Source organism: Cornus florida, unplaced genomic scaffold (genome assembly GCF_030987335.1).
Source record: "Cornus florida cultivar Cherokee Brave unplaced genomic scaffold, ASM3098733v1 CherokeeBrave_3.0.0_Hap2_Chr11, whole genome shotgun sequence".
In the NCBI taxonomy this organism is placed as follows: Eukaryota; Viridiplantae; Streptophyta; class Magnoliopsida; order Cornales; family Cornaceae; genus Cornus; species Cornus florida.
The window spans coordinates 36,072,502-36,200,350 of NW_026775581.1; the positions used below are offsets into that span (position 1 = coordinate 36,072,502).

The 127,849-nt window shown below is 36.6% G+C and overlaps 1 protein-coding gene, 1 non-coding gene and 1 pseudogene across 2 annotated transcripts; 1 reads left to right on the forward strand and 2 right to left on the reverse strand.

Moving 5' to 3' along the window:
- Positions 1–9,908: 9,908 nt before the first annotated feature.
- On the reverse strand, positions 9,909–81,009 carry LOC132280955 (uncharacterized). The gene is made up of 2 exons (XM_059782702.1): positions 79,827–81,009; positions 9,909–10,384 (listed from the first exon to the last, which is right to left on the reverse strand). The coding sequence occupies exons 1-2, from the start codon at positions 81,007–81,009 to the stop codon at positions 9,909–9,911; spliced, it is 1,659 nt and encodes a 552-aa protein (XP_059638685.1).
- On the forward strand, positions 15,588–15,686 carry LOC132287526 (small nucleolar RNA R71; annotated as a pseudogene).
- LOC132287560 (small nucleolar RNA R71) lies at positions 55,627–55,735 on the reverse strand. The gene has a single exon (XR_009473065.1). It is a non-coding gene; the product is annotated as a small nucleolar RNA R71 (small nucleolar RNA).
- Positions 81,010–127,849: the final 46,840 nt, after the last annotated feature.

A 127,849-nucleotide genomic window follows, 5' to 3' on the forward strand; every position in this document is an offset into this window, starting at 1 on the left:
AGAATTAGAATTAGGGTTTTAGTTTTCTAAACCTATAAATATATTATTAGACATCGGCTTAGGGTTAGGAATCAATAAAACTTCATTCACAAACACTCGTTCATAAACAGAGAGTTATAGAGAGAAAACAGAGAGGTTGTGAGAAACAGACAGAACAACTTTGGTGAGGGCTGGGCCATGGCTTGAAGAACAGACATGGGAGAAGGGAAGATTAAGCCCTAGGAGACTGAACAGTGAATTGGACGTCGTCAGAAAGCTTAGGAAGACGGCGACAAGGTTTTGAATCCAAAACTGTAAAGGCAAGTTCTTTCCTTTCTCTCTCCCGTTGCCTGTGTTCTGTGCATCCTTAGAGAGTCTCTAGGGTTTTAATTGGTTATTAAATTGAATCTTAGATGCTTATTATATGCTATATCAATTTTCTATATACGTGAATTTACTTTGTTATAGTCCATGCAAGTTTGATTTGGTTTGATTACAATGTTTGTTCTTCCTAAGCATGTTTGATCAGGGAATGTTCTAAGGTTTTATTTAATGCTAACTGACTTAAGTAAGAGTATGGGATGGTTCTGGACTCATTTAGGACTCCTAGTAACAGTTTTAAAAACAAACAGAGGGAGTGGAAATGGCCGGTGTTGAACCAGATGGTCGGAAAACGGGACTGGAGGAGAACAGAGGCTCAGAGGAATGAAGAGCCGGCTCTTGGAATTGAAGAGCCGGCTCCCATCATTCAAGAGCCGGCTCCAAGAAGGCATGGAGCCGGCTCCATGCTTGCAAGAGCCTGCTCTTGCATTCTAAGAGCAGGCTCTCTCCTATTTTCTCCTATTTTGACGTATACTGGGTTTTTGGGTGCACTGTGTGGACGATTCTTGAGTCTGGAACTGTGTGGGAAGTAGACTAAGATGATTAACATGCAACCTAGGTATTTTTATAAGTTATTAGTGCATAAGAGATGCAATTACGCAAGTGGAATTAACAGAGGGAACTTAAACAACTCTATATGCTAGTTGTGGATAGAAAGGATTTAATTGCCTAAGTTTAAACTAGCAATTTAAATGGATTATAGCATGAGTTAAAACTTGTTTTAGAGGTATAGAAGGGTTTTCATTTAAGTGAATGGAGCAGGCTCTGTGGTTTTGGGTGGTTTTGGGTGTTACAGCGTATGTTACATAAGCTTGAAACCTTAGAGAAGGCTCTTGAAAAACTTAGAGAAGGCTCTATCCACTTAGAGAAGGCTCTTGAAAAACTTAGAGAAGGCTCTCCCTTAGTTGGAGGCGTCTCTTGTAGCTTAGAGCCTTCTCCAGTTTTTTTAGAGAAGGCTCTGTGATCTTGTGCAATACAGAAGCTTAGTCACGTAATGTTTGGTCCAAACTGGCTTATTTTCAGCTGTGTTTGGGTTACTATAATGGTTTTAAATCTTAATTCATGGAATATTCAAGCCCTAGGATGAATTAATTTATTTGTAAGCTAATGTTTTAAACCGTAAGAAAATCTAAAGCAAGTCGCAGTCAGTTTACGAACTTGGAGGACCGGAAGGATTTAATTGTGCAAACTGTGTCTAGAAATTAAAAAGAGTTCGAAAATGGATTCCAAACACTATATCATGCTATACTAGAGCCTCTTTTAATAAATTAAGGCCTTAGTACTCATGGATTTAACCGTAAGAAAGTGTACAAAGCAATACAGGCAGTTAACGGATGGAAGGGTTTAATTGCCTAATTTAATTTTAATAATTTAACGGTTTATGTATATATTTATAAATCTTATTTTGGTTGCATGCTAGGATCATTTAATTAACAAGTTTGATCTATGCATATCTTGGATGTTAATGGTGGAAATACTATATTTTTTTTCTGCAATTACTTGGACTATGGATTTGGATTTTAATTGCTAGACTATCAAACTATTTATGCAATTACTTGGATTAAATGCTTGGATTGTAATTGCTGGATTATTAAATGGTGTATGCAATTACTTGGATTATGGATTTGGATTTGTATTGCTGGACTATTAAACTGTTTTAGCAATTATAGGGATGATATTTTGGGATTATAGTTGATGTACTGTTGCAATTATGTTTTATTAACTACTTGGATTTTGTGGATTTATGTGATGTACTGATGGAGTTGTTGCATGATTTACAGATCATATGCATGGTATGCACCGGTATGGGTTGGTGGTATACGGAGGGACGGATTAGATCAAAATGTTAATTCCAACCCATTCATACATACGGAATGGATTAACTAAAATAGTTAAATCCTACATGGTTTCATGTCTAGTCAACTAAAATAGTTGAACGACATATTAGATGGTTATTTATGTTTCTATATTAGGAAGGATAGGGTTTTAACTAAAACGTTTAAATCCTGATTAAATGTTGTGTCTTGAGCGACGAATAGTTGAGCGACACTACATTGGTTTGGATGGGAATTTATATATATAAATTATGGTACCGCGATCTGAGCTTGAGTCTCATAGTCGACGGTTAGGGTGCGTATATGCAGTAGGATGCGTAACTAGCTATGTTGGTTGAGGTATACCCTGTTAGGCTTAGGTAGTCATGCCCACTCAGGTGCGTATTGCATGTTGCCTTTTATTCAGGTTGAGACCCTCAGCATAGTTTAGTGGGAGTCATGTAGTGTGGATATATATTTATCTATTATGGACTGTATAGATATGGTTGGGACATCTAGGATGTATCTGCGTATCGAGTCTCTGTTTGGATCGCAGTTAGGATTAAACTTGTTCATGGGCCTGACCCACTATTATTTTTCAGGTAATGGACTGTTCCAGGTCTTAGAGCTTGTTCGTGCTGAGCAGAGATGACTACTCATTCTACCGATGATGTAGGAGGTTTCTTCATAGTTTAGCAGTGGATTTCTTTTTAGTTATTCGCTTTCCAGTATTGGTTTTGATTAGGGGTCCACCAGATGGATTCTCGAGTTGTATTGGAATTGGAAAAGTTCGATGTATCAGATTAATACTTTATTTATAAAATTTTATTTTGAGGTTTTCAGTTTTGGATTATCATTCTAATTTCTTTTCAGCAATTTTATTTATTCATGTATCCTTAATTATATTCTGTGTTCGATTATTGCTAATTGGTTTGATATCCTCAGGTAATCGGGCGTGGGCCTGGCCAACCCGTATCCGGAAATCCGGGGGTATCACAGTTGGTATCAAAGCACTCCAGGTTCTAGTGTCCTTAGGAGTGTTTTCATTATAAGACTTCCGCGTTGCGTCTCTTAAAACTTAGAGCCATATTAGGATTCGTTGTACTCTATTTACGGTTCGTTAGGGGGACTTGATGTCAATTAGATTCTGTAGATACAGAGTGGTTGACACTAGGAGGAGAATAGGGTTCAAGGCGAAATTGATACAGACCTAAAGGAGTAAAGGAGTAGGTTATCGAGTTCTTTGCCAGACGCAGAACATAGGATCGAAGGTTTAGTTCCAAGGTTGGCATTACTTAGAAAGTATACGCCAAGAATGGATCAAGGTGTAGGTGTTAGGTCACCGCATACCGGGACTAACACAACTTCGGGTGTTCTCAAAAAGGAGATAAGCGAAGAGTAGGATTCGGAAGAGGATCCTAAAGGAGGGGATTTCAGCATCTCCAAGAAAGAAAATACTAAAGCTTGAGGATGAAGGATCGCACGAGTGTGCTCTCATTCACCAGCAGTATAGTGAATGATACTGGTAGCATTAGGGTGAACCAATCTACATATGGATGAATTTTCATATTCTTTCTCCGGGAGTTATTATCAAAACAAAGATGTAATTTTATATCACATTCCAGAGCGTATGGGGATTAGGTTGTGATGTTCTATGTTGCTTGGTAAAACCCGCGATAGACGGTTTGCATTCTGCGTATAAGGAGGATGAGAGTTACGCCTTTGGTATTTGCTTAGGCAAATGAATGTTGCTTTTCAACTATGGTTATGGATATGTTTCAAGGTTGGATGATTACCAACGAAACTACGAAATGAACTTTTGTGACATAATTTGGGAACTTGAGTTCAAAGGAGGTTTTCTTCTCTCGAATGGAGGATGTTTTAAGTAGAAAATATATTTTGGTTGTTTTGTTGTATTGTATGTATCTATGTGTTTGATTTTGTTATTTTATGTTGTATTTTGTTGTTACGTGTTTCATTTTTGTTAATTGGTTCAGGATTTGGAATAAGATTTAGTTGGGGCACAAGTATGTCAGCCAACTATTATTGTAATAACATGGAGTAATAGCGCTATATACGCTAGGCTTTGTGGATATAGGGTCATAGGATTGGGTAGAGATACAAACTTCTAGCCAACCTTTTGGAGCTGGATATGCATTAATATGATATGCTACTTGGGAAGGGATGGTTAAACTACTAATACGAGTCAAATAATCTACAATAATTTGTTTGATATGCTCTATGCTAGGTAGGGATTCGTTTGTACAACGCTGTAAGAATGGTGGTTGTTAATGTTTTGGGGATTCGTGAGGTTGTGGTAGGTAAAGATCACTGTAATGCCACTATGGTTCGGATAGAGGATTTCGGGCTGGTAGGTACTTATTAGAATGACGCCAAGTGAGGATAGTGGGCTGATTAAATCTTCATCAATCTATTCATAATCACTACATGATTTTTTGAGGGTGTCATTTGAAGGAGTTGCTGGGGTTGCACTTGGAGGAGGAACCAAAGTTTCTACACTGTATAAAATATGGGAATTTTTTTTTTTTTTAGGGGTATCTTTTGCAACAATTAGCTGTTGCTCCGATACTGATGACTATATGGAGGATGGGAAAAGTTTCGTATTTGTTTGAAATGAGACAAAGAGTCCAATTAACACTTACCTATATTAGAGAAGTAGGATATGTCAAGGACAGGAAAGGAGAGACTGAACGTTTATTTATGAAAGCAGTGCACGGTGTGTGTGGGAAGTCATAGTGAATTGACTTTCACTGAATGGAATTGTCGGTTGATTTTAGTATCGGTCTGCTTATCACTAACTGGTGATGCATAGCTACAGTGGCAGAGTTAGCTTTTGAGGATGCTCCGATGTAAGCAATAGGTGTAAACAAAGCTGGTGGTACCAGACCAGTTGGTACTTCTTGTAAACAAATGGGAAGAAGGATGTAAGGACTGAGATTCACAACTTTTAGTTCTTTATTCATCCTGGTTAAGGTACTGACGGGCGATTTGTAGTTTTGTTAGTGCTGCCAGAATGAATGCGATTTCACAATCGACACTCCTTCTCAATGCACTCGGATGGTTATCAGGAACATCACGACATCAACTGTCAGTTCTAGGGATCAGGTTTGGGCAGCGACATGTATATAACTGTCTTTACGAGTAACACTTGTTTGAAAGGTGGACGATGGATAACCGGAGCTCATTGGAGATTTTTGCCACTGCCTAGATCAAAATGGGAGTGGGAAACATTTGATTTGGGGATGTCTTCAATATCGGATGCAAGGGGTGTTACTGAGAAAGGTCAATTTTTTTTTATATATATTACATTGACTTTCATGGAGGGTGTTTCTCCATTTAGGCGGTAGCCTATCGATTTGTGATTTACAACGTTAGGATGAGATGTATTGGAGTTTTACACATTTATGCTATGTAATTTGGAGGCATGTGGATTTATACCCTGTTTAAACAATGTGGGTATGGATAGGAAGTTGCTCAATCCAACTTACGTGTTGCATAACTTTTATGTTTCGTTGATATAGAACTCATAAGTTTCTTTAGAGGATTTGGAATTAAGTGGAGCTCCTGCATAGCGGCAGCATCCACAATGGGACAGAAATGAATTTCAACTAAAATAATTCAGAGTTTCGTGAATTCCGAGGACGGAATTCCTTTTGTTAGGGGGGAAGAATGTAATACCCCTATTTTCCAAAAGGATAAAATTGGAATTTAAGTTTATTTTTGTGCATTTTTAATTGATTTTGTGTCTATTTGTTTATGTGATTAATTGTTTTATTTGTATTTGATTTAATTGTTGATGGTGTATTTGAATTTGCCTTATTTGATTAATTAGTATTTAATTTAATTGTGGTGGGTTGCTTTGTGAAGTATGTGTTGAATTGTTTTATTTTTATTTAATTTAATTGTATTTTATTTGTTGTAATTGAATTAAATTCATTTTTAAATGCTGTGTTATTTTATTTATTTATCTTTAAAACAAGGTTGGGCTTGGATAGGATTAACGGACTATTTGAATAATGTAAAGGGGTACAGTTTTTACACATGGAAGTATATACATGTATATATAGGTATATATGTATATAAGGTAGTTTTAATTATTGGTATTTATTAATAATTAAACTGGTGTTGTTTATCATATTTTAATATATGTTATAATTTTAGGGTTACGTGTATATTCTCAAGTATTTAGCCGACTTGAATTATAACTTTTGTGGTTGCCCTTTTCTTTCTAGGATTAGAATTAGAATTAGGGTTTTAGTTTTCTAAACCTATAAATATATTATTAGACGTCGGCTTAGGGTTAGGAAACCATAAAACTTCATTCACAAACACTCGTTCATAAACAGAGAGTTATATAGAGAAAACAGAGAGGTTGTGAGAAACAAACAGAACAACTTTGGTGAGGGCTTGGCCGTGGCTTGACGAACAGACATAGGAGAAGGGAAGATTGAGCCCTAGGAGACTGAACAGTGAATTGGACGTCGTTGGAAAGCTTAGGAAGACGGCGACATGGTTTTGAATCCAAAATTGTAAAGGCAAGTTCTTTCTTTTCTCTCTCCCGTTGCTTGTGTTCTGTGCATCCTTAGAGAGTCTCTAGGGTTATAATTGGTTATTAAATTGAATCTTAGATGCTTATTATATGCTATATCAATTTTCTGTATGCGTGAATTTACTTTGTTACAGTCTATGCAAGTTTGGTTTGGTTTGATTACAATGTTTTCTCTTCTTGTGCATGTTTGATCGGGGAATGTTCTAAGGTTTTATTTAATGCAAACTAACTTAAGTAAAAGTATGGGATGGTTCTAGACTCACTTAGAACTCCTAGTAACAGTTTTAAAAACAAACAGAGGGAGTGGAAGTGGCCGGTGTTGAAGCAGATGGTTGGAAAACGGGGCTGGAGGAGAACAGAGGCTCAGAGGAATGAAGAGCCGGCTCTTAGAATTGAAGAGCTGACTCCCATCATTCAAGAGCTGGCTCCAAGAAGGCATGGAGCTAGCTCCATGCTTGCTAGAGCCTGCTCTTGTATTCTAAGAGCAGGCTTTCTCCTATTTTCTCCTATTTTGACGGATACTGGGTTTTTGGGTGCATTGTGTGGACGATTCTTGAGTCTGGAATTGTGTGGGAAGTAGACTAAGATGATTAACATGCAACCTAGGTATTTTTATAAGTTACCAGTGCATAAGAGATGCAATTACGCAAGTGGAATTAACAGAGGGAACTTAAACAACTTTATATGCTAGTTCTGGACAGAAAGGATTTAATTGCCTAAGTTTAAACTAGCAATTTAAGTGGATTATAACATGAGTTTAAACTTGTTTTAGAGGTACAGAAGGGTTGTCATTTACGTGAATGGAGCAGGCTCTGTGGTTTTGGATGGTTTTGGGTGTCACAACGTGTGTTACATAAGCTTGAAACCTTAGAGAAGGCTCTTCAAAAACTTAGAGAAGGCTCTATCCACTTAGAGAAGGCTCTTGAAAAACTTAGAGAAGGTTCTCCCTTAGTTGGAGACGTCTCTTGTTGCTTAGAGCCTTCTCCAGTTTTTTTAGAGAAGTCTTTGTGATCTTGTGCAATACAGAAGCTTAGTCACGTAATGTTTGGTCCAAACTGGCTTATTTTCAGCTATGTTTGGGTTACTGTAATGGTTTTAAATCTTAATTCACGGAATATTAAAGCCCTAGGATGCATTAATTTATTTGTAAGCTAATGTTTTAAACCGTAAGAAAATCTAAAGCAAGTCGTAGTCAGTTTACGGACTTGGAGGACCGGAAGGATTTAAATGCACAAACTGTGTCTAGAAATTAAAAAGAGTTGGAACATGGATTCCAAACATTATATCATGCTATACTAGAGCATATTTTAATAAATGAAGGCCTTAGCACTCATGGATTTAACCGTAGGAAAGTGTACAAAGCAGTACAGGCAGTTAACGGATGGAAGGGTTTAATTTCCTAATTTAATTTTAATAATTTAATGGTTTATGTATATATTTATAAATCTTATTTTGGTTGCATGCTAGGATCATTTAATTAACAAGTTTGATCTATGCATATCTTGGATGTTAATGGTGGAAATACTATATTTTTTTTCTGCAATTACTTGGACTATGGATTTGGATTTTACTTGCTAGACTATCAAACTGTTTATGCAATTACTTGGATTAAATGCTTGGATTGTAATTGCTGGATTATTAAATGGTGTATGCAATTACTTGGATTATGGATTTGGATTTGTATTGCTGGACTATTAAACTGTTTTAGCAATTATAGGGATGATATTTTGGGATTATAGTTGATGTACTGTTGCAATTCTGTTTTATCAACTACTTGGATTTTGTGGATTTATGTGATGCACTGATGGAGTTGTTGTATCATTTACGGATCATATACATGGTATGCACCGGTATGGAACGGTGGTATACGGAGGGACGGATTAGATCAAAACGCTAATTCCAACCCATTCATACATACGGAATGGATTAACTAAAATAGTTAAATCCTACATGGCTTTATGTCCTGTAAACTAAAACAGTTAAACGACATATTAGATGGTTATTTATATTTCTGTATTAGGAAGGATAGGGTTTTAACTAAAACGTTTAAATCCTGATTAAATGTTGTCTTGAGCGACGAATAGTTGAGCGGCACTACATTGGTTTGGAGGGGAATTTATATATATAAATTATGGTACCGCGATCTGAGCTTGAGTCTCATAGTCGGCGGTTAGGGTGCGTATATGCAGTAGGATGAGTAACTAGCTATGTTGGTTGAGGTATACCCTGTTAAGCTTAGGTAGTCATGCCCACTCAGGTGCGTATTGCATGCTGCCTTCTATTCAGGTTAAGACCCTCAGCATAGTTTAGTGAGAGTCCTGTAGTGTGGATATATATTTATCTATTACGGACTATATAGATATGGTTGGGACATATATGATGCATCTATGTATCGGGTCTCTATTTGGATTGTAGTTAGGATAGAACTTGTTCGTGGGCCTGACTCACTATTAGTTTTTTAGGTTACGAACGGTTCTAGGCCTTAGAGCTTGTTCGTGCTGACCAGAGATGACTACTCATTCTACCGACGATGTAGGAGGTTTCTTCATGGTTTAGCAGTGGATTTCTTTACAGTTGTTCATTTTTCAACGTTGGTTTTGATTAGAGGTCCACCAGATGGATTCCCGAGTTGTATTGGAATTGAAAAAAGTTAGATGTATCAGATTAATACTTTATTTATAAAATTTAATTTTGAGGTTTTCAGTTTTGGATTATCATTCTAGTTTCTTTTCAGCAGTTTTATTTATTCTTGTTTCCTTAATTGTATTCTGTATTCGATTATTGCTAATTGGTTTGATATCCTCGGGGTAATCGGGCGTTGGCCTGGCTCACTCGTATTTGGAAATCCGGGGGTATCACAACTTGTTAGCTAGGATGGTTGACAAGTGTAGGCTTAGGATTAAGCCTAGGAAGGTGCCTTGGATTTGTGACAAGGGTAGGCTCATATTTTAGTCTTGCATTGTATGTGTATGAGAGGTAGTGTAAGAGCACATAATGAGTGGAGGAATACTAAATCCTCCACTCACCATTTTCACTTTCATCTTTTTCATTACACTTGTTCTCAAAATCCTAACCTAGCCACCATTGGAGAAAAGCTTGGCTTATAGTTGTGTGGGTTACCCGTAAGGAGACAATGTTCTTGGATGCACATCATCCTTAGGGGCTTATGAGTACTTTGAAGCATTTTTGTATATTGACACGCACTTGTTTAGCGTGCTTTCCTTTTGGATGTTATATTTTGTATACCATGGATGTATGGTATTTTGCATGTCTCGCAGTGCAGTCATGACATCCGTGCAGAATGTAGCAAAATCATCTCGGTGGGCTACAGCATCGGCTCGAATGGCAGCAGTATTTGCTCTGATAGCAACTACTGCATCCTCAAGAGCCTGAATACGTTCTCCAAAGCCGGGAGTCTGACTAGGAGCCTCAGGTATGGATGAATCAGAAGAAAGATCTTGAGTCTGCTCCTCCTCGTGTACTGGCAACCCAGCTGGAGAGTGCTGCTCTGCATCATCTGCAGGTCGCTTTAAATCAATGTCTATGTGCTCGGCAACTGGACCTACTGGTACATCATCCGCTGTAGGATCTACTGCTGCTGCCTCAGCCTCCTCAGCCTCGAGCTCCTCTGCAGCCACTACTGCGTGGTCCTACAGTCTGGTGATAATAGCATTGTAGCTCTTGTTCTAGTCCATCTTCAAGAAGTGACAGGAACCTCTGTCAGGGTGCTTCTAATGATGAAAAGGATAGTGCTGATCAATTAGTATTTGGGTGATGAGGTGGCTAAAAAGGAGAGACTTAGCCCCTCCAGGCTTCTCCTTGCTGATATAATCATCGAAAAGCTTCCTCATCATGCTCCAGATGAGCGCGAGGATAGATACCTAGTGGCCTGTATAAAATGCGTAGAGGGCTGTCAGATAGTCTCCTCGCCGTTGAATCTTATGCCCGGCCATATATATATTCTGAAAGAGAACAGAATCAAAGAACCATAGGTCATCTAGAAGAAAGGTTCGGGTGGCAAAAGTCTCGCCATCGGCATGGTGACCTATCAGAAATACTGCCATGTCGGCATAAGAAAGCCTGTATAGCCTCGGATATAGCTCCTGTAGCTCCGGAAGGCATCGGTGTGGACAATGGCATGATCTGGCTAGCGTGTCCATAGTAATAGTAATCTGATGGCCATCTATGGTAGTGACCAGCACTGTCGTGGTACGCGGGGACGGTCAGAGGTTCTGGAAGAACATCCGTACTAGCCGCGGGCAAACTGGCTCAGTAACTGGGGCAAGAATAACTGCAAGGCCCCTCTAGATAATATCATGATAAGCTGATCAGGTCAACACTGATCTGGAGAAAAAATCTGTGTCAAACACTGACTCATAGTCCACTGTCATATGCGCATATCTAGGCGCAGGCCTATCATGCTCTCGAGATGGCTGCTGGCTGGTGTGATGAAGATGGTAATGGTGAATGCTCAGCTCCAGCATGTGATGGAGATGGGGATGGTGTAAACGCAGGTTGAGCCATAGAAGTAGATGGAATATGATCATCCTCAATTTCATGAGCAGGTGACTGAGGTGGAGTAGGCTCTAATGGCTCCTCCTATGCATGAGAGGGCTCTGCTGGCTCCTCTATCCTAGGTCTGATATGTCTCCGAGGCCCGTGTTGCCTCTTGGCAATAGTCTTGCACTTAGTCATGGCCTAAAAAATAATTTAAAAACTTGCAAGGGGAGTCAGTGCCAGAATAAAGAATTAAAAGTACAAAATAGAAACATGCATGTCAAATAAGATAGACAAAACATATAGATGACATGAATCTATGCAAGTAACAGGATATGAAGCATGCTAAATAATGTGAGTATGAAATGCATCCAATGTAGAATATCACAGGCATTGGACATGAATGAGATAGCATGGACACAAGATAAGATGCATGGAATGTGTGTATGAGATCTGTGAAGTTCGATCAATCACAAAAAAAATGTGAGATTGATCTCAAAACTTCGATCGATCTGAGAAATTGAAAAGGATGAGTTCGATCGATCTGAGATAGAAGTTTGATCGATCGAACTGTGCGAAGATGAAAATTGAAAGGTCACAGATATGTGACTTTGGAAGCATGGGGGCCACACGAACAAGGTCGTGGGCCCATCAACATAACAATTCCTCAATCTTAGTCCCTTTACAAAGCCCATACTCCCAAAATGGATTCAAAATACACAAATATATACATATATATACAAATCTAAATACACATATATACAAACATGCTTCAAGCTTCATCAATGGAGGAAATCATCAATAATACATCCTAGATCTAGCATGTAGGCAACATGTATTGAACAAGTTAAAGCTTGAAATCATAAGATATGGCTCGGATCTTACCTCAAGTCGCGAGAGAAGATGAGAAGAAGATGGAGATGAAAATCCGAGAGGAGAGAGAGAGAATCAACGTTGTTTGGATCTCGTCAGAGATTCACCGGAGAAGATGATGAAGATGGGTGCACAGTGGTGATGGGAATGAGGCACAAGGGTTTGGAGGGTTGGATCGATCTAATGAATCGATCTTGAGACCCTCAAGGTCTATTTTTAAAAACTTTTTCCGATCAGTTCAATCGATCGAATTGAGATTTCAGATCAATCGAACTTTGATGATCTCTCTTCAAAGTGTTTTTGGAATTTTTGAAATTTTTGAAAAATTAAAAACTAAAATTAAAAATTAAAATTGAAAAATAGAAAATATTTTTGGATTTTTGAAAAATAGAATAAAATAAAAAAAAGAAACTAAAATCTTTTGGATTTTTAAAATAAATAAAATAAAAATCTTTCTCTTCTTTTTTATTTTTTATTTTTTTTATTTTGAAAAATTAAGTAAATAAAAGAAAATAAAAGAAAATCTTTTTGTATTTTTGGAAAATAAAATAAAATAAAATAAATTTTTTGGATTTTTTGAAAATTAAAAAGTCAAATAAAGTCAAACAAAAGTAAAAATAGAGAATTGAAGAACTAAGATTGATCTGAACAAAATGTTCGATTGATCAGACAGAGAGCAAAAATATGCAGGTTTTTGGTTAAAAAATTTGGTTAAGTGTTGGAACTTGCAGATCGATCGAACTTTAAAGTTGGATCGATCGAAGAACTTCAGATCGATCTTGAAATGTTTTCGATCGATGAGACAGAGAGCTGAAATATGCAGGTTGATGCAAGCTCAAAATTTTTCTAAGCGTTGGATCACGAGATCGATCGAACTTTGAAGTTGGATTGATCTAAGGTCTTCTGATCGATCTGAGAATGAGTTCGAATGAGGGGACATAGAGGTAATTTGGATGCAGGTGGATGCAGGTCAAATTTTTTTCTAAGTGTTGGATGTAGATGGAAGTTCGATAGATCGAACTCTCGTTTGAGATCGATCGAAGTTATGCAAATTGCTCAATCACAACATAAAAGTTCATGCAATCCTAATCACAGTTCCTAGCAATGCATATGAACCAAAAACAAGTATCTAGACTTCGCAAGAAATGAAATTTAAGTAAAAATGAGGGAGGAATAGGGTTTTGACACCCTACGAAATGTCGTGCTAGTCTTTAACGTCTCTAAAAAGAGGTTGGGCTCTTTTAGCCTGGATCAAAGATCTTGTAATGCATCCCCTCCTTGTTGGGGTAATAGATGCTTTGAACTCCACCCAACAAACAGTTCTTTGAAGAACTTGTTGGATCAAGCTCAAAAGAAACTTTTGATCCCTTGTCAATGCAATCACAACCTTTGGGCTTTCATGCCCTTTCAAGGCAAGAATTTGAAACAAGACTTTGAGAATGCAAGGTTGAAGATGATTCCCTTGAAGTTTTGGTCTTACATAAAAGCTCACTTCCTTGACATTGAAGATCATGACATTTATCTACAACATTAACCTTTCCTTCATATTTGTCAAATGAATTGGGTGTGGGATTGAAGATATTCAACTTCACCTTTATGTGGCCAAATGAGATCTTCATTATCCCCGTCCTATAATTAATGTTGGCATTAGTGGTTGCCAAGAAAGGACGGCCAAGGATAACGGGAATTTGGCTTTTAGGATTGGGGACCGGTTCCATGTCAATGACAACGAAATCAACGGGGAAGAAAAACTTGTCAATTTTAATCAATACATCCTCAATTATACCCCTAGGCTTCTTAATGGATCGGTCAGCAAGTTGTAAAACTACCGATGTTGGTTTCAATTCACCTAGGCCCAATTTGACATAAACCGAGTATGGAAGAAGGTTAACACTTGCTCCTAAGTCAAGAAGCGCCCGATTAATGATATGTTCACCAATGATGCACGAAGTAATAGTTGAACCGGGGTCCTTAAACTTTGGTAAAGTGTTATGTTGCAAAATTGAGCTTACTTGCTCGGTCAAAGCTACTTTTCTTGGTGCTTGGCTCTTGTTCTTTTGCTTTTGGGTGCACAAGTCTTTCAAGAATTTGGCATAAGCCGAAATTTGCTTGATTGCATCCAAAAGTGAAAGATTGACTTTCACTTGCCTAAACATTTCCATGATTTCATTGATTTTTACCTTTTGCTTGTCTTTTGAAATGGATCCTTTTAAGCATCCGGAAATGGAGCTTTTGGCCAAACACTTTTTCAGCATTTTCTTTTGAAAAGTCCTCAACACAAGAATTTTTTCAATCACTTTGTTTCAAATCATTTTTCAACAAAATCTGTTCAAACTCATTTTTTGGCAAATCTTTCTTTAAATCATTTTCAAAATCATTCTTGAAATCACATTTTGAAGCTTTCTCATTCACAAGATCATGTATATGCAATGAAGGAGGATATGGGATGTGAAATGGGACGGGTGACAACTTAAGGTTGCACCGGTTCACTCTTTTCATTAGATATTTCAACTTGATTATCCACAATCCTACAACTCCGCAAGGTAGTCACCGCATTAACATGCTCAATGGTGTGGCCTTCCGATGAGGAATGGGTTTCCACAACGCATTGTTGCTTCGGTGGCGCATTCATAGGCATCTTTCCCTTCTCTCTAGCATTAAGAGTGCTTGCTATTTGCCCTACTTGGGTTTCTAGCTTTGCAATAGATTGAGAGTGAGAATGAAGCAATTGAGTGTTAGCCTCTAAAGTGCCCAAAGCATTCAAAACTTTGTCTTCAAAGGCAGGACTTCTAGTATTTCCTTGGGAATAAGATTGGTTAGGAAAATGAGAGTTAGCAAATTGATTCCCTTGTGATTGATAAGGTCTATAACCTTGGGATCCTTGGTTTTGAAGTGGAAGTGGAATGTACTTCCCTTAAAAACCGCCTTGGGAAGGGTTTGAGCCTTCTCCTTAGTTTTTCCAAGAGAAATTCGGATGATTTCTCCAACTTGGATTATAATGAGTACCATAAGGATTATTCCCTTGGTTCACAAAAGCTGCATTGACTTGTTCATTAGGTTCATTTTGCACTTGTCCGTGAGGACAATGAGAAATAGAATGAAAAACACTAGAACAAGTCATACATGTTTCATTTGATGCAAGATGAGAATGGTTAGGGAAGGAAGATACTTGGTTCGCCGAGTTTTGGTTAATAAAAAATTGATCAAACCTTTGAGATAAAGACTTCATTTCGGCGACTATTTCATTTGAATGGTCGACTTGATGTAAGCCAACACTCTTCCTACCTTGTGAATTTCTACCATTCTTAGAAAATAATCCTCTATGCAAAGAATTTTCACTCATGGTCTCATAAAGACACCACACGTTAGCCTCATGCCTATCAATGTATGAGCCACCTATGGAAGCATCAACCATGCCTTTGTAATTATCCGGTAAGCTCTCAAAGAAATATTGAACTAATTTCCATTTGGGCATGTCATGATGTGGACACTTCCTAAGCAATTCATTAAAGCGTTCCCATGCCTGATGAAACGTTTCTCCATCCCCATGTGAAAAATCTCGAATTGAGGTTCTCATGGCGTTGGTCTTAGAAACCGGATAGTACTTCTTCAAGAACGCTTGTTGCATTTTTTCCCAAGAAGTGATTGAAAAAGGTCTAAGATTGTTAAACCAATACTTTGCCTTGTCTTTTAAGGTGAATGGAAAAAGTTTGAGTCTTAAGACCTCTTCTGGCATGTCCATATATTTTACAGTGGAACATACTTCTAGAAACTCATCTAAATGCTTGTAAGGTTCTTCAATTGGAAGTCCATGATAGTGAGGAAGCATTTGAATGGTTTGTGGCTTAATTTCATAGTGATGTGCTCTAAATGGTGGCAATTGAATGCATGTGGGTGCATTGTATTCATTAGGCACATAGTGATCTCTTAAAGCGAGTGGATGATTAGCAATTTGAGGTGCAACGTGGGCACCTTGATTTTGATTTCCTTAAATGATGGGAGGTTGTGGAGCATACATTGGCCTTGGCATTCCAAATGGAACTTGGCCTTGTTGTTGTTGTGGTTGGTGAATGAATGGCCTAGGCATGTCTAACGGTGCTTGCATGTTCTCATGATGCACATTTGGATGGAGGATACTTGTTGGTCTATGTGACCAAGGTCCTTTACATGCTCTTCATTATGGCTTCCATTAATGTAATGGATTGGGTAGAACTAGAACTTCCTCTTCCCCTAGGATTTCTAACTACGGATTCAAGATGTAAATCAAGAGGGACAAGAGTTGGTCTTAGTGATCTACGACCATGCATGCACAATGTAAAAACACATAAACACAATGAATGAACAAACACTTTGACTTCACAACAATTCAATGAATCTTCCTCCATAAACACTTAACCCATACTCTTATGCTTTAACAACAATGATGCAAAGAACAATTAAGATTGCCTCCACGCGGGCTCACGATTTATCTAAGAAATTAACAACAACCCTCCACGCGGGCCGACAATTTAACTAAGGGATTGAGTAAGGAAAGTCTCACAAAGGTCCTATAGCACTTCAATTCCAAATTTATAGCTTAGCTTAGCAATTTTTTTTAAATTTTTAGCATTTTTCCATGCTTGCTTAGCTCTTTTGCTTGCCTCCTAGTTCAATGCTCCTTGTCAAAGATGAACAAACACAATAAGTAATCAAAAGAAAAATAAAAACAAAGTAAAGACACGATCAAAAGAGTACTAATTCCTAATTGATTCCATAAATACGACGTTGCCTAATCCCCGGCAACGGCGCCAAAAACTTGACGGTGGTTGTGTGTCGTCGTCCTACCACACCATAAGCTTAGAGAGTGTGCATTAAGGCGAGGGCCAAGTTTTACATTTATAGAAGCCACTATTACCTTCACTAAAAATATAGTTAGGTTGAGTAGGGATCGTCCCAAGGGATTAGAGTCGAATTTGGTTGTGGAATCACTATTAGGGTTAGTAGGTTGGGTGATCAAACAAGTAGATGGTTGGTTGATTAAACTAGAGAGCAAATTAAATTAAATAATTGAATGCAGTAAAGAGTAAGTAAGAGAGAGAGATCTTGGGGTTTAGAGGTCACCACCAAACAATACTTTTCTACACCCTTAACAAGTGACTAATGAGAGAAATGTGTGTTGCAATATTGATGTGTGTGTGTGTTTGGTTAATTCAATTAGCAAAGGTGACCAATTAAGCATATTTGGTCTAATCAACATGTGAAAAGCACAATATATCTAACAATTAAGTATATATTGTCTAAATAACATGTGAAAAGCATAATATATCTAGCAAGTCATTAATCCTTTCATTAAGCTCATAAGCCAAATACACCACAAGGTTAAAGATATATGCTTCTTGCATTCAAAAGTATGGAACATCAAACAACAAGCATAAATTGTCCTCCCATCTAACAACTATGCTACCACTATACTACAATTAAGCTAATGACATGAAATTAAACTAATTAACCTAAGGGAGAGGCACAATCCATCAAGAAATGAGCATGAACCATCTAGAAAATTACAAGAGCATTCCATTAAGCACAATATTTTGACAATCTCTAGATCTATGGTATTAATACACATAGACATGCATCAATAACACAAGAAATAGAAATAAACACATGAACATCTATTCTAGAATATATAGACATATGGATAGAATGAAATGATCAATTGGAAGCATTAAACCACATAAATCATTGAATAAACAAGATCTATATATATAAAAGTGCCAAAACATGTATTACAACACCAATCCCTCAATAATACACAAAATCAAGATGTAGAAAGCATGCTTTGGGCTAACTCTAGCCCCAAGCGGATGTCTAGCCACTCATGGTAGTGCTTCTCCAACCCTCAAGGGCTAAATCCGTGGTAGAGATTTGCTCCTTGGTTGATGAAGAGTCTCCAATGGTGTCTCTAGCCTCCTCCTCCTCTAAGCTTCCTCTCCAAGAGTTCTATAAGGTATGATATGATATGATGTAAAAAGTAATCCTTATCCTTATATAGGTAGGTCAAATGATACCCAAAATAAGCTGAGGTCGTATAGCAAATATTCCCTAATGATTGGATAAAGGACAACTTTTTGTGAGCTAGAAATTTAACTTTTTCGCACTGGAGGAAGTTCGATTGATTGAACCTTAGACTTGGATCGATCGAATATGGCTGAGATCTATCGAATTGAAGTTGGATCGATCTTCAATGGCGGTGCTTTTAAGATAAAAACAAATCTGAGATATTTTGATGATATTTTTGGAAAAAGGACAAAAGTGGTTGGTAGGGTGGTACAACTAGATAAGATCAATCATTTGGATAAGGACAAGGTGGTTCGATCGATCGAAGAATGATGTTGGATCGATCGAACTTTTGAGATCTCTAAAAATGTCATCATGGCTCTGATCCATCTTGAAGTGCTGAGATCGATCATGTTGGATCGATCGAACTTTGATCTGAGATCGATCGAAGATGTTGATTTCTACCTTTTTCTTCCTTTTGCTTCCACTTGGCTCCTTTCTTTGATTCATCTTGCATCATTTTTGCTCTTATTTGGCTGAGTTAGCTTATTTTTGGGATAAGTGCCTGAAAATAGAAATAATACGAAATCAATCTAAGACGGTAAAGTAAGATAGATAACGGTACTAGAATGCCTAAGCTTAAGGGGTTTAAATACGCACTTTTCAGTGCTCATCAATTTCGCATTCAATTCCAAGTTGACAACCATTGCTTAATTGTTACTTATAATTGTGGTTACTGGCAATTTGATGTTGTTAAGTACATTGATATTGTTATAGTGCTGTGATGGAATTATTGCTTTAGCTTAAGATGATCCCTTAGAACACCTTGAACATAGACGTTAAGTGGAATGCTTCCTTGTATTCATCTATATTAATCTTGCAATAATATTGAAACTTTAGGGTATTTGCATATGCTTCTTCCTACGAGTAACTTGATTACTCACCGTAGTTGTGTGGGTTATTTTACAGGTAAGGAGACAATGTTCTCGGATGCACATCATCCTTAGGGGCTTATGAGTACTTTGAAGCATTTTTGTATATTGACATGCACTTGTTTAGCATGCTTTCCTTTTGGATGTTATATTTTGTATACCATAGATGTATGGTATTTTACAAGCTAAGATGGCTTCTTTAATGCATAATATGTATTTAAGTACACTTGATAATACTCTCTTTGCATGTATAACATGAGGCCAAGGGCCATTGAATTTCAAGTTTAAATGTATGCTTTTAAAACTCAAGTTTTGCCTTAATAGCCTATTTTGTGAAAATAGAGGTTTGAAAGGTCAAATTTTGTAAACGGATTGAACTATATACGTCTGCGGGTGTGCTCACATTTCATAAAACTCTTAAGTTGCAACTTTTGAACTATTTATGGAATGATTTGTGGATTTTTATGCAAAATTCATGCGTGGGAGTGAGTTTCATGCTTCTCTTTTGTTTTAGCATGTTATCTATGCTTGATTAAGGCAAGAAAATGTTTTCAAATTTGTTTTGGATCAATTGGAATACTTGCGTAGCCTTAAGATTGGACCTAGTGCATTTTTCACACATTGCAGTAGCAGTTTTTTGCTGCTGTTTGCTATGCCGGTCGGCTGATAAGAATCATTAGCCGGCTGACACATGCTCGAGGAGCCATTCCAGTAGCCTTTTAAAGAAATTCATCATTTTAGGTGGCTGATGATTGGGGTTCGGCCGACCGAAGGTTGAGTTTCGGTTGGCTGATGGTTGCATTCTAGTCAACGATCCTCCCCGGGAATATCTCACTTCCCAGTTTCCTTGGACAGCCTTGTTACACCAACTTCAGAGGGTCATAACTCTTTCATTCCTAATCCAAATTGGGTCGTTCTTGAATCTAAATTCAAGAGCATGAAGCTATCTTTCCAATGGTACCAACCCCATATCCAAACTCCAGTTGTAGTGAGAGTTATTCTAGTTTAAGTGAGATAGGTTCGTGGTACCTCCTAAACGGAGAATACCACTTTGTTCCTTTTAATATCTTTTCCGACCGGACTCCGAATCAGGTGATTCTTGAGTATAAATTTATATATTTTTCATTGTCTTTCCAATGGTATGCATAGTGGCATCCATACAAGTTTGAAATGACCATTTTACCTTTGGTTCATTTTTTATCAGGTTTGACATTCTTGCTTCATTGCTTGGCTCATTTGAGTTCCATGGCTACATGAGGAGTCATTTCGGTACCTTAGGGATGACGTACATCTCTAGAGGTCATTTTTCACATTTTGGATCCGTTAATGGGTCATCTCTTACTCATCACTGACGCACTGAGTTTTCAAAACTTGGGCCACAAGTGGTATCAGAGCTCCTAGGTTTGAATACCTTGGATGATGGGCTTTGGGGGTATATCATGCTTTTGTTGATCTACTTTGATGTATTCACATGCCTTTCATAACATGTTTTGGTGTTATATCATGTTTATGTGTTTCTTGATAACACGTTTGGTATTATGACATGTCTTTATGCTTATGTAATTATGTGGTAAAAAGCATCTTTGTTTGATATGTATGCTTATTTGCTTAAGTACTTAACTATTTAAACAGCTTTCTTTGATTGCTTTAGCATGACCGTATGTTGCATACCTTGTCTTGCTTCGTGTTTATGCACTTGTTGTGTGAGTTGCATTAACTTGTGTTATTATTGACCTCTTTCTCTTTCGTACGTTTAGCATCATGGTTGTCACGTGTGGAGAGTCTTCACCTTAGGGCATTGAGGAGCAGGTGGATGACATCGAGCCTACGACGGGTCCAAGAAGGCCTAGGATTCCAGTTTATGGCGTGGATGCTAATCCGCCGCAGGCACCGACTTATGAGGAACAAGTGGCTCAGGGAATTAATCAGGGGATTGTTGAGTCCCTACAGGAATTGATACACAGGCAAGTGGCCTGGATACAGATTCTAGCACTAGCACCAGCACCGATAGTTAATGAGGCACTGGAGTACTACATGCGACTATAGAGGGTTAAGATTGGTCCATTTGCGGGGAGTTTAGATTCGCTAGTCTCAGAAGCTTGGTTGGACCTTATGGCTCACAAGTTAGACAATATGGCGGTACCCATGGACAGATTACGGATTTATTTGACAGTCTCTATGTTCATGGGAGATGTAGATATTTAGTGGAGGTCTATGACCAATGTCCACAATATTGAGTTGATGACATGGAATGAGTTCAGAAATTTGTTCTTTGAGCGCTTCTTTCCTAGGGCCATGAGGCGGGAGATGAGGATATAGTTCACAGGTCATTATCAGGGCACCATGAGTGTTATTGAGTATAAGACTCGATTTACTTCTCTCTCTCATCATGCCGAGGATATGGTAGCGACAAATGAGGCCAAGACAATGAAGTTTCAGGATGGCCTACATCTTAACATCAGGCTATGAGTCTCAATTCTTGATTTGAGGACCTATAGAGAGGTAGTCCAGAGGGCTACGCTAACTGAGGTAAAGGAACGGGATCAGTCACGGATCAGGGGTTTATTTAAGCAGCCTCGCGGTGACACTCCATCATCTTCCAGAAGTCATTGGAAAAAGGCTAAAGCAGGGAACAGTACACACTTACAGGGGCCACCGCAGCAAATTCATTCTGCACCCATGGTTCCTGTATCTTCGGGATCCGCTCGGGGTGTGATCGTCACCATTGTCAGCAGCCGGGGCATATCAAGCCTCGTTGTCTACAGCTTCAACCACAGGCTAGTCAGACATCAGCTTCTACAAAAACAGGGCAGGGAGCTTGCTTCTATTGCAGGCAACCTGGTCATCTTAAGAAGGATTATCCAAAGTTATTAAATAAGTCACGTAATGGCACTGATTCACAGATGGTACCAACACAATCTGCAATGGTTCAGTCTGGTTTCAGAGTTCCTCAGGCACCATAGCCAGTGGCGCCAGTTGGCACTTATCCAGCCAGGGGTTCTACATCTACTGCTTCTACACGTCAGTCAGATTATCATGGCAGTTCATAGTAGGGCTCAAGGGCTCAGGGATGAGCCTATGCTCTTTCACAGATGGATGCTTCTACAGGGACCTCTTCAGTTCGAGGTATCTTTCCAGTTTCCAGTTCTTAGGCACGGGTTCTTGTTAACACGGGTGCATCACATTCTTTCATTTTTGCATCATTTGCACATTCATTGGGTCTGGAAGTCACACTTTGGGATAGTCTTCACTTTGGGCGGACCTTAGAGTTCGATTTCGTTGTTCTCAACATGGCGAACTTTGACGTCATTCTCGGAATGGATTGGTTGTCATTCTTTCCGGCTATGATCGATTGCTTCTGTGGGAGGGTATCCGTTTGCACTCCCAAGGGAGATTGTTTCCATTTTATGGGAGATCGGAGTGATTCCCACCCGGCAATGGTTTTCAGCATTGGTGACTGGAGTCGCCACAGATCCTACTTGGCTAGTTTGGTAGTTGACGAGGATAGCAGTTTGGGCGTGTTCTTCTGGCAGTTGTTGAGGATTTCATTTATATCTTTCCAGAGGAACTGATAGAGTTACCTCTTTTGAGGGAAGTTTTTTTGCCATTGATGTCATTCCTGGTACAACACCCATCTCTATGGCACTGTCCGTATGGCACCGGCAGAGCTTGATAAGCTGAAAAGTCAGTTGGATGATTTGAAAGCTAGGGGCTTTATTCATCCTAGTGCTTCACCATGGGGAGCATTGGTTTTTTTTGTGAAAAAGAAGGATGGGTCTTTAAGACTTTGCATCGATTATAGCAAGTTGAATCACACTACGATCAAGAACAAATATCATTTGCCTAGCATTGATGACTTGTTTAATCAGTTGAAAGGAGCAACATGCTTTTCAAAGATCAATTTAAGATCGGGTTACTATCAATTAAGGGTTAAGGATGAGGATATATCTAAGACCACTTTTCGCACACAATATGGGCATTATGAGTTTCTGGCGATTCCATTTGGTTTGACCAATGCTCTAGTAGCTTTTATAGATTTGATGAACCGTGTATTCAGTGACTATCTTGACAGATTTGTGGTGGTGTTCATTGACGATATTCTCGTGTACTCAGCTTTGGTAGAGGAGCATGAGTATCATTTGAGGACAGTGTTGCAGATCCTTAGGGATAACCGATTGTATGCCAAGTTCGAAAAATACGAATTTTAGCTACCGGAAGTGAAAATCCTTGGATATGTCATGTCAAGGGACAGTGTTATAGTGGATCCATCGAAGATTGAGTCTATGATGGATTGGGAACATCCAAAGATAGTGTAATGACCCGGTTATTTTCCTTCATTTCCTTTTTCTCAAATTTTACGGATAAATTTTGTTTTCGTTTAATTTTCTTTTCCAAGTTCAGTTTCTCGTCACTTGGTGTCGTCTCGAGTGCTCGGAAATGGTCTTTGAGACATTTTCATTTGGATTGACAACTTCCTTTAAGGACCGAGTCATTTCCACATTTTCATTTTTTTGATACTATTCACTTTTCGTCCTTTTCCCTATTTTGTCTTTTTCCCGTTTGTCACTTTTTGGCATAACCTCGCTTTTTATGTTCAGAGTTGGTTTTTGACTTCATGTATCTTCATTTTAAATGGTTTCCACAAAATAAGTATCTTTACTTCTGTAGAAAAGTACTCTAGTTGCTCTCGGTGTCTATAAGGGCATGGATGCCTAGTTCTTCAGAATCATTTTCTTTTTTGGGGGTATTTTTCATAGATATCTTTTGAAGATATTTTATTTCAGGGGTTTTTAAGAAAATATCTTTTGGCCCAGTTTTGCAGTTAAACCTTTTTGTAAGGGTCATTGTGCAATTAACAAAAGTTAGTGCAAAATACCTTATTTTGAGCCTGGATCCTCGTACAGGATTCATTTTCATTTTTTGTCGAGTTGTGAACTCTTAGAATTCCCTTCCGGTTATTTTCTCTAGTTTTAGGGATTTCTGACCCCAGTTAGCGCCAAACTTGTTTGGGGCATATTTCTCTGCTCGGAGTCAGTTTTTGACGCCGTTTCTTTCGTTGTTCATATTTTTTCATTTTGGTTCTTTTTTGTTCACGGAGTTTTGCCGTTTGAGTGCGTCTACTCAAATTCCAGTTTTCCAAACCCGGCGGGGCCCTTTCGGGGCACTTTTAGGGTTTTTCTATTAATAGGTTGACTTAAGAGAAGAAGTCAGATTTCTTTCTCTCTTTCCCCTCTCTTGGCTGGCAGCCATGGCAGCAAAGCGGCTGCCACCCTTTTCTCTTCTTTTCCGGCCACTTCCCTCGTGTAAATCGCCGTAATGCCTTAGTGTTTTATGCTCGCCTTGACGACGTGCACCTTTGCCCCTTATTAGAATCCATTTCTGACCATTTTTTGAGTTCGGGTTTGAAGTCAAGTTTGAATTTTCATTGTACCTCCTTGGTGTTTAATGTTCACCTCATTGTCCTCGACATAACCTAGGAGTATCGTCGGATTCGGAGCATTTTTCTTTCGGTGGGGATTTGAGATTTCATCTCAAATGGAGGTAGGGGGTGTTATAGTTTATATTCTTAAAGTATTACATACTATCGATGTTTATACAACTCATTTACATGTCTTTGTATTAAATCTAGAGATTTTATTATTTATTTTTCTTGTATGAGATTTAATTCTCCCGGTTGGTTATAGCTTAGTTTAAACATTTGGCATAATAATAAATTACACCTTGATATGATCATTGACATATATTAAATTGAAAGCATTTGGACAAGCATTGAAGTTTTTATTTAATATTTTTCTTGAATGAAAGTTTAATTCATGTGGCCTTATCTAACTTGAAATCAATATGTGTTGTCATATTATATTAGGCCCTAGTATACTCTTCAACATATGTGAATTTGAGAGTAATCGGAGGTATTTTAAAATCTAGAGATAATTAATTAATTTGATTAATTAATTTATTCCAAGTGTACTATTCACTACATTAGATTTCCGACTTGATATTATTGATGTGCATGTCATATACTTTCACATATATTAAATCAGAAATATTTGATTAGGATTTGAAACCTTTCATTTATTACTTTTTTTGTATGAAGGTTTAATTATCATGGTTGTAGCTTGCATGGAAATCACTTGTATTAGGCTATTAAATCAAGTATTGGCAAGTTATATAACATACTTTAATTTGAGAGCATTTAGATGAGTTTCAAAATCTAAAGATTTTAATTAAAAGAATTAATTAAAACCTATTCAATGGTTCCATGAGCTTGATTAAGTTCTAACTTGGTATTCATGATTTCCTTGCCAAGTTCCTTCACGTGTATCAATTTGAGAATAATCGGATAAGTTTTGAAACTTATATTTAATTATTTTCTTTGCATAAAACTTAATTCACATGGTTGTAACTCGTATTTCATGGGGCTTTTAGCTTTTTATTATGTATCTAGACTCCTTGTATCTTGATTTCATTAATGTACTTAATGAACTTGCACAATTGTCTAAGAATGGTTTATTTACTCATGTGTTATTAGTAAATAATTAAATCATTAATTTTATACTTGTGGTATATTTACATCAATGGATTCCTTGTGTTTTAAATCGTAATTTGTTGTCTATGTAGATGCATACTATGATTTATTGACATTTCACATGCCATCATAGTTGAGAACTTAGGGCATGACTTGTATGTTCCAAAATCTTGGTTGTGCATGGAATGTGGTTTAATGCATTACTTGTATTTTGATACACTCTTGGTTGCACAAATTATTGATTTTGGGACTTGGGATATCAATCAAGATTTGACATGGCTAGGACTTGGTTCTAGTACGGGAGATAGAGAGCTCCCTATACTATAGTGTGCTCTAGGGGAAGGTACCCGTGGGTTAGTAGCCCTAAAGTGATCCCAAGAGTACGGTTTTAATCCGGGCGATATCTGAGTTTCCACATTGATTAATTTAACTCTTTAAATTTCAAGTTGCTATTCCTTGAAGATTTAAAACTTATCGTGTTATGTGAAATGCTCCAATCTTATTTCATTGCATAAATATTATGCATTATCCTTGATTTCATGTATTACTCTTGTCGTGTAAATTGGAATGCTTCAATCATGTTAATTGCATTGATAATGTGATCCTTGTTTTCAAGCATCTTTCCTGTCATATTGTATGGACTATTCTAAACCTTGCTGAATTGTATTGATAATGCAATTCATGTTGATTTATATCTAAGTATCATCCCCAACGTGTTGTATAGATTATTCCAACCTTGTTCAATTTCATAGATATCTTGATTCATGTTGCTTCACGTTGATACAACTTAGGAATGGTCCTATATAAGCATCTTGACTTAGACTCTAGGTAGCATGAACCGTTTCAGTAGTTATCGCATTAAAGGTTAAAAGTTGATAACTTTGAATACCTATGTCTTATTGCGTTACACTATGTACTCCTATGTTGTTTAAATTGTAAAAATGATGTGAACTATGCTAGAAATGCTCTAAGGTAGCTTAGGATGCTCCTTGAGTCTCATTTTGACATAGACGTTAGGTGGCATAAGCCTTTTGACATGTTTCACCTTAAAGTGATAATTTATAAAATGCTAGGTCGATCCATGCTCATTTCCTACAAGTAGCTTTATGTTACCCACCCTGAAGTTATTGGGGATTTGTTTCAGGTACGAAGGCTTGGTTCTTGATGCTCATCATTCCTTGAATGACTTGTAACTTTTAAGTTTTTAATTCATACAAATGTTAGCATGAAATGTCATTTAGTAACTTATATGTCAAAACATGTATTTTTGTTTCGAATATATAATGTGTACATAAGTACACTTTTTGTAATGTATTTGATACGTATGACATGAGGCCAAGGGCCAAACAAGTTTATATTTGCACTTGTACTCATTTGGTGCCACATTTTGTTTAAAAAATGTAATTTTTCCAAGTTTGGAGGTTTGACATGTCAAATTTTGTAAATGAAATGTAATAAGGCCGTAGACCATTGTAACATATTTAAAATGCTATATTACACTTGCGTGTATGTCCACATCATCACACATTAGCATATAATGTAAATTGATCATGCCATGGGAGATTCAAATAAGGTTCAGGGACTTTTCTTCATTTTTGGTGCATAACAGGTTCATATGCACTTTCTCTAGCCATTTCGGTCAACCGATGCCTTTTTGGTTTCATTTGTACAGTAAAAACTCAATTCTAGTAGCCAAAATCAATGTTCAAGTCGATTTTGGTCGACCGATAGTTCATTTCGGTTGACCTAAATGATTTTTTTTCATTTTTAGAATTTTCTGGAAATTTCTGTTCATTTCGGTTTTTCGGTCGACCTAAATAGCTTGCACTCAGCTACCTTCCAGTTTTGTTTCAGCATTGATGTTCCGACTTCAAATGGTCATATCTCCTTCGTTTCTAATCCAAATGGGGTGATTCTTGATCCTAAATTCATGGATTTTGAGTCATCTTTATAATGGTACCAATTCCATTCTTAGATTCAAATTACAGTGGGAGTTATTCATATTTTAGTGAGACAGTGTCAGGTTTTGCTTGAATCGGGAATGGGCGTCTTTTGGGATTTTTGGCTCAAGTTCTTAGAACCTCTTGGAATGTCGTAAAATGATTAGTTTAGCTTTTATGGACCTCATTTGACTTTCTTAGAGTCAAATCTCTCTTCTCATTTGTAAATTCACCATTTTGTCCTTGATTAACGGGTTTTGCTCATTTTTCTTCATCTTGTCGTTTCTCCTTCGTCTAGACTTCGAATCATGCGATTCTTGAGTCCATCTTGATTAGTTTTTTGTTCTCTTTCCAGTAGTGTGCTCGGTGGCACCCGAATCTATATTTTCAGAAATGATTATTTTGTCCCTGAGGGCTTAATTGTAATTTTTCTTAGCTCTTGCCTACACACTTTGTTCCTTTAGGTTCTGTGACCTTACCGAAGGTCATCTTAAGGTCTTAGAGGTGTGTTAGGCCTTGGGAGACCATTATCATGTTTCTTGCTTCTGCATTTGGATCCGTTAACAAGTCAATCTTCGGTTCATCATTTACGCACCGGGTTAAATAAAACTTGGGTCGTTACAGACCGTGTTTAGCCTAGTCGGCTACGATAGGAGATTTGTTCAGGATTTCTCTCATTTAGCGGCACCTATGACTTGACTTACTCGCAAGGGAGTCAAGTTCATATGGAATGAGGCTTGTAGTTCTATTTTGCAGGAGTTGAAGGTCATATTGACATTAGTTCTAGTTTTGATCATACCTGAACGTGGTTTGGTTTACATGGTCTATTGTGATGCTTCGCGAGAAGGTTTCGGGTGTGTTCTGATACAGACTGAGCGGGTGGTAGCGTATAGGTCTCAACAGTTGAAGACTCACGAGTTGAACTATCCGACACATGATTTGGAGTTGACAGTAGTTATCTTTGCCCTGAAAGGGTGGAGACATTATTTGTATGGGGAGAAGTTTGAGGTTTTCTTTGATCATAAGAGTCTCAAATATTTTTCCTTTAGAAGGATTTGAATTTGAGAAAGCACAGATGGGTTAAGTTCATGGAGGACTATGACTTTGAGTTACAGTATCATCCGGGAAAGGCCAACGTGGTGGTCAATGCATTGAGTAGGAAGTCATAGAGTACTCTTGCTAGCATTTTCATCCGCAGATGGAAGATGCTAGAAGAGCTTACAGATCTTAGTTTGCAGTCTTATGAGGATGTTTAACCGGCTATCTTGTTTAGCCTTGTGGCTCAACCGCCTCTCATTAGCAGAGTTATTGAGGCACAATAGGGGGATGGGGAGATGAAGTCCATCCACGATTAGATTTATGGTGGCGAGAATGTAGAGGGTTGGACCTTGCATTCATATAGTGGTCTCAGGTTCAGAGGGAAGATGTTTATTCCTTTGTCTTGTCGTGATGTTGTTCTTCAGGATTTTCACCATTCTCGACTCGCAGTTCATCCTAGTGGTACAAAGATGTATCATAATTTGTAGAGACAGTTTTGGTGGAAAGGCATGAAACGGGATGTTTCTCAGTTCGTGGCTAAATGCCTTACTTGTCAGCAAGTAAATGCAGAGCATCAGAGACTGGCAAGTTTGTTGCAACCACTACCAGTGGAAGAGTGGAAGTGAGAGCACATCACAATGGATTTCGTGATGGGACTTCTGAGATCCAAGGCAGGGAATGATGCCATTTGGGTCATTGTTGACAGATTGACTAAGACGGCTCACTTTTTGCCTATGGCAATGACAGATGACACGGAGAGACTTAATGAATTGTATGCGAGGCAGATTGGCAGGCTTCACGGGGTTCTAGTATCAATTGTTTCAGACAGGGATCCAAGATTCACGTCTCACTTTTGGTAGAGTTTTCAGGAGGTTCTTGACACAGGGCTTCATTTCAGCACAACATTTCATCCTTAGATTGATGGTCAGTCGGAACGTACCATTCAGATATTGGAGGATATGCTATGGGCTTTCATGTTGGATTTTGGGTGTAGTTGGGAAGACTACTTACCCTTGGTTGAGTTTGCCAACAACAACAGTTACCAGACCAGTATTGACATAGCACATTTTGAGGCGTTGTATGGCAGACCTTGTAGATCTCCAGTTTGTTGGACTGAGGTAGGTGATACAGTCGCCTTGGGTCCCGATATTATCCTAGAGACTACAGAAAAGATTAAATTGATTCGGCAGCGGTTGGCTACAACTCAGAATAGGCAGAAGAGTTATGTTGACAGGGGGAGGAAATCCTTGTCTTTTGAGGTTGGGGACCACGTCTTTCTCAAGATTTCTCCACAGAAGGGACTTCTGAGATTTCGGCAGACGAGTAAGTTGTCTCCTAGGTTCATTGGACCATTTAAGATTTTGGAGTGCGTCGGTGAAATTGCTTATCGTTTGGCATTGCTGCCAGACCTGGATAGGGTTCACGACGTCTTTCATGTCTCTATGTTGAGGAAATACGAGCTGGATCCATCATATATTTTATGATGGACAGATGTTGTTGTTGATGAGGATATGACCTATGAGGAGGGTCTAGCCTAGATTCTTAATTCACGGGAACAGGTCTTACAAACCAAGACCATTCCATTGGTTAAGGTCTTGTGGAGACATCACGGCGTTGAGGAGGCTACCTAGGAGCTCGAATAGGAGGTTCACTCTCAATATCCCTATTTGTTCTCTCTTTCAGATATGACTTGATTTTGGGGACGAAATCCTTTTAAGGAGGGTAGGTTGTAACGACCCGGTCATTTTCCTTCATTTCCTTTTTTCAATAATTTTTTTTTTATACTTTCCCCTATTTTGTCTTTTTCCTGTTTATCGTTTTTCCCTGCAGAACCTCACTTTTTGTGCTCGGATTTGATTCCGGCTTTGCATGCATCCATAATATTTGAATTCCATGATAATTGAATTTTTACTTTTGTAGAAAACATATTCTAGTTGCTTATTTTTTCGTTAAAGGCATGGATGCATACTTTCTTTGAATTAATTCTTGATTTTGGGGTTTAAATGTAATTATGTAAAATAATTTTTTTTTTCGTTTTGGGACCATTTTGCAATTTAAATTGTAAAATATTTGGAAAAGGACCTTTTTGTAATTTTTGGAAAGTGTGACAAGTGTCACACTCTCATGGAGCCACTTGTTGGCATTTGGGTGGGGAAACTTGGAAGTATAATCTTGTAACATTTGGAGGGTGGAGATTCACCCACTTGTTGGCCTAGGATTGGTGCACTTGTTGGCTAGGATGATTGACAAGTGTAGGCTTATGATTAAGCCTAGGAAGGAGCCTTGGATTTGTGACAAGTGTAGGCTTACATTTTAGTCTTGCATTGTGTGTGTGTGAGAGGTAGTGTAAGAGCACATTGTGAGTGGAGGAATACTAGATCCTCCACTCACCATTTTCACTTTCATCTTTTTCATTACACTTGTTCTCAAAACCCTAACCTAGCCACCGTTGGAGAAAAGCTTGGTTTATAGCTTATTTCTTCATTTTGGCCTCCTTCCACTCACCTTAGACCATTAACCTTGAGAAGTAAAAATTTTCTCTCACTCTCCTCTTTAAAACCCTTGTTTTGTTTTCTATTTTGAGCTTGGTTGCTTGGGAGTATAGAGATTCAATTCTCTATTGAGGTAGGGGTGGTAGTATGTCTATACTTCAAGTGTTTTAAGTCCTTTGGGGTTTAATATATGTTGTGTATATGCTTTTAATATGATAATCTTGCATATTATAGGAAACCGTCACTTTTGACTTAGGGTTTATTGATTTAAGCATGTATAATATGTATATACCATGTGTAGGAAGATTATATGATTTATTAGTATACTAAATTCTTGTATTTTCACATATGGTAATGATATAGAACTCTTGTAGAATTATTAATGTAATATACAATTCCTATTGACTTGAATTGCTATATTGTTAGTGGTGATAATTCTATATTCTTGTTGAGGACTAATTGTGATTATTTTAGAAGCTTATTACTAAATTAATTGTTAGGGATTAGTATATAAAGTTTATTGTTGAGGCATGATTTAAATTGATAAGTTGGTGATATTGTTTTGTACATTATATCATGATAAGGGCTTGTCATTTATTATGTCATTCTGGACTTGGAACCCTAAGACATGGTTTGTGTGGTTTCAAAATACTTGTGCATGGAAGGTGGTATGTATGCCTTAATTTTTGTGTATAAGTTTTGAACTTAATTATGATTTTGGATTCTCTTGGGACATTGTTACAAGCGACATGGCTAGAGTTTGGCTCTAGTGCGGGAGGTATGAGTTCTCCTCATTTATAGTGCACAGTAGGGTGGTTTTCCCAGCGGGTTAACGCCTGGAATAATCGTTTAGGTCTTGGCTTTATTTGAGATTTGATGTCCAAGTATTCCACTATTTGATTTCGCATTCAATTCCAAGTTGACAACCAATGCTTAATTGTGACTTGTAATTGTGGTTATTGGCGATTTGATGTTTTTAAGTACATTGATATTGTTATAGTATTGTGATGGAATCATTGCTTTAGCTTAAGATAATCCCTTAGAACACCTTGAACATAGACGTTAAGTGGAATGCTCCTTTGTATTCGTCTATATTAATCTTGCAATGATATTGAAACTTTAGGGTACACGCATATGCTTCTTCCTACGAGTAACTTGATTACTCACCCTAGTTGTGCATGTTATTTTACAGGTAAGGAGACATTATTCTCGGACGCTCATCATCCTTAGGGGCTTATGAGTACTTTGAAGCATTTTTGTATATTGACATGCACTTGTTTAGCATGCTTTCTTTTTGGATGTTACATTTTGTATACCATGGATGTATGGTATTTTGCAAGATAAGATGGCTTGTTTGATGTATTATATGTATTTAAGTACACTTGATAATACTCTCTTTGTATGTATAACATGAGGCCAAGGGCCATTGAATTTCAAGTTTACATGTATGCTTTTAAAACTCAAGTTTTGCCTTAATAGCCTATTTAGTGAAAATGGAGCTTTGAAAGGTCAAATTTTGTAAATGGATTAGAATGAGGCCATTGGCCATTGTAGCACGTCTAAAACATCATTTTACATTTGTGGGCATGCTCACAGTTCATAAAACTCTTAGGTTGCAACTTTTGAACTATTTATGGAATGATTTATGGATTTTTATGTAAAATTCATGCGTGGGAGTGAGTTTCATGCTTCTCTTTTGTTTTAGCATGTTATCTATGCTTAATTAAGGCTAGAAAATGTTTTCAAATTTGTTTTGGATCAATTAGAATACTTGCATAGCATTAAGATTGGACCGAGTGCATTTTTTGCATATTGCAGCAACAGTTTTTCGCTGCTGTTTGCTACGCCGATCGGCTGATGAGAATCATTAGCCGGCTGACACATGCTCGAGGAGCCATTCCATTAGCCTTTTAAGGAAATTCATCATTTCAGCCGGCTGATGATTGGGGTTCGGCCGACCGATGGTTAAGTTTTTGCCAGCTGATGGTTGCATTCCGGTCGACCGATCCTCCCTGGACCATCTCACTGCCCAATTTCCTTGGACAGCCTTGTTGCACCAACTTCAGAGGGTTATAACTCTTTCATTCCTAACCCAAAATGGGTTGTTCTTGAATCTAAATTCAAAATCTTGAAGCTAGCTTTCCAATGGTACCAACAAAGCATCAAAACTTCAATTGTAGTAAGAGTTATTCCAGTTTAAGTGAGATAGGTTCGTGGTACCTCCTAAACGGAGAATACCACTTTGTTCCTTTTAATATCTTTTCCAACCAGACTCCAAATCCGGCTATTCTTGATTCTAACTTCATATTCGTTGTCTTTCCAATGGTATGCACTGTGGCATCCATTTTTGTTTGAAATGAGTATTTTACCCTTGGTTCATTTCTTATCGGGTTTGACATTCTTACTTCATTGCTTGGCTCATTTAAGTTCCATGGCTTCATGGGGAGTCATTTTGGTACCTTAGGGATGATGTACATCTCTAAAGAGATTGATTAAAACCCATATCCTTCAGTTTCCATTGCCCGTTGTCCCAGTTCGGGTTCGCTATTCGCAAGCTTCAGCCTCTGGCCTGCTGTCTCTCAACTCTCAAGCCCTCTCTCTACAATTGCTAACTTGAATGTATAAGTTTTTTTTTTTTTTTTTTTTTTTTTTTCCTAAATCAATTAATCAATTTCTATATATTGGATGTTCATCGCATTGGTTTGTTTTCCATTGTCTCTGTTTGGAAGCCATGATTTTATTATTTTCATTTTCTTAGATTAAATGTATAGATAAATCTTCTATTTTCTTACATATTTATCTAATTCTAAACCTGTTAGTGGAAATTGTACTTTTCAAACATTTTTATTCTAGTTTATTTTTTATTTTTTATTATCTTATAGATCATTTAATTATTTTGTATATTGGATGTTCCGCATAAAGTTTCAGTCTTTTTCATAAATTAAAAGACTTAGTTAAATGCTAGAAAGTGTGAAGCAAATAAATGCCTTGTAATAAATCACTATTTCTCATCTTCAAATGCTTTGTTTTGAAGTTAAAAATAGCTCTTCTGGATTAATTGCTCGTGTTAGTTATAGGACTTACCAATTTTTTTTTTTTTTTTTTGGAAAGGTTATAGGACTTCCTTTTTTTAACAATATATATACACACACACACACACATATACACACAAATATTTTACTTCAAAGAGATTGATTAAATTATTGGCTAAATTTGGCCTTTCGGAGTTGGTAATACAAGTTCAGTCTAAGATTTGATAATAACTTAAAATATGCTGTTGCATTTACTTGAAATCCTTGAATTTAAATACAAGAGATGCTAATGGTTCTCTTAGTACATAGCAGGACTGATAATATGTAGTTTTTCTAGTGTTCTTTTGTTGCCCCACCCCACCAGAACTAAAACCATTTTTTTATGTGGTAGATACATTTGGGAAGTACCTAATTACCTATCCATGTTCATAAGTATTAGAATGTGGTAGATATAAGGTAGCTTGCAACTTTTGCCGCCGCCCTTTTTTTTTTTTTCATCCCCAGTTTAGTGGATTGATTTGTGTGCTCAATTACCATGAAAAAGTGAATTGAAAATATTTCAAAAGATTTTCTGCCTCTCAATAGTTTGTTCAAATGCTTGTGTCCAGAATTCATTTGAACACTTCAAAAGTTTATAAGTATGTTATATTCAATAATTTCTACAGCAATTCAACTATGATTTTTCTTTTTTTCTTTCTTGCAAATTGTATTTCAACTTATTACATTCTTTGTGATTTCACTTTCCATGCTTTCTCCATATAGAAAAATTATAAAAAAAGTTGCTGTTATGTTCCAGTGCCTAAATTTTGTAAAATTCCACAATTACTTGTGCCTTCGATTGAGTGGTTTTGTTGTTGGGAAACGTGCAAGTTTTAAAAACTTTTCGAGGGATTTTGATTCATAGATCTTGATTCATCACATAGAGACAAGTTTTACGCAAAAATAAAATATGATGTATCATTCAATTAACAGATTGAATACTTACATCAAAGGTTTGAGTAAACCTTTAAAACTTTCCTCTAAAGTGAATGTTCTCACTTATTGTAGATCCCTTAGCAAGATGCCTTCTCCTTGGATCTCCATCTTCTTGGTAATTGTTTTGCCTTTAAGAATCACTCATAAGCCTCCATGAATGACCTTGGAAAACTAGACTTGTGGGAGCCTCCATTAGATGAGAACATAAACCCTAATTTTCTAGAGAAAGAAAATTTATTCCTTTTTCCTTCTCATCAATCCCCCCTAAAATATACATAGATCATGTATATTTATAGGCAACATAAAGGTAAAGAAAAGGAAACAACTAATCCTTCTCAATCTCTAATTCACATGTCTCAAATCTAATATGATTTCAATATCAAGTTGGGCTATGAGTGAGAATCCATTGGGCCTATTATTTTATTGGCTACAATGAATTAATGATTGGCCCGGTCCGTGGACCCAATTAAATTAATTCATAAATTAATTTCTACTCCACTAAAAGAAATTAATTGAACTCCAATTAAATAATAAATAACCTCTAAGTCAATGTTGCACTTTGACCCCTCTATGCATAATTAGTTATCGGATAAATAATGCCATCAATCCGACTACTTAATTAATATATTTATTTTGGTACCTTTGATTATTTCTGGCTCGATCACAATAAAATATTTGTTTGACAAAAATAATAATTTAATAAATAAATATATAATAAATCATTTTGTCTAAAATCATACAAAGGCCTTCGAATTTACTTTGTGATCAACCATAATCAATACAAAATAAATACAAGTAGCAATGATACAAATATTGAAAATATAACTCTCTAACTATTAATTACATAACTACCCGAAGTGTCGGTCTAAGGATCCCGAAGAATCCGCCGAACAAATCAAAGTAATTATTAATTAATAAAAGAGTCTATACTTTTCTCATGCTTAAGAGTCAAATGCCATGACGATGATAGGGAGTAATTGCATACGACGGCTCTCGCAATATATCTCAACCTAACGTGGATCCAGTTCAAGTCTTAATTAATTATGAGTCCATCCATAATTACCGATTATGAACAATTTATAATTACTATTTATATATCATGCATTGATTGCCATCACATACATATATATAAATATTTCTTGTAATTAAATGGACACTATCAATTTCATAGTGAATCGAAACATAATACATTGAATTCACCAATTGTATAAAACATAAATATTTCAGAAACGTCAGGAACATATGTCAATTAATTCAAACAGAAATTTGCTATGCCAGGGCATATAAATCCCAACAGCTCCCACTTGCCCTCATAGCCAATTCAAATTGCACCTAACTCCAATGTTATCCAGATGATGATCAAAATTATTGATCAATGACACCTTTGATAATGGATCAACAAAGTTGTGTTCCAATGCAATGTTCTAGCTACAAGTACATTTTCTTGCCGGACAATATCATGTAGAACATGATACTTCCTATCAGTGTATTTTGTTCATCTATGGAACCTTGGGTCATTGGTTTGGACTACTTCTGCACTATTGTCGCAATATAGCTCGATAGGCAAGCTAGTATGCTCCACAACCTCTAAATCAGTGAGATCAAACCAATAGGCTTATATTGCCACCTTTAAGGCTGCAATATATTCCACCTGCAGGTTTGAGTCAACAGTTGAAATCTGCTTGACAATCTACCAACTGAATTCCCTTCCATTAAGTGAACATACACTAAGTCATGAACCTCATAGTATCTACTTCTGATTGAAAATCAGAACTAGCATACCTGACTAGGACCATATCATCCCATCCATAAATGAGTATGATATCATTGATTCTCCTTAGGTACTTAATGATATTTTTCACAATAGACCAGTTGTCAAGTTCAGTATTGGACTGATCTCTACTGACTATCCCTACTATGTAGTGGATGTCCTGTTTGGTATAGACCATGGCATATATGAGACTCTCATATGCCGAAACATATTGTTCCAGTCTCATTTGCTCAATCTCCTTTGATAGTCTTGAAAAACTACTTACTAGAGAGAGCCATCCATATCAATAAAGCAAGAACTCATTCTTTGAGTTATGCATACCAAACCTGGTCAAAGCTTTATCAATGTAGGATTATTAAGATAAGCCTATTTTCCTTTTAACTTGATCTTGCAAAAGCTTGATCCTATGAATCTAGCTTACATCCTGAAAATCCTTCATTTAAAAGTAATTGAACAACTACCTCTTTATTGATGACAAAACTTCCACATCATTTTAAATGAGTAGGATGTCATCAATATATATAGAATTAGAAAAATGATGACATTCCCTTGTATACTCATGATTTATTCACTAAGAAATCTTCTGGTATCTTTTTGTAGATTAACTTGCCTTCCATAGGAATCACCCTACTAGAAAGTTCTACAAGATCCCAGAATTTATTAGAATACATAGATTCCAACTCTGATTTCATAGTAACTCGCAAAAACAATCTGTATCCATATCGGTTCACGCTTCCGTGTAGCTTACTGGGTCCAACTCATGTTTAACAGGGATGTCCATAACGGTCTCACCTAAAAACATGATTCTGTCGGATTGGATGATAATCCTCCCACTACATCAATGCACTAATGCAGGAATCTGTGTACTAGATGATGCTAACGCATCAATAGGGAATTCATTTATTATTCTCAATCTCTATAATAAGTGTGTTCACATGTGGTACATCTGGTACTCATACCATATTCTCTAACATTATGCTACTAGGTATATAATTCATAATATGATCCTCCTATAGATAAACCGTGAGTGTAAACAATCAACTTTTATCATTGAGATCATAAAATAATCAATTCTAGTGACTTTTAGAGTAGCTATCAAATCTATCATGCGTACGATCTGTTTCCAACTTACTTATCCATATCAAGCGCACATGTGCAAGACTACCCCATATGTGCATGTGATTCAAACTAAGATTTAGTCAAAAACACAGCTCAACGGTATCCTTGAGACAGACTAAGATGGAATGCAGTTCATAATGCGCATCGATGTCATTAACGCTAAACTCTTAAATGAAAGAGATAATGTAGCATAGCTGATCATAGATCTAACCATGTTAAGTGGAATTATGTTATTCCTATTTGACACCTAAATACATTTAGCGTCAATTGCGAAAAACTGGTACATAATACCCTCATTGACCATATAGTCTTTGCACTATCCTAAGAAATACTCATATCTTCGATCAGATCGAAGTGTCTTGATAAGTTTACCTAATATGTGTTCCACATCAGTCTTAACCTTCTCAGAAAATACCAAGAGTTTAAGACTTGTGTTGCATCAGATAAACTTATCCAAAACGTGAGTAATCTTGCTTGGATGTTCATAAGACCACTCGTGTCAGTGTGTACCGACTCCAATTGTCCTTTTATGTCTATTTCATCTGGCTGATTAAGCCCTAAGAGTTATCTATCCTTCAAAACAGGGTTCACAATTTGGTTTAGGCTCCCCTGCCTCACTAGGTAATAAACCTTCTTTGACCAATCTTTGAATCTTATTTTGATTGATAACAACCCAAAAATAGACATTAAAAATACAATGAGTCAGGAATAACAATTTTTTCTCTTAACATTCAATCTAGAAGATGCAACATTAGTTTCTACATCCTACAAATCTTAAGAGTTTGTGATTATAGTATATTAACCATCTTTCAATGCACCAGAAGCAATCGCATATCTCTTCAATTTTATAAAACCAGTTTTACAAAATAACAACACAGTTTTTATAAACCAAAAGTGAAATAAGAATGAGATTGCGTTTCACTTCTGTGCATAAAGATAGTTCTCTAATACTAATATCCTCATACTCTCTAATTTCAGATGTAATACTCCCACTGACTTAACTACAACCTTGGCATCAGGTCAAAAGATAAATATATATCCATATCATCAAGGCTTCTGGATTCTTGAAATCCTTACAATAAATTGCAAACATGTTTAGTGGCTCCAGAATCTGTCCATCAGGAATTAATAGACGCAACCACATAACATGGCTCAATGATTAAATATATATTTTCCTATGCCACGTCATTGCTTAAACAGTTCGTCCTTTAGTGTTTTAGTTAGCGACAAAAGAAACAGTTTTCTTCGCCCTCAACCTACACTGCCTTATTCCCTTTAATCTTTTTGAATACCCATGTTTTGTGCTAGTCTAGTCCTATTATCATCCTTCTTCTTTGCTTTGCCCGTCCACTTGGGCCTAGAAGAAGATGGTATAGACTAGGTTAGATTGATAGGAACGCCCATACTCTTGATTATCCCTTCATCTGTTACCAATTCTATAAGAATATCAGCGAGTGTGAACTCAAACTGATTCCTTATTTAGTTCACTCTAACAGAGTCGAACGAGTTTGGCAACAAGGCAATAATCATGTCAACTTGAAACTTACCTCCCAAGTCAGCCCTATTGATCTCCAGCTAATTTTTAAATAATAAACAATCATTTTTCAAAATTCGATTTCATACTGGAGTTCCTTAGGCTATCTTGATGCTATTCAAGTCTGACATAGTACTTTGGCATACTCTCTATCTAATCTCACCAAAACATCTTATTAAATTTTAACATGATGCTTGAAGAAAATAAAATAATGTAAATGTTAGCTTTGGAGTGTATTCGAGGTAAACTCTAGAATATTACACCAAGTCATCTTATTTGCCTTATTTCACTTATTCAAAGCATTAATGTTCTTTTGGGTATCTTAAAGTAAAAGGATTAGGTTTAGGAGTAGTAAATACATTTGTACCCTTACGTTGTGAATAAAATATCTAACTTCCTTTCCCAGTCAATATTAATGAAGTCCAGTTACATTGAATATGTAAGCAAGCAGATAAACTGGATTAGACATAATTAATCTGAATATAAATGCATTCATACAATATGCAAGGTGAATTATTAATAATGTCATGCATATTTAAAATTAAAATGAGTTTGTTAACCACATAATATAATAAATCTCAATTGAACAAGAGATCATTATCATTATTGGTGAACAATCCCTTTTAATTAATGCGGGTCCCTCAACTTTGTAGCAAAATAAATCAACCAATCAATATGTCAATAACTTATCCTATTGGAGGAGTTCATTGTTACTATTGTTGAGATTCATTTACTATTAGGTGAGCACTTCCATTAAAATAGTATGTGGATCCCTTAACCACTGCATGAAAAATCAAATAACCAATACGCCAATAACTTATTCGGTTGGCGAAATTCATTATTGCTATTGGCGGGCAAATCCCATCATTTCCATATCTCTTAAGACAATGCCTTGTCTATCATATGAAATGATTCCCGATTTAATTTAGCCTTTCTAAAATCACCTAATATAGACCACTTCGTTGGGAAGCTAACACTATTGATTTTAGATTGAGTGTATAACGTTATTAAAACTCTAACGAAAAATTAAACATTAAATATGTTGTCATTATAATCTAGACTCTTTAAATCATGCGTAGGGCCTTATTTTTAAAGATCTAATTACAATGAACATTTAATATTTGTATTTTCATGAGACAACCATTCTTGTAATATTAAGACTCTTCAAATCATGCGTGGGGCCTTATTTTTGAAGATCTAATTACAATGGTTTTAATAACGAAGGCCATGGGGTAATGTATAAAAATCCCCGCTCCCACTCAATTTTTAATCATTCATAAGTATGGTTTTGAATTTATTTATTTACATGATATAATGCATGCAAAACGTCTTGATTTTAATCCAATTAAATTTAGAAAATATTTGGACTTTAAACGATTCACTAATATTTAATTTGAAGCACACTTTAAAAAATAATTTACAAAAAATAATTTTGCGTTTCCCAATAAGTGCCCTCAAATTAATTAGTAATCAGATCCACTTAATTTTCATAATTTAATTAATATAAATCAAGTCATTTAATTAAATATCATAGATCCAATGCATGAACAATAATAATTAATAATTATTTATTCCATGCATTTCATACATCACATAAATGATCAAGCAAATAAAAAACGGCCAATGGAATCAGCTTTTAACATTTAAATGCTCTAACTATTGAGTCTGGAGGTCCTTCATTAGCTTGCGTACACTTGCGGAGGCTTGTACGCGTCAGGATTGGTCAAAACAACACCTGGAAAAGCAAAACAGCACCTGCAGCCATTAAAACTTGTTCCCAGCAGCCCTACGCGCCCTCCACGCTCGCCCACGCGCCCTAGAGCTCCTCCACGCGCCTGCACGCGCGAGAAGACACTGGCAGTGCGTGGCACGCGCTGCCACGCGCCATGTGGCGCTGGAACTAGCAGGCGCGTGGTCCACACGCGCCTGATTTATAAACATATTGTCTGGCGCGTGCACTGCACGCGCCAGATGGCTGAATTTAAGCCTTTGACTGGCGCGTGGTCCTCACGCGCCAGCTTGTTGGCCAATGTTGGAGCGCCCTGTAGGCGCGTCCACACTGAATCCTCTCACGCCACTGATGCTGATCTGTTGGTTCTATATCCTTTTGCATGGAATCTTGGTGCACCTCATTGCACCGGATCAGCAGCCTTACTCCGGTGACTGCACTTGCCGCTAACGGTACTCCGCTCACCGGAAAATCGCCGTAACAATTCCAAAAATTAAATACAAAATTCCAGAAATTAAATTAAGCCTTAAAAAATTCCAGAAAAATTCTGAAAAATTTCTAAAAAATCCCAGAAAATTCCTAAAGCCTAATTTAATCCTCTTGGACCTTCTTGAAGCTTCATAGCACCTTTGATGAATATTACATGGCTTTAAATAAATTTACAATTTGAAATACAATGGGAAAAATTAAATTACATCATTGAACTTTCAAACGGCTAAATCAAAGCCTTAATTACATTCAAATAACCTATAAGCTTCATCCATGGCCCAAACACACATCATCATCCATTCACAATTATACATACATCATCATGTATCAATATATATCAATATATTAATTCATACATCAACATACATCAATAAAAATATATATGAATATAATTTTGGATCCATGAATGATGATTTTCATAAAATCATGATCTCTAGTAATGAATCAAACCATGCTCTGATACCACTGTTGGGAAACGTGCAAGTTTTAAAAACTTTTCGAGGGATTTTGATTCATAGGTCTTGATTCATCACATAGAGACAAGTTTTACGCAAAAATAAAATATGATGTATCATTCAATTAACAGATTGAATACTTACATCAAAGGTCTGAGTAAACCTTTAAAACTTTCCTCTAAAGTGAATGTTCTCACTTATTGTAGATCCCTTAGCAAGATGCCTTCTCCTTGGATCTCCATCTTCTTGGTAATTGTTTTGCCTTTAGGAATCACTCATAAGCCTCCATGAATGACCTTGGAAAACTAGGCTTGTGGGAGCCTCCATTAGATGAGAACATAAACCCTAATTTTCTAGAGAGAGAAAATTTATTCCTTTTTCCTTCTCATCAATCCCCCCTAAAATATACATAGACCATGTATATTTATAGGCAACATAAAGGTAAAGAAAAGGAAACAACTAATCCTTCTCAATCTCTAATTCACATGTCTCAAATCTAATATGATTCCAATATCAAGTTGGGCTATGAGTGAGAATCCATTGGGCCTATTATTTTATTGGCTACAATGAATTAATGATTGGCCCGGTCCATGGACCCAATTAAATTAATTCATAAATTAATTTCTACTCCACTAAAAGAAATTAATTGAACTCCAATTAAATAATAAATAACCTCTAAGTCAATGTTGCACTTTGACCCCTCTATGCATAATTAGTTATCGGATAAATAATGCCATCAATCCGACTACTTAATTAATATATTTATTTTGGTACCTTTGATTATTTCTGGCTCGATCACAATAAAACATTTGTTTGACAAAAATAATAATTTAATAAATAAATATATAATAAATCATTTTGTCTAAAATCATACGAAGGCCTTCGAATTTACTTTGTGATCAACCATAATCAATACAAAATAAATACAAGTAGCAATGATACAAATATTGAAAATATAACTCTCTAACTATTAATTACATAACTACCCGAAGTGTCGGTCTAAGGATCCCGAAGAATCCGCCGAACAAATCAAAGTAATTATTAATTAATAAAAGAGTCTATACTTTTCTCATGCTTAAGAGTCAAATGCCATGACGATGATAGGGAGTAATTGCATACGACGGCTCTCGCAATATATCTCAACCTAACGCGGATCCAGTTCAAGTCTTAATTAATTATGAGTCCATCCATAATTACCGATTATGAACAATTTATAATTACTATTTATATATCATGCATTGATTGCCATCACATACATATATATAAATATTTCTTGTAATTAAATGGACACTATCAATTTCATAGTGAATCGAAACATAATACATTGAATTCACCAATTGTATAAAACATAAATATTTCAGAAACGTCAGGAACATATGTCAATTAATTCAAACAGAAATTTGCTATGCCAGGGCATATAAATCCCAACATTTGTCATCAACCAAACTCAATTGGATTAATCATAGCTCTGGTTCTACTTGGAACCGCGTGACTAGTTCTCTGGTTACATGATATACCACTTTCCTTTGGCAAGGTACAGTCGGTAAAGTGAAAATGGTGTTCCTCGAAGATGATGACTTCATTTTGTGAATCAATATTAATTGGTGGTCCATAATCAAGAGCTTGATTTGTTTATTATTGCTAGTTTGTATTTTACATTTTTCTAAAACAGTGAATAATGTTTCTTAAATGCATATCTTTGTGTGTGTTTGTATGTATTAAATTGTTGAGATAGAAACTTCTGCATCATTTTACTATTGACATGAATAGCAGCATTCCTTGGACATGAATTGCAGCATTTCTTAAATGCATATCTTTGTGTCTACTTTTTTTTCGGTTTCTTGGACAGGTGTCTATATACTGTCCTTATTTTATGATTTTAGCAAACTTCTTTGAGAATGTGAGCAGGTCTAAGTTTAAATACTCAGATATATCCAATTGAATTTCAATTTTTATTGTTTAAATGTGGTCTGATTGATTTTGTGGATGTGCCTTTCTTTGGGGATGGTGTTGCTGGATGGTTAATGTTACTTGGTTTGGAATTGGTATTGATTTTCATTGGAGGGTCTAAGTTGTGTGACAACACTCTGAACTTCAGTTTTCCCATTATTCTCATTGTAGTATATATATGGTCTGTAATTTTTGTTTTGCAAACTAAATCCTATTTAGTGAAATTTTTTATGAACTTTTTTATTATTCTTTGAATTTTAGTTATAAATATTTGTGAAGATAATGACTGAAAGAGGATCTCCCTTTACAGGATTTGAAAGACTAATTGGTGCTACTCGATCAGGATAATCAATGGATAAAGGCTGGATGCACCTTAATATAGGCTTGAAATTCATTGCTTTGATTTGAAAGACACATTTGTTAAAGCACTTCCAATTGCATGGCCTATCAAGTACATCAAAATTTGTAAGTTATATGGTCTTTATATATGTTCGATAAAATTCTTTTCTGATTGCACATTTTTAATGCTTTTTATACACACACTCAAGGGGGTCATGTGCCTTTAAGTGACCAATTTTGCAGTGTATTGGGGGTCACGTGCCTTAAGTGACCAATTTTACGGTCTATAAGGGGTCACGTGCCTTAAGTGACCATTTTTTTTTTTTAATTATTGTACATCATTGAATTTACTATATAGAAACACATCATATATTTTAAGAAATATTATATTAGGACCTATTCTTTGCAAATAGAATTTCTCGACACTAAACACGTATATAAATGAAAAGCTTTTGGCCAGTATCATAAATTGCCCTATATAAAGCTTTTGGCTAGGTAATGGAACAATATGTTGTATCCTGATAGACAATTTTATGATCGTGTAGAAATTCAAACTGATACAGAGTTGTTTCACAATAAAGCTTAAAACAAATATTAGAATATAAAGATAGGTTTACTCACCCATGAGGATCTAGATTTCACACTTTTGGCTTTTGAATATTGTGTTGTAGCTTGGGTTGACACAACAAAGGAAGCCTCAATGATTGATTGAATGTCATCTAGTATAATTTATAATAAAGCAAAAATAATAATAAATCAGGGTAAAACAATTAGATTCCTTGCTGGGAATATCACCATTCAAACAATTATAGAATTGCATATATATTTGCATATTTTCTGTATAGTAGGATTATTTTGCACTTTACCCTAGTAATAATGTCAAAATAGAAAGACCATTAATCAAAATACTTACTTAAAACTCATATGTACCTTTCTATGAATAATCCAAGAAACTGGTAGTGAGATTCTAAGACCTTGCTAAGTAAGAGTTGTCTCTGTCATTCTTGGGCCATGTGAATGACCTCCCATGTACACAATATATGGCTATTAAAGAGACCTTTTCTTATGTGTTCGTTGCAGACATGAATCATTCATCAATGTCTAATAGTGACAGGTACAAAAGTTCAATTAAAATATAAATATCCCATAAAATTTCATCTTGGTGCCAAAGTTTTGCCCAGCATTACTTCCTAACCGTCCCTTAAGATAATTATAATAATTAATAATAAATTGTGAAAATAGAAAACAAGACTCTAAGAAGTCAAAGTGACCTTCCATGAGGTCGTGGAACTTAATGAGAACTGATGCGGAAGCAAAGATCGAAAATATGACAAATAAGTCCCCAGGGGCAAAATAGTCATTTCTAAAAACTATGGACTCGGATGCTACCGAGCACACCACTGGAAGGACAACGAAAAACTAATCAAGTTGGACTCAAGAATCGCATGATTCGGAGTCCGGACGAAGGGGATATGAAGCTCCAAAGTCTCATAAAAATTAAACTCTCCGGGTTAAAAATCAGTGCGGCAAGGGTACTTTACAAGGGGTAAAATGGTCTTTTAAGATAGAATTGGATGCAACCATGCATACCGTTGTATAGACCAGCAAAAAATAAAAAACTTAGACTCAAAAATCACTTGATTTGGAGTTGGGACAAAGAAGATATGAAGCCTCAAAGTTTCAAAAAAACCAAATTTCTGGGTTCAAATCTAGGCAGGACCTACGCAGATTTTTGGACTTCAAATATGGTTTTAAGGGCTTAAACCACATTTTTTGGCAAAAAGTTGTGAACAAACCACCCCCCCCCCCCCAAATCATGTTTTCTACATGACCATGTCAAGAAAAGATTTTATTTTACAAGTGAAATACCCAAAATGCCCCTTAGATCAGCATTTTTTTCCGAAAAAACCTGGAACGCACCAGGTTTCCAGATCTGCGAGTTATTTTCTGCATCAAAACGATTTTTTTTGTAAAAACACAGAGAAAACCGCCCCTAAAATCATGTTTTCTACCCAACATATGAAAGAAAATGAAAAAAATACACTGTGAAGTACCCAGAATGCCCCTAGATCAGAAAAGGGCAAGAGGATTAAAAAGCTGCTATATGCATAACAGAAAGCTAAACTTTGCATGGTATTTCAGGCACCAAGGTGACATTTTCTGGAAAAACACGAAGAAGAAACCTCCCCTAAAATCACATTTTCTAAGTGACCATGTCAAGGTCGGAATTTATTTCCAAAAAAAATATCCCAAAATGCCCTTAAACCGGATTATGCAAGAAAAATGTGAAATGAGTCCATAGGAGGCTCAAATCACAAAGGAAAGGGTTTTTCTTGAAAACGACCATGCACGTAGACGTAACTTACTTATTTGGATGCGCTACAATGATCCATGGCATAAAAATACCGTCAATGCAAAATCCGACTCCCCAACGGGCAAAAAGGCAAAAATGAACAAGAAAAGGGAAATTTGAAAACCAAAATTATCAAATGATTTCAAATTACCATTTGGCCCTTGGCCACACTTCAAACATAATTTATAAGACCTTATGAAAGAATAAAAATGGAATTACCACACCCGATACAAAAGTTATGAAGTAATGACGTAGCATTTTTCAATATTTTCATAATATTTCATGAAATCAAAAGTTACGTAGGATATAAATTAGATGTTATTGGCCTATGGCCTCATCTCATACATGTCAAATACATTGTAAAGAGTGTACTTATGTACACGTTAAATGATTTGAATCAAATATACACATTTTGACATATAAGGCTACAAGTGGCATTTCAAGCCAACTTTTACAAGAATTGAAACCTTCAAGGCTACAAATCATCCAAGCAATATGAGAATCTCGAACGTTGATTCCTGTACCTGAAAAATGTCCCCACTATGTGGGTGAGTAACATAAAGCTACTCGTAGGAGATGAGCATGCATCGACCTAACATTTTACAATTCTATCACCTTAAGGTGAAACATGTTAAAAGGGCTCATGCCACCTAACGTCTATGTCAAAATGAGACTCAAGGATCATCCTAAGCTACTCATGCAATTGAAATGAATAACGACATACAAGTATACATACTCAAGTACACTAAATCATATTAAAACATGATACACAACATACAAGCATACATTTCCAAGTATACTAAACCATATTAAGATAAGTCATGAAATGTCTAAGCATATGTACACAAGTATACATTTTATATGGAAATCTCATAAATCAAGTATACGAACACAAGTATACTAAGCTAAAAAAGATACACTTAAAATAAGGATACACGGCACAAGTATAGTAAATGAAATTTAAACTCACGGAGCAAGTATATAAGTTCAAGTATACTAAGTAGGATTCAAATATCCAAAGCAAGCATCAATTCTCAAGCTACAAGTAATCCATGATTAACAACTTGAAATTAAATGTGAAATCAAATAGTGGAAAGACTAGGACATGCAGTTGCTAGACCAAGCAAGTATTTTCGGGTAATTACTACCCACAAAGTACCACCTAGTGCGCACATGCATAAGTTATTCTGGGCAATTACGACCCACAAGGTACTACCTTGTGCGCACTTATGACTTAGAAGACTCTTGTCTCCGTACTAGAGCCAAACCCTAGCCATCACGTGAAATATACCCCTACAAGCTTCCCAAAATCAATAAGTTCAAAACTTATACCAAAATCAATAAGTTAGACCAAACTTATATCAAAATCAATAATGCATAAAACCATCTTCCATGCACAAATAAGGTTGAATCCACACAAACCATGTCCTAGGATTCAGATCTAAATAGCATATGACATGTCAAGTCTCTAATATGCAATTATACACAAAGTAAGAATATTTTACAACAATTGAATCACATTACCATCCTAAGCCACAAGTATTAAATAAGCTTCAATTTAGTAACAAGCTTTCAAGGTAAACAATTGTAATATTCTAACAAGCTATATACCTACACAAGATATATTTATACAAGCTTTACAAGTCAATGATATTCTATATCATGCTAAGTCCAATTACCATTTTAAGAGGCCCCAAGTACCAATTCTACATCCAATTAGTAATATGCTCACAAGGTAATTAATTTCACTATATTAAAAGCGATTTTCAACCTAATTAATCCTAAAAAAACTCAAATTAATATATGTTAAAGGATATAGCATAGTCTTTACATATATTATACCCAAAATCAATTTAAGTGACTACAACACTTAAAAATAAAATTAATTAAGCTAATTAATTAATTTTCTCTAGATTTTCAAACATATCTAAATGTCCTCAATTTAATATATGTTAAAAAACTCACTAAGGCCTACTTTAATATCACATTACAAGTTGATTCCATGCTTGATACAACTAGGTGAATTAAACTTTCACAAAAGATAAATATTAAATAAAATTTGCAATTCTTATTCAAATAATCCCAATTTAATATATATCAATCACTATACCAAGGCCAAAATTTCTAGCATACCACAATTTAATTCTAAGTTGCCTAGCATCATGAGAATTAAATCTTAAACAAAGAAAATAATTAAATAAAATTCTATAACTTGAACAAGGCATGCTCACAAGTTGTATATGCTCATATAACAATCAATACAACATTAATATAACCCTAAAATGTCCCCTACCTCAATTTGAAATGAAAATCTCAAAAGCCACCTAAGCGAAACGGCTCCGAATCCGACAATACTTCGGGGTTTTTTCGGGGACAACGCCGTGAACAGGAATCCCAAGAAAGCCCCATGAAAATCACAACTTGACCTCAAACCTGAACTTCATCAATGGTCAAAAATGGATTCTAATAAGGGTGAAAGAAGCGCGTAGTCAAGACAAATACAAAACGCGAAGGCACTATGACTTTATAACAAAGGGAAGGAGGTTTAAATGAGAGGAGAAGGGTGGCAGCCTCCCTTGGGCTGCCATGGAAGATCCAGGTCATGCATGGAGAGGGGAGAAGATTACTTTTTTGACTTTAAGTCCCCCTATTTATAGAAAATCTCAAAAAGTGCCCCGAACAGGTCCCGCCGGGTCCGGAAAAGTGAAATTTGAGTAGATGCGCTCAAACGGCAAAACTTTGTGAATGAAAAAAGATTTAAAATGAGAAAATATGAACAATGGAAGAAACGGCGTCAGAAACTGAGTCCCGAGCAGAAAGTTATTGCAAAAATGCCTCGTTTTGAGCCTGGATCCTCGTACGGGATTCATTTTCACTTTTCGTCGAGTCGTGTACTCATAGAATTCCGACCCTAGGGAGTACCATAATTGGTCCAATTAATTCTACATCTTGAACACTGATTGCTACTTTATCAATAGGAATTGGAAGTGGATAATAGAAATCTCTTTAGTTGTTGCCTCACTATCTTTATTTTTTGTATGGTGATTATTTGATTTGAATTCTTGATCTACAGTTACATCATATATGTCATTATAGTTCCAATCTTCATCATGTTCTTTAAATTTAAGATGAAACCTAGAAGTTCTATGACGACGTATAGTGAATGAGTTAGTGTGATTCTTCAAATTTTTAGAATAATCTTCGTTTAATAAACTATCAGATTTACTTAGAAGATAATAAGTCATTATCATATGATCCATTATGATAATTATTGCAATTTACATCATGTTCTTCAAATTTAAGATAGACCTAAAAGTTCTATTATTCCTTATAGTGAATGAGTAAGTGTGATTCTTCATATTTTGAGAATAATCTTTGTTTAATAAACTATCAGAATTACTTGGAAGATAATCATGTACGTTCTTTTTACTTGATTTTTCACTATCATTATGATACTTATTTATATTAGCTTCAAAAATTGTGTAACAACCCGGTCATTTGCCTTCCTTTCCTTTTTCCTAAAATTTTACGAATGAATTTTTTTCGTTTAATTTTCTTTTCTGAGCTCTGTTTCGTATCGCTTAGTGTCATCTCAAGTGCTCGGAATTGGTTCCTGAGACTCTTTTCCGTGGATTGATAACTTCCTTTGAGGACCGAGTCATTTATGCATTTTCACTTTTCGGACACTATGCGTCTTTCGTCCTTTTCCCTGTTTCGTCTTTTTCCCAATTCTGTCTTTTCCCCATTTGTCACATTGTTGGCACAACCTCACTTCTCATGCTCGGAGTTAGTTTTTGACTTCACGTGCCTTCATCTTCAGTGGTTTCCTCGAAATATGTATCTTTACTTTTGCAAGAAAGTACTCTGGTTGCTCCCGGTGTCCATAGGGGCATGGATGCAAAGTTCTTTGAAATTATTTTATTTTCTTGGGGTGTTTTTCATAAATATCTTTTGAAGATATATTATTTTAGAGGTTTTTAAGAAAATATTTTTGGAAGATATTTTCATTCTGGGCCAAAATGCAGTTTTCATTTTTGGAGGGGCCATTGTGCAATTAATGAAAGTTAGTGCAAAATGTCTTGTTTTGAGCCTGGATCCTTGTACAGGATTCATTTTTACATTTTGTCAAGTTGTGTACTCTTGGAATTTCCTCCTGGTTGATGTTTTTCAGTTTCAGGGTTTTTGGCCCCGGTTTGCGCCAAACTTGTTTTGGGCATAACTTTCTGTTCGGGACTCGGTTTTGGACGCCGTTTCTTCCGTTATTCATATTTTATCATTTTGAATCTTTTTCATTCACTAAAGTTTTTCCATTTGAGTGCATCTGCTCAAATTTACTTTTTCGGACCCGGCGGGGCCCATTCGGGTCACTTTTTGAGATTTCTATAAAATGGGGGGTGAGATATTTCATTTTTCATCTTCTCCCCTCTTCATGCATGACCTGGAGCTCCCATGGCAGCCCAAGGGGTGCTGCCATCTTCTCTCTCCTCTTTCGGTTCACTTTTCTTTGATGGAAAGTCTTCGGCCTTAACGTTTGTTGTTCCCCTCGCCGTGCTCTACCTTTCCCCCTTATTAGAATTCAGTTTTAACCATTTCTTGAGTTTGGTTTTGAGGTCAAGTTATGATTTTCATGGGGCTTCTTGTGGATTCTTGTTCACGGTGTTGTCCCCGACAAAACCTCTCGGTATCGTCGAATTCGGAGCACTTTTATTTTGGTGGGCCTTTGGGATTTTCATCTTAAATTGAGGTAGTGGATGTTCTAGGTTTAAATTCTTGTTATATAGCATGCTTGTGATACTAATACTACTTGTTTGCATGATTAAATATAAAATCTAGAGATTTTATTATTTATTTTTCTTGTACGTGATCTAATTTTCCCAGTTGCTCATGACTTGGTTTAAATATGTAGCATGATTTTATATTGCTCCTTGATATGCTCATCGTCGTGTATTAAAATTGAAACATTTGAATAAGTATTAAAGATTTTATTTAATATTTATCTTAGGTGAAAGATTAATTCACATGGCCTTAACTAGCTTGAAATCAATATGTGTTAGCATATTAAATTAGGCCTTAGCATGCTCTCCAACATAGTTGAATTTGAAAGTGATTGGAGGTGTTTTGAAAATTAGTAATTATTAATTAATTTGATTAATTAATTTGCCCTGAGTGCACTATTCACTGTATTTAAATTCTGACTTGATATTCTTGACTTACATGACATATAGCTTCACATATATTTGATTTAGAATATCCGGTTAGGTTTTCAAACCCTTCATTTAATTAAATTCCTTGTTTAAGATTTAATCCTCATGGTGATATACAACTTGGAATTGAATTGTGGCATGTTAGAAAATTAAGTTTAGATATAGTTGTTCACATATATTAAATTAGGATTAATTGCATGAGAATTGCAACTTTTAATTTATATTTAACTTTAGTGAAAGGTTAAGTCACATTGTCTTAAATTGAATGAAATAAACTTGTAATGTGATATTACATTAGTCCTTGGCATATTCTCAAAGATATGTTAAATTGAGAGCATTTGGTTAAGTTTGAAAATCTAGAGATTTTAATTAAAAGAATTAATTAAAATCTATTTTGTGGTCCCATTAACTTAATTAAGGTTTTAACTTGATATTTGTATTGGTCATGACTTGTTTACTAGTATATATTAATTTGGGACTATCTGAAGTTGTTTTAGAACAGTGGGATTTAAATTTGTGATGAGCACTGAAAAGTGCGCATTTAAACCCGTTAAGCTTAAGCATTCTAGTACCTTTATCTATCTTACTTTGCCGTTTTAGACTTATTATGTGTTATTTATATTTTCAGGCACTAATCCCAAAATTAAGCTAACTCAGCCAAATAAGAGCTTAATTGAAGCAATCCTGAGATAAACCAAAGGAGGGAGCAAAGTGGAGAAAGAAAGGAGCAAAAAGGAATCAAGTTGTGCAACTGAAAAGTTCGATCGATTTAACTTAGAGTTCGATCGATCGAACATCTATGATCGATCACAGTACTTCTCGATAGATCCAACCTCGGCCTTTGCTGAAATTCCAAGTTCGATCGATCAAACATCACCTTCGATCGATCGAACCATATTTTCTCCTATTCAAATGATTGATCTTATCCACAGCTGTACGCCTACCAACCTTGAAAATATCTTGAAAATATCCCAGCCTTGTCATTATCCGGAGGAGTCAGACCACTTCGATCGATCCAAGATGCAGTTCGATCGATCGAACCCATTTTCGATCGATCCAAGTTAAGGTTCAATCGATCGAACTTCCTCTAGCGAGAAAAAGTTAAAGTCCAGCTCATTTATTCCGTCCTTCATCCAATGATTGGAGAATATGCCTTGCACGACCACAGCTCATCATGGGGTGTATTTGACCTACCTATATAAGGAATATGATACACTTTTTGAGGGATTGTCTTGTCACACATTGAAAATTGATCTTAGAGGCTATTCTTGGAGAGGAGGAAGGAGGGAAGCTAGAGCACCATTGGAGGAGATCTTCACCAACAAGGAGCAGCCATAGAGTTAGCCCTTGAGGGTTGGATCATCACTACCATGAGTGGCTAGACATCCTCTTGGAGCTAGAGTTAGCCCCAAGCATGCTTTCTATACTCTAATCTTGTGTATTATTGAGGGATTAGTGTTGTATGATACATCTTGATATTCATGTATATATAAATCTTGATTATTTCATGGTTTGTATGGTTTAATGCTTCCAATTGACTATTCTATTCTATCTATATGTCTATGTATGCTAGAGTAGGATATTCATGTGCTTATCTCTAGATTTAGTATTTTTGATGCATGTCTATGTGTATTGATGCTATAGATCTAGAGATTATCAAGATGATATGCTTAATGAATGCTATTTTGGTTCATTTGATGGTTTATGCCTATTCTTGATGGTTTGTGCCTCTCCCTTAGTCTAGATAGATTTATTTTCATGCTAGTAGTGTAGATTTAGTGTAGTGGTAGTGTAATGTTAGATGGGAGGACAATCTACTCTTGATATTTGATGTTCCATGCTTGTGAGTCCAAATGGCATATTCCTCTAATATTGTGTTGTATGTGGATTGTGAGCTTAATGAAGGATTAATGACTTGTTTTGATCTATTGTGCTATCCCCATGTTGTCTAGACAATATATACTCTATTGTTTAGATATATTGTGCTCTTCACATGATGTTTAGACAATACTTGCTTGATTTGTCATCCTTGCCAATTAAATCAACCTAATGCACACACACCCTTATCATATTGCAATACATCCATTACCCTCAATTGATCACTTGTTAGTGGTATAGAAAAGTATTACTTGGTGGTGATCTCTACACCCCAAGACCTCTCTCTCTCTCTTGTTTATTTCATATTATTTTTTTTAGTTGAATTCAATTTAGCTTAATCAACCAACTAATCAATTGTGTGATCACTCGACCTACTAACCCTAATTACCATAGTTTCACAATTCGATACACCATCAAATCCCTTGGGACGTTCCCTACTCGCCCTATTTATATTTTATATAGAGAAAGGTAGTAGTGGCTTTTTATAAATGTAAAACTTGGCCACCTCCTAAATTCACAACTCTTCAAGCTTGACTTGGTATCGCGACCCTTGCAAAGGACCGGTCAGTTTTTGGTGCCATTGCCGGGGATTTTAAATTGGCAACGTCGAATTGTGAAATTCAATTAGGATTATTACTCTTTTGATCGTGTCTTTACTTTCTTTTTATTTTCTGTTTTTGATTGCTTATTGAATTTGTTCTCCATTGACTAGGTGCATTGAGCAAGGAGCTAGCAAAGTAATTCCAAGCTAAGGAGCAAAGCAAAGCAAAGGAAAATTGCTTAAAATGAAAAATTGTTAAGTAAAATTGCTAAGCTAAGCTTTTAATTTTGGAGTTGAAGTGCTAAAGGACTATTGTGAGACCTTCTTACTCAATCTCCTTAGTTAAATCGGGGGCCTATGTGGAGGCATTTATTTGACATACATTGCATTTGAAAATTGTGGTTGTGAAGTTTAATTGCATTTTTGAGAAAGTTGCTTATTCGTGTTGCATTGTGCATGCATGGTCGTCGTTCATTGAGACCTACTCTTGTCCCTCTTGATTTACATTTAGAATCCACTATTAGGAATCCAAGGGGAAGAAGAAGTTCACATAGAACTAATCTACCAATGGACGCTCTCAATGATGATCATGTTGAAGACCTTGGTCACATAGACCAATAAGGCATCCTTCATCCTAATGTGCAAAATGATAATATGCAAGTTCCATTAGGCATGCCTAGGCCATACATTCATCAACCTCCTCAACAACAAGGCCAAATTCTAATGGGAATTCCAAGGCCAATGTATGCACCACGACCCCCCATCATTAATCAAGCTCAATATAACCAAGGTGTCCATGTTGCACCTCAAGTTGCTAATCCACCACTCGCATTGAGAGATCACTATGTGCCTAATGAGTATAATGCACCCACATGCATTCAATTGCCACCATTTAGAGCACACCATTATGAGATTAAAGCACAAACTATCCAAATGCTACCTAACTTTCATGGACTTCCTAGTGAAGAACCTTACAAGTATTTGGATGAGTTTTTGAAGTTTGTTCTACCGTTCGATACACGGACATGCCGGAAGAAGTTTTAAGGCTGAAACTTTTTCCATTCACCCTTAAAGATAAGGCGAAGTATTGGTTTAACAACCTTAGGCCTTTTTCTATAACTTCTTGGGCAGAAATGTAACAAGAATTTTTGAAAAAGTACTATCCGGTTTCTAAGACCAATGCTATGAGAACCGCCATTAGAGAATTCACACACGGGAAGGGAGAAACTTTCCACGAGGCATGGGAACGCTTCAATGAATTGCTTAGGAAGTGTCCTCACCATGACATGCCTAAATGGCAATTGGTCCAATTCTTCTTTGAAAGCTTATCGGACAATTATAAAGGCATGGTTGATGCTTCAATGGGAGGTTCTTATATAGACCGGCAAGAGGAAGACGTGTGGCGTCTTTATGAGAGCATGAGTGAAAACTTTTTGCATAGAACATTGTCATCTAGGAATGGTAGAAATTCTTAAGGTAGGAAGAGTGTTGGCTTGCATCAAGTTGACCACTCAAATGATATAACCGCCGAGATGAAGTCTTTATCTCAAAAGTTTGATCAATTGATCAATCAAAACTTGGCAAATCAAGTGTCTTCCTTTCATAACCATTCTCCTAGAGCTCAAAATGAATCTTGTATGACTTGTTCTAGTGTTCTTCATTCTACTTCTAATTGTCCTCATGGACAAATTCAAAATGAACCCATTGAGCAAGTTAATGCAACATTTGTGAACCAAGGGAACAATCCTTATGGTAACCATTACAATCCCGGTTGGAGGAATCATCCTAATTTTTCTTGGAAAAACCAAGGGGAGGGCTCAAACTCTTCCCAAGCCGGTTTTCAAGGGAAATACATTCCACCTCCACTTCAAAACCAAGGATCCCAAGGTTCAAGACCGTATAACTCACAAGGAAATCAATTTGCTAGTTCTCATTTTCCTAACCAATCATATTCTCAAGGAAATTCTAGAGGTTCCGCTTTTGAGGAAAAGGTTTTAAATGCTTTGGGCACTCTAAAAGGTTTTGAGGAAAAGGTTGCATTCTCATTCTCAATCAATTGCCAAGCTAGAAACCCAAGTAGGGCAAATAGCTGAAACACTTAATGCTAGAGAGAAGGGAAAGATGCACATGAATGCCCCAATCAAACAACAATGTGTTGTAGAAACCAAATCCTCATTGAAAGGGCATAATGTTGAGCATGTCAATGCGGTAACAACCTTGAGAAGTGGTAGGGTAGTAGACAATCAAGTTAGAATGCCTAATGAAGAGAGTGAACCAGTACAACCTCAAGTTGTCACCCGTCCCGTTCCACACACTATTCCTCCTTCATTGCATGTGCATGATCTTGAGAATGAGAAGCCCTCAAATTGTGAGTTGAAAGATGATTTCCAAAGAGATTCATTGAAAACAGTGTTGAAAAATGTGTTTGAGAAAAGTTCTTTGAAAAATGTTATTCATGATTCTTCTTTGAAAAGTGATTTGAAATCTAATGAATTGAATAAGTCCAATGCTGAGAATTCTTTGAAAGAAAATGCTGAAAGAGTTTTTGAAAAAGCTCCATTTCCGGACGCCTTGAAATGGTCCATTTCAAAAGAAAGGCCAAAGACCAAGAATAATGAGATAATGGATATGTTCAGGGAAGTCAAAGTCAATCTTCCACTTTTGGATGCAATTAAGCAAATTCCGGCTTATGCCAAATTCTTGAAGGACTTATGCACCCAAAAGCGGAAGAACAAGAGTCAAACATCAAAGAAAGTGGTCTTAACCGAACAAGTGCGTTCCATTCTACAACACAACACTTTGTCAAAGTTTAAGGACCCCAGTGCACCTACAACATCTTGTATCATTGGTGAACATGTCATCAATCGGGCACTTCTTGACTTAGGGGCTAGTGTTAACCTTCTTCCCTATTCGGTTTATGTCAAATTGGGCCTAAGTGAATTGAAACCGACGTCGGTGGTTTTACAACTTGCCGACCGATCCATTAAGAAGCCTAGGGGGATAATTGAGGATGTGTTATTAAGATTGATAAGTTCTTCTTCCCAGTTGACTTTGTCGTTATTGACACGGAACCGATGCCCAATCCAAAGAACCAAATTCCAGTTATCCTTGGCCGTCCTTTCTTAGCAACCTCAAATGCCAACGTAAATTGTAGGACGGGGATAATGAAGATTTCTTTTGGGCACATGAGAGTGAAGTTGAACATCTTTAACCCCACACCCAATCCATTTGACAAATATGAGGAAGAGGTTAATGTGGTAGAGGAATATCATGATCTTGCTTGTGAAAGGAATGAGCTTTTGTGTATGAACAATGTTTCAAAGCCTTCATCTTCATCTTCAGCATTGCATGCAAGAAAAGTGATTCGAACTCTTGTTGTGAAAGGGCGTGGAAGCCCAAGGAAAGTTTTGACAAGGAACTCAAGACGTCTTTTGAGTTTACCCCAACAAGTTCTTCCAAGAACCATTTGTTGGGAGTGACTCGAAACATCTCTCATCCCAAAAAGGAGGGGATGCATTGCAAGATCTTTGATCCGGGTTAAAAGAACCCTAGGTCTTGCTAGAGACGTTAAAGACTAGCACCGAAATTCATAGGATGTCAAAACCCTATTCCTCCCTCATTTCTATCTTGCATTTTGATTCTTGCGAAGTCTAGATACTGTTTTTATGGTTCATATACATTGGAAGGAACTGAGTAAGGGATTACATGAGCATTCAAGTCATTTTGAGCATTTAGGCATAATTTCGATTGATCCAAGTTTTGGTTCGATCGATCGAACATTGGTTCGATCGATCCAACTATGGACTCGATCGATTCAGCTCTCATTTTGCACCCAACACTTAGAAAAATTTTGGACCTGCATCCAAATTCCAAAATGCATGCTCTCAGGATCTCAAAATTTTTGAAAGTTCGATCGATCGTAAACCATTTCGATCGATCGAACTATCTTTCGATCGATCCAACATGTGGTTCGATCGATCATGAGTCCCAACACTTAAAAAAATTTTTAGGCCTCATCCATTTTTCAAAAATGTATGCTCTCGGGACTTTTCAAAATTTTTCATGTTCAATCGATCGAATTCAAAGTTCGATCGATCCAAGGTTCCAACACGTGTCAACTCTTGAGCCTTTAAACTTGTACATTCTTTATCCTCTTCGATCGATCGAAATCTTTCTTCGATCGATCGAAATTTGCATCTCATTAAGTTAATTTCCTTTGATTTTTCAAAATTCAAAATTCAAATTCAAAAAAAAAAAAAAATTTAGAGTGGAGACCTAGGTTCGATCGATCGAACTTAATATTCGATCGATCGAACTCTGCATATCGTATTTTTAAAATATATATGCTTTCATTTCTTTTATTCTGGATCTGTATTATACTGTCACTGTTACTGTATTATACTTTGCAGCCGGTCTGTCGGCTTTATTATTTTATTGATGTACCTGCACTTTATATTCTCTATATATTGCTTTTTGATTATGGATGTCTCTTAGTATCTCATATTTGTATGTTTGACTCCATCAGGTACACCACAGTGACTTCAAAGAGAGAGTGCTGCCCAATTTTTCAGGACCACTCTTACACCTCTCTCTCTATTCTCTATTTATCCCATTTTACACTTGCATGTCCACTGTGCACTGATTATCCTACTTTGTTATCTAATGAGTTTATCCGAGTGCAAATTTTTGAGGACCACAGTTTATCCCAAGTTTGGGGGGGCCATGCCACCCACTTTGGATACTTCTATCCCGATCATTCATGTCTACAGCACTGGTATACTCTTTCCTTTGCTCTCTTCACACATTGAGGATAATGTGCAGTTTAAGTTTGGGGGTATTGGTGTATGTTTCAGTGTTGCTTTAAAATTCAAATTTTGAGCATGTTTTGTGTATTTGAGGGATATTTCTATACTTGGTCCATTTCTAGCTATGATTTTGATCTTTTGAGGACTATATTGCTTAAAATTTAAAAATTGTTTGACTTGAGAGTCCAATACTCCTTGTATGCCTTTTGAATGCCATTTAGGAGTAAATTTTTCAAAAAAAAAAAAAAAAAAATTATTAATATCATGCTTGCACTTGTGGTCCACATAATCCTGATTTTGTGATTGTTTTGAGATTCATTCTAGGATTCTACACTAGCACCAGCGCACGCTAGCATTCAATTGTGGGGTATATGCTTTGTTGATTATTGAATTGGTTATATCCCAATTAGGCTAGTAGTGCATTGAAAGCTTTCATTCTTGATAAAGGTGGATAACAACCCCTTTTCATTGAGTAGCCGGGATTCTTGCCTCATTAAGCAGTGAACTTCTTGCGCCGAAAGGTGGAGGGCCCAAACTCTAGGTTAATAATTGAAAAAAAAAAAAATGCAATAAAAGTGAGGACTTCTCCCAAAAGGCGAGAAGTGGGAAATGATTAGATGGTTGTTGTCTTGATTTGTAGCCTAGTTGATTTGAGTTTGTAAGTTCGTTGGGGTGTCTTAACACCTAATGCCCTAAAGCCATCTGGTTTGGGAGTCATTGACCTAAAGCTCGCTACATGAATCTTCTAGAAAGCTTAAGAGATCAACACATTGCACAATATGTCCATCTTTGATCCTCAATAAAAAAAAAAAAAGAAAAAGAGTGAAAAGAATAAGCGCACCTAGAACAATAAAGCTTTAATAAAAGGTCCACTCTCTTATCTTGATGATCGGTACTAGATTTGTGTGCTAGTTTGAGGGTAAGGATGTGATTACTTCTCTAGTTGGCTAAGATAGCAACACACTTGATGCCAGACCACTCAAAAAAGGATTCTAGACTTGTTTCGATTTTCATGATCATTTTCTTGGTGTGTGGAGGACCATACTTGCTTGCTTGATATTGAAATTTTGGGAGATTGCTTAGAAACGGTTGAAAAATTGCATACTTAAGGTAGTTTTCTCCCAATGCTTGTTTGCAATATTGGTGCCTCTTTTGAAAGAATGAGCTTAATGTTTGTGGGTACCATTTCTGGAAACCCTCACGAGACTTTACTCGTCCACTAGGGGTAACCTAGGGGTTTAAAAGGCTTGTTGCATATGCTAAATGCAATCGTGTTCCCTACGAAAATGGTGTTATCATTTTACTTGCTTTCCAGTTTATACTTGTATTGTTGTTTATTTCATTCATTTACTTCTTAGTTCATTGCTAGGGACTAGCAATATTTAAGTTTGGGGGTGTGATGAGCACTGAAAAGTGCGCATTTAAACCCGTTAAGCTTAAGCATTCTATTACCTTTATCTATCTTACTTTGCCGTTTTAGACTTATTATGTGTTATTTATATTTTCAGGCACTAATCCCAAAATTGAGCTAACTCAGCCAAATAAGAGCTTAATTGAAGCAATCCTGAGATAAACCAAAGGAGGGAGCAAAGTGGAGAAAGAAAGGAGCAAAAAGGAATCAAGTTGTGCAACTGAAAAGTTCGATCGATCCAACTTAGAATTCGATCGATCGAACATCTATGATCGATCACAGTACTTCTCAATAGATCCAACCTTGGCCTTTGCTAAAACTCCAAGTTTGATCGATCGAACATCACCTTCGATCGATCGAACCCTATTTTCTCCTATTCAAATGATTGATCTTATCCACAGCTGTACGCCTACCAACCACTTTTGTCTTTTTCCCCATAAATATCTTGAAAATATCCCAGCCTTGTCATTATCCGGAGGAGTCAGACCACTTCGATCGATCCAAGATACAATTCGATCGATCGAACCCATTTTCGATCGATCCAAGTTAAGGTTCGATCGATCGAACTTCCTCTAGCGAGAAAAAGTTAAAGTCCAGCTCATTTATTCCGTCCTTCATCCAATGATTGGAGAATATGCCTTGCACGACCACAGCTCATCATAGGGTGTATTTGACCTACCTATATAAGGAATATGATACACTTTTTGAGGGAGTGTCTTATCACACATTGAAAATTGATCTTAGAGGCTATTCTTGGAGAGGAGGAAGGAGGGAAGCTAGAGCACCATTGGAGGAGATCTTCACCAACAAGGAGCAGCCATGGAGTTAGCCCTTGAGGGTTGGATCATCACTACCATGAGTGGCTAGACATCCTCTTGGGGCTAGAGTTAGCCCCAAGCATGCTTTCTATACTCTAATCTTGTGTATTATTGAGGGATTAGTGTTGTATGATACATCTTGATATTCATGTATATATAAATCTTGATTATTTCATGGTTTGTTTGGTTTAATGCTTCCAATTGACTATTCTATTCTATCCATATGTCTATGTATGCTAGAGTAGGATATTCATGTGTTTATCTCTAGATTTAGTGTTTTTGATGCATGTCTATGTGTATTGATGCTATAGATATAGAGATTATCAAGATGATATGCTTAATGAATGCTATTTTGGTTCATTTGATGGTTTATGCCTATTCTTGATGGTTTGTGCCTCTCCCTTAGTCTAGATAGCTTTATTTTCATGCTAGTAATGTAGATTTAGTGTAGTGGTAGTGCAATGTTAGATGGGAGGACAATCTTCTTTTGATGTTTGATGTTCCATACTTGTGAGTCCAAATGGCATATTCCTCTAATATTGTGTTGTATGTGGATTGTGAGCTTAATGAAGGATTAATGACTTGTTTTGATCTATTGTGCTATCCCCATGTTGTCTAGACAATATATGCTCTATTGTTTAGATATATTTTGCTCTTCACATGATGTTTAGACAATACTTGCTTGATTTGTCATCCTTGCCAATTGAATTAACCTAATGCACACACACCCTTATCATATTGCAACACATCCATTACCCTCAATTGATCATTTGTTAGTGGTATAGAAAAGTATTGCTTGGTGGTGATCTCTACACCCCAAGACCTCTCTCTCTCTCTTGTTTACTTCATATTATTTTATTTAGTTGAATTCAATTTAGCTTAATCAACCAACCAATCAATTGTGTGATCACTCAACCTACTAACCCTAATTACCATAGTTTCACAATTCGATACACCATCAAATCCCTTGGGACGATCCCTACTCGCCCTATCTATATTTTATATAGAAAAAGGTAGTAGTGGCTTTCTATAAATGTAAAACTTGGCCACCTCCTAAATTCACAACTCTTCAAGCTTGACTTGGTATCGCGACCCTTGCAAAGGACCAATCAGTTTTTGGCGCCGTTGCCGGGGATTTTAAATTGGCAACATCGAATTGTGAAATTCAATTAGGATTATTACTCTTTTGATCGTGTCTTTACTTTCTTTTTATTTTCTGTTTTTGATTGCTTATTGAATTTGTTCTCCATTGACTAGGTGCATTGAGCAAGGAGCTAGCAAAGTAATTCCAAGCTAAGGAGCAAAGCAAAGCAAAGGAAAAATGCTTAAAATGAAAAATTGTTAAGTAAAATTGCTAAGCTAAGCTTTTAATTTTGGAGTTGAAGTGCTAAAGGACTATTGTGAGACCTTCTTACTCAATCTCCTTAATTAAATCGGGGGCCCACGTGGAGGCATTTATTTGATATACATTGCATTTGAAAATTGTGGTTGTGAAGTTTAATTGCATTGTTGAGAAAGTTGCTTATTCGTGTTGCATTGTGCATGCATGGTCGTCGTTCCTTGAGACCTACTCTTGTCCTTTTTGATTTGCATTTAGAATCCACTATTAGGAATCCAAGAGGAAGATGAAGTTCACATAGAACCAATCTACCAATGGACGCTCTCAATGATAATCATGTTGAAGACCTTGGTCACATAGACCAACAAGGCATCCTTCATCCTAATGTGCAAAATGATAATATGCAAGTTCCATTAGGCATGCCTAGGCCATACATTCATCAACCTCCTCATCAACAAGGCCAAATTCCAATGGGAATTCCAAGGCCAATGTATGCACCACAACCCCCCATCATTAATCAAGCTCAATATAACCAAGGTGTCCATGTTGCACCTCAAGTTGCTAATCCACCACTCGCATTGAGAGATCACTATGTGCCTAATGACTATAATGCACCCACATGCATTCAATTGCCACCATTTAGAGCACACCATTATGAGATTAAAGCACAAACTATCCAAATGGGCTAGTAACCCTAAAGTAACAATGTTGTCGGTCTGATCTGGCGTGACGTCCGAGTATCCACTTTGTTTGATTTCGCATTTCCTTTTCAAGTTGATAACTATATGATGTTGTAACTTGTTGTTTCTTATTTGTCATTCCATTTTAAGTTACAGGATATTAACTTTACGAAATTGTGGTTTATGCGTTGTATTAGAAGTTACAATGTTGCTTAAATTGCATCGATATTGAAAATCGTGCTTTGACGTTCTAATAAAGCTTAGGATTGATCCTATTGATTCATTTATAACATAGACGTTAGGTGGTATGACCCACTTCTGTTGTTTTCGTGCTTTAGATTCCAAGCTGATAGCTTTAAGAAATTGTATTTTGTTGCCTTGTATAATATGTTTTTTGTGGTTAGACTGCATTGAAGATGTAATTTGTGTTTTGATTGTTCAGCATGGCCTAGGATGATTCCTTAGACTTATTTAGAACATAGACATTAGGTGATTTGATCACTTTAGTTGTTTCTGTATTCGAGATTGCAAGTTAATACCTTTAAGAACCTATATCTTGTTGCTTTGTATAACGTGCTTATTATTTAAATGGCATAAATGATGTGATTTATGCTAGAAATACTCTAAGGTAGCTTAGGATGCTCCCTGAGTCTCCTTTCGATATAGACGTTAGATGGCATGAACCCCTTTAACATGTTTCACCTTAAGGTGATAAATTTGTAAAATGCTAGGTCGATGCATGCTCATCTCCTACGAGTAGCTTTATGTTACTCACCCCTACAATACTGGGCATATTTCAGGTACGAAGACTTGGTTCGTGACGCCTATCATTCGTTGGATGTCGTGTAGCTTTCAAGTTCCCATTTCATGCAAATATTAGCATGAAATGTCATTTTGTAGACTTATATGTCAAAATATGTATATTTGACTCTATGTATGTAATGTGTACTTAAGTACACTCCTTTCAATGTATTTGATATGTATGAGATGAGGCCGGAGGCCAATGACCATTATATTGTATTCTATGTACTTTTTAACTTAATGAAATATTGTGAAAATCTTGAAAAATCGCAAGTCATTGCTTCACCATGGTTGAATCGGGTGTGGGAATTCCATTCTCATTATTTCATAGGGTCTCATAAATCATGTTAGAAGTGTGGCCAAGGGTCAAACGGTCATTTGATCCCGTTTTGTATTTTTGGATTATGAGTTTTCATTTCAAGCTCCATTTTTGCCTTTTTGCCCGTTGGGGGGTCGGATTTTGCATCGGTGGTATTTTTAAGTCGTGGACCATTGTAGCACGTCCAAATAGGTAAGTTACGTTTGCGTGCATGGTCGTTTCCGGGTAAAACCTTATCGTTTGTGTTTTGAGCCTCTTGTGAATTCATTTCGCATTTTTTTTGCATATTCTGATCTAGGGGCATTATGGACCTTTCACGGTGAATTTATTTTCTTCTTTCAACATGGTTGAATAGAAAACATGATTTAAGGGGGGGTTTCTTTTCCGTGTTTTTCCAGAAAATGTCGTCTTAATATCGGAAATCGCTTACGAAGTTCAACTCTCAAATTTTCAATTTAGCAACTTTTTGGACCTCCATGACCAGATTTCATAGAGGGGCATTTCGGGTATTCTACATTGCATTTTTTTTTAATTCTCTCGCAAGTCACGTAGAAAATTCAATTTTGAGGGGGTTTTTTCTTTGTGTTTTTCCAGAAAAATCATCTTCTAGCCCGTTTTTGCTCTCAGTTGTAGACAGTCACTATAGCAACTTTTAACCCTCTTGTTCAGTTCTGATCTAGGGGCATTTTGGGGATTTTACTTTGAGTTTTTTTCGATTCCGTCCTTGCGGTCGAGTAGAAAACTCTATTTTAGGGGGGGTTTCTTCTTCGTGTTTTTTCAGAAAAACTCGTCTTGACCTCCGTTTGAAGCCTCAGTTCTGGGCAGATCAAAAAAAAATGTAGCAGTATCCAAGGGCTACCACCAGCCATGTCTTTGGGCGCCGGCATGCGCGCCGGTGGGCTCGCGCATGGGCGCCGTGTGTGCCATGGCCTTCGTCGGGCTGCCGCGACGTCTCAACTTCAAACCCTCGTTTCTCCCTCGTCCGGACTCCAAATCGAGTGAACTATTTTTTGAACTTGACTAATTTTTCGTTGTCTTTCCAACGGTGTGCTCGGTTGTACCCGGATCTTCCTGGATAATTACCAGTTTACCCTTTTTACCTTAAGTGCTCGTTTTTCTTTGTCATGCCGTCTCTCCTTCGTCCGGACTCCGAATCATGCGATTCTTGAGTCCATCTTAATTAGTTTTTTGTTGTCCTTCTAGCGGTGTGCTCGGTGGCACCTGAATCTACAGTTTTTAGAAATGACTATTTTGCCCCTGGGGGCTTATTTGTCATATTTTTGATCTTTTGCTTCCGCATCAGTTCTTGTTGAGTTCCACGACCTCATAGAAGGTCACTTTGACTTCTTAGAGTCTTGTTTTCTGTTTTCGCTTCCGCATTCGGATCTGTTATCGGATCATCCTTGCGGTTCATCACAGGACACGCTGGCCTAAAAACTAGGGTCGTCACAGGTGGTATCAGAGCGTCCGGGTTCGAATACCTTGGATGACGGGTTTTGGGTGCATATCATGCTCATGTTGTTTTGCTTTGATTTGTCATTTGTATCTTGATAACATGTCTTGTATGATAACATGTTCACATATTCAGGTGTTTTGGGACATCTATCATTGGTTGAGCATGCTTTTGTGTATATGCTTCTTGATAACATGTTCTGTGTCACTATCATGTTCTGGTGTGATAATATGTCTGCGTGCTTCTTGATAACGTGTTTGATTTGATAACATGCCTATTTGCTTATGTGGCAACTTGTTTACTACTTGTGTGAGTAGATAGTTATGTTATGTTGCATGTTAGCTATTTACTTTTATGTCTGGTTTTGACAGTGTCTCTTAGGATCTGTCGTATCCCTTGGATGCCTTCTTATTTCACGAGTTTCTTCCTTGGATAAAAAGAATTCATTCCGTAGGGACCCATGTAGGGAATCTTCTTGTCTGTTCTATCGGTTGATGCGAGTGAGGCTCATATGAGTGTAGAATCGCAGTCATTTTCTAGTGGGGTGAGACGTGGGCCAGGCAGGTACCATTTCATTCCCTTTCATCGTGGCTTCTAGATCTAAAGCCTTAAGCGTAATGGTGCCAGTGTCATTGTTGTCAGAGTTTTGGGATTAGCTACCCCAACTCTCGCAGATGCCTGGTTCCCACAGTGTTTTTGGTAATGATCATTTTCGACATTGATGTCATCCGTATCAATAGGTTTCTTAGAGTTGACCTGGTTGGGGCATATTATGAACTAGTGCCTTATACCGTCATGCTACCTTGCTGACGAGTAAGTGTGGGCAGGTTCTGGTCACTGTTCGTACTTCCTTGCCACTCTCTTCTTTCACTGCGTTTGACGTTTTATTTTCTTGGGATTCTCTCGGTGGTTGACGTTGAGTTAACGTGCCGATTCGTATGGGGTGTTGTCTCAGTTCATGGTTTCGCATTCCTTCAGTTAATCTTTAGACTTCAGGATTTGTCCTTCAATGCATTATGAGCTGTCTTTTGATTTGACCTTTTGTTCTGTCGTTATTCTGTTCTCTCTGGTATGTTCCTAATTTCGGGGACGACATTCCTTTAAGGAGGGTAGGTTGTAACGACCCGGTCATTTGCCTTCCTTTCCTTTTTCTTGAAATTTTAAGAATGAATTTTTTTCGTTTAATTTTCTTTTCTGAGCTTTGTTTTGTGTCGCTTAGTGTCATCTTAAGTGCTCGAAATTGGTTCTTGAGACTCTTTTCAGTGGATTGACAACTTCCTTTGAGGACCGAGTCATTTATGCATTTTCACTTTTCGGACACTATGCGCCTTTCATCCTTTTCCCTGTTTCGTCTTTTACCCAATTCTGTCTTTTCCCCATTTGTCACATTGTTGGCACAACCTCACTTCTCATGCTCGAAGTTGGTTTTTGACTTCACGTGCCTTCATCTTAAGTGGTTTCCTCGAAATACGTATCTTTACTTTTGCAATAAAGTACTCTGGTTGCACCTGGTGTCTATAGGGGCATGGATGCAAAGTTCTTTGAAATTATTTTCTTTTCTTGGGGTGTTTTTCATAAATATCTTTTGAAGATATTTTATTTTAGGGGTTTTTAAGAAAATATTTTTGGAAGATATTTTCATTCTGGGCCATAAGTGCAGTTTTCACTTTTTGGAGGGGCCACTGTGCAATTAATGAAAGTTATAGCAAAATGTCTTATTTTTAGCCTGGATCCTTGTACAGGATTCATTTTCACATTTCGTTGAGTTGTGTACTCTTGGAATTTCCTTCTGGTTGATGTTTTCCAGTTTTAGGGTTTCTGGCCCCAGTTTGCGCTAAACTTGTTTTGGGCATAACTTTCTGTTCGGGACTCGGTTTTTGACGTCGTTTCTTCCGTTGTTCATATTTTATCATTTGAAATCTTTTTTGTTCACTAAAGTTTTACCATTTGAGTGCGTCTGCTCAAATTTACTTTTTCGGACCCGACAGGGCCCATTCGGGTCACTTTTTGAGATTTCTATAAAATGGGGGTGAGATATTTCATTTTTCATCTTTTCCCCTCTTCATGCACGACCTAGAGCTCTTTTGGTTCACTTTTTCTTGATGGAAAGTCTTCGGCCTTAACGTTTGTTGTTCCCCTCGCCGTGCTCTACCTTTCCCCCTTATTAGAATTCAGTTTTGACCATTTCTTGAGTTTGGTTTTGAGATCAAGTTATGATTTTCATGGGGCTTCTTGTGGATTCTTGTTCACGGTGTTGTCCCCGACAAAACCTCTCGGTATCATCGAATTCGGAACGCTTTTATTTTGGTGAGCCTTTGGGATTTTCATCTTAAATTGAGGTAGGGGATGATCTAGGTTTAAATTCTTGTTATATAGCATGATTGTGATGCTTATACTACTTGTTTGCATGATTAAATATAAAATCTAGAGATTTTATTATTTATTTTTCTTGTACGGGATCTAATTTTCCCGGTTGCTCATGACTTGGTTTAAACATGTAGCATGATTTTATATTGCTCCTTGATATGCTCATCGTCGTGTATTAAAATTGGAACATTTGAATAAGTATTAAAAATTTTATTTAATATTTATCTTAGGTGAAAGATTAATTCACAAGGCCTTAACTAGGTTGAAATCAATATGTGTTAGCATATTAAATTAGGCTTTAGCATGCTCTCCAACATAGTTGAATTTGAAAGTGATTGGAGGTGTTTTGAAAATTAGTAATTATTAATTAATTTGCCCTGAGTGCACTATTCACTCTATTTAAATTTTGACTTGATATTCTTGACTTACATGCCATACAGCTTCACATATATTTGATTTAGAATATTCGATTAGGTTTTCAAACCCTTCATTTAATTAAATTCCTTGTTTAAGATTTAATCCTCATGGTGATATACAACTTGAAATTGAATTGTGGTATGTTAGAAAATTAAGTTTAGGTATAGTTGTTCACATATATTAAATTGGGATTAATTGCATGAGAATTGCAACTTTTAATTTATATTTAACTTTAGTGAAAGGTTAAGTCACATGGTCTTAAATTGAATGAAATAAACTTGTAATGTGATATTACATTAGTCCTTGGCATATTTTCTAAGATATGTTAAATTGAGAGCATTTAGTTAAGTTTGAAAATCTAGAGATTTTAATTAAAAGAATTAATTAAAATCTATTTTGCGGTCGCATTAGCTTAATTAAGGTTTTAGCTTGATATTTGTATTGGCCATGACTTGTTTACTAGTATATATTAATTTGGGACCATCTAAAGTTGTTTTAGAACCGTGGGATTTAAATTAGCATGATTTAATTAAAGTTCTACTTTGTTGTTCTAACAACCTAATTGAGTTTTAGAATGGATATAGCTGATGACTGTGCCATGCCCTTTAACATGTATTAAATTGAGGTTAATTGAAATTGAATCAGAAATCTAGAGAATTTAATTGTGTTTATCTGCTTAAATTCTATCAATTTGCTCCATGATCTAGTTGTGTTTTAGAAGTGGTTTTTATATTCAAATCTTGGACTTAGACTTGTTGTATATTCATTTGGTTATGTTTTGAACATTGGATAACATAGTTGCTTTGTTTGTATTCATGAGAATATGTTTTCCTTATTGAATATATTGTTACCTTGTGTAATAATTTGCATACTTCGTCTTTAACATCGTTCATGCATAGTGTGTAACGAATCGCACACTGAAGATTCGACATTCATCATATCATATTAGTTGTGGATTTAGAGCATGTATTGTATAGGTTTCCAAATTTGGTTGTGCTTAGTAGATAGTTGATTATCTTGCATATTCCTATTGATATATGCGTTGTTGCATAACTTGTTGATTTTGGAAACTTGGGGTTGTCGTTGTTTGACTATGGCTAGGACGTGGTTCTAGTATGGGGGATAGTCCCTCTATATAGTCTAGTGCGCACATAGGGAGGTCACCCATGGGCTAGTAACCCTAAAGTAACTATGTTGTCGGTCTGATCAGCCGTGACGTCCGAGTATCCACTTTGTTTGATTTCGCATTTCATTTTCAAGTTGATAACTATATGATGTTGTAACTTGTTGTTTCTTATTTGTCATTCCATTTTAAGTTATAGGATGTTAACTTTGCGAAATTGTGGTTTATGCGTTGTATTGGAAGTTCCGATATTGGTTAAATTGCATCGATATTGAAAATCGTGCTTTGACGTTCTAATAAAGCTTAGGATTGATCCTATTGATTCATTTATAACATAGACATTAGGTGGCATGACCCACTTCTGTTGTTTTCGTGCTTTAGATTCCAAGCTGATAGCTTTAAGAAATTGTATTTTGTTGCCTTGTATAATATACTTTTATGTGGTTAGACTACATTGAAGATGTAATTTGCGTTTTGATTGTTCAGCATAGCCTAGGATGATTCCTTAGACTTATTTAGAACATAGACATTAGGTGACATGATCACTTTAGTTGTTTCTGTATTCGAGATTGCAAGTTAATACCTTTAAGAACCTATATCTTGTTGCTTTGTATAACGTGCTTCCATATTGTTTAAATGGCATAGATGATGTGATTTATGCTAGAAACACTCTAAGGTAGCTTAGGATGCTCCCTGAGTCTCATTTCGATATAGACGTTAGGTGGCATGAACCCTTTTAACATGTTTCACCTTAAGGTGATAAATTTGTAAAATGTTAGGTCGATGCATGCTCATCTCCTACGAGTAGCTTTATGTAACTCAACCTTACGATACTGGGGCATATTTCCGGTACGAAGACTTGGTTCGTGACGTCTATCATTCCTTGGATGTCGTATAGCTTTCAAGTTCCCATTTCATGCAAATGTTAGCATGAAATGTCATTTTGTAGACTTATATGTCAAAATATGTATATTTGACTCCATGTATGTAATGTGTACTTAAGTACACTCCTTTCAATGTATTTGATATGTATGAGATGAGGCCGGAGGCCATTGACCATTATATTGTATTCTATGTACTTTTTAATTTCATAAAATATTGTGAAAATCTTGAAAAATCGCAAGTCATTGCTTCACCATGGTTGCATCGGGTGTGGGAATTTCATTCTCATTCTTTCATAGGGTTTCATAAATCATGTTTGAAGTGTGGCCAAGGGCCAAACGGTCATTTGATCCCGTTTTGTATTTTTGGATTCCGAGTTTTCATTCCAAGTTCCATTTTTGCCTTTTTGTCCGTTGGGGGGTCGGATTTTGCATCGGTGGTATTTTTAAATCGTGGACCATTGTAACATGTCCAAATAGGTAAGTTACGTTTGCGTGCATGGTTGTTTCCGGGCAAAACCTTATCGTTTGTGTTTTGAGCCTCTTGTGAATTCATTTCGCATTTTTTTGCATATTCTGATCTAGGGGCATTATGGACCTTTCACGGTGGTTTTATTTTCTTCTTTTAATATGGTTAAATAGAAAACATGATTTTAGGGGGGTTTCTTTTCCATGTTTTTCCAGAAAATGTCGTCTTAATATCGGAAATTGCTTACGAAGTTCAGCTCTCAGTTTTTCAATTTAGCAGCTTTTTGGACCTCCATAACCAGATTTCATGGAGGGGCATTTCGGGTATTCTGTATTGCATTGTTTTTTAATTCTCTTGCAAGTCACGTAGAAAATTCAATTTTGAGGGGGTTTTCTTCTTTGTGTTTTTCTAGAAAAATCATCTTGTAGCCCGTTTATGCTCTCAGTTGCAAACAGTCACTGTAGCAACTTTTAATCCTCTTGTTCAGTTCTGATCAGGGTTATTTTAGAGATTTCACAGTGAGTTTTTTTCGATTCCGTCTACACGGTCGGGTAGAAAACTCGATTTTAGGGGGGGTTTCTTCTTCGTGTTTTTCTAGAAAAACTCGTCTTGACCTCCGTTTCAAGCCTCAGTTCTGGGCAGATAAAAAAAAAATGTAGCAGTAGCCAAGGGCTGCCACCAGCCATGTCTTTGGGCGCCGGCATGCGCGCCGGTGGGCTCGCGCATGGGCGCCGTGTGTGCCATGGCCTTCGTCGGGCCGCCGCGACGTCTCAACTTCAAACCCTCGTTTCTCCCTCGTCCGGACTCCAAATCGAGTGAAATTTTTTTTGACCTTGACTAATTTTTCGCTGTCTTTCCAACGGTGTGCTCGGTTGTATCCGGATCTTCCTGGATAATTACCAGTTTACCCTTTTTGCCTTAAGTGCTCGTTTTTCTTTGTCATGCCGTCTCTCCTTCGTCCGGACTCCGAATCATACGATTCTTGAGTCCATATTGATTAGTTTTTCGTTATCCTTCCAGCGGTGTACTCGGTGGCTCCCGAATCTATAATTTTCAGAAATGACTATTTAGCCCCTGGGGGTTTATTTGTCATATTTTCGATCTTTTGCTTCCGCATCAGTTCTTGTTGAGTTCCACGACCTCATGGAAGGTCACTTTGACTTCTTAGAGTCTTGTTTTCTGTTTTCGCTTCCGCATTCGGATCCGTTATCGGATCATCCTTGCGGTTCATCACAGGACACGCTGGCCTAAAAACCAGGGTCATCACAAATAGGGTAGTCCCTTTTGAACTATAGAATTTCTTTCGTGCTATATCTAACTTTAGTATCAATATTTTTTTATGATGATCTCATGTCATCTTTCTCTAGATTTCACACTTTTGGCTTTTCATAATTGAGTTGTAGCTTGGGTTGACACAGCAAATGAAGCCTCAATGATTGATTGAGTGTCGTCTGGTATAATTTATAATAAAGCAAAAAAAATAATAAATTAGGGTAAAATTATTAGATTCCTTGCTGGGAATATCTCCATTCAAACAATTATAGAATTGCATATCATTGGAAGATTTGACAACAATTAACTTTTTGTCTTTCAATTTTTTAGTTTTATCAAACCTGGAAGCTCTGAATTGACCCTTGAAGGAAAAAAGGCACACAACTAATATGATTTGATATCAATGGAAGAAAGACTCTGATAGATCAAAATACTCCCAATCTTAATACATACATTTTACTTTAGGTCTTCTGTAATGACCCGATCATTTTTCTTCCTTTTCCTTTTTCTCAAATTTTACGGATAAATTTTTTTCTGTTTAATTTTCTTTTCTGAGTTCAGTTTATCATCACTTAGTGTCATCTCGAGTGCTCAGAAATGGTTTTTGAGACTCTTTCATTTGGATTGATAACTTTTTTTAAGGACCGAGTCATTTCTATATTTTCACTTTTTGGACACTATTCACTTTTCGTCCTTTTCCCTGTTTGTCACTTTGTTGGCATAACCTCACTTTTCGTGCTCAAAATTGATTTTTGACTTCACATACCTTCATTCTAAGTGGTTTCCACGAAATACGTATCTTTACTTTTGTAGAAAAGTATTCTGGTTGCTCCCGGTGTCTATAGGGGCATGGATGCATAGTTCTTCAGAAACATTTTCTTTTCTTGGGGTGTTTTTCATAAATATCTTTTGAAGATATTTATTTTAGGGGTTTTTGAGAAAATATCTTTTGGAAGATATTTTCATTCTGGGCCAATTTTGCAGTTAACCCTTTTTGTATCGGCCATTATGCAATTAACGAAAGTTATTGTAAAATATCTCATTTTAAACTTGGATCCTCATACGGGATTCATTTTCACATTTTGTCAGGTCATGTACTCTTAGAATTTCCTCTCGGATGTTATCCCCAGTTTTAGGGATTTCTGACCCCGGTTGCCGCCGAACTTGTTCGGGGCATATTTCTCTACTCGGGACTCAGTTTTTGACGTGTTTCTTTCGTTGTTCATATTTTCTCATTTTGGTTCTTTTTCATTCACAGAGTTTTTTCATTTGAGCACGTCTGCTCAAATTCCACTTTTCCAAACCCGTGGGACCCTTTCGGGGCACTTTTAGGGTTTTTCGATAAATAGGGGACTTAATGTCAAAAAATCAGATGTTGTCAACTCTTTCCCCTCTCTTGGTCAGCCATCCATGGTAGCCATGGCTGCCACCTTCTTTTCTTCTTTTCCACATTCTTCCCTCGTGTAAAATGTCGTAGTGCCTTAACATTTATTGAAGGCCTTGACAACGCGCACCTTTCCCCCTTATTTGAATCCATTTTCGACCACTTTTGAGTTTGAGTTTAGGTTTTGATTTTCATGGTACCTCAAAGGTTAAAGTTATTCCTGTCGTTGTCCCTGATATAACCCCGCGGTATCGTCAGATTCGGAGCACTTTTCTTTCGGTGGGAAATTGAGATTTTCATCTCAAATTGAGGTAGGGGATGTCTTAGGTTTATATCTTGGTTATATTGAGTGTATTTCATGCTTATACAACTTATTCACATGCCTTTGTATTAAATCTAGAAAGTTTATTATTTATTTTTCTTGTATGAGATTTAATTCTCCCGGTTGGTTATAGCTTAGTTTAAACTTATGGCATGCTATTATATTATACCTTGATATGTTCATTGACATATATTAAATTGAGAGTATTTGGATATTTTTCTTGAATGAAAATTTAATTCATGTGGCCTTATCTAGCTTGAAATCAATATGTGATGTCATATTATATTAGGCCCTAGCATACTCTTCAACATATGTGAATTTGAGAGTATACAAAGATGTTTTAAAATCTAGAGATAATTAATTAATTTATTCCCAATGTACTATTCACTCCATTGGATTTCCAACTTGATATTATGGATGTGCATGCCATATACTTTCACATATATTAAATCAGAAATATTTGATTAGGTTTTGAAACCTTTCATTTATTATTTTTCTTGTATGAAGGTTTAATTATCATGGTTGTAGCTTGCATGGAATTCACTTATATTAGGCTATTAAATCAAGTCTTGGCACGTTTTATAACATACTTTAATTTGAGAGCATTTGGATGAGTTTTAAAATCTAGAGATTTTAATTAAAATAATTAATTAAAACATATTCAATGGTTCCATGAGCTCGATTAAGTTTCTAACTTAGTATTCATGACTTCCTTGACAAGTTCCTTCACGTGTATCAAATTGAGAATAAAGGATAAGTTTTGAAACTTATATTTAATTATTTTCCTTATATGAAACTTAATTTACATGGTTGTATCTTCTATGGAATGAACTTGTAACTTGATATTAAACTTGTCTTTGACGTGACCTTTGACATGCCTTTTTCAAAGAATATTTAGAGTTGCCTTGTAGTCTTGAGAATTTAATTCTTTAAGTTGATTAAATTCCATTCTATACTTCTATCGAGTTAACTATGCTTTAATATTGAACTCTTGTCAATCTTATGAATCGGACTTGTATTTCATGGGGCTTTTAGCTTTTTACCATGTATCTAGACTTCTTGTAACTAGACTTCTTGTAACTTGATTTCATTAAGGTAGTTAATGAACAAGCACGATTGTCTTGGAATGATTTAATTACTCATGTGTCGCTTAGTAAATAATTGAATCATATGTCTTATACTTGTGGTATATTTACATCAATGTATTCTATGTGCTATATATCTTGGTTGTAGTCTATATAGATGCCCACTTTGATTTCTTAACATTTCACATGCCATCATAGTTGAGGACTTAGGGCATGACTTGTGTGTTCCAAAATCTTGGTTGTGCATGGAATGTGGTTTAATGCATTACTTGTATCTTGATACTATCTTAAATTGCACAACTTGTTGATTTGGGAACTTGGGATATCAATCAAGAATTGATATAGCTAGGACTTGGTTCTAGTACGGGAGATAGAAAACTCCTTACACTATAGTGCACACTAGGAGAAGGTACCCATGGGTTAGTAGCCCTAAAGTGAGCCCAAGAATATAGTTTTAATCCGGGCGATATCCGAGTATCCACATTGGTTGATTTCACTCTTTAAATTTCAAGTTGCTATTCCTTGAAGATTTAAAACTTTTCGTGTTATGTGGAATGCTCCAATCTTGTTAATTGCATAGATATTATGCTTTATCTTCGATTTCACTCCTTGAATTTCAAGTGTTATTCCTTGAAGATTCAAGAACCTTTTCCTATTTTATAGAATATTTCAACCTTATTACATAGCATAGATATTATGCCTTGTCCTTGATTTCTTGTACTATTCTTATTGTGTTAATTGGAATGTTCCAATCATGTTAATTGCATTGATAATGTAGTTCTTTTAAACTTATATCTGAGTATTCTTCTTGTCGTGTTAATTGGAATGTTCCAACCAAGTTAATTGCATTGATAATGTGATCTTTGTATTCAAGCATCCTTTTTGTCGTTTGTATAGATTATTCCAAACCTTGCTTAATTGCATTGATGATGTGATTCATGCTAACTTATAAACTTGTCGCGTTCTTTGGATTATCCCAAACTTGATTCATTTAATATATGTATATATATATCATGATTCATGTTGATTTATACTTATGATGCTCATTGAGTCTCATTTTGACATAGACGTTAGGTGGCATGAGCCCCTTTAACATGTTTCACCTTAAGGTGATGAAATTGTAAAATGTTAGGTTGATGCATGCTCATCTCCTATGAGTAGCTTTATGTTACTCACCCCAAAGTTACAGGGGTCATTTTTCAGGTATGAAGACTTGGTTCGTGGTGCTCATCACTCCTTGCATGACTTGTAGCTTTTACGTGTACGTTTCATGCAAATGTTAGCATAAAATGTCATTTTGTAGACTTATATCAAAACTTGTATATTTGATTCTAAGTATATATTGTGTGCCTAAACACACCTTTTGACTTTCATTTTATATGTATGACATGAGGCCAAGGGCCAAGCACGTTTATATTTACACTTGTACTCATTTGATGCCGGATTTTGTTTAAAAATGTATTTTCATCAACTTTGGAGGTGTAGCATCTAACATTTTGTAAACGAATTGTAATGAGGCCGTAAGCCATTATAGCATGTTTAAAATGTTATATTACACTTGCGTGCATGTTCATATCACCATACAACAGAGTATAATGTAAATTGATCATACTATGGGGGATGCAAATGAGACTTAAGAATTCTTTTCAGCCTTGGTACATAATAAGCCTGATTTTCACATTTTCGACTTGTTTCGATCGACCGGTGACTCATTTCGGTTGACCTCCAATAGCCAAAATCACTATTCAGGTCCATTTCGGTCGACCGATTCTTCATTTCGGTTGACCTAAATGATTTTCCTTCATTTTTTTGAATTCGGACCATTTTTTGTTCATTTCGGTTGACCAAAATGCCATTTTGGTCGACCTAAATAGCCCACACTCATATGCCTCTTCAATTTTGTTTCAGCACTGTTGTTCCGACTTCAAACGATCTTATCTTCCTCATTTGTAATCCAAATGGGGTGATTCTTGAGCCTAAATTCAAGGATTTTGAGTTAGATTTCCAATGGTATTAATGCCATTCTTAGATTCAAACCATTTGAAAGTAGAAACCCACTAAGTCTTTCATACTAAGCTCTAGGAGCTTGTTTCAAACCATATAAAGCTTTGGTCAATTTATAAATGTGATTTGGATTGTCATAGCTTTCAAAGCCCGGTGGTTGTTCTACAAATACTTCTTCATCTATAAAACCATTCAAGAAAGTGCTCTTTATATCCATTTAAAATAATTTGAAATTTTTAAGAGATGCAAATGCAAGTAACATTCTTATACCTCAACGGGAGCAAAAGCCTCTTCATAATCTATACCTTCTTCTTGGTTATAGCCTTTTGCAACAAGTCTAACCTTGTTCCTAACAATAGTTCCTGACTCATCCTTTTTGTTTCTAAAAACCCATTTTGTGCCAATAATTATTTTATTTTGAGGATTAATGACAAGATGCCAAACCTTGTTCCTTTTGAATTGAATGAGTTCTTCTTGTATTGCCAAAAGCCAAGATTCATCATTTTCAGCCTCATATATATTTTTAGGTTCGAATTGAGAAACAAATTGCATACATTTCTCCATTATGACCTTGTGCTAGCACCTTTGGATGGATCACCAATAATTTGGTCAATGGGATGATTATGAACTAACTTCTATTCATTTGGAGTAGTTTTATTTTGAGAGGTATCATTACTTGAATTGGAACTTTGATAGATATCAATAGGAGACTCATTTATGTTGAGTTCATTGATACTCTTCTCAAGCTCTATAGGGGACCTATTTGTATTAAGTTCATTGATACCCTTTTCAAGTTTAACTTCTTTATCATTGTCCATCACACTTTTTATGGGAGAGGTTGGGGATTCATCAAACACAACATGTATGGATTCAACCATAACTAAGGCCCTCTTGTTATAAACTCTATATGCTTTACTTCTAGAGGAATATCCAAGAAAAATGCCTTCATCGGATTTAGCATCAAATTTTACTAGATTATCCTTGTCATTGAGGACAAAGCATTTATACCCAAAGACTTTAAAATAACTAATATTAGGTTTTCTTTTGTTCTATAACTCATAAGGTGTTTTGTTGAGAATCTTTCTAATAACAACTATATTTATAACATAGCATGAAGTGTTTACGGCTTCGGCCCATAGAGATCTAGGTGATTTTTGCTCATTTAGCATGGTTCTAGCCATTTCTTGAAAAGATCTATTTTTCCTTTCAACAACACCGTTTTGTTGGGGAGTAGTGATTGTAGCCATTTTTGTCGCAAAATCTTTCAACGTCTTGATTGTCAAACTCTCTACCCCTATTACTTCTAATGGTTTTAATTTTACATTCCTTTTCGTTTTCGACTCTTTTGCAAAATTTTGAAAGAATTGAATGAGCCTCATTTTTGCGTGCAAGAAAGAATACCCAAGTGAATCTAAAGTAGTCATCTACAATCATAAAGGCATAAAGTTTACCACCAAGACTAGAAATTTTCTCTGATCCAAAAAGATCATTGTGAATCAATTCAAGTGGTCTAGAAGTGGTTATATCCTTTTTCTTTTTGAAAGAAGACTTGATTTGCTTACCGATTTGGCAAGCACTACATGGTTTATCTTTTGAAAAATTTGTCTTAGGGAGACCTTTGACAAGTTCATTTTTAGATAATCTTGAGATTAAATCCATGCTAGCATGACCTAACCTTCTATGCCACAACCAACTATGTTCATTTGATGACATAAAACATTTAACATCTTGTTCTTGAAGTTTACCTAATAGCAAGTTTACATTACCACTTTTAGGAGCACAAAATATTTAAGATTCATTTCTTTTAACAATGCATTTATTTGATTTAAAAGTCACATCAAATCCATTATCACAAAGTTAACTAACACTAAATAGATTATGCTTTAAACCTTCAATAAGTAAAACATGTTCAATTAATAAAGAGGAAGAAATACCTATGATCCCAATGCCAATTACCTAGCCTTTAGAGTTGTCTCCAAATGTTACGCTTCCTCCGTTGTATGCTTCTAGAGAGGAGAATTTTATGCGATCACCCGTCATATGTCTTGAACATCCGCTATCTAGAAACCATTTGTCCTTGGAAGATGTGGAGACCTTGAAACCATCCTACAAAAGAGATTTCAAATATTTTCACTTGGTACCCAAATCTTGTTGGGTCCATGGGAGTTAGCTAAGAGCACATATGTTCTTTTAAGAACCCATTTCTTTATGATCTTAGGCTTTCTCTTTGAACAGTCTTGAATAAGATGACCCATTCTTTTACAATAATTGCATCTAGAATTTCTATTCTTGCTTTTGACAAAGTAGTTGGCCAAGGGCTCTCTCTTTTTTAATAGACATGCTTTCTTGTAAAAAGGGTCATATCCTAATCCTTTTTTTATTAAAGACACTTCTTTAAGCACCTAGCATTAGTTCTAGATTTTTGGTACCTTGAGTAAACTTTGCTAGACCATCAATTTGATCTTCAATGATTAACTTCAAGGATTCATTTTTAGAGATAAGTTCAGGTGATCCAGTTTCTTTAAGTGACATGCATTCCTTTTTTAAGCATTCATTTTCATTTAGAAGAGTTTGAAGTTTGTTTTCAACGATAAGTTTTTCCCTTCTTTGAGAGGCACATTTTTTGAACATTTTACCTAGTTCATCATACAATTCCTTAAAACCATCAAGTAATCCATTATATGCATCAACCAAATCATCATAAGACATTTCACATTCAGAAGAAGAGTCAAAATTAGAATTTTCCTCATCCCTGTTTGCCATGAGACAAATGATGGCTTTCTCTTCATCGCTTTCGGAGCCATTTGAGTCGTCATCTTCCCAAGTGGCTTGCATTGCTCTTTTCTTTTTCTTTTCCGCTTTATAGGCATGACAATCGGCTTTGAAATGTCCCAGTTTTCCACAATGAAAACAAGTAGGGGTGTCTCGTTTGCTTTGTTCATTAGATGATTCACCCTTTTTGAACCTTCCTTTGTTGAATTTCTTCCTATGAAGGAATCTTTTGAAGGATTGAGTGATGAGAACCAGATCATCATTTTCACTTTCATTGTCGGCAACTTCCTTTTCTATTTGAGATGCTTTGAGAGCAATTTCCTTCTTTCGATGATGATCTCCTTTTCTATCTTTTAGGGTGATCTCCCATGTGAAAAGAGAGCCAAGGAGTTCATTTAACTCAAGTGTGTTGAGATTGTGAGCTTCCTTAATTGCCATTGCTTTTGCATCCCATTTTTCAGGTAAGTTTCTTAGAATTTTCCTTGCAAGATCAGAGTTAGTCATAGTTCTGCCAAGATGTTTCAAGCCATTTATAATGTCAGTAAATCTCACAAACATTACACTAATGGACTCGTTTTCATTCATATGAAACAATTCATATTGATGCATAAGAATGTCAATTTTGGATTCCTTGACTTGTGAAGTTCCTTCATAAGTAACCTGGAGTTTATCCCAGATTTCTTTAGCTATGGTACAAGTAGATACTCTATTATATTCACTAGGACTTATAGCACAATTTAGATTGACTTTAGCTTTGGCATTTAAGGAAATAAGTTTATAATCCTCGGTGTCCCATTCAGCTTCAGTTTTAGGGATTCTTCTTGTGTTAACAACTTTCATTGGAACAAAAGGTCCATTAACTATAACTAGCCAAATTTGATAGTCTACGGATTGAAAAAAGTCTATCATTCTATTTTTCCAATATCCATAGTTTATTCCATTGAACCAAGGAGGTCTAGTATTAAATTAACCTTCTTGATGAAGATGACCATTTAAGTTTGCCATGATCGTTCTCTAATACACTTAAGCTTTTTCAATAGAGTTCTAGCTCTGATACCAATTGTTGCCCAAGTATAGACTCTAGAGGGGGGGTGGGGGGTGAATAGAGTCTAAGCAAACTAAGGTCAATTTTTCATTTTAATTAACTAACTAGGACTTAGCTTAGTATCCTTGATAATTATTAATGAAATCTATCTGAATTATAAACTTCAAAGGATAATATTTATCAAATAAAATATGAAGCAATGAATGTAAGAGATAGAGATAGAGATTGTAAACATATACTCAGCGATTTTAGCGAGGTTCGGAAACTCCTACTCCTCGGCTCAAGACCCCTCTTGAGACTTCCCAATTCACTATGGCTTCAACTTGCTGGTGGAGAGCAAACCTTTTTACAAAAAGCTCTTCCTTGCTTCTAAGTGCTAAGAGAAACACCTTTTCTTAGTCTTCTTTGGGCCACACTAGCCCTTACAAGATTTGAACAAGATTGATGAAGTACAAGATGATCTCTCTTAAATCTAAAGTACAAGATTCAGCTCACTCTCGAGTATGTATGAATAAATTGAAGCTCAATACTCTTTAAGGATATGAAGTATGCGAATTATGATAAAAAGGTTCTAAGATTGCAAGAATATGTTTCTTAATGAATGCAATACCTTTTTATGAAGTTTAAAAGTCATTATATAGTCTTTCAGATCTAACTGATATGAATTCTAGCTGTTGGACACACACTTCGAGGCAAAATAGCCGTTTAAATTTTGAATCTGTGCAGGTTCGGTCGACCGAAAAGAACCATTCTTGTGTTTCGGCAGACCAAAATAACTTAGTGGTTATCTTATACTTTCTATTTTGGTAGGCCGAAATGATTTAGCCTTTTGTTTCGGTCGACCGAAATAGTTTGAGCCCTGAATGTAAAAGTCTCTGTTTGAATCGGTCGTCCGATTCATTTAGCCCTTCTATTTTGGTCGTCTGAAATAACTAGAGACTTGGGATATGATTTTATTTTGGTAGACCGAAATAAATTGGAGTTCTATTTCGGTAGGCCGAAATAGCTTGATGCACAATTCCAAAACTCTCTGTTTACATCGGTCGACTGTTTCAATGTGTCCTTCCATTTTGGTCGACCAAAATGGAATTTGAATCTTAGGAACATGTTTGATGGTGTTTAAACTTGGTCCAATGTTCCTTAAACTTGATGAATGTGTTTTTATGCATGGTTTTGAGAGTAAGAGCTTTAAGATGTTCATTTATGCTTTAATAAAGTTTCCTAAAAAGCTCACCATCCTAGCTAACCCCTTTTGATGCGATCTTGATGACTTCACTTAGAATCTTTATTCCTTTTGTCTTTTTCTCGTATCTTCAAGATGCTTCTTTATTTGAGCTTTTATCTGTAATGTCTTGGATTTAATGAAGGCTTAGATCTCTAATTTTGCTAAGGTAGACATTAGTACGTAAAGAACATCATTAATAAATTATGATCATCAAAAGTCTTGGATTCAAGATCAACAAGATGGATGGTTTTGAAATGGGAAGTGACATAGCATGGCATTACATTTCATGGTGCGACATTGTTTGTTTTTAGCCTTGTAATTGTATTGTATTCTTCCTCGATATAGCATGATCCTGTTTCCTTTATTTCTATTCATTGTTTGGATTCACAGGGTTACAAGAAGTGTGTCTTAGGCACCACCTACTAAGCAATTTTGCTTACCCCTTATTATAAATGTGATGGCCCAAAATTTTCAACCCGGTGCGTCAGTGATGAACCGAAAGTGATCCGATAACGGATCTGAAATGCGAAAGCTAAAGGTAAACCAAGGTCTCTAGAGATAGGAGTCACTCCTAAGACACAAATGTGACCCTTCATGAGGTTATGGAACTTAAAGAGGACAAAAACGGAAACAAAGGTCAAAAGGACAAAATTTGCTATCGAAGGGGCAAAAAGGTCAATTCACTATTAAAAGGAGAGACTTGACTCTAAACAAGTCAAAAAATGTTAATACAACCTAATCTACTCATTTTGAAACATTCCAAGAGGTTCCATGAACATTGGCTAAGAATCCCACAAAATGCCCCGTCCCGATTGAAGTGAAAACTGACACTGCTTCACTAAAATATACATAACTCCCACCACCTTTGGAACCTGAGAATGGGATTGGTACCATTGGAAATTTGACTCAAAATCCTTGAGTTTAGGCTCAAGAATCACCCCATTTGGATTAGAAATGAAGAAGTTATGACTTGTTGAAGTCGGATGATTAGTGTTGGAACTCTACAGAGACTAGGCTCGGGATCAAGCTATTTTGGTTGACCGAAATGGACTTTCGGATGACCAAAATGAAAGTTCTGAGACCTGAAATCATGAAGAAAAGGCTCGTGTTGCTTCAGTAGACCAAAATAAAGGTTCGGTCGACCGAAATGACTCATGAACAGTGCATTTGGCTACTGGAATGTGATTATACTGTGCATTGGCAATTCCATTTGCCATCGGTTGACCGATATGGAGTTTTTGTCGACTAAAACACCACGAAAAGCTACTAAGAAGGCTGCTATGAGTCCAAGGTGTTAAGGTTCAACCTCAACTTTGAATCCCATGATGTTTTGGTTCACAATGAATATGTAAAATTGATTTTTCATAAGTTTTGAGAATGTGAACATGTCAACAACTTTGATATGAATAAATAAACATAAAACAATGGCCCATGGCCTCATACACATCATTTACAAGATTTTCATATGTCAAACCTCAAACTTTGGTTTAAATACACTTTTGATGCAAAGGTTGATACCAAAAGTGTCTAAGTACAAAAGTATACATGTTTGGCCCATGGCCTCTTTACATACATGTTTATAATGGCAAAAGTAAATGTTTGAGTGTCATTACATATCATGAAAGCTACTAAAGCTCCAAAAGTACCATACACCCATGGCATTCAAAATATGATATCAAAAGAAAGGCATGCTAAACACTTGCATGTCAATATACAAAAATGCTTCATTTAGCTCAAAAGCTTCTAAGGATGATGAGCATCCAAGAACATAGTCTCTTTACATGAAAAACAACCCAAACCACTAGGGTGAGTAATCAAGTTACTCGTAGGATGTGGTGCATGCGCATACCTTATAGTTTTAAGAATAATGGGAACCAAACATAGGCCATCACAAGGGTGCATTCCACCTAACGTTGATAATCCCATGGTGCTCTAAGGGATCATCTCAAGGTATACAAATGTTGAAACGGTAAACACATAACATCCAAGTATACATAAGCAAGTACACTAACCACATTAAACTAAGATTTACCAAAACGCAAGCTACAAGAAATCCATGATTTACAACTTAGAAAGTAATGCGAAATCAAGTAATGGAAAGACTAGGATATGTGGCCATAAGACCATATAAGTTATTTTGGGTAATTATGACCCACAAGGTACTACCTAGTGCGCACTATGACTTAGGAGAATTCCTATCCTCCGTACTAGAGCCAAACTCTAGCCATTAACTAAGCTTTCCTCCAATGGTAGATTTGCTAGGGTTCAAGAGAGATAAAGAAATGAAGAAGGTAAAGTGTAAAATGGTGAGTGGAAGGGCTAGAAATCCTCCCCTCACTATGTGCTCTTGCACTACCTCTTACACACACACAATGCAAGACTAAACCTTGATCCTATACTTGTCACTAATCTAATGCCTCTTCCAAGACTAAATCCCAAGCCCACACTTGTCACAAATCAAAGGCTAACATGTGCACTAATCTAAGGCCAACACATGGATGAATCTCCACCCACCAAATTTCAAGAAGTCATGGTGCCAAGTCTCTTCACCTAAATGCCAACAAATGGCTCCATGAGAGTGTGACACTTGTCACACTTTCCAAAAATTGCAAAAGGTCCTTTTTCAAAATATCTTCTAAAATAAATTACAAAAAGGTCCCTAAAACGAAAAATAATTATATTACATAATTACACTAAAACCCCAAAAATTATAAATAATTACATATTCATGCCATTTACAAGAAAAGTACTAATCTAGCATGCTTTTCAAGAAAAATAAAAATACCAATGTCATGGAAATCAAATACCATGAATGTATACAAAACTGGAATCAAATCCGAGCACAACAAGTGAGGTTATGCAAGGAAAAACGAAAAATGACTAAAGGACGAAATAGGGAAAAGACAAAAAAAAAAAAAAAAAAAAGATGAAAAAAGAAAATTGCCGAAAATGGAAAAGGAGGAAAAAGACCGGGTCATTACAACCTACCCTCCTTAAAAGGATTTCGTCCCCGAAATCGAGTCGTACCTGAAAGAGAGAACAAATGGGGATACCGAGAGTGAACCTCCTATTCGAGCTCCCAGGTAGCCTCCTCAACGCCGTGATGTCTCCACATGACCTTAACCAATGTAATGGTCTTGGTCCGCAGAACCTGCTCCCGTGAATCAAGAATCTGGACCAGACATTCCTCGTAGGTCACATCCTCATCAACAACAACATATGTCCACCGTAAAATATGCGATGGATCCGGCTCGTACTTCCTCAACATAGATACTTGGAAAACGTCGTGAACCCTATCCAGGTCTGGCAGCAATGCCAAACGATAAGCAACTTCATCGACGCGCTCCAAAATCTGAAATGGTCCAATGAACCTAGGAGACAACTTGCCTGTTTGTCTAAATCTCAGAAGTCCCTTCCGTGGAGAAATCTTAAGAAAGACGTGGTCCCCTACCTCAAGAACAAGGATCTCCTCCTCTTGTCAGCGTAACTTCTTTACCTACTCTAAGCTGTAGCCAACCGCTGCCGAATCAACTTGATCTTCTCCGTGGTCTCAAAGACAATATCAGGACCCAAGGCGACTGTATCACTTACCTCGGTCCAACAAACTGGAGATCTGCAAGGTCTGCCATACAATGCTTCAAAAGGTGCCATGCCAATGCTGGTCTGGTAACTGTTGTTGTAGGCAAACTTAACAAAGGGTAAGTTGTCTTCCCAACTACCCCCAAAATCCAAAATGCAAGCCCTTAGCATATCCTCCAATATCTAAATGATACGCTCTGACTGACCATCAGTCTGAGGATGGAATGCCGTGCAGAAATGAAGCCCTATGTCAAGAGGCTCCTCAAAACTCTGCCAAAAGTGAGACATGAAACTAGGATCCCTATCTAAAACAATGGATACCAGAACCCCGTGAAGCCTGACAATCTGCCCCACATATAGTCCACTAAGCCTCTCTGCATCATCTGTCACTGCCATAGGCAAAAAATGAGCCGTCTTAGTCAATCTGTCAACAATGACCCAAACGGCACCATTCACTGCCTTGGATCTCGGAAGTCCCGTCACGAAATCCATAGTGATGTGCTCCCACTTCCACTCTGCCACTGGTAGTGGTTACAACAAACCTGCCGGTCTCTGATGCTCTGCCTTCACTTGTTGACAAGTAAGGCATTTAGCCACGAACTGAGAAACATCCCGTTTCATGCCTTTCCAACAAAATTGTCTCCGCAAATTGTGATACATCTTCGTACCTCTAAGATGAACTGCGAGTCGAGAATGGTGAAAATCCTGAAGAACAACGTCACGACAAGGCAAAGGAACAAACATCCTCCCTCTGTACCTGAGACCATTGTCTGAATGTAAGGTCCAACCCTCTACATTCCCGCCGCCTGAAATCTGATCGTGGATGGACTTCATCTCCCTATCCTCCTGTTGGGCCTCAATAACTCTGCTAACAAAAGCTGGTTGAGCCACTAGGCTGAACAAAATAGCCGGTGAAACATCCTCATACAACTACAAACCAAGATCTACAAGCTCTTCTAGCATCTTCTATCTGTGAATGGAAATGCTAGCAAGAGTACCCCGTGACTTCCTACTTAATGCATCGACCACTACATTGGCCTTCCCTGGGTGATACTACAACACAAAGTCATAGTCCTCTATGAACTCAACCCATCTGCACTGTCTCAAATTCAAATCCTTCTAAAAGAAAAGATATTTGAGACTCTTGTGATCGGAGAAAACTTCGAACTTCTCCCCATACAAATAGTGTCTCCACCCTTTAAGGGCAAAGATAACTGCTACCAACTCCAAATCATGTGTCGGATAGTTTAACTCGTGAGTCTTCAACTATTGAGACCCATAAGCTACCACCCATTCAGTCTGCATCAGAACACAACCCAAACCTTCTCGCGAAGCATCACAATAGACCACGTAACCCAAACCATGTTCAGGTATGATCAAAACTGGAGCTGATGTCAACCTGACCTTCAACTCCTGAAAAGCAAAATCACAAGCCTCATTCCATATGAACTTGACTCCCTTGCGAGTAAGTCGAGTCATAGGTGCCGCTAGGCGAGAGAAATCCCGAACAAATCTCCTGTAATAGCCGGCTAGGCCAAGAAAGCTCTGAACGTCAAACACTATCTTCGGACGCTCCCAATCCATCATAGACTCAATCTTCGATGGATCCATTGCAACATCGCCCCCTGACACAACATGTCCAAGGAACTTCACCTCTGGTAGCCAAAATTCGCATTTCTCGAACTTAGCATACAATCGGTTATCCCTAAGGATATGTAAAACTGCTTTCAAGTGATACTTATGCTCCTCTCTCGAAGCTGAGTACACGAGAATGTCATCAACGAACACCACCACAAACTTGTCAAGGTAGTCACTGAATACACGGTTCATCAAATCTATAAAAGCTGCTGGAGTATTGGTCAAACCAAATGGCATCACCAGGAACTCATAATGGCCATATCGTATATGAAAAGCGGTCTTGGATATATCCTCATCCTTAACCCTTAACTGATAGTATCCCGATCTCAGATCAATCTTCGAAAAGCTTGTCGCTCCCTTCAACGGATCAAACAAGTCATCAATTTTAGGCAAAGGATATCTGTTCTTGATCGTAGCGTGATTCAACTTGCGATAATCGATGCAAAGTCTCAAAGACCCATCCTTCTTCTTCACAAAAAGAACTGGTGCTCCCCATGGTGAAGCACTAGGACGAATAAAGCCCTTAGCTTTCAAATCATCCAACTGACTTTTCAACTCATCAACCTCTGCCAGTGCCATACGGTACGGTTCCATAGAGATGGGTACCGTACCGGGAATGACGTCAATGGCAAAAATAACTTCCCTTAAAGAAGGTAACTCTGTCAGTTCCTCTGGAAAGACATCAACAAACTCTTCAACAACTACTGGAAGAATACGGTCCAAATTGCTATATTCGTCAACTAGCAAACTAGCCAAATAGGATCTGTGGCGACTCCAGTCACGAATGCTGAAAACCATCGCCTGGTGGGAATCACTCGGATCTCCCACAAAAAGGAGGTAACTCTGTCAGTTCCTCTGGAAAGACATCAACAAACTCTTCAACAACTGTCAAAAGAATACGGCCCAAATTGCTATCTTCATCAACTAGCAAACTAGCCAAGTAGGATCTATAGTGACTCCAATCACCAATGCTGAAAACCATCGCCGGGTGGGAATCACTCCGATCTCCCACAAAATGGAAAAAATCTCTCTTGGGAGTGCAAACCCTCCCATGGAAGCAATCAATCGTAGCCCGAAAGAATGACAACCAATCCATCCCGAGAATGACATCAAAGCCCATTATGTCGAGAACAACAAAATTGAACTCTAAGGTCCGCCCAGCTATCTCAATAGCACAACCCCGACAAACACGATCCAAAGACACTGGACCCCCAACTGATGTGTTAACACAATGAAGGTTGTTCGAAAGTGTGACCTCCAGACCAAATGAATGTGCAAATGATGCAGAAATGAAAGAATGCGATGCACCTATGTCAACAAGAACTCTAGCCCAAGAATTGAAAACTAGAAAGATACCTCGAACTGTAGAAGTCCCTGCAGAGGCATCGGCCTGTGGCAATGCATAAGCTCGTCGCTGAGCCCCCGACTGCTGAGAACTGCTCTGGTGGCCTAACTGATGTCCGGAATCCCGGGTGGAGGAACCATCCAAACTTCTCTTAGAAAAACCAAGAGGAAGGCTCAAACCCTCCCCAAGGTGGTTTTCAAGGTAAGTATGTTCCGCCCCCAATGCAAAGCCAAGGTTCCCAAGGTTATAGATCATCTTTTCAATCATCACATGGAAACCAATTTTCTAACTCTCATTTTCCTAATCAATCATCTTATTCTCAAGGAAATTCTAGGAGTCCCACTTTTGAGGAAAAAGTGTTAACCGCTTTGGGTACTTTGGAGGCAAATACCCAATTATTTCATTCTCATTCCCAATCCATTGCTAAGCTAGAGGGCAAATAGCAAGTACATTGAATGCTAAGGAAAAAGGGAAAATGTCTTTGAACCCACCAAAGCAACAATTTGTTATGGAGACCAATTCCTCATCAGAAGGTCCCACAATTAAGCATGTCAATGCGGTGATAACCTTAAGAGTGAAAAAATTGTTGACAATCAAGTTGGTATTCACAATGAAGAGAGTGAACCGGTGCAACCAAAAGTTGACACTCGGCCTGTTTCACATTCTATTACTCTTTCGTTGCATGTGCATGAACCCTGTGTTAAGAAAGTTTTGAAAAATTCTTATGTTGAAAGTGATTTCAAAAAGGATTTTGAAAGAGATTTTGAGCCAAAGGCTCCATTTCTGGATGCCTTAAAAGGATCCATTTCTCTTGAAAAGCAAAAGACTAAGGCCAATGAAATAATTGAAATGTTTAGGCAAGTGAAGATAAATCTTCCTCTCTTGGATGCAATTAAACAAATTTTGGCTAATGCCAAATTCTTGAAAGATCTTTGCACCCAAAAGAGGAAGAACAAGAGTCAAGCACCAAAGAAAGTTATCTTGACCGAGCAAGTAAGCTCCATTTTGGAACACAACACTCTTCTAAAATTTAAGGACCCCGGTTCACCTACTACTTCTTGTATCATTAGTGATTATGTCATTAATCGGGCTCTTCTTAATTTAGGAGCAAGTGTTAATCTTCTTCCATATTCGGTGTATATTCAATTGGGCTTAGGAGACTTAAAACCAACGTTGGTAGTTTTGCAACTAGCCGACAGATCCATCAAAAAACCCCGGGGTACTATTGAGGATGTGTTAATTAAAATTGATAAATTCTTTTTCCTAGTCGATTTCTTTGTCATTGATAAGGAACTGGTCCTAAATCTTAAGAGCCAAATTCCCGTTATCCTTTGCCATCCCTTCTTGGCAACCGCTAATACCAACATAAATTATAGAATGGGGATAATGAAAATTTCATTTGGGCATATGAAGGTGAAATTGACATATTCAATCTAACCCCGAGTTCAATGGACAAGCATGAAGAAGTGTGTGTTGTGGAAAAGTGTCTTGAAAATGAATTTGAAAAAGTTGAGTCTTTGCTTGATAATGAAATTTCCAAAGGTTTACCTTCCAAAATGATTTCAAAGGATGTTGTTTTAAAACCAAGTGTTGAAAGGGCGTGGAAGCCTAAGAGTTGCATTGATAAAGGACCATCAATCCCCTTTGAATCAAATCCAACAAGTTCTTTAGGGAATAATTTGTTAGGTGGGATACAAAATTCCATTCACCCCATCAAGGAGGGGATGCACAATAAGATTTTTTATCCGGGCTAAAAGAGCCCAACGTCTTGCTAGAGACGTTAAAGACTAGTGCATTCCGTAGGGTTTGACAACCCCATTCCTCCCTCATTTATGTTTTTATATGTTTCTACATCGTATAGATATGTTGAATTGAAAAATCCGGCTTACGGGCCATTTCCTGCATTTTGAGCTCTACCAGTAAAATTTCGATTGATCGAACTCCAGTTCGATTGATCAAAGTTCCATTTCGATCGATCAAATCACCTGGGTTGAGGACCTTTTAAATTCTATTTCAATCGATCAAAGTTAAGTTCAATCGATCAAAATCTATTTTCAATTGATCGAAGTTAAGGGTTCAATTGATCGAAGTCCTTCGATCGATCGAAAATGCGTCATTTGAATTTTCCGGAAATCCCTTTGGCCGTTTAACTTCTCCCAAACCCTAATTTTTTTTTAAACTTTTTTTTTCTTATTTTTCTTTTTCTCTTTCTCTTTCTCTCCTTCCCTTTTTTTCTTTTCTTTTTCTTTTTCTCTTCCTTTTCTTTTTCTCACTCTTCCTCCATCTCACTTCTCCCTCTCGGCACTCATCTCTCTCTCTCCCCGATTCCACTCTTCTCCCCCTCTCATCCATCTCTCACACTCTCACTCTCTCAAACCACCACCACCTAACCACCCCACCTTCTCCATCTTCTCAAACCGGCGAGCAAAACCCAAGCGACCGAGTCACTGCCGTTCCACAATTGTTTCCGACGGGAGTTTTGGCCTAAAAGTGGCCAAAATTGGTTCATCTTCTCCATTCTCTCTCGGGTAGCTCTAAACTTCATCACCTTTGGCCGATTTAGGCCAAGGAGGATTCGAATCTCTGGTTCCGGCGAGTTTCCGGTCGTCTTCTCCGACGCCAGCAAGGTTGGAAAACTCCCATTTTTTTTCAAATCTCTTAGCTTCACTCTTTCGTTCCCTCTTTTGGATTAGGTAAGCTCCGGACCATTTTCCTTTTATTTTTCTTTTTATTTTTTATTTTATTTTTGTTTTTGTTTTTGTTTTGTTTTATTTATTTTATTTCTTCATTTTATTATTCTGTATTTAAAATGTCATATGTACATATGCTTCTAAAAAATGGATCATCAAAATAAAAACAAAAACAAATAAAACTAAATAATAATAATAATAATAATAATAATAATAATAATAATAATAATAATAATAATAATAAATGCAAAAATAATAATAATAATAATAATAATAAAATAAAAAAATTTTGAAAATTGTTTATAAAAAATTTTTGGAAACATTTGATTTGGACTACACTTTGATATTTGTTAAATGGTGATGGGCAAACCTTGAAATTGGAAAACGAAAAATGCTTGTTGTAGTCTAAAAGGATAACGGGCAAATTTTATTAGTTTTGTGGATTGATTGTGGGCAGTGTCCCTTGATTTGAATGTAAAGTTGATTGATTTGAATGATAAATGCATGCTATTTGCTGTGTTTGAAAACATTTGGAATGTCCATTTTTAAGGGGAGACCATGCCAAATTTTCGTAAAATTTTTGAACTTTGATTTTAAAATCCAAAAAGGCATGTGGTTTGATTTTGGAATTTGAGATGGAATGTGAAAAGAATTTTCAAAGATAGATATTGAAGTTGAATTACAAAGAAAGAAATATTTTTGAATAAAAGAAAATTTTCTTTGGATTTGATATATTTTTGAAAATTAAATGGCGTTGAAAAGTTTGAATTATTGTGAGCATAGTTCCACTTTGTGTCATTTGCTTATCTTGAATATGAAATGCATGGATATGTTCTAAGTTATCTAAATTACTTGTTAGCATGACTTGATTTGATTTTTTGTTTTTGAATTGAAAATACTAAGTCTTGTCTTCAATGCATAAAAATATTTCAGATGGACCTCTTTGAAAAGTTTTGATTGATTTGAGTGGATTGTTTTGGTAAAATGATCTTTCATTGTTAAATTGCTTTATAATCACACTTGTTGGGTTTCAAATAATTAAGAAGGGAAATTTTTGAACTTTATTTGAAAATGTGAAGTTGAGTTGCATGATTCCTTCTATTGTTGTTCATTTATTGCATAATTCTTGTCATGAAGTTTTTCTACAATGCAATTGAATGTTTTGACCCCAAAATTTTTAAAAATTCCAATTTTGCCCCAAAAGTGTTGAGAAATTCCAAAGTTGACCAAAATGCCCTTGTTTGAGTTGAAGCTTGTTCCATTTGATTCCTTTGCATCCATTTGCAAATGCTAAGTGCCTTTAAACTTGTTTGTGATATAATTCTTGATTCTTACTATGCTAGGGCATAAGTTTGATGTCTCTTGACCTTCCTTATCATGATTCTTGATATTCTCTTACAAACTGAGTTAAATTGCTATTCCATTTGTTTGAAGTCAATTAATTCTATTATTGCTCAAATGACCTTGAAACTTGTCTAATGTGATCTCTTTTGAATAATTGTGTGCCCTTTGGAATAAATGCAACCTGTTACTTGTATATACACCATTTTGCACACACTTGTATCACATTGCCAGTTTTTGAGATTTTCTATACATCTTTTGAGCCTGTTTTCTTGGATTTGATTTCTGGCTACGTTTGGTGGTGTTATGGATTTTTGAGTTGCAATGCATAATTTAGATATTGTATCTGTTCTTTGGCCTTAGTATCAATTCTTGCACTTACTCGAGATTTTGATATGCAATTTGAACCAAGTTAGGACTGTGTTTGCTTGATATTGAATTGTCTTGATATCTTACACTTGTGATCTATTCTTGATGACCGAAGTTCTTTCTGATCCAGATTCTGACCTCCAGATGGTAAGCTTCTTGGATTCTGAATATTTAACCATTCTCTGCTTCATTTAAGCATTAGAGGAGGTCACGACCCATGAGTGATCATAGGATGTTGATTTTGTTGCATTATAGTACAGGATATTTCTTTGTCTGGAGTTGTTGTTCAATGTGTATCATTCTGATATATGTCATCTAGTTGCATACCATGTCCAAGATTCATTCTTGAACTTGTTTGTCATAACATACTTTGGATTGTAGTGTTTTACAACCGTGCATTTCGCTTAGTCTTTATTACATGACATGCCTATTTATTGAGTCCTAGGTTGACAATTGTCATGCCTATATGCTCTATGTTATCCTGCTTATTGTATTTGATCGTTACTATTGCACTTGTAGACATTCTTGCTTAGGAATTGATACATGTCATCCTAGGGTCTACTTCTAATATCATTGCAGCATCTACTTGAGTTTTAGGTTTGTGAATGCACGTTGCATCATTTATGCACATCACAACCTATGTTTGTCCTGTTGATCATATTTTTGCTCCGAATGTTCCATATGCGACTTTTCTGCCCTCTACACCATTATTGCATATCCGATCTGTTCTACTTAGCTGAGGCATGTATGATGATGATTCTGAAGCTTTCTTATTCATTTCTTGCACAAGCATGATCTTTCCTGTCTATCCCTTATTCTTATCTGATTTAAACATGCTTTATGTTTCCTTATCAGTTGCTACTTTATCCTATACTTGTGCACTGATTTATACTTGTGTTTTTGCAGATGCAACGTAAAAGAAAGACTCTTGCTAGGAAATGAGTTTACAGAGCTCCACAGACTCCATCTCCAGTTGCAGAGCCTTCACCTTCTTATCTTCGACATCAATCTAGTCTGAGCCATCTACCATGGATGCTAAGCATGCTATTATCCGAGAGATACCCACTGAGTCTTACGCCAGTAAGGCACGAGAAACCGAGTACATATTTGATAGAGATCTATTCTCCACCTTGGATTAGACCAAGTGGTCTCATGATGACCTGGTGAGGAGGCAAAACGACTTAGTGGGGAGACACAATGATCTAGTTTGGTGATCGGATGAGCTGTGAATAGATGTAGCTGAGGTGAGACGTGAGCTAGGCGCACTGCACACTGACCTTACCGATTCTCTCATTTACCACAGCACCGAGATGTCTGCCATGCTGCAGCATATTGCGAACATGATTACTCCAGATCCTACCGTCTGATCTCATTTTCTCTCTCTTTCCTACTCATTATCTATCATTGCCATCTGCACCATTTAGATACTTAGACTGGTTTTGGATGTTGTTTTATATTATTATTTGGATATTGTTCTGGATAGTTTTTGGATATTTTGGATATTTTGTGGGATATTATTGCTTCTATTACACTGGTACATTGATTTGTCGATATTTGATCTTACATTTATATTCTATATATGGATTTTTGGATCTTTGATATCAGTTTTGGATGTTATGAGCTTTACATTGCTAGATGCCATGATTTTTGCCCAATTCTCAGTTTCACTTCTCATTTATATCATTGATGTATATGCTTTGACAGTTATTAGTGTGACCATTTTCAGACAGGTTTTTGGAATCTAAGTTTGGGGGTGTGCCTTCCAAAGGTAAACATCCATTGCCGGGTCCCTTTTGCTTCACCTAATTGGTATAGTCTTTCCATTATCTGTTGCTTCTTTGTACATTGAAGACAATGCACAGATTAAGTTTGGAGTGTATTTGCATACTTTACATGTCGCATTTACTTTCTATGCATGTGATATGATTTGAGAGTGATTTTGATCTTTTAAGGACCATGGTACTTAGAATTTAAAAATTCCTTGACTTGAGAGTCCAATACTTCTTATATGCATTGTGGATGCCATTTAGGAGTAGATTTTTTGAAAAATTGATATCTTGCTTGCATTTGTGGTCCACATCATCCTGATATTGTGATTGTTTTGAGATTCACTCTAGGATTCTACACTAGCATAGGCGCACACTAGCATTCATTTGTGGGGTACATGCTTTGTTGATTATTGATTTGGTTATATCCCAATTGAGCTAGTAGTGTATTGAAAGTTTTCATCTTGACAAAAGTGGATAACAAGCCCTTTTCATTGAATAGCCGAGATTCTAGCCTCATCAAGCACTGAATTTCTCGCACCGAAAGGTGGAGGGCCCAAACTCTAGGTTAATAATTAATGTTTAAAAATATATATATATTGCAAAAGCAATAAAAAAAAGTGAGGACTTCTCCCAAAAGGTGAGAAGTGAGAAATGATTAGATGGAGGTTGTTTTGATTTGTAATCTAGTTAATTTGGGCTTGTAAGTCCTTAGAAGTGTTTAAACACCTCATACCCTAAAACCGTCCGATTTGGGTGTCATTGATCTAATGCTCAACCTCATGGATCGCTAGAAAGCTTAATAGATCATTACATTGCACCATGCTTCTATCTTTGATCTTCCAGGTTAGTAAAAAAATAAAAATTAAGTGAAAAGAATAAGCGCACCTAGATGAATAAAGCTTTAATAAAAGGTCCACTCTTTGTTTTGATGATCAGTACTAGATTTGTGTGCTAGTTTGAGGGTAAGGATGTGATTATTTTTTTAGTTGGCTTAGATAGCAACATATTTGATGCCGGTTCACTCAAAAAGGATTCTAGAGTTGTTTTGATTTACATAATCATTTTCTTGATGTTTGGAGGACCATATTTGCTTGTTTGATGTTGAGATTTTGGGAGATTGCTTGGAAAGGGTTGAAAAATTGCATACTTGAGGTAGTTCTCTCCCAATACTTATTTTGTATATTGGTGTCTCTCTTGTGAGAAAGAGCTCAATATTTGTAGGTATCATTTCTAGAAACCCTCACGAGACTTCACGTGCCCACTAGGGGTAACTTAGGGGTTTAAAAGGCTTGTTGTATATGCTAAATGCAATCGTGTTCCCTACGAAAGTGGCATTATCATTTTATTGCTTTCTAGTTCATAGTTACTTAATTACTTATTTCTTTATTTTCCTTGTAGTTCATTGCTAGGGACTAGCAATATCTAAGTTTGGGGGTGTGATAAGTGCTCAAATGTGATGCATTTTAGCACCTAAGTTAGGGTATTTTAGTCCATTCATCTATCTTACTTTCATGTCTTAGATACTTATTTGTGTTTTTGCCTATTTCAGGTTAATAAAGTTCAAACAGGCTAACAAGAGCCATTTAGCTCAATTTTGGAGCTAAGGAACAAAGTTGAAAAGAAGCCAAGAAAAATGCACCAGAAGACCGTTGATCGATCGAAGAAGTTTACAATCGATCGAAATGAGGTGGTGCCAGCTCAGCCAATTAGATAAAGCCTGGAAGATATTTTTGAGCCACGTCAGCTTCGATCAATCGAAGCTAAGTATCCGATCGATCGAAATGCCTGCTGGCAGTGAGCTATCTAATTCCTGAGCGTGTCGATTTCTACCTAACTTGTGTAGCTGCGAATTTCCTCCAAGCATAGGCTGTAATTCTAACTTGGTCCTTACTCAAAGGAGTATGTAATTGATTTATTGAACATTATTATATTATACCATCATAGATAGATATTACCAATTATAGAAAAATATTTCCTCTCTCTAGAACTAGGGTTTTGGGAAGAAAATAAGGATGAAGATGATAATGTCAACCTCCAAGCTAGCCTTTGAGGGTTCCATGACCACTACAATGAGTGGCTAAATCCTTCTCTTGGAGCTAGAGATAGCCCCTAGGCTCGCTTGCTTCTGAAACCTAGCTTTTGTGTATTTTTGGGAATTTTAGTTGTAATAGATATTTTGACGATGAATAAATATAGATCTTATGATTTCTACTTGATTTGTATGAATTAATGCTTCAATTAATCATTTGGCTCTAGTTATATGTCTATGTATGCTAGGATTGATGTTCATGTTTTTATCTCTAGATTTAATGAAATTGATGCATGTCTATGTGTGTTGATGATGTTAATCTAGTGATGGTCAAGGCATGGTGCTTAATGGAATACTCTTGTGATTTATTTGATGATTCATACTTGTTTCTTGATGGATTGTATTACTTCTCTAATTTAATTAGTTTAATTTCATGTCTCTAGCCTAGTTGTACTATAATTGCTTTAGTTTCTTAGGTAGGTAAACAATCCATTCTTGTTTCTTGATGTTCCATACTTGTGAATGCAAAGAGTGCATGTCTCTAAATATTTATGTGTGCATTAATTGTGGTTTTATTGAATGGATATTGGTCTCATTTGATTGGTTGTGCTTTTCGTCAAAATTGGCTAGACAATCTATACTTATTTGTTATCCATGTTTAGTTTCAATTAGTATCACACACACACAAGTTATAACTTAAATTTTCCCATTAATGTAACGACCCACTCCACCATATGGTATGATATTGTCCGCTTTGGGCCTGAACCCACACGGTTTTGTGAAAACTCGATTTTAGGGGGGGTTTCTTCTTCGAGTTTTTCCAGAAAAACTCGTCTTGACCTCCGTTTCAAGCCTCAGTTCTGGAACCTCACTTTTTTTTCTTATTGTCAACTTGTGCATGCCATTGGGCGCCGGCATGGGTACTGGTGTGCTTGTACATGGGCGCTGTGTGCGCCATGGCCTTCGTCGGGCCGCCACGGCGTCTCAACTTCAAACCCTCGTTTCTCCCTCTTCCGGACTCCAAATCGAGACCCAGGCGATGTGGGACTGTGTACCCGTAACTCACCAATGTGGTAGCCTGACAGTGTCTCTCGCACCCGCCCATGGCACACCCGCCCACAGGGTCATCACAATCCACCCCCCCTTGGAGGCCCAACGTCCCCGTCGGCACACTTCCGGCTAGGTCAAGCTCTGATACCATTTGTAACGACCCACTCCACCACATGGTATGATATTGTCCGCTTTGGGCCTGAGCTCGCACGGTTTTGCTCTTGGGCTTCACCCCAAAAAGCCTCATACCAATTAGAGATGACACACTTACATATAAGCACTTCACCTTTCCTCTACCTAGGTGATGTGGGACTGTGTACCCGTAACTCACCAGTGTGGTAGCCTGACAGTGTCTCTCCCACCCGCCCATGGCACACCCGCCCACAGGGTCATCACAATCCACCCCCCCCCCCCTTGGAGGCCCGACGTCCCCGTCGGCACACTTCCGGTTGGTACGAGAGACACTATCAGGCTACCACACTGGCAAGTTACGGGTACACAGTACCACATCGCCTGGGTAGAGGAAAGGTAAAGTGCTTATATGTAAGTGTGTCATCTCCAATTGGTATGAGGCCTTTTAGGGTGAAACCCAAGAGCAAAATCGTGTGGGCTCAGGCCCAAAGTGGACAATATCATACCATGTGGTGGAGTGGGTCGTTACAAATGGTATCAGAGCCTGACCCAGCCGGAAGTGTCCCGACGGGGACGTCGGGCCTCCAAGGGGGGGTGGATTGTGATGACCCTGTGGGCGGGTGTGCCGTAGGCGGGTGCAAGAGACACTGTCAGCCTACCACACTGGCGAGTTATGGGTCCCACATCGCCTGGGTAGAGGAAAGGTGAAGTGCTTATATGTAAGTGTGTCATCTCCAATTGGTATGAGGCCTTTTGGAGTGAAGCCCAAGAGCAAAACCGTGCGGGCTCAGGCCCAAAGCGGACAATATCATACCATGTGGTGGAGTGGGTCGTTACAATTAATGTACAATTGCTAGTGTTTGATGAAGTGAAGCTTAGTGGTGACTCTAAGCTCCAAGACCTTTCTCCTATATCTTTTCCCTATTTCCTAGATTTCTATTTACTTGCATTATTTTTTTATTGCATTTTCGTTTGCTTAAACAATCACCAACCATCTTTGATCACTCGACCTACTAATCCAACATTAATTTCCTAACACAAATACACCTCATTTCCCTTCAGACGATCCCTACTCACTCTAGCTATATTTTTAGTTAGAAGTGGTAGTGGCATTCTATAAATTTAAACTTGGCCACACTACACACTTATCTCTTTTGCATGTTTCGGTCTTGACCACACCATTCTCATATTGTGGTGGCGGCTTTTAGGGTTTCTATAACCTTAGAAGATGAAGATATATTCTGAGAAGAGAAGTATCGTCCGTGACGATGAAAACCACAAAAACACAAATGATATTCTGCGTCGTCGTGAGTAGCTAATTCCTCTCTTAGGACACTGATGTAACCTGATCTAAATACTATGGTTTGATTGTTTTAACTTTGGGAATTTCAATAAATTGTATATTTTTTATTGCATGATTCTGAACAACTGAGTCAACTGAATTGGATTTTAATGTTTTAAATAGTTTTTAAATATTTAATACATTATCTTAGATCTAGGTACTCATTAATTATTCTCAACCAATTCTTATTGGATAATATTTGGTGGAGGCCTATTGGACATAAGAATGGAGATCATGCAATAGTGTTCCAATGTTTTTTATAAATGAATGTTTTCATAGTCTATACTTAGGAAAGATGGATTATACTACAAAATTAGTTAAAGTAGTTAGAAGTAGGTAGGTGGATAGTCCATGCTAACCGCAGATAGGTTATACTTAATTGAAATTTATAAAATATTTTTCTTTAAAAATCGAATTAAACGAATGTTATTGGTTTAATTCATTTAAAATATTTGTTGAAATCTCAGAGTTGAATGATTAGCCACAGTACAAAGTTCGTGGTGAAGTCAAAGCCGTAAGACCTTTTCCCTCTGATTTCTTTAATTTAATTTCAGTTTAATTTTACTTTATGTTCGTAACAACCAATCAATCAAATCCAATCAGGTAACTGTAAACCAAAAAGAATTAGATTAGTTAGAAACAAAACAAAGAACACTTATCTTCCTGTGCGATCGACACCCTCTATATAGTCCTATTCTACAAAGATTCATACTATTGGGAGTGGTAACATTGAGCACACATCATATAACACCCGGGCTTAGATATAATTTTATTCAACTTGTTTGCAACCTTAGGTACTGTTTGCTGAGTCCATGTAATTCCCTTCGCATACCTTTTATGAATTCTGCTCATCAACTGAGTTCTAATTATTTCTAACACATTCTGAATTGGTTTAAGCCTCACATTCCCAAGCCAACTGTTAAAAGTTTCAACATGGTTGTTTGTGACAAACTTATACTTGGCCCTTGTGTTAAATTTATGCCTATACCAACTCTCTAGAGGATGGTTTCAACCGGTCATGTGCTGCCTGGGAATTTTCTGTAATAACTTACTTGTGTTCCTTAAATTCAGTCTCTGTAAAGGCCTTGGCAGCAAGCCAGAAATTTCTCGTATACTTCAAACTAGAAAATGATGACTTCAAGGTGTTAAATATGTGCCTACAACCACCCCCCTTGTATCAGCACAAGGGAAAATATCAGACAAAGCTTGTAACACACCCCTTTGTCCATCACTCTTTAAAGTCCATGGGATATTACCATAACTATTACCAGGGGAGCCAGTATTTCAATTTAGGGGGATAGTGAAAAAATAAATAAATAAAGAAAAGAAGAAGAAGAAGAGGAGGAATTTTAGGTAGTAGATGAAGAAAAAAAAGGTGGCGAAAAAAAAAAAGAAAAAAAAAAAAGAAGAAGAATGACATAACTTTGGAAAGAAGAAGAATTATAGCACAAAGAAGGAAAATTTTACTTACTTAAAGAAATTCATGGAATTTAAAGAGAGGAAAATAAGGAAATTAAAGAGAATTTTAGAAACTACAATAATTTTATGAGCATTATATATAAATTTCCATATATATGTAAAAATAAAATAAGTAAATAAAAATAAAAAATAAAAAAACTATAATAATAGTGGGCGGGGCGAATCCAGAGGGGCATGAACTGGCTCCGCCCCTAACTATTACCAATGATGTACTTCAAGGTATAAAGAAACTCAAACCATAAGTCCCTTGTCTCTTTTTTGTGAAATCAACAATTATAGGGTACAACCCATTATTACCATCTAGACTCATTACACACAATAAAATACCTCCAAATGGGCTTTTAAATGACACTCATCCAAACCTAAGAAGGGTCTACAACCACTCAGAAACCCCTTCTGTATGGCAGAAAATGATATGAAGATGCTTTTAAACATCTCACGTCTATCTCGATGTCTTCTACTAATAGACACCAAGCTGCCAAGATTGGTCTTGAGGATCTCATTCGCATATGCGGGTAATTTTGGGTAAGACTACCTTCATTGGCTTCCAATGCCCTTTTCTTGGCTCTATACAATGTCATTCTTTTTATATTCACACCAAACTTCTTTTTAACCTTAGCTTGCAAGGAATCCAGTTGTATATCAGGTTGAGTTTGTAACTTAGTAGCTAGTTTGTTTGCTATCCAAGTTGATGTAACTTCCTTGTTTCTAGTTGTTCTCACACAAGTTTGTTCTGGACCAAGGGTTTTAATCTTGTGAGTGAGTTTATCAGGCAAGGTGGATGCATGAACCCTCCAATTGCACCCATGGTTCCCACAACGAACAGTGACTCTAGCCTTCTTATTTTTCTCTCTAACAATTTTAAAACCTCTCTGAATTGCATAGTCCCTCAACACTTTTCTGAAACGAGTTACATTATCAAAAATCAAACCTTGCTCCAACAATATTTTTCCCCCTTCAGCATACTTAAAGGTTTTCCCCTTTAAGTAATTGTGCACAATGATAGTCTTAGCTTCCATATCATCACTATTATCTGAAAATACATCACTCTCATTAAAATTAATATCTGAAAACCCATCTTCACTCTCATAATCTGGACTCTCAAGTTTAAGTTGAACACTTGACTCACTGCCCTTAATCTTAACACCACCACCCACGTACATTTTGTACTTCCTCATCCTCACTGCCGTTGAAACTAAAATCAGTTTCACTGTCACTATCATCGTCACCCTCTTGAACATTACCCTTTTTAACTTCTATCTCAAGATGAACAATGGGTGTAAACTGACACACATTACTAGTTGAAGACATATCATTTCTAGGAGGTGTAGTAAAATCCCTAGAGACAGCTATGGGATCCCTACCATTTTCAACCTCTAAAAACAGATCAATTTCACTCCTAGGCAGATGACTTTCAAACATTTTAAGGAAATTTCTATCACCCCCGATCAAGATTCTTTTAGTTGAACCTTTAGTAACCCAGTACAAGTTTATTGTCAACCCAGTTTGTGTAGGGACATTGTTCAGTGCAAGTTCAGAAATATCAAAAAACAAATTCACGTAACGATACCCATTTGGGTTTACTTGGGGTATACCAAGTGTGTTACCACAATAGTGAACTATCAGGTTATACCTTGTTTCAGTTTCCATTGCAGACTGAACCCCAAAAAAAAATTCAATTAATTAATTAAAAATAAATAAATAAATTGCAGGCTGAACATAAACAAAGAATAAATAAATAAAAGAAAAAATAAATTGTATCAGTGGATATACATTAATCAGAAACAGTACTAACTAAACACCAAACTTGAAGACAATACGATAAATAAACTATTTTAACAATTGTAGACTGAACATACTAAAACAAAGAGAGACAATATATATATATATATAATACAATAGCAAGAACTAAACAACAAACTTGAAGGCAATATATAATAACTAAAAATGTTTAACCATTGCAGACTGAACATACTCCCAAAAAAATAAATAAAAACAATGTTTTATGTATTATATAGTATATCACCAAAAAAAAAAAAAAAAAAAAAAAACATATCTAAGTAAAGCTCTATCTGTTATTTTTCCAACCCCCTGTGTGGTATTTGAAGCTTCTTCCTGGTTATTTTGTGAATCGTTTGGATAAACCTCTTAAAAAATTAAAAAGTTTAGTATGTGATGTAAAGGTGCACAAAAAATTGTTGAAACTAGTAAATCAGAACGAACTAAATTAAACAGTAGAAGAACCTATGTTTGATTCTGGTTCCAAAAGTAAGGAACCACTAGTTTATAGTTCAATTCCAGTTTTAGGTCTATAAGAACCGAATCGTAAACTATATATATATATATATATATATATATATATATATATATATATTAAATAGGGTCAAATGTAATAAACCTCCCTAAACTATTAGGGTATTGCAAGAAACCCCCCGAAACTACAAAAAAAAACCCTAAACTATGTTTTTGTTGCATTTTACCCCACTATAATAGATTCCGGTACCAAAAAAATCAATAGACCAAGTTACCTTTTTAAAAAAGGACACAATTTCAAACATGATACACTTGGCTTGCTGACTTGGAATGTAAAATCTGAAGAACCAATTAAAGCGATATGTCTCTTTGTTGCAAGCATTTTAGAGAGAGAGAGAGGAATGAGAGAAGGTACAGGGTAACATTCCGAGGAAGATGATGAAGAGGAAGAAGAATTGAGAAGGTACATGGTAATAAGAGAGAAAGATGAAGAGAAAGAAGAAATTGTGAGCCTAACAATCCTTCGGCTGATGAGAGCTCGATGCAAAAGCAATAAGAGCGTCCTCTACTTATCGCGATTCTTCAATCTCCTCTATTTATAACCATTCTGCTTACTGGGTATCAACTTGATAATTTCATATTTGTTTTAGGTTCTAGAGATTTATCAATAACTAGTACCATCTCTGCCCCTTAAAAGTGAAACATATACCACCACACAAACCTACTGCCACTACCCCAAACATACACCACCACAAACCATCAAACCCAATTGAACCACACAAACCACTGCCCCCCCCCCCCCCCCCCCAAATTGCCGCCACCTCACCAACCACAATACTCTCTAGAAATTCAAATAATTCATATTAAACGTGAAACCTAATTGATCGAACCCCACAAACCCACCCTACCACCTAACTTCTGCCACTACCATCACATATATATATATATCTATATATATATATATTCTGTTCTTTTACCCCAACTATAATGACCAAACCTGAGGGTTTGGATCGCTAACCCGGTCCCACCCCGACCCGGGGAAAACTAAGGACAAATGGTAATTATTTACCTTACGATGTGTTAGGAGTCATAATAAAGTCATACTAGACATTTATAATCATAATGGATCGTATAAGAATGGTAACTCCGACTTCTGGTTCATGCCAGAACCCTAGGCTCACGAGGGGTAAAATAGTTATTTCAAGTTAAAATCATAAAATGAGGTTGATGCCATTTGGCTTGAAATATATCAATTTAGACTCAAAAATGGCTTAAATTGGGTTAGAAATAGCCAAGTTATGATTGATTCAAGTTTGGTCAACTCAAGCGATTTTGACAACATCAAAAAATTTTAAGTCTAAAAAAATCCGATCGATCGGACCGAGAGTAGATTTTGGTGGCCTTTCAAAATATTCTAAGTATGGGAAAATCCAATCGATCGGATTGAAATCCGATTGATTAGGCTGAGCCCAAAATGTGGACATGGGCTCCCAATGGAGCTTTGGTTTGATCCTACTTTGTAATTATGGTAATGTACACATTCATATAACTCAAAACTTGTCCCAAAGTATCCACATACATGGAAACATAACCAAAATAATTTATGAGCATACAACACGACAAAAAGAAATATACGCCCCTAAATATGCATTCCATTCCCAACCATTCCATTTCATTCATTAGATATAAGAGAACAATTTAAGATAGTAATTGCATGCCTAAAAAAATAGGATTACAATTTTAGGCCATTTAAAACCTTAGTTACAACGTTTTTTTACAAAAATATTGAATCATGGTTCCATTACAAAATAATCATCTTCAAAGTAAGCATTGTTACAAAAGATTACAAAAGATGATTTGGTCAACTTTGGCTATACTTGTGGAGGAACGTCATCGACTACTGATGTGTGTATTTTTTTATCAATAATAAATACCACTCGCAATAGAAGGAATCCTTGTAGGATAGGGCTATGTTGAGGGCGTCGAACCTCAAGGACTGTGGTGGTTTATCAAGTCTTCAACTAATACTATTTTAATTTGGAAAAAGGATTTGATTTATTGTGTTGTAATAACATAAACAAAAAATAAATAAAATAAAGGGATTGAGATCAAGAGAAGAAATACTTAGGGATTGACTTCACCACGAACCTCATACTATGGTTAACTGTTCAACCTTGGGAATTCAACATTTATGCATCATATGGAATTAAACTCAATAACATTCGTTTAATTCCGATTTAAAGAAAGATATTTCATGAATTTCAATTAACTATAACATATCTTCAGTTAGCATGAATTATCTACCTACATATTTCTAACTAATTTTGCAGTATAGCTCGTCTTCCCTAAGCATAGACTATGAAAACATTTATTCATGAAAATGTTTGAACACCATTGCATGATCTCCATTCTTATGTCCGATAGGTCTCCACAAAATACCGTCCAATAAGAATAGATTGAGTATAATTCAAGAACAATTAAATCTAGGACGAGGTATTAATCATTTAGAAACTATTTAATAATTAAAATCCAATTAAATTATGTTAATAGCCCATAATCATGCAATCAAAATACATAATATATTAAATTCCCAAAGTACAGAACAATCAAACCATAGTATTCGGATTCGGGCTATATCAATGCCTTAAAAGAGGAATTAGATACTCATGACGACGCAAGATATCATCCGTGTTGTTGTGGTCTTCATCGCAATGGATCGCCAAAACTCCTTTTAGATCTTTTTCTTCAAAACCCTAAAAAGTCGCCGTGAGAGAAAGTAATGATATGATGGTCGTGTCCTTCCTTTTTATAGAAAAATTAACTTGTAATAAGGGTCGAATAGGCTTTAGGTCTTCTAGGGTAATCTGGGCCCATCTAGGATGAAATATGACTGAATTAGAACAAATCCCGCAACTTGAAAATCTAACTTAACAGCAAAGCTCGAGCTTTCAGGATAGAGCTCGAGCTTTCAGGAATGGTGCTCGATCCTTACTTCTATACTTAGCCAAACTTCTTCCAATATTTTCTGAAGTGTCTCTTTCATTAACACTTAGAATATTTTTGGGTTTTGTCTTCAACAATGATCGATCCCCTTTGATAGTGCTCGAGCCCTAAGTCTAGAGCTCAAGCTTTTTGGCTCAGGGCTCGAGCTTTCAGGCAAAACTCTAGCTATTTTGCCTTAGTTGATTTTCTGTCAACAATTTGTTCTGTAGTTATAACGCCATTTTGATATATTTGGAGTGCGAATCTTGAAATTTCTATTAGAGACAAAAACATCAAGTTTCGAGTCTTATTTCAATAACCGCTGAGTTTGCTTAAATTTGGAGTGTTGAGTCACAAGTTATGCCTAAAATACTGAAGCAAGTCCAGACTTTTCTAAGTTGGGCTCCAAGCTTGCTTCAGATGATTGGCAACGGCTCTGTAAACTTCGATATCAGTCTTTTCATCTTAAAGTCTCGATTTTAACCGTTTCTTTGGAAAAATACCTACAAACATGAACTAAACATAAATCAGTCTAAAACTGGCTAAAAGTATTACTTTAGGTCTTAACATACGTATATTTAAGGGCTCGAATATGCAATATTCAACGCTCATCACACCCCTAAACTTATATATTGCTAGTCCCTTAGTAATACAGAACTAAAAAACCACTTTTGTGGGAATCACGGTTGCATTTAGCTTATACAACAAGCCTTTAAACCCTTAGGTTACCCCTAGTGGACGAGTTGTAGTTTCGAGAGGGTTTTAAGTGATGAAACTCAGAAACATCTCAAATCAGTGCCTTAATTGTACGGTAAGCTCATTTAAACCTTTTTTCATATCATAATGTCCTAGCAATGCATTAATCAGTCAAATACATCAAGTATAAAGAACTATATTAAACAGGAAAAACCTCAAACTCTCAATATCATATCAACAGCCATGGTCCGCACATGTTAGTTTTATCATATGTTTAGCAATCATGATCCCCAAAATCCTTTTTAATAGTGAACTCACAATTTGAAACATGTAGCTTACTATCCATACTTATATCTATTCCATGCTATCCAATTCACAAATAAACTCAAATTTCAATCCCCAATGTATTTTTTCTACTTTTCTACAGGTATGCATTCTTTCATTCATCACTTATTCTTGTCAATAGGGTATTGTGCAATGCTCAGGTCTATTAAGCTTTCTAAACTACTCATGTAACAAGTTTTCAGCCAATGACTCCTAAACCAATTGGTTTTAAGGTATTAGGTGTTGAAGCACCCCTAAGGACCTAATTACTCAAGTAATTTAGGCAACCTAAACCCCTTATGTAACGAGTTTTCAGTCAATGACTCCCAAACCAGATGGTTTTAGGCCATTAGATGTCAGAACACACACCTAAGGACTTAATTGCTCAAGCAATTTAGGTACAGACCTAAACTTGACCCTTTTCTTTTTCTCTATTTTTTTTTTCTTTTACTTCTTTCACATTGGTGAAGAACTTCTTCCATTTATTGCATACATACCATTTTTCTTTCCCTCTTTTTTTTTTTAATATATCTTGGTCATCAAAATTATCAAATTCACCTGTTTATTTCAGTTTAACACAAAACTAAACAAGACTTTAAGTTCATACCCCTCAGAATACATGCAAGTGTGAACATATGCAAAGTGAATTATTTCAGAGATTAAAATCATCAAATAGCAATCATCCTAACAAAGTGGACCACAGGCCACCAACTGATTTCAAAAAAATTCAAAAATTCTCTTTTAACATGAATTCGGCATACAAGCCATCTTTAACCAATATCATACTACATATAGACATCACAAGAATCAACAGACTCAAAATTATGCTTAAACAGTTAAACTGCATCCTCTTGTGCACAATATATCAATAGCAAAATTTTAAAGGACATTGTTTTACCCCCAAACTTAGTGTACACATTATCCTCAATGTGTAAAAACTGATGTAGAGTTAGAAAGATATTACCAAATACGCAGAACCAGCAAATATCATGAATAATAGCACAGAAGGGTAAATGAAATATTTCTGTTTTTCACCATTTTCATTTTCTGGAATTTTTTTGATTTTGCAAAGGCATTTTTGTCTTTTCTTGTTTTACGTGCTAAACACCGTGAGGTGTGTCGGGTGTGTCCGGGAGTTGGTTGGGGTATTCCATTGAGTTCAGGACTCTTAGAAATACACCGGTTGTCATTTCAACATTTTTTCGTTCTTCGGGCCGGACGGCCCCGAGTGGGACCCGCTACCGGAATTGTTACGTACGGGGATTATGATTCAGTCCAATTGCATTTCATTTTATTTTTAATCATTTTAAGTCAATTACAAGTGATGGTATCATTTTTAGAATTTTTTAAAAGTCGGAACAATTTCTGGACTCGGGAACTTCTCCTGCTTTTCTCATTTTAAATAAGGGTATTGTAGTCATTTCCATGTATGTATATATAGGTGTATCTATTTTGCTGGGCGATATTTTAGGGGCTTTGTTGGTATTGCAATGAATGTTAATGGGCAAAAGGGTAACTAACGAAAAAGGTGATCTCACACACATTTTGACAAGTGGCAAGTCATGGACCACAAGTCAATTTTGACCAACCATTACATTTCACTCTTCCTCCTCTCAGGAAAACATATTTTCTCTCTCTCAAAAAAAAAAAAAAAAAAAAAAACCTTCACTTTCTCATTCTATATCTATCTATATGCATTTATTGTCTTCCAAATTTCAAGCTTGCTTTTGGAAAGATTAAAGTGGGATTTTAATGAAGCCATATGTGAAGGAGTGATGAGCTTGAGAAGAGCTTTTAATTGAGACCAATCTTATAAGGAGTTAGGGATTTCGAATTTGGGGGTTTTCTCTTCAAAAAGGTAGAGTTTGCCTAATTGTCAAATTCCTTGGTTGTGGTAGTTAATTGGATGTCTTTCCCCTCTTTTATATGTCAATTTGAGGCGAAAATGCATAATTAAATTTCAAGGTTTTAGTTGGTACTTGAGTTATTGAATTGAGGTGTTTTATATGACTAGATGTGTTATCTTGTATGTAATTACAAGTGGAATGTTAATGAGTTGTTATGCGATGGTTCATTCATTTTTCCCTCACATAGTTGTTGTGATGTTTTTAGCTATATACATACAAAATGAACTTTGATTGTTGAAGTAAACTAAAAGAATCAATTCATCTTGCATGATCCCTTGCTCTTGTTTCTATTCATTATTTGTAAGGCATGCGGTTATTTACCTTGCATGAGGAGTTGCCACTTAGGCAATCTCTACTGAGCCATTGTGCTCACTCCTTTACTTACAATTTTTCATGGTTTTGAAGCAACAAAGTGGATAAGACACCTTCACGTGCTTAGACGTAGTTAGGAAGTCTATTTTTGTTGCTACATGTGTTCAAAAATTCAATGTAAATGAATTTATATCAATATATAATAATTTAATTTGATCTTAATAAGATGTGTAAATGTTATCTTATTAAAGTAAGCATGCCCATGGATGTTTTGGAACAGGTTTAGATTAGCTTTCAAGATTTCTACCCAAACCATTGCACATTTTCTCATTTTCAGTGAATTCCAATAGCAGAAAACTATTTCACAGAGTCATTTCGGCTCCGCCAAAATGCCTGTTTCGGCCGACTGATTCATCCAGTAGCTTCAGTTACTATAGAAATCACAACCGGTCGACCGGTTGGCCACTTCGGCCAACCGGTTCAGGAGGGGTTTGCTTCGGCCGACCAAAGCACCACTTCGGTCGACCGAACTGGTGCTGCTTGGTCAATCTTGCTTCTTGTTCTGGTATTAACCACCTAGGACCTCGAGATGTTGATTGGAGTTCCTTGTGAAGCATAATTCTGACCTATGAATGATGTTTTGATACTAGATAGGACGGGATTGACTTAGGTAACCTCGGGTTCGGGTAAGAAACCGGTTAACGGTTCGAACCTACGGGTCCGGGTCATTATAAAATTGGTATCAGAGCATTAGGTTCAAAACCTAAGGACGGCGGGTAGGGTTGACCTAGTGGGGTTAGAGTTGGATTTGACCTAATTGCATGCTTATGTTGTTATTGTTTGTTTAGTTTATTTAGTTCAAAAGCATGATTAATTGTTATATGCTTGTATAAAAGTTGATTTTATAATTTATGAACTCATGAATAAAATAAAGCATGCTAAATGATAAGATGTTTATTGTTATTAAGTTGTTGATTGAATAATGCGAGAGCATGCCTATTTGCTAAAAGTTTACGTGAAATTATTTGTATGATTAATGAAATGGTTATATTTGTTTAAAGTATGCATAATTGTTTGATGTTAAATGTTTATGTGTAACTAATTATATGATTAAGTTGCCAAATACATGCTTGATTTGTTACATGCTTAGTTATTAATTGTTTACTGTTGATGAAGCATGTTTAGTTGACTACGTGTTTAATTGCTAAGTGTTTATGATTATTAAAAGCATGTTATACTAGTTTTATTGCAAGTACTTGAGCACGATAGTTATGCTTCTGTTTTGGAACGTAGTTGCATGTTAGGGTTTACATTGTGGTCGTTCATCCACTAGGGAGTGGATGTAGCCATAGCTTGTTGGTTTCATTGTTGACGGGTTTGAGTGTTCAGGACAGTGTTGTATGTTGGGTTACGAATGGTTTTGACCCACGTATGTGAAGGGCTTGATCATTCCTATGTTTGTAAATGTTTAGTTCTTATTGAATGGATAATGTGAGCACCGTAGCTCGTGGATTGAGCTACTTTATGTATTCTTGTTTTGATCATTTAGTTGTCTTTGTAGAATCGTTTTTGAAGACGACGTAGAGAGATGGATCTGAATGAAGTTGGATAGCGAGCAGGTGAAGGGCCATCCCAACCGGACAGGGTTTCCCTGGGACAGGGCCGAGTTAGAAAGGTGGATGATGATCCACAAGTACCAGAGGATGATGTCTTATTAACAAGGGTTATAGCCTCAGCCTTTTAGAATTTAGCAAGTACTACAGCTCCTCAAATGGTACCACAATCGGCTATTCAGCCATAGGAGAGGGAGATGGAACGGAACCTTAGGTACCTGCTCCAATTTAGCAAACTAATGAAAGTAGCATTTGAGGGAGGTCCAGACCCATTGGTAGCGGACAACTGGTTAGATGAAGTTGAAAAGCATTTGAGAGTAATAGCCATGCCCGATGATCGGTTGAAGATCACTTTAGCTACGTATAAGTTTATTAGTAACGCGGCAGTATGGTGGAAGACCATGACTAGCGCGCATGACATTAACAGTATGAGTTGGGATGCATTCAAGAGTCTTTTCTTTGATAAGTATTTCCCGCAAACTAAAAGACGGGAATTGAGGATGCAGTTTGATGGGCTTGAACAAGGTGACATGTCAGTGACTGAGTATGAGAATAAGTTCACTTCTCTTTCACGTTTCGCTATAGATGTGTTAGGGAACAAAAAAGAGAAGACATGGTGGTTTGTGTATGGTCTAAATCGTTTTATTAGACCGGGGGTGACACTTTTGGGATTAAAGAATTATTCGGAAGCGGTTACGAGAGCGCTGATGGTAGAAGCAAAAGCCAAAGATTGGCAAGAAAGGAGTGGTATTGTGGGTTCTCAGGAACAAGGTACGAGTGTGGGTACTTTTTCCGGGAGCCAAGACAGGAAGAAGAACAGAGATGCTTCATTGTTTTCTTAGGAGCAGTGAACGGTAGGTGCTACTCCTATTGTTGGTGCTTCTTCAAAGACTTTTAGGACGAGTGTGGTATGTTATCACTGTAGACAGCCAGAACACCGTAAGGCGGAATGTCCTCTTGATAGACCTAGTTCCAGAGTTTGTTTCCAGTGTGGTCAGTCGGGCCACATAAAGAGAGATTGTCCACAGAGGAGATGAGATACTATTGTGATTGATTATGTTATAACGGGGGTGACCTGTGACTGTGATATAACGAGGGCGACCTGTGACTGTGATGTAAGGGGGGTTACCTATGACTGTGTAACTGGGGATACCTGTGAGTGTTATAATGAGGGATATCTGTGAGTCTTGTCGGTTGTAATGGGGCATACTTGTAAGCCGACTTGTGTTATAACATGGGACACTTGTGAGTCGGGTTGCATTATTGTCTGTGAGTCGTGTTGCATTATTATCTGTGAGTCGTGTTGCATTGTTGTCGGTAAGTCGTGTTACACAGTAGTCTATCAGTTGTGTTGCATAGTTGTGTGAGAGTCATGTCACATTGTCATATATGCATTTTGTCATGTTGTTGCCAGTACGTCGTATCGTGTTGTAACGGGAGCTGCCTGTGAGTCTGGTACAGTAACGGGGGTTACCTGTGACTGTGTAACGGGGGATACCTATTTGTAGCGGGGGATACCTGGGAGTTCTGTAGCGGGGGATACTTGCGAGTTTGGGTGTGGCAGGAGATGCCTGCACACAGTTGTTCTGGTAATGGGGGTTACCCATGAGTTTGGACAGGTGCCTGTGCACTTTGTGTAGTGTTGGGTTCATCTGTGCCAGGATGGTGGACATATCCCGTAGTATGGTTCCAGATTGGGTGATATTGATGATGTTCAGTGTGAGCCCTTGGGGTAGGAAACAATTCGAGATATTTTCTATGAGTTTCAAGTCGTAATGATGTACCAGATGTAACTGTTATGTACTAACGCAGTGATGTATTTGTAAGACTAAATAAGTATTCCCAGACAGTTTTATTTGATGATGATGTGAATTTTGTGAATAGTTGAACTCTCATTTAATGCTTTTATTGATAAATTAATGACAAAAAAGGGGTTTTATCCATGTTACCATAAAGGTTGTGGGTGTGGGTGTGACGTTATGTAGTTATTTTATGAATAGGAGGTCTAAATTTTCGCTTATAAAATTCTTCTTTGGGTAGGATGGAACACGATGTTATAGGATTTGTTGTCTAACCCTAATGTTTTGGAAAGGGGCACTGTTCTCTTTTATGTATGGATATTAGGTGTATAAGTTGCAGATCGAGTTGTTTCATCTCCGTTTAGTTTATCTTTCTTGGCATAGCGTATGCAAGGTATCGATAGGTGCGTGTTCGGTTTTATTGTAGTAGAGGGACTTGATCTTCCTCCTTCTTGTTTTGGTCCTAGCAAGGACTTTATTGTCTGTGAGTTTCGTATCTCCACAAAGGAGTTGTGTATATTAGCGGGCGGAGGAACTTTTTAGAGTTCTCTCTTTGTTAAGGACCTGAGTGAGGGTTTAATCAATATCGTTCGACTTACCTTCACGGCAGGAGGTGAAGTCTTGGGTTTTGAAGGATCCGTTCCAAGAGGCCATGACCAATACGGCATGAGACGTGACTTGTTTACCGGTGCGTACGTTTTCTTAGGGTCTTAGGGTTAGTAATGGTATCTAGTAGTAATGATGTGACTTGTGTTTTAAGGATGGTTAGATCATGTGTTGGGAACCGTGTGTCTAGAGTTAGGCGTTAAGATTGATGTATGTGTATGCTTGAGGATTAGACCTGAAGATAAGAATGATGTTGGTGTTAAGGTTGGATCGACGACGGAATGGCCTGGCCAACCATTTCTCTAAGTCAGTCTTTCCTTAACATAATGTCGGGTTAAAAGTCAACAATCATTTATTTTAGTATGTTTAGTGTCAGACAGAGTATGGTGTTTTGCATTGTGTATGTGTGGTTGTGTGATCCCATTTTAAAGGGAGTCTTACTTGGGATTGATGGTATTCTTTGTGCGTATTCAGGTGACTTGTTATAGAGGATGGTGTACTTAGTATGGGACTACGTGTCCAAAGAGCTTCAGTTGTTGGATCAGTTGATCCTTGAGATATGTTGATGGGTTGTTTTCTAGGTACCTGATGGTACATTTGACAGGTTGAATGATTCTCTTGATTACAGTCGTGGGTGTTCAGTTATGATGTAGTTATTGAAGGAAGTATTTATCAGTAATGGTTTTAGGGATATCTTTATGATAGCGAGTTGAGCTTGTATGTTGGTTCGTTGAGCGGTTTTGACACCACTGTTTGTAGGCCTTAGGACGTTTGGCGTGGACTGTGTGAGGCACTACTGGTTGAACCTACCGTGTATGGAATCCAATAGCTTACTGGTGGAATGTCTCGTGTGGACCACGTTAGTGTGATTTTATGTATCGGATTGGTTTTAACCTAGATTGAGTGTGAAGTAGATGGTTGAGTATCGTGGTGACTTGAATCGAAGGATTCTTTTCGTAAAGTGTGTTTTCATATGGATTGACTGAAGCCGTCGTTTGTGGATTCAGTACCGACTAGTGGTATGTACTGGTTAAAAGGATGATAATCCTAATGTTCTCAGTGGTTAGGATTTGGTGCAGTCACAGAGTTTGGTTGGGGGCTTGTACCTTATGTGCTTGTAGATGGTGGTAAAGAGTTTTGTTTAGCAATACGGTGCCTTTTTCATTCGGTTAGGATCACGGGGGAAAGGTTGCGTGTGACTATAGTCACTGTTCGATCGAGGTTGCTTTAGGTCACAAGCACGGGGTTGCAAGTGACATGGGACGTAGACTCTTTGTGTCGAGGTTTTTGAGGTATAGCGTGTTACGTAGGGTACTCGGAGATGTACTCTGTTTTTGTACCCTTTCGTCTTTTTCTTGTGAGGTGGTTTGATTTTGGGGACGAAATCTTTTGAAATTAAGGAGATCATAATATTTCTGTTTTTCACCATTTTCATTTTCTGGAATTTTTTCGATTTTGCAAGGGCATTTTTGTCTTTTCTCGTTTTACGTGCCAGAAACAGTGGGGTGTACCAGGTGTGTCTAGGAGTTGGTTGGGGTATTTTATTGAGTTCAGGGCTCTTAAAAATACACCGGTTGCCATTTTAGCATTTTTCGTTCTTCTGGCGGGATGGCCCCTGGTGGGACCCGCTACCGGAATTGTTGCGTACGAGGATTATGATTCGGTCCATTTACATTTCATTTTATTTTTAATCATTTTAAGTCAATTACAAGAGACGGTATCATTTTTAGAATTTTTTAGAAGTCGGGACGATTTCTGGACTCGAGAACTTCTCCCGGTTTTTTCATTTTAAATTAGGGTATTGTAGTCATTTACCATGTATGTATATATAGTTGTTTCTATTTTGGTGGGAGATATTTTAGGAGCTTTGTTGGTATTGCAATGGATGTTGATGGGCAAAAGGGTAACTAACCAAAAAAGTGATCTCGCACACATTTTGACAAGTGGCAAATCATGGACAACAAGTCAATTTTGACCAACGATTACATTTCTCTCTTCCTCTTCTTGGCAGAACACATTTTCTCTCTCAAAAAAAAAAAACCTTCACTTTCTCATTCTATATCTATCTATATGCACTTATTGTCTTCCAAATTTTAAGCTTGCTTTTGGAAAGATTAAAGTGGGATTTTAATGAAGCCATAAGTGAAAGAGTGATGAGCTTGAAAAGAGCTTTTAATTGAGACCAATCTTGTAAGGAGCTAGGGATTTCGAATTTGGGGGTTTTCTCTTTAAAGAGGTAGAGTTTGCCTAATTATCAAATTATTTGGTTGTGGTAGTTAATTGGATGTCTTTCCCCTCTTTTATATGTCAATTTAAGGCTAAAATGAATGATTAAATTTCAAGGTTTTGGTTGGTACCTGAGTTATTGAATTGAGGTGTTTTATATGACTAGATATGTTATCTTGTGTGTAATTGCAAGTGGAATTTTAATGAGTTGCTATGTGATGGTTCATTAATTTTTTCCTCACATGGTTGTTGTGATGTTTTTAGCTATATAAATGCAAAATGATCTTTGATTGTTGAAGTAAACTAAAAGAATCAATTCATCTTGCATGATCCCTTGCTCTTGTTTTTATTCATTGTTTGTAAAGCACGTGGTTATTTACCTTGCTTGAAGAGTTGCCACTTAGGCAATCTCTATTGAGCCGTTGTGCTCACTCTTCTACTTACCATTTTTCAGGGTTTTGAAGCGGCAAAGTGGATGAGACACATTTATGTGCTTAGACGTAGTTAGGAAGTTTATTTTTGTTGCTACATGTGTTCAAAAATTCAATGTAAATGAATTTATATCATTATGTAATGATGTAATTTGATCTTAATAATATGTGTAAATGTTATCTTATTAAAGTAAGCATGTCCATGGATGTTTTGGAACAGGTTTAGATCAGCTTTCAAGATTTCTACCCAAACCATTGCACATTTTCTCATTTTTAACAAATTCCAATAGCTGAAAACCATTTTGCAAAGTCATTTCGGTCAGCCGAAATGCTTGTTTCGGCCGACCGATTCATCCAGTAGCTTCACTTACTATAGAAATCACAATTGGTTGACCAGTTGGCCACTTCGGCCTACCGGTTCAGGAGGGGTTTGCTTCGACTGACCGAAGCATCACTTCGATCGACTGAACTGGTGCTACTTGGTCTTTCTTACTTCTTGTTCTGGTATTAACCACCTAGGACCTCAAGACGTTGATTGGAGTTCCTTGTGAAGCATAATTCTGACCTAGGAATGATGTTTTGATACTAGATAGGACGGGATTGACTTAGGTAACCTCGGGTTCGGGTAAGGACCCGGTTAACGGTTCGGATCTATGGGTTCTGGTCGTTACACTAAAATCGTAACCTCACCCCCAAACTTAGTCCTTAGTACCTAGAAAAATAATCACACTCCAAAGCACACATCAAAGTATCAAGTATATGGAGTAAAACAGATATATATCATTATGCACAAGTTTTGTTTTGTTGTTGGTTTTTTTTTTTTTTTTTCAAAACAAACCTAAACTAACTTAATATAAAAATAAAAGAAAAATACACAAATAAAACTAAAAACCTAGAAAACAAAATAAATCAAAGAAAAAGAAAAATAAAATAAATCAAATCAAACTAAAGTACAAATCTACAAGTGCTAAGTTTAACGTCGATAGCTCGACAGCATGCTAAGTTTAATGTCGCTAGCTCGACAATACACCACTCCCTAACCTGTATCCAATAACTCAACTACCTACCTCATCCCAAAACCAATCATATGGGTGATTATGAAATTCGAAACAGGAGGAACCAGTGTGGTTCCAACAAAACCCAAGAAAGAATAGTCAAACTTATCCAGGGGTGGCTTAGGCTCAAGTTTATGAGAAAACTCACAAGAAGGACAAGGAGGACTCTAAATCAAAGGAGGAGGATCTTTTGTTGGAAAGATGGTGACTGAATCCTCATCAATGGCATCAATAAAGAAGCACTCATCTTTCTTTGAGAAATATGGAGTAGCATTGAAGATGTTTAATTTGAGCTTCATGTTCCCAAAAGAAATATCCATAGCCCTAGTCCTACAGTTAATGTTGGCATTCGCTGTAGCTAAGAATGGACGACCAAGGATCACAGGAATATATCTATTGGGATCGTAAACAGGTTCTGTATCCAGGACAAGAAAGTCAACTGAAAAATAAAACCTGTCAACTTTAATGAGTACATCTTCAATTAACCCATGTGGTTGCTTCATAGATCGATCAACAAGTTATAACATAACTGACGTGGGTTTAAGCTCTCCTAAGCCTAATTGCTCATACACCGAGTAAAGGTGAAGATTAACACTCGTTCTAAGATCAAGAAGTGTTTGGTTTATCACATTGTTTAAAATGATGCAAGATATGGTAAAAGCACCAGGATCTTTGAACTTAGGAAGAGTGTTGTGCTGAATGATTACACTGACTTACTCAGTGAGATAGACTTTCTTAGAGACTTTTTTTTATTATTTTCTCTTTTGGGTGCACAAGTTTTCTAGAAATTTAGCATAGCGAGGATTTGATTGATAGCATCTAGGAAAGGAATATTGACTTTAAATTTTTAAAGACCTCCATCATGTCTTGAATTTTCTCCCCTTGTTTATCAAAGTAGGAGGTTTCCAGTAGATGTTCAGGATAAGGCGCTCTTGGCTCATAAGTTGTCTCAAGGTTGGGAGTAGATGAATAAGTGACTTCACCTTCAACTCCTTTAGAGCTTGATGAAGTAGGATGTGAGGGAACATTTGTGGGATATGGAATTGGAAGTGGAAGAATGGGAATCATATGCCTCTCTCTCTCTCTTCAAGTTGTTCCTCAACTTGATTATTAATGATTTTTCCACTCCTCAAAATGGTGATGGCCTGAACTTTCTCATAATGACTACTTGAAGGATTAGTGTCATTAATCATGTAGTTTACCCTTTTGGTTTGGCCATTGGCTGACTAGGTAGCCCTCCTTCCTCTCTACGAGATAAAGTACTTACTATTTGCCCAACTTGAGCCTCTAGCTTGGCTATTGCTTAAGAATGAGTATGAAGAAGTTGGGTATTTACTTTAACTTCAGCAAGAGTACTTATTACTTATTCTTCAAAAACAGATGAATACTTAGGGGGAGTAAGAAGAGGAGCTGGATTAGCTTAATTCCTAAGTTGTGGTGGAAGATAGATAGAAGATTAATTGAAAGAAGTATTTTAGGGTGGAAGATTGAATAAATTGTGGAATGATCTCTCCAGCAAGGGTTATAAGTATTAGAATTTGGATTATAACCCGAACTGGATAATGCAGTATTGGCTTGCTCTTGTGGATTTTCAAAAGATTGCCCCATGAAAGGACAAATGGACTAGCACTGATAAAACACACCTCCTTTGGGAAAGAAGAGTGATGAAAAGAACTAAGAGCACTGACAGCTGATAAGACTTGGTCAAACTTTCGGTTCAACCCTTCTATTTGAGTGGCTAGCTCTCTAGTTTTCTCGCCCTAATACAAACTTTCAACCTGATGGATACCAAGAGTGGACCTAAACCTAGAGGAAGAAGCATATTGTACAAAATTTTCACTTAGGGCCTCAAACAGTTCCTAAGCGTCATCTGGGCTCTTGTGAAGAAAAGCATCATTACTAGAAGCATCTACCATGTTCCTATGTGGATCAGCTAATCCATCATAGAAGATTTGCACCAAATGCCATTTAGCAATATCGTGGTGTGAACGCTTTCTCAGAACATCATTGTATCTCTCCCAAGTATCATTAAGTTGTTCAACTGGGATTTGGGAGAACACTATAATTTCTCTTCTCATTTATGAGGTTTTACCCACAGTGTTGTCTTTTTTTAAGAACTCTTGTTGTAACTTATCCCATGTGCTTATGGAATTATGAGGTAGGGAGTGCAACCAAGTTCTAGCTTTGTCCTTGAGGGAAAATTGAAAGGGTCTCATCCTAAAAGCATCATCAGAAAGAGTGGACAACTTAGTAGTTGAATATAATTCTAGAAATTCATCTATATGCTTATAGGGATCTTCAGTAGCAAACCCATGGAAAGTTAAAAGCATTTGGATCATAGCTGGCTTGATCTCAAAGTGGATTGCATCAGATTGTGAAAATTGAAAGCAACAAGGGGATGTATATGAGATGGGAATGAAGTGATCCCTCAATTGTGGTTGTGGTGGGGGAACAGGTGCTTGTGGCACATGTGCCCCATTTGGATTATCACCATTATTAGCCATGTCTGATTTAGAGAATTCTCCTAACAATTTAGGCTAAGTTCAATGGTAACAAGTAAAAATAAAAATTTCAAGCAAAGAAATAAATTAAAAAGAACTCACAAAAGGTCCTGAAACCGTAGCTTCTTCTCCTTAAGCTTCGTCGCCCTTTCTCCTTAATTCCTGTACTTGAAAAGAAAAAGAGAGAAGGTAAGATATTAGAAAGTCTTAAACTATAAATTAAAATAAAACTAATCTCGAACTCAATAAAATTGTAACACAGTTTTCGACAACGACGGTAAAAATTGATGTGTGTTTTTATTTATCAATAATAAAATACCATTTGCAATAGAACGAATCCTTGTAGGATAGGGCTATGTTGAGGGTGTCGAACCTCAAGGACTGTGGTGGTTTATCAAGTCTTCAATTAATACTTTTTTAATTTAGAAAGAGGATTTGATTTATTGTGTTGTGATAACATAAACAGAAAATAAATAAAATAAAGGGATTGAGATCAAGAGAAGAAATATTTAGGGATTGACTTCACCACGAACCTCATACTATGGTCAACTGTTCAACTTTGGGAATTCAACAATTATGCATCATATGAAATTAAACTTAATAACATTCATTTAATTTAGATTTAAAGAAAGATGTTTAATGAATTTCAATTAACTATAACCTATCTTCGATTGGTACGAATTAATAACATACCTACTTCTAACTAATTTTGTAGTATAACTCGTCTTCCCTAGGCATAGACTATAAAAACATTCATTCATGAAAACGTCTGAACACTATTGCATGATCTCCATTCTTATGTCCGATAGGCCTTTACCAAATACCATCTAATAAGAATTGGTTGAGTATAATTTAAGAAATCTAAGACAAGGTATTAATCATTCAAAAACTATTTAATAATTAAAATCCAATTGAATTAAGTCAGTTCTATATAATCATGCAATCAAAATATATAATATATTAAATTCCCAAAGTACAGAACAATCAAACCATAGTATTCGAATTTGGGCTATATCAATGCCCTAAGAAAGGAATTAGATATACTCATAACGACACAAGATATCATCTGCATTGCTGTGGTCTTTATCGCCATGGACCGCCAAAACTCCTTTTGAGTCTTCTTCTTCAAAACCCTAAAAGCCATCGTGAGAGAAAGCAATGATATAATGGCCTTGTCCTTCCTTTTATAGAAGAATTAACTTCTAATAAGGGTTGGATGGGCTTTTAGGTCTTCTGGGGTAATCTGGGATGAATTATAACTGAATTAAAACAAAGCCCGCAACTTAAAAATCTGACTTAAGTAAAGCTCAAGCTTTCAGGCAAAGCTCGAGTTTTTTAGCATAGAGCTCGAGCTTTCTAGACAGAGCTCGAGCTTTCAGGAATGGTGCTCAATATCTACTTCTATACTTAGCTAAATTTCTTCCAATATTTTTCGAAGCGTCTTTTCCATCAACACTTAGAATATTTTTGGGTTTTGTCTTTAACAGTAATCGATCCCCTTTGATGGTGCTCAAGCTCTAGGTCTAGAGCTCGAGCTTTTTGGCTCAGGGCTCGAGTTTGCAGGCAAAGCTCAAGCTATTTTGTCTTAGTTGATTTTCTGTCAGCAACTTGTTCTGGAGTTGTAACACCATTTTGACATATTTGAAGTGCAAATCTTGAAATTTATATTAGTGAAAAAAACATTGGCTTTGAGTTTTCTTTCCATGGCCGCTAAGTTTGCTCAATTTGGAGTTTCAAGTCAAAAGTTATCCCCAAAATACTGAAGCAGGTCCAGGCTTTTCTAAGTTAGGCTCCAACCTTGCTTCAGATGATCGGCAACGGCTCTGTAAGCTTCGATATTAGTCTTTTCATCTTAAAGTCCCGGTTTGAACTGTTTCTTTGGGAAAGTACCTACAAACATGAAATAAACATAAATCAGTCTAAAACTGGATAGAAGTATTACTTTAGGTCTTAACATACGTATATTTAGGGGCTCGAATAACTACCTCCCTATCGTGATCTGAAAAGTATTAAAGGAAGGGGTAACATAGCGACTCACTAGAAGGTGTCTAAGGCGTCAACTTTGGACTCTCTTGAACCACATAACACATAAAGGGAATAAAAAAGGAACTGGGATCATATATTTGGGTTTTTCATCACATTTATCTCACAATTAACATTTCCATCAACGACATTAATACATTTCAATATAAACGTGCATAAAATGCAATGCAATACGCAATACTCCCAAACTTGGTCTCTACTGACCCTAACTCACACCAAAAATTGCTAACTGAATTTACCGAGGCAAGATTAATTAGCTATCCCTGGTGTCTAAACCAACGAATATTTGGGGCCTAGTAATCAATTTTACGTATCATAAACTGATACGCACTCCCTTTAGGTCAAAGTTAGCACCGGACTTATGAAATCTGGTTCTTTTTATAAAAACTTCATTTCAAACCTTTCTCACTTCGCTTTCCTGCAATGTCATGCAAATGCATCATTTTCATCAATTCAAACTCAGTTTCATCTATATAGCAATAATGGCATAAACATGGCATTCTCAATACAATGGATAAAAGCATGACATTTTCTACAAATTGGCTACAAGTATAGCATTTTCCAAACTTAAACATAGCATGCTCATCATATAAATCATATCAACTTAATTAAGCTAACACTTAGCATTTAGCATATAATAATAACATTTTCAACACATATAAGCATACTTTCACATACATTAACATGCCAACATCATCATGTTCATGACTTTACACTAAGGAATGAAAATTAAAGAATTCATGGCCTAATTACTCAATGAAAAACAAACTTCAAGGTTTTAGAAAACTCCTATCTCAAGTATGCCTAGCCAAACAAGCCCAAATGCATGCCTTAAATTCAAAATTCAAAATTCTCAAACCTTTTTCAATAATGGTCTCAAAAGATAGTCTTTGTCAAGTAGAATAAAACTCCTTTCTTGCTCTTCTTTAAATTCTCACTCTAAATTCTCCAAAATCAAGAAGCAATGTGTGTATAAGTGTATGTAGATATAGAGAGAGAAAGAAGAGAACTAGAGAGAGGGTGTATTGTCCGAAGTGGGGAAAGAAAATAAAGGGGGTTTGGTTTTGCAAATGGGTGTGTAGCCCTCGTTGTGACACTTGTCACCATCCTATGGTTACTAACTTTAAGCAAACTTACCATATTGCCCTTCCTCTTCTATCACAACACCATGCTTGTCCCCAAAATATCTCCTATAATATATAGATACATATATATGTATATATGAGTGAAATATCTATAATGCCCTCAATGCAAATGGCAAAACCAAGAGAAGTTCCTGAGCCCGAAAATCGTCCCAAATTTTAAAAAATTCTAAAATTATTCCCGCCACTTCAAATTGACTTAAAATAATTTAAAAAAATATATATTTCTAAAAGAAATAACTTTGATGGCCCTTGGGGCCCGTATGGCACACAATACGAGTCACAAAAAATAAATAAAAGAAAATTTCAGAAAAAAATCGAAACAATTCAGGACATTACACCAACTACCTCGATGCCTGTCATTCTTGCTGATGCTTGTCCTTCTTCATTGCTGCCAACGGTATAACCTTCGTGCTTGATACATTCTTGATTTGGGGATTCAATTTTTGGATTGTGTCAAAATGGGTTAGGATTCTACAGTTGGGGAATTTTCTTAACTTATGGAATTGGGCTCTAACAGTCACTTAGGACAAGAGATTATTATTATTATTATTATATATATATGTACATCATTCTATATATAGATATTTATTACCCAAAAATATGTAATGCACTATATATATATATATATATATAGTGTGTGTGTTTGTGTGAGAGAGAGTTTCAAAATTTTGGGAAAGAATGGTTGGAGCATATTGATTAAGAAGAGAGACTGAAACAGATATTGGAGATTTTTGGAAAATTTTGTATTATGAGGTGTTTGGGTGTAACAGTTAGGAAAAGTACATGCCTTATGAAGAAGATGAACAATGAAGACGAGTTGTGGGGAAGACGAACAATGAAGAAGATTGTAATTCCTCTAATTTTCAGAGGATTTATTTTCTTTACATTAATTGATTTATTTGGCTAGTTATGTTTATTTAATTGTTTATTGTGTTAATTATTTAATTATTTATTTTGTATGTGATTTAAATTGTTATTTTGCTTATGATGTGATTTATTTGCCATTAATTTTTTATTGTTTGTGTTTGTGTTTTTTATTGTTTATTTAATGGTTTTATTTATTTAAATTGTAATGGATTGGGTTTAATGGATTTAGGTCAAAGGTCCTGGGGTATTGGAGAAGGCCTTGAGGGGTTGAATAGGTTTAAGGCCCATGAGTGCATTTGTATGTACTTATATACATATATATGTATTAATGTATGTGAATATATATATATATATATATATATATATATATATATATATATATATATATATATATATAGTTAAGGGTAAAGTACAATGACACCCCTTGAGGTTTGCCATATGGACACCCATATTCAAGCTGACCTATTTTTGGACAATGACACCCCCTTAGGCTTGATAAAGGAAACAAAGACACCTTTACAATGATGAATTTACTTTATTACCATTTGACATATTAAATTATTAATTTAAGTAATACAACCATTTTTTATTAACTTAAATACCCTTGGATCAAATATGTTTAAATGAGGTTTTGGATACAACTCATCTGAAAAACCCAATTTTTCTTTCTCCTCACTCTCGTCTTCTTTTTCCCCTTTCAAACCCTAACCTAAACAAGCCACCACTGCTCTGCTACATAATCCACGGCTTCTCCCTCAAACCCACCACCAATTCCTTAGCCCTTTCCGACCCTAGTAAAACACACACACACACACACACATACACATATATATGTATATATACATCTACATAACCACATCACCATCACCACCCCAAATGCATGACGACAACACCTAGTTAGTCTGGTGGACTCCCCATCACGTGGCGCCACCAGATTGGATGGCATCGCCTAGATCAACTTTCCTACAAGCAATCTTTCCCTCCAGTCGATTCTCGTCATCGTCACTGTCGATAAATATATGCTCGTTGTTCACTTAATTCCAGTTGGGGAAACACATAAATTATGGTTTTGAAATTTCTCCATCAAAACCAATGCCAATAGAAAATTGCCACCACTCACAACCATGTCCCCAAACACAAACAAACCGCTGCCACTGACAACTCAACCTTCCTTGAGTCCCCACCACCACCTGCTGCTCTAATAGTGACATCAACCTCTCCTTCCTCAAAGCAGTCAAGAGATCCTAGAACCCATCGAAGTCGTCGACCATCGCACTATCGAGAAGCTCGTCCTCTCCTTCGAGCACCGCCTTTGCGACAACATCGAATCTAGCCTCAAATACCCCGACCAACCTGACACGTTCGCCAACTCTGAAATTAAGCTCCACGAAGAGATCGAGAAGCTTAAAATCCTTACCGGTGAAGATGTGTTGGAGGACAACGACGAGCCCACTCAAATCCTCGTCGGTGATTTTGTTATAAAATAGTACGGCGAATCAGAAGAGGTTGGGGCATATCAAGAAATAATGGAGGTTGTTGGTCTATTTAGAGGTGAGGTGTAATGAAGGTATACTTAGGGCAAAAATTTTATTTAATAGTTTTGATATTTTACTATTTAAATCAATAAAAAATTGAAGGGTAATTTTGACCTTTTATATTTTTTTAAGAGGCTGTTTGGATCCAATATTTAACAAGGGGTGTTATTCTCCAAAAAAGACTCAACTTACATATGGGTGTCTTTATGGAAAACCTAAAGGGGTGTCATTGTACTTTACCCTATATTTAATATGATTTTTACGTATTATATTATTTAGGTGTATTATATATATAATTTTTTAGTCAAACTATTAGAAGGATTAGGGTTGGTATTGTAGTATATGAGTGTGTGTGTGTGTGTGTGTGTTATGTGTTTAACACTACATATGAGGGTTTACGTGGGATAACAAATAAGAGAGAAAGAGAGGCGACAGTGAGGTTGTGAGGAAAATAAGGGGCCAAGAAAGAGAGAGAGAACTGAACCGAGAGGAAGATAGAGATAAGGAGGCTGTACTTGGGTAGAAACCGACCAAGGAAGAGGACAACGATAACACACAGTTGTCGGAGTTGGAAAAGAAGACCGGAGAAGCTTGCGGAGGGATTTTCGATCCGAAAATCTAAGGCAAGTCTTTCTTCTACTCTTTCCCTTTGAATCTATAAACCCTTACACTTCACATGCTTGACTTTAGGAATTAAACATGTTTGAATGCTATTATATAAACTGGACTTAAACTGTATATGCATGCTTATATATATATATATATATATATGAATGTGATTAATCCCTTGAACTAATGTGTTAAATTTCTAGTTTGATTGGTAAAACATGTGATTATATGTTATTTTAATTGTAGGGATCATATGAAACTTAGAATGCATGATCTAGAACCCAATATGTTGGATTACAAAATTGGAACTTGAGGTCCTTAGGAGAAGACATCAGGTTTCAGTCGACTGAAAAAGGTATAGATCGACTGGTTTGGCCAATTCAGTCTACCGAATTAAGCCATCGGTTGACCAGTTTCCCCTACTACAACATGGCTCTGTTTGGCAGTTTGGGTTGGTTTTCAATTACTCAAACTAAAGTGTGGTTGTGTCAATGGACTTGTGTAAATATCAAAATGCATAAAATATATTAGCATGCTATGGGGTGTTATGGAAAAGGCTTTAATCAACTAATAAGTTGTAATTATTCCTTGTAGATGCTATTACTGTGTTAATAAATATAATAAGTTATTTTATGATTTTAATCATATGAATTGATATATTTATGATCGAAGACATGATCTGTGACTGTATGTATATTGTGCCATTGTAAGGATATGGCTATGATGTTTGGATGTGTAGGTGAGCTGGCTAATAAGTTTAGTCTCACTTATATTGTGTCATTGTCAGGATATGGCTAGGATGTGTGGATGTGTATGTGAGCTGGATAATAAGTTTAGTCTCATTTATAAGTTGCATATATTGTTCTTGTAATTGTTATATTTGTAATATTAATTACAATATAATGTTTTAATGATTATAATCATGTATATTAGTGCATTTATGATCTAAGATAAAATTTGTGGATGTCTTGGTGTGAGATTGACATATGTATGTATTGTGAAATCACTTGAGTTGGCTAATAAATTTAGACTCACTTATACCTTCGTTGCCATATACATGATTCGTTTCTGTCAGGTATGTGGTTCATTGCTCAGGGATTCATTGCCTAGCAATATATATATTTACGTGAGAAACTGCCACAATGGATTCGTTGCCCAATGTTCAGTATTTATGATGGTGGCGTATATGGCCAGAGATGTATTACATGTATAGGAGTTGATTTCCCAAGTAGGATTAGGGACACTTAACACCTCGTGTGAGTTCTAAGTGGTCACCGTCTGTTTCGGTTGAGGTTCCCTATGCATGGTAATCATCTATTAGTGTGTATATGTATGTATGACTATGTAGCTATTGTGGTTAGTTTTAGTTAGAGATACATTGTTTATCGGTTCTCTGATTGGGTCGTAGCAGAGAGTGCTTGCTCGTGGGTTTAACCCACTTTTTGTTGATATTTTCAGGTCTTCGTCAATACCAGTATTAGAGTTAAGTTCGTAGCTGATTAGAGACAATATTCATCACTCTTTCGGATATTCTGATATAGGACATTATCCTACTTATTTACTCTTTAGACTTAGAGATTTGTTATTTCAGTTTTATAGGATTATTTAGGGGTCCTTGATTTATGGATTCCCAAGTTATATACATTTGGAGGTTTGTTCATATTATTGATTTCATTGGAGGGTTTATTAACAAATAATTTATTATTTAGATTTCCATTCAGCATATTAATTAATTATTTTTTA

Bases quoted from the DNA above. Each gene is read 5' to 3' on its own strand.
- LOC132280955 (XM_059782702.1), bottom strand. From the start codon at position 81,009: ATGAAAGTTGTTAACACAAGAAGAATCCCTAAAACTGAAGCTGAATGG. The intron at 10,385-79,826 runs GTACCAAAAATC...AGGACCACGCAG, and splicing joins TCTAGCAAAGTTTACTCAAG to TAGTGGCTGCAGAGGAGCTC.